The 144,179-nt window shown below is 37.1% G+C and overlaps 2 protein-coding genes across 6 annotated transcripts; one reads left to right on the top strand and one right to left on the bottom strand.

Annotated features, from left to right (window-relative positions):
- Positions 1–44,894: 44,894 nt before the first annotated feature.
- On the bottom strand, positions 44,895–124,371 carry LOC102966936. 5 transcript variants are annotated; one of them, XM_042983723.1, is made up of 6 exons: positions 123,869–124,371; positions 123,090–123,209; positions 120,659–120,714; positions 118,665–118,757; positions 45,159–45,235; positions 44,895–44,981 (listed from the first exon to the last, which is right to left on the bottom strand). In XM_042983723.1, exons 1-3 carry the CDS (start codon positions 124,322–124,324, stop codon positions 120,694–120,696), a joined length of 597 nt encoding a protein of 198 aa, XP_042839657.1. In that variant the 5' UTR covers positions 124,325–124,371; the 3' UTR covers positions 44,895–44,981; positions 45,159–45,235; positions 118,665–118,757; positions 120,659–120,693. The 5 variants fall into 5 exon arrangements, with proteins under 5 accessions (XP_042839657.1, XP_042839660.1, XP_042839658.1 ...); XM_042983726.1 differs by lacking the exon at positions 120,659–120,714; XM_042983724.1 differs by lacking the exons at positions 44,895–44,981; positions 45,159–45,235 and adding an exon at positions 76,099–76,147.
- On the top strand, positions 124,048–132,106 carry NPY2R (neuropeptide Y receptor Y2). Its single transcript, XM_007084198.2, has 2 exons — positions 124,048–124,162; positions 128,976–132,106. Exon 2 carries the CDS (start codon positions 128,985–128,987, stop codon positions 130,131–130,133), a length of 1,149 nt encoding a protein of 382 aa, XP_007084260.1. The 5' UTR covers positions 124,048–124,162; positions 128,976–128,984; the 3' UTR covers positions 130,134–132,106.
- Positions 132,107–144,179: the final 12,073 nt, after the last annotated feature.

Genomic DNA, 144,179 nt, shown 5'->3' with positions numbered 1-144,179 from the left:
ATTTGCTCTGTCAAACCCTTATTTGATTTCACACCACCATCTCTGTTGAGTACCTGGTGCTTTGTGTGTTTTGCAGGATCATCTCATGTGGAGGAGAAAGGTCAATCAGAAGTGATACAAAACGAACCAAAGTTACCACCAACTTTTATCATCCCAGAAGAAGTTCTATTTCATGCACAAATTACTTGGCATACATTATTTATGGAGTTACCCAATGAAAATGACAAACTCAAAAACAAAATAATCACTTCTATTCACACATGGAATTTATCTTCCAATTCTAATTATTATTTGGAGAATTTAAGGGAGTTTTGGCCCAAGTCAGTAGAATGTAGGTTTTTTACTAAATTCTTTTGCATGTTTGGGAGATCATTTTCCATGGATCACTCATATTTCTGTGTCTTATGACAGAGATACTAAATGCCCTCTCATTGTTAGCTATCTTTTACTGTTTGTATAGCAACAGCCTTGAAAAAAATAGTGTCTTTCTCCAAAGGCATACTGAACTATAGAGGGAAAAATAAAGTCTCTGTAGAGCAAAGGGCAAGTATACATACTGCCAATTATATAAGGTTAAGGCTCCTTTTCTTTAATGCAAACCACTCTGGGCACAGCCCTGTATTTGGGCCCAGTCGCGTCCCTTCTGGGGGACTTGGAACAAAGGGGGAAATGTAAATATGCTAATACTCATGCTGTCTGCTATGCCATGAGTAAATAGAGTCCTTTGCCTCTGACCCAGAAATATTATTTCTTCTGCTAGCATCCATGAACTGCTAATAAGTTGTGGCAGCTTTTTAAAAAATGAGCGCTAAAAAAATATAACTTCTCGAAGCAGAAGTTTTAAAGATTTACATTGCCTTCCATTGTGATTATTGAATTTGAAATGAGCTCTGTGCAGATATGAAAGATCAGCTTATTAAAAGTGGAAACACGTAGAACTACACAAATGCAGAAAACACTGAAGTCCCAGGGAATATCTGAGTGGCAGTGTAAATTATTTAAAGAAATTCTTCAGGGTCAAACCCTTACCTAAAGCTCAGTTTGATCTAATACGTAGTAGAAATATCACTGATGTTTGTTAAACTGAATGAAATAAAAGCCATTTTGCTTACCTCAGTACACACATGATACCCGTGGCCAGCATCTAGTTAAACATTTACAAAATTTGTCAACTTCATTGATGGAAAAAACCCTAGATTTTAGATATGGAGAGAGAGACGGGGAAAAAACAATATTGCAGAAGGACTTTGAAAGGCTGGGAAAATACAATTCTGAAGAAGGACTTCCAGCACAAATATGATTTAACAATAGAATAATCAATTTTCTCAAAGAACATGAAACTTCTCTGAACTATTCTTATCATTTAACAATAGGAGGAAGAGGGTGATGCTGTAAATAAACCATATATGTGCATGTATATCTACCTGCATATGCTTCACGTTTGCAGAACTAGACTCAGCCGTGTTATCTAGGCCTGGAGTTGAGGCTGATAAGCTAGTGTGCAGGCAGCTGGGCTTGCCAAACCTTTAGGTTAGGGCTTTTTTGCAGAGCCTGTTTTTATTTGTAAATGTGCACCTTTGCTAGGAGTCTGACTGCTTGTACCCAGAAAAGGTTCTTTCCAGCTCCATTCCCATCACTCAGTTGATGCACCCCAAATTGGTCTCATTCTTCATGCTCCAATAAGGCTATCCATATAGTTTAGGACTTTTATAGAAAGGGCTTCACCTTATTTCAGCTGCTGTTTATTATTATTTTTATTGTCCTTTATGCTAATGGATTTATTATTTTCTTCATTAACTTTTATGCTTATTAACTGTCCATGTCCCAGGTCTCTACCTTATTTTTTAAACTTTATCTTTTATAAAAATATAATTTCTCACACACTCACACATATGCATATATATATGTAACATGTTGTATACAGATGCGTGCAATAAAAATGTCTGTGTAGTCATCAAACAGATCAAGAGAATTCTGGAAAATTCTGGAAGGCTCCTTTATACTTCCTTCCAATAAGTACCCCTCCCTCCTCTCAAAAGTAGTCAGTATCTTGAGTTCTTACATCAGAGAGGAGTTGGTCTTTTTTGAACATGATGTAAATGGAATCAGACAGTATCTATTCTTCTATGTCTGGTCTCTGATTTAGAATTATATTTGTGAGATTTATCTGTATAAATGGCATATAGCCATTGTTCTAGTACACACACACACACACACACACACACACATACACACACACACCATGCTTTTTACAGTCTACTGTTGATAGACTGTTGGGTTGTTTCCAGCATTTGGCTAGTATGAATAATACTGCAAGAATAACTTTTACACATCTTTTGGGGCACATATGTATATCATTCTGTTGGAAATATAACTAGGAGTGGACCTGGTAGGTAAGGTACAGACATATGATGCAGATTGTAAAGCAGATTGCTCTTCCCATTGTGGGTGGGTGTCACCCAATCCACTGAAGGCCTGAATAGAACAAAAAGGGACCTAAGGAGGAATTTGCCTGGCTTTGCTTCCTGCCTACTTAAGTTGGTCATCTTATTTCATCTTCTCTGGTTCTCAAACTGGGGTTTAAACTGCCAGCCTCCCTGGTTCTCAGGCCTACCTATAAACCTGGACAGAATTAAACAACGGGCTTTCCTGGGTCTCCAGTTTGTAGAAGGTGGATTTGGGAACTTCTCAGGTTCCATCATCATATGAACCAATTCCTTATAAATTTCTCTCTCTCTCTCTCTCTCTCTCTCTCTCTCTCTCTCTCTGTCACACACACACACACACACACACACACACACACACGGAGTTAACTTTGGTCAAGTTTCTAACCTCTGCTAATTCTGGTAATATGTAATTAAATACTGGAAAATTATAGAGATAATTTGAGGTTCTAGAAGATTTTATATTTCTCCAGCAAGAATTTATTTTTCCTTCTAGGAGGCAAGTGTATATTACTTTAATGCATTTAGCATTTGAGATGATCTGAAGCTCTTTGTGAGGTCTGGCTTGTTTTTGCTTCATTACTACTCCTAGAGTATAGATTTTCTGAAGTCTTATCTAAAAACCTTGGCTGCTTATCATAGCCCTTCCTTTTGGAGCTGCCAGAGTTCATAACAACAAACAAAACAATAAATAAACAAACAAAAAGACTGCCCAATTAATTTTGAACTTTGAATTTTTTAAAAAATTTTATTTTTGAGAGAGAGAGAGAGAGAGAGCGTACATGTGAGCAGGAGAGGGGTAGAGAGAGGTGGTGGTGGGGGGCAGAGGATCTGAAGTGGACATTAGAAAGCCTGATGTGGGGCTTGAACTCAGGAACTGTGAGATCATGACCTGAGCTGAAATCAAGACTCAGATGCTTAATTGACTTAACCACCCAGGTGCCCCTGAACTTTGAATTTTTAATATTATATGAGACATGCTTATACTATCTTATACTTATATTATCTTATGATTTTTTTAATCTAAAATTCAAAGCTAGCTGGTATCTTGTTTTATACCCAGCAACCTTACCTCCCCTTTTTCAATTTCCCATTAGCCAATGAGACTTTTGAAGGTTCTGTTCAGCTTCTCTCCTACCAGTTTCTATTTAGTTTCTGAAATAGTGTTGGAAATAGCAACTACCTCAAGGGGAAATGTGGTGCTGAATATTGGACTCATTCGTGAGCTTGCCTTCTTTCTTGATCTTAATCTCTAAAATTCTCACACAAATGTACAAATGTAACTGCCTGATATTTTCTAGAAAATGTGTAAATATTTTATTTTAGATACCAGCAATTGGAATGCAACCCCCAGGTTGTCCACGATTCAAATTTTAAATATATTTACTAAAGTAACTATTTCTGGGGTGCCTAGGTAGCGCAGTCAGCTAAGCGTCTGACTCTTGATTTCAGCTCAGGTCATGATCTCACGTTGTGAGATCAAGCCCCGCACTAACGGTGGAGCTTGCTTGGGATTCTTTCTCTCCCTCTCTCTGCCCCTCCCCCACTGTCTCTCAAAAATAAATAAGCTTATAAAATAAAGTTGCTATTTCTAATTTTTGGCTATCATTAATAATAGCAATAATAATAATAACAATAATAATAGAAGATAGCATAGTAAGCACAAAATGTGTGTCTGTCAACATTTTAAGTATTTTACATTAACTGACTAATTTTCATAAAACTCTTTGAGGCAGGTACTGTCATTGTGTCCATTTTTCAGTTAAAGTTTTTAGCAAATCTGCATCTGATGTCTGTTAGGGACCAATAAGCACAGCCACCGAGAATTTATAAAACATTTACTGCTCTCACTTGGAGCTTGGCACAGTGCCTAGTATTCATAATCACCCCATAAGTAAGAAATTACGGTCACTGGACAGTATGCTACTCAGGTGGTACAAATTATGTTAGCTAATTGAATTTAGTTGACCTTAGGAATGCCCACCTCATTTAGGATGCTGGTCTTTCAACATCATTATACTTTTGTTGTGTGTTTCCTCAGACAATTTTGGAACTATGTTTTTCATACCCTGTTTCAGCAACAGTAACCCAATATCCCGAACACATCAATGTTATCTATTCTGGGTGAAGAAAGTTAGAGTGACAGAACCTACTCAGTTATCTTTCTTTCTCTCCTTTGTGAACTTAAAACTGTCTAGAAATCTCCAGAGCTCTGGGGAAGCATGAGTTTTTGAAAAATGTCCACTCTGACTCCAACCTGATTGTTCTAGAAGTTTCATAATAGTAAAATATGATTCCAGCCCATGGGTATAGTTGATTGATCCAGTAGTGGAAACCTGGCACAAAATGAGTTGATTTGAACTCTTCTCTAACATTTTGGGAAAATCAGTTGAGGAAGAAGCTGAGCTTTAATATATAAAGGAGCCATTTCTTGGTTCCATTGCAGATGGCCTGGAGTTTTCTCCTAAATTTGGGAGTTTCCTGTTTGGAAATATTGAATCTTTATTTATCCTAAGAGAATTTAAGCAGAACTCTGTTATGAAGTATTTTGATGGGTTTTAAGGTTCGTGAGGGCCTTGACCATGACATTTTGCCACTCACACCCTCTGCAGTGATGATCATAATTGCACTCATGTTTGTTGAGGACAGAGCAGGAAGTTGGAAGAGGTGACTTTGTATGGCTTACTTAGGAACAACTGGTTTAAACACATAAATTCTTCTTTACCAGTGCACTGGTTCTTCAGTTAACTTCAGAGGGTGTCATGTAATCTCTTTGGACAAAAAAAAGAAAACAAAAGCAACCCCCCCCAAAATCCTCTTTTTTCTTTGCATTTATTTACAATGTAGAAGAGAGATGACACAAAATCAAACAGAAAACAATATAGGTTCACAGCTGCAACAAGTAAAAAAAAATCTCACCAAAACAGTGACATAAACAGGGACGACTGAGGGTTTTTACAAGAACCATAAAAAGAGTGTACATAGAAATCAGAATCTTTCATGAGACCCAGAGCCTCCATCCAATACAATTTTTCTTACCTAAGAAAGTCTGGTCGCTGAAAAGGAAAGAAAGACAGAAGGACAAGAGAAAGAGTGACAGAAAGGGAATGGAGGCAGTGAGGGAAGTCTTATAAAAGTGTCATGCAGAGAACTTGAGAAATCGTCAAAGCAGAGGTAACTTGAAGTAACAGGTGATTCAAGCAGGATGGTTTCAACAAACAGTAATATCATCAAAGTGAGGGACACAAGTAAAAGTCAGAAAGAAGACAGCAATTCTGCTCTCCGTCAGAAAGTCACCTTGGGTACATAGATCCAAAATTGCAGAGGGCAGAGCTGAGGAACATTGCTCATGGATCAATATGACTGCATCATTTAATCAATGACATTTATAGGTGACATTCTGATCGCCATCAACACGAATATGGAGCCAGAGAGACCTGAATTTAAAACCCAACTTTCTGCATGTTTTCTTATCTGCAAAATGTAAATAATAAAGTTTATCTATTTCTCCGTCTCCATCTTCATTTTGTGGTCAGGAACCAGAGTAACCAAAGACATGAACCTGTCTTGAAAACAACATCCTGGGAAGCAAGGGGTGGATCTTTGATGCTGTATGTAGTAGGGTCCCATTCTCTCTGCTGGTATTGGGGATATTGAACACAGTGTCCCTTGGTCCTTAAAGACTTCACTTCTAATAGTAATATTATGAGATTCTGATCATACAAAACTTTTCATATATGAAGTATATATGTTCTGAAGCATTCAAAAACTGGATATAAATAAAGATGACGGAATCTATCAAAATGCAACAGTGCAGACACATCTGTGTCCAATGCTACCTTTTTTTCATGCTTTTCTATTTCTAACTCAGTAGAGCATTTTAAAGTCAACTGCATCCAAACGGTACCATTTCATGTCACAGAGGCTAAGTCAACTCTCTAAAATAGAGAGTGCCACCTCAAAAAAAAAAAAAGCTATTTGGGAGAAAGAATAATTCTACTTGAAGAACAACAGACTAAAAAAAATCAGAAACAAGACCAAAAGAAGGTAAATGCATTTCCTCAGGCAGACTCTGTAGTGCATTATTTATTTTACTTCCTCTTTCAATAAATAAGGAACTTACCAAAGAAGAGATCTGCTTTTTACATTTGACCTTAAGGACTGTGTATACATTTAAAATGAACACACTGCCATCTTCTTGAAGGAATTCTAGTATGATCATCATTTACAAATGTTTTGCTTAGAGAATAAGGCATGGAGTGGTGTTCTGTTCACTGAATAAACCTTTGTTTATTTTTGTTTGGTTGGCTGGTTGGTTTTCCCCCATTGCTTCTTCCACAACCACCTACCAATTGTAGTAGAAATGTTCATGTTGCATTTGCACCTACAGAGACTTCCTGTCATTGGATAGCATGGAAAGTCAAGAATATTAACTCAAAATGTTACACTTCTACAGCCTATTCATTTCTCAAATTTGTTTTTGGCAGGAGACAGCAACATTTTCGCCATTGCTTCAGTACGAGACTGAGGAAATTACTGTTGAGTGCTTCTCTGTTGTCCAAGGTCATTTCCTAGGCGATGGTATCCAATTTAGATTATGCTGTAAGCAGCACAAATGTTAACTAAGTAATAATTCATACAAAGGCATGTATTAAGATAGACAGATGGAAGAGAAGAAACTCATGCCAAAGAAATAGCTACGAAGCTGGTTATTGTGGTTCCTTTTTCTAACTCATCCTGGAAACACTGAAATGTGGTTTGAGGCTAATGTCCCAATTAATAGAGGGGCCTTTTTATTGGCATTATTAGCTATCTTGCAATACAGTATCATAGAGCACAAGGATAAGCATAGCTGGGTGAAATTCTACAGTCTATAGCAGGAATAATGGTAAAGGTGTCAATTTGCTGGCAAAAGCAGGATAGTATGTGCCTGCATCTTTTCTTTATGTGCTTTTTTTTTTTAAATTAAAAAAATATTTTTAGTTTTTTTGAGAGAGAGAGAGAAAAAACGTGCATGCGTATGCATGCATGAGCAAGGGAGAGGCAGATTGAGGGGGAGAGAGAGAATCTTAAGCAGGCTCCACACCCAGGATGGAGCCCAACCCAGGGCTCTATCCAAACACAAGATCATGGCCTGAGCTGAAATCAAGAGTCGGCTGCTTAACCAACTGAGCCACCCAGGTGCCCCTCTTCGTGTCGTTTTATGTCCTTTACTTTTTTTCTCCTACTATCTGTGTATTGCGAAGTGCTCCCCAAAGAGGCCTACGATCAAATCAATTTAGGAAATTGCATATGCCAGGCTCCTCTTGGATATTTGGAATGAGCAGAATGTCAAAGGACTGAGGAGTTCTGTGTAAAGAACATATTTAATCCAGCTTTGTCCTCAGCTGTTTGACCATAAAACAGTTTTGATTGCTTTTTGTCACATGACATTTACATGAATAGTAGAGTGGGGAACCTTTGGGTTTTTTTGTTTTTTTGTTTTTTTTGTAAACTAAAGTAGCAGTCAAAAGCTATGGATGTTTAACTGTTTTTTTTTTTTCTTCTATTTTGCTGGTTATGTTTTTTTTGTTTTTGCTTTCTGCTGGTGAGACAAGAGCTCCAGTAGTGGTATTAAACATTGAGTGAGCCAGTGTCTCTTTCCTGCCAGGTTTCTCCAGGTCTCAGGGTTTGTCCATGACCAAAGCTCTCCTTTTCTCTTCTCATGGTGCAGCCCCCCTGCTCCCATGGGCACCCACTAAGGCAGAAGGTGAGATACTCTATTGTTTTGTGTCTCCTTAGTGCTCTAACCCAGGGATCAGAAGTTGGCTTTGGAGGCCTGAATGTAAATATTATATATTATTCATTTATTGATGAATACAAAGAAAAATTTTCCAATTTTTTTTTCTGGTATTTATCTTTGCTCCATCTCCCGTGTTTTTCAAGTCACAATTTAAAAAAAAATTCTGGGGGCGCCTGGGTGGCTTAGTCGGTTGGGCGTCTGACTTCAGCTCAGGTCACGATCTCACGGTCTGTGAGTTCGAGCCCTGCGTCGGGCTCTGGGCTGATGGCTCAGAGCCTGGAGCCTGCTTCCGATTCTGTGTCTCCCTCTCTCTCTGCCCCTCCCCCGTTCATGCTCTGTCTCTCTCTGTCTCAAAAATAAATAAACGTTAAAAAAAAATTTTTTAAAAATAAAATAAAAAAAATTCTGGATTGCAAGTAACTTGCTCTGTGAGTATTCTTCAAGACAAGCAAACATTTCTACTAAATTTTAACTTGACAAATGAACGATGTCTTGCAATACCAGTAGTATGTGATGCTGAATGTCACATGATCACAACCGAGTCAATGGTTCTTGAAACTCGCTTTGCTATACAAGTGCTTTGGATTGCAAGCATGTTTCTGGAACATATTATGCTCACAAACCAAATTTTTACTGTATTTATAAGTTAAGGTAATGCTCACTGCAGTAATAGGAAAACCACCAAATCTCATCCACTAATCCAATACAAGTTTACTTCTCTATTCATGAAGTTCAAAGTAGGTTTTTCTATGTTGTGGCTCCATGATCCCCTTTGTTTGGCTTCCAAAATCTTTGCAAAGGGAAAAAAGAAAGGAGGGTCACATTTGGAGGTTTTACAGGCCAGGTCTGAAAGAGGCACCAATCACTTTAGCAGTCATTATATTGTCATAGAATATACAGAACACACAACTGTAAGGAAGATCAGGAAAGATAGTCAAGCCATCTGCCTGTGGAAGAGGAGGAATGGGTCCATTTAACAGCAACCTAAACACTGTCATGACATTGAACATCTCTAACCCCTGGGGGAGATTGCATTTCAATTATTTTGGGAGGAATTTCTAGATGGTAGCAGAATTAAAATGAAAAGCAAAATATTGTATTTCACCAATGCCAATGCCCTTACATGTTTCCATGAGCATAGATCTTCTAACCCAAAAAATTTGCCAAGAAGACAAATGTGATAAGCAGTGCAAAGATTACATTGTGAGCTTGATCCCGGTTCAATAGGAAGATGAATAATGGAGAAAAGACAAATATTCATGAAGTTTATACAATCCTCTGAAAGAGTCATCTTTATGTAAGCAATGGTTGCACTACATTTGTGTTTCATTAAAATTTTAATGGACAGTTTAGGCTTTTAAAGCTTTGTCTTATTATTTTTATTACAAAACCTGTATATCTTACTTCTAAGCCAGTTTCCTGACAGCAATAAACTTTAAAACCTTGCAAACGTTATATTCCATTTGCTATACGTGCCACATTGCATTCTTAGGAGACAATTTTGTAATGAACCTCATAGATTTAATATGCTTATTAAGAGGGAAAAGTTTTCAAAGTCACCACCTTTTCGAGTATCCAAAACTTTCTCTAGATTCAGAGAAATAAAGGAAAGCAATGTTATAAACATCTTCATAAAACAAAATATATACAGGATAATGTGTTCTCTCACTGTAATTGATAGTATTAAGAACAGCAATTAATGAGGAAAATTGGGGTTTTGGTTTTTAAGAAACTTTACTCAAGGTTTAGATTGATTTTTTCTTTTTTTTTCTTTCCAAGTTTTTATTTAAATTCCAATTAGTTAATATATAGTGTAATATTAGTTTCAGATGTATATTTTTGTGATTCATCACATACATACAACACACGGTGCTCCTCACAAGTGCCCTCTTTAATACCCATCACTATTTAACCCATCCCCCTGCTCACCTCCCCTCCCATAACTATCAGTTTGTTTCATATAGTTAAGACTCTGTTTCTTGGTTTTCCTCTCTTTCCCTCACCCCTAGCTTGTGCAATTGTTTTGTTTCCTAAATTCCACATATGAGTGAAATCATATGATACTTGTCTTTCTCCTACTGACTTATTTTGCTTAGTAAATACTCTCTAGGTCCATCCACATCATTGCAAATGGCAAGATTTCATTCTTTTTATGGCTGAGTAATATTCCATTGTGTATATATACCACATCTTTATCCATTCATCAATCGATGGACATTTGGGCTCTTTCCATAATTTGACTGTTGTAGATAATGCTGCTATAAACCTTGGGGTGCATGTATCCCTTTGAATTAGCATTTTAATATTCTTTGGGTAAATACCTAGTAGTGCAATTGCTGGATTATAGGGTAGTTCTATTTTTAACTTTCCAAGGAGCCTCCATACTGCTTTCCAGAGTGGCTGCACCAGTTTGCATTCCCACCAACATTTTAAGAGAGTTCCCCTTTCTCTGCCATCCTCGCCAATGCCTGTTGTTTCAGATTGATTTTAATAACTACTGGTTTAGTTGCTTTCAACAGTTTATGGTTCAATTATGGAAATTACTTTTAAAAAATAATGATGCTTACAGGATTTTTGCTTGACTTTTTCCTTCCTTGGTTCTTCCTTCTAGATTCTTCTCTTCCTTCCAAATTTCTACCAATTCCTTCAAAGTTCTTCCAAATTTCCTTTTCCTGACCTCTTAACTAAAAGGTGCTGAATCTTTCTCTAGGAAACATCTTCATATTTTAGGCTTAAGCATAAAGTTAAAAAACAAAAAAAGCAGAGTATATGTGATTCCTTATGGTATGTTAACTAAATTAAAATTTGCTCATTCCATTTTTTTCTTAGTTTGTTCATACATTGGCCATACAAAGACCAAAACACTTTATTCCCAGGCATCTTGGCTTTTGCAATCATTATGACTATGTTTTGTCTGTTTGGATGGATAGTCTTAGAAATGTTATAGCCATTTAAGGCCAAGTTGTAAAGTTGGCCCTTTTTATGCTCCCCCTAGCCACTCTGTGGTTTATGCAGAATACAGACTGGTATTACCAATGCCATTAGTTGACCAGTGCTATTCACTAAGAAACTTACCTAGAGGCCTGACATTTTACTATTACTTATTATTATTATTAACCAGGATTAATCTCTCTGTATGGTCCATATTGGCAAAAAAAAAATCAAATTCCCTTGGGAAGTTAAACTCTTACAAGAAATGGATAAGGAAGCAGCTTAGATTTATTTTAATCTTCACTTCAACTCAAAAAGTGTTTGTTCTATGTGCTTCATTTTAATGACTCTGCTTCTTCTTGCTAGGTAGAGTGTTCAAGACAAGACTAAAATTTGGTATTTTTTAATAATTAATTCTGAATGCAGGTATAATGCTAATGATCATTTATACAATGATAATTCTCTAAACAGAATTAATTAGGAATTCAATTTTCAGATGATACTTGACCTATCAGAATGTAAGCATGCTATTCTTAATTACCTTATCTCTTAAAATCCAAAAAGAAATGGAATTTACCTATGCAGGAACACCTCTTCACAGATAATTGGTTCAAAATTGAGAAGGGACTAGTGGTTATAGGTGGGAGATTTTAGGCAATGTGAATGTTCTAAAAAAATGTTCTAAAAAAATGTTCTAAAAAATGTTCTAAAGATACAGTGTCAAAACATAGCAGAAAAACGATTGAAGGCATTTTGACTGTAAATTATTTTAGAAAATGTGGAATTCTCTTTGTTATGAGTAAAATATTAAATATTCATAGCACAATGCTCATTTATCAACTGTAATCAGCACTCTATAAAAGTGTTGTGAAATGATCAGAACATGTTAATTACCTAATTAAATACAGATTTGACTAAAATGAAGTATAGCATGTTTAATTTAGACCAATTTACATGTAATTATGTTAAGTTTAAGGGCGCTTTCACCAAATACAGATTTCACAACTCATTTATTCACTCATCCATTTATTACACAAGACATTTTTTTTGCATGAGATCAATATGTTAAGTTTTCTTTGATCAATCTGTGAGCACCCATCTATGGCACCAGGCACTGTGCCAGGGGCAGTTGTTATAGAGCAGTTCAGACAAAGGAAAGAAAGAACTAGCCCTTTTTGGACTTTCAGATTTCTGTCCAAATGTTCCCTCTGCGGGCTTCGCCTGACTGCCCATATAAATTAGGTTTTGCAGTAATTGCTACGTCAGTGCTCGTATGATTTTTATGTAAGACTTATCGCTACTTGTTAATTTGTCTACTTACGTATTAGATCTCTGTTCTCTGCAATGTAAGCTTTATGAAGGCAGGCTCTTTACATGTCTTGTTTATATCTTCAGTGCCTAAAACATATTAGATGCCTAACAAACAAAATGAATGAAAGAGATGTATTAGTTAAGGTAGCATGAGGTGGCTTAAGGTAGGAGTTTTTTTCTCAGTGGCATAAAGTACAGTTAAAGCAAAAAATCTGCCAGTCTATAAGAACTAAATAATGCAAACCCATCCAAATGCAGGAGTACGTATTCATAAATGTTATAGACATATATTTTAATGCATGTTATTCATGTCCCCCCCCCCATTCATATGTTGAAAGCTAATCTTTTGGGAAGTGCTTAGTTTGTGAGAGTGGAGCCCTCATTAATGGGATTAATGCCCTTATGAAAGAAAACTCATTGAGCTACCCTACTTTTTTTTGCCATGTGAGGACACAGCAAAAAGATAAGCATCTCTGACCCAGGAAGTGAGCCCTCGCCAGACACCAAATCTGCCAGCACCATCATCGTGGACTACCCAGTACCTTGACCGTGAGAAGTAAATTCATGGTGTTTAGAAACCACCTAGTCTATGTTATTTTTGTTATAGTAGCACAGTGGACTAAAACATTGAGGTACATATTAACACGTTATGGAGGTACACATTAACTCATGCTGTAGAGATACATTCTAACCTACATCATGGACATACATATTCACAATGTCATAGAGGTGCATGTTAACACATGTTATGGAGGTACATGTGAAGAGCTAAGGAAGCACAGGCATGGATCAATTAACTTTACTTAGGAAAAAATAGATGACATTTTATTTGGGTCTTAAATGACAAATTCGAGTTTTTCAGGTGAAAAGCATTAATATAGAGCACAAAGTTGAAAATAATCTAAAGGGCTAAAAGTGTGATAAGAACTAAAAACAGAGGGCTTGTAGACCTTGCATTTCAAGTTTGAAAGAGACACCATCAAAACCCTGCTGGTGGGTAAGATCATTTCCAAATTGCTGTTATTGAATCAACCAGAAACTATTCTACATTTTGTTTTCCTTAAGAAAAAAATTTTTAAGCTTCTCTGTATAACCATTGCAATTTCTTCTTTTTGTCTATATGTGGCACAAACCTGCAAATCCTGGCTATGGTGAGATTTATCGGAGAGTGGCAGGTTTTGGTCCCCAAAGTTTGAATGGGAAGCACACTGATGACCAGGGGGAAGAGCAGGGGAGAGAAAGAACATGATGGTCACACTATAAAGAAGGTAGTAGTAGTAATTATGAAGGCAAGAAACAAGGGTACCCTCCTGGAGCCCTGTTTCTTTAAGGGTAACTGCTGATATCACACAGCGGGTAGACAGCAGCTCCGTGGAGGGTATAGTCAAGTCTCTGGGAGGACAACCTGCCCTTGTCCATTTGGGCTATTGGCTATGAGTGAATAAAATGAAGTGAGTAAATGAGTGTTTGGACTTTGAATGATAACTGGGATTTTCTAGAATTTAGATCTCATAGAATCTTCAGATTAAGTATATACAGTTTTTCATAGTGAGTACACTTCAGCCTTTACCAGTATCCTGAGGATGCATTCAGGTGAGGAATATTTGGCTTTCTATGGTGGTTTGTATTGTCTTGATTGAGTTGAGACATATTTAAACAATGACTTCAGGCCTAGTATTAGAAAAGATTTAGGGGCGCCTGGGTGGCTCAGTCTGTTAAGCGTCTGACTCTTGATTCAGGCTCAAGTTATCATCTTGTTGTTTGTGAGACTGAGCCCTGCATTGGGCTCTGTGCTGACAGTGTGGAGCCTGCTTGAGATTCTCTCTCTCTCTCTCTCTCTCTCTCTGCTCCCCCCCCCGACAAAAAACCTTAAAAAAAAGAAAAGATTTATTATGAGGTTTACATATATGTTAAACACAATCCCAAAGACTGAAGTACTGTTAGAGTAAAACAGTCAGTCCATAAGTATTTTTTGAAGGTATGCTCTTCATTCATTTGTTTATTCATTTAATTAATTTTTCAAATTCTAGACACGCCTCTATATTTTTTATGTTCAACACTTTACGGGTTTTTTTCTTAAAGCATAGGAAGTGGCAATTAATAATAGAGGATTTAGTCTAATAATTTTGAGGCAGTTATTGACACATAAAGTTGGTAATTATATATATGTTTTAGCCAGAATGTATTTGTGAGCATGTGTGGAACCAGTGTAGAAGGCATTTCAGGATCTCTCTCAGAGCAAATAATGCACAGAGTTCCTCTAGGACAAAAAGCTTCAAAGAGGGAGAGTGTACCAGGAGTGTTTTGGAAGTTAATGACCTATTTGATCTAATAAGTTTTAGATTTTGGTAGAGACATTTTTTTGAAAAAAAGAAACATGCTATTGTGTCTCTCTCTATATATATAGTAATGCTTCATATTGATGTAATGTAAAACTAAGCTCAGAGCAAATTGTTTTGCCATTACAAAGTGTTTCTTAAATTTATTATTAATACACAATGAGTTTATTGAGGCAGATCCTGGTGATACTCCAAACATCACATAAAAAGAAGTGTACTTGGCACTGCAAAATATACCAAAATACTGCAAAACTTGTTTTCTACTCTGAATTAGGTTCATTATAGAATCCTGAAATGTTAATTGACTTCAGTATTTGATGTTCCTTTGACCACATCAGAACACAATTGCATAGTGTATAGTGACATTTCTTTCATAGCCAGAAAACTCTAATAAAAAGGATTTAAAAAAAGAACTCTTCCGCGACTTAATCTAAATGTTAGAGCAGCTCACTCTTCATTCTTGTCTGATTGTGCAGAGCAGTAACCAGACGCCCTCCTGCCTCATGTGACACATCCAGCAACACGTAGACATATTCATCAATAGTTGTTGACCGCACATCATTTCAGTCAAGTACGGTATGCTTCAGGCATTCTTGCTCTCAGCTAATCTCTCTCCTTTTAGTTTTGCCTTTGTTATTGGTCCAAAAACCGTGAACAGTTTACTTGGCCGTGCTCTTTGGTTTCTCTTCAAGGTTGTGACTTTTTTTTTTTGAGACAGAGAGCAAGAATGGGTGGTAGCAGGAAAGAATCTTAAGCAGGCTCCGTGCCCAGAGCAGAACCCAGTGCAGGGCTCAATCCCACTACCCTGAGATCATGATCTGCACTGAAATCAAGAATTGGACACCTAACTGAGCCACCCAGGTGCCTCTTCAAGGTTGTGATAACTAAGTGATATCTAAAATGTAATTATTTTTAAAAAGGAGCAATACTAGCGTACTTAAAACCTTGAGCTTCGTTAAAAAAAATATTTGATGAAAATGGAAGATCACCATGATTTTTCAGGATACGGTGTCACTGAGGTTTATGCCTCTTGAAGTTCTCGGGTAACTCCAGTAGAACTCAACGTATTGCTTCCACATTCTTTCCCAACTAAATTATCACTACAAATAAATGATATGCCACATATGAAGTAAAATAGTAAAACTGGGCCCCCTGCTTGCTCATTCTGGGAGACTTCATGTTGCCACTAAGAAAGTTACTCAAGGTATATATCAGATTTATTGGACTGAGATAAACTGGCATGAAATCTGATCTGAGGACCATGAAGGATTTACTAATGTCTTTGGGTGACCACAGTCTCTGGGAGAAGCTTTTGCAAGTTCCTGCAAGTCAAGAGCTGGAGGCAGGAGAAATCATAGCTGCAGGGTCACAGATAACCACAAAGCCTTCCTTCCCCTGCATGTCAGCAGTCTCCTTGGCAACACATTTTCTCTCGTGCCTTTGAAAATTGTTTTCAAGTAGAAACAATTTGGGTTGTTTCAGCAATGAAGATGACTAAAACTAAGGACAAGAAATAAGCATTTTTCTCCCTAGTAGGAAAAGAGCTCTCCAACGAATGTAAGTTAGTCATTAATTAAGCATTTCACTCATACTTAATACATTCTATAGCTTTGTAGGGGCTCTCTTGCTGAAGTCTTATAAGCTAAGCTTGAAAATATTGTGGGGGCACCTGGGTGGCTGAATTGGTTAAGCTTCTGACTCTTGAATGCAGCTCAGGTCATGACCTAATAGTTTGTGAGATAAAGCCCTGTGTCAGGCTCTACACTGACAGGGAGGATCCTGCTTAGGATTCTCTCTCTCCTTCCCTCTCTGTCCCTCTCCTGCATTCTCTCTCTCTCTCTCTCTCTCTCTCTCTCTCAAAATAAATAAATAAACATTTTTTAAAAAAGAAAGAAAATACTTTGGAAAATCATGCAACTTCTTCCAGGAAAAGGGCAATTCAAGGTTCATTATAAGAACTGATTCTAGGGGTGCCTGGGTAGCTCAGTTGGTTAAGCGTCCGACTTTGGCTCAGGTCATGATCTGGTGGTTCATGAGTTTAAGGCCCACATCGGGCTCTGTGCTGACAGCTCAGAGCCTGAAGCTTGCTTCGGATTCTGTGACTCCCTCTCTTCCTACTCCCTGCCCACTCACGCTCTGTCTTTCTCTCTCTCTCAAAAATAAATAAACATTAAAAAAAAATTTCAAAAAAGAACTGATTCTAGGGAAAATAAATCAAGAAGTAAGTATGGCCCATTTTCTGCTTCATTTTCTGTGTAGTGGAAGAAACCATAATCTTGTTAGTTACCCCCTAGAAAATGGAAGAGTGTAGCATCACAATTGTTTCATATTTTTAAGAGAACACAAATTTGCTGAGTCTACATTAAATTTGAAATTACTGATATAAAAATACTGTGTCAATCAAACACTTCTCTTGGAGTCTTGAAAGTAAAAGAAGTAAAGTATTCAAGTAGATGATGATTATTTACAGAATACTTGCCAGCCAAGAGTACAAATCAAGTGTCACCAATATTTCCCTGGCTCTTGGACTCACCTGGCAATGCATCATCTTTAACGTTACCTAAAATCTCTCATAGAATTACTGCTGAGCATCTCTGGGCACATACATGAATGTACATTTACCCTGAATGTATTGTATACCATGTTCTGCTTTTGACTCTTCTCAGATGCTTATTTGTCTTTATGGTCCAGGAGAGCACCTCACAACTACTACATCTGGTAGCATCTTCCCTGGGTGTTGAGAATGTTGTCTGTATCAAGGTTTCTAGTTCTTCGTGTTCCTGATAAACCTCTTCATGTTCCTGATAAACCTGTGTATATTGGGCTCCTCCATGCACAGAAGCATGATGCTTTGTCTTGGGACAGCAAGGCTCCCACATCAAACAGAATCCACATATAAACAGCTATTTCAGATTCTATCTACAGGCTGTCTTGTGTAGATTCAGACATAGTTCCATGAGGACCAATACAACTTTAATTTAATGATACCATGTTTCAACTCCTGAATCTCATCCCTCTAATCGTGCTTATGCAATAGACTTTCCTCCATTTCCTGTTCCAGCTGTTTGGTTCCATAAGAAATTTCTTTATTCTTTTTTATTAATTTTTTTAACGTTTATTTATTTTTGAGACAGAGACAGACAGAGCATGAGTGGGGGAGGGTCAGAGAGAGAGGGAAACACGGAATCTGAAACAGGCTCCAGGCTCTGCACTATCAGCACAGAGCCGTATGAGGGACTTGAACTCATGAACCGTGAGATCATGACCTGAGCCGAAGTCGGACGCTTAACCGACTGAGCCACCCAGGCGCCCCGAAATTTCTTTATTCTTAATATATAAACCCTTTGGAAAATTAAATAATATAAATCAGTGGTTCTGAACATGTAGTCTATGTACCTCTTGGGGTCCCTGAGGCCCTTTTAAGGGGGTGCATCAGGTCAAATTAGTTTTACATACAAAAGGCCTCCTTTCATTTACAGTGTTCTGGATCTTTAGGAATTTTAGATTCCCAGCATGAATTGAGCCCTATTTATGTCCTCACCCATACTAATCCCTCTAAAAACTGAAAAAAATGTCAGAGTTTACATGAGCTAAAAAAGATCCTGGTGACCAGATGAGAAACCCAATGTTAATGCTCAAAAGGTTTTCATTTTGTATAGGATGAGGTGACTGCCTGTTTTACAGGGCATGGAAACAGGCCTCCGTGATGAGAGATGGAGCAGTTAGGACTCATTTGTGAGCTACAGTATTCCCTCCTTGTGTGAGGTTTTCCTTTTTGTGGTTCCAGTTACCAGAGGTCAACTGCAGTCTGGAAGCAGATGATCGCCCTTTTGACATGCCTCAAAGGTCAGTCGTAGCTTAACGCGACATCACAATGCCTACCCCATTCACTTCACTTTATCTCATCACAGGGGCATTTTATCATTGCGTAGCATCACAAGAAGAAGGTGACTATAGGGACAGGAAGATATTTTGAGAGAGAGATCACATTCACTTAACTTTGATTACGGCATATTGTTGTAATTTTTCTGTTATTATTAGTTATTATTGTTAATCTCTTACTGTGCCTAATTTATAAACATTATCATATGTAAGTATGCATAGGAAAGAACATAGTATATATAGGGTTTAGTACTATCTGTAGTTTCAGACATCCACTGGGGGTCTTGCAATGTATGCCACATGTATAAAGGGAGAAACATTGTATTTGTCTGTGTTGCCCATGGAATGAGACCTCATGGTCCTGGCTGAGTGAGTCCTCCCCACATTGCCCAGGCAGAGCTGGCTGACTTAAGCTGGGCAAGCCAGAGCCTTGGAACTGGGACAAAGAAGATATAACAAGTGTCCACTCATGACTAAGTTGGCCATAATTGTGTACATACAAGAACAGTAGAGAATGCTTGTCTGCAAAGAGAAAGAGGGTTGAAAGGTATTCAGTGGAACAGACATAATTGACTATGTGACCTTAGAAAGAGAGAGTCCCTGGGCATCTTGATATTTGATTGCCTTTCAGGTCCTAGTTCCAGGCTTTCACTAAGATGGGCTTGATTTCAGTTCTTTCATTCTAAAAAAAAAAATCCCCTTGTCCTTAAAAAATTTTCCATTTTAACTTAAACTAGTTGAGTAAGTTTTGTTCCTTAAGAAGCAAATAATTCCTGATGAAGACAAAATTTGATGAGTAAAGCTGCTCATCAGCCCACATGACATTTTTGAGTGATTTTTTAAAAAGCACCTGTTCCTCAAATAAAATATATCTTAAGTCAGTATATTACTTACATAATAATTACATAAATTGTGTATGATTGTAGCAATTGTGTAATTATTATACAGCAGTTACAAATGGAAAAGAATTCCGGAAATACAAATACATTTTTTAATGTAAAATTTAATCACAGTAATCAGAAAGTCAAAGTTGTCTAGATATAATAATCATCACCATAAAAGAGTTATACATCTGCTTTTGTAGATAGAAAATTCTTTATGATAGTTTCAATGCTTAATTGCTCCATTATTGGATTTTTGATATAAATGAACCTTAATAGTCTTTCTTGTAATATTGCAGACCTTATGTACCTTTTCAATAATATTTTTGAGAGCTATGTTCTCTACTGTGGACCAGTTTTGCAACGTTAGGTACAATGAAACCTACATAAATATTTAATAGTTCTAGTGAACTATTGCAGTAAATATGTAAAATACTTCATTGGGGATCCTTACTAAAATTTAAAACAATATTCTTTTAAGTTCATTATACATTGATGTACATCAATAACATATTCTTTACCATGTTCACTAATTTTAACTGTTAATTTTTATATTATTGCACTAGCTTACATTCATTATAATTCTATTATATATCATGTATAAAATGAAAAGACCATGATACCTTTTCAGATCATAAACATAACATTAAAAATGGTATAATTTTGGAAGCATCTGGGTGGCTCAGTTGGTTGCGTGTCTGACTTCAGCTCAGGTCACAGTCTCATGGCTCATGGGTTTGAGCCCAGCATCGGGGTCTGTGCTGACAGCTCAGAGCTGGAGCCTGCTTCAGATTCTGTGTCTTCCTCTCTCTCTGCCCTTCCTCTGTTTGCACTCTGTATCTCTCTCTATCTCAGAAATAAAAATAAACATTAAAAAATTATATAATATTATGCAACATAGAAAAATAAATTGATTTTAAAATTTAGTTTTAGATTAATGATAAACTGATCTTGGGATATGTAGTTGAAGTGAATTTCAACATTTTTTTTTTCCAGCATTTTCTGTCTGAAAGCTAACTAAACATTTGGCATCAATTTGTTTTAGCCTCAATAATATACTTTCACAATATCACTTAAAATGGTTTCTTATTCCTCTCAATGTTTCGAAGGATAGTATATATATTGGATTTTTTTCATCATAAATTTGCTTAAAATATTAATTTTACTTAAAATATCATGTCAAATTGGTACTAAGTTAAGAAAGTCACAAGTGGACATTTCCTAAAGTATATCTTATTTGCAGTCTAGAATTGATATCTTACTATCAGCTTCTTTAAAAATAGGACCAAGTATTCAACTAAATTAACTTTTAAGAACTTGATGGTATCATCTTGGTTTTTCTATCGTACATTCTATGGTGGGTTCACATTGCCAAGTAAATGCCTTTCAACAAATACCAACGTTTCACTGGATAGCAATAAAGAATATCAATGATGGGGCGCCTGGATGGCTCAGTCGGTTGAATGTCCGACTTCAGCTCAGGTCACCATCTCACGGTTCTTGAGTTCGAGCCCTGAGTCAGGCTCTGTGCTGACAGCTCAGAGCCTGGAGCCTGCTTCGGAAGCATTTTATAGTAGTCCTCTTATATCTCAGGCTGGCATAGCCTCAATGTTAAAAGGGGCACCTGAACTGGGATTCTCCCACACCCGCTGATGGATGAGGAGAACAGGAGGATCCCAACAACCTTCATCACTGAGGGCCCCTGTAGGGATGACTATATTAGATAAGACACAAAAGACTGTAAGACAAAAGCTGTCTCTAGAGACAACGAAGGTAACTATATAATGATAAAAGGTCAATTCAATAGAAGAGTACGACAAATATAAATATGTGTACACTCAACATCAAAGCACCTAAATATAAAAGCAGATATTGACATATCTGAAGGGAGAAATTGACAGCAATACAATAACAGTAGGAGACTTCAATGACCCACTTTCAAAAATGTATAGAACATACAGACACAAAGTCAGTAAAGAAACAACTGACTTGACATCATAGACCAAATGCACCTAACAGACACGTACAGAACTTTCCCCTCACAGCAGAAGAATACATTCTTCTCAATTGCACATGGAACATCCTCAAAGGTAGATCACATGTTAGGTCACAGAACATGTATTAAGACATTTAAGAAGATCAAAATTAATCCAACTAGAATGGAATACACCCAAAATCAGTAACAATAAGTAATAGAAAAATTCAGGTAAGTGGAAATCAAATAACTATGTTATACTGGAAATTATAAAACACTAATAAAGAAGATTAAAAAAACCACAAGTCAAAATGGAAAGACATCCTGTATTCACAGAATGAAATAATTAATGTTGCTACAATATCCGTACTACTCAAAGTGATCTGAAGATTCAATGCAATCCCTATCAAAACCCAATGGCATTCTTTATAGAAATAGAAAAAACAATCATGAAATTCATTTGGAGGTACAAAAGACCCTGAAGAGCCAAAACAGTCTTGAGTAAGAAGAAGAAAGCTGAAAGAATCAAACTTCTTGATTTTAAAATACATTACAAAGCTACAGCAATCAGAACAGTGATATACCAGCATGAAAATAGGCATATATACCAATGGAAAAGAATATAGAACCCAGAAATAAATCCACACATGTATGGTCCACTGATCTTTACCAAGGTGGCAAAAACACACAGCAGAGAAAGGATAGTCTCTTCAATAACTGAGTCTGGGGAAAACTGTTTTTCCATATATATAAGAAGGACATTAGACCCTTGTCCTATACCATATATAAAAGTCAATTCAAAATGGATTAAAAACTTAAACATAAGGTCTACAATTGGAAAACTACTCTAAGAAAACCTAGAAAACTTCTTACCATTGGTCTGGGTGATTTTTATAGATATGACACCAAAAAAAATCAACAAAAGCAGAAATAGACAAATGGGACTATATAAAAATAAAAACTTTTGCACTGCAAAGGAAACAACCAACAGAGTGAAAAGGCAACATATAAAATGGGAGAAAACATTTACAAACCACATATCTGGGACAAGAGGTTAATATCCAAAATATGTAAGGAACTCCTACAACTCAATAGCAAAAAAAACCCATACAAATAACCCCCTTAAAAATGGATTAGGATCTAAATAGATATTTCTTTAAAGAAGAGATATAAATGGCCAACAGGTACACAAAAATGTGCTCAACATCACTAGTCATTAGGAAAATGAAATCAAAACCACAATGAGATATCACTTCACACCTGTTAGAATGGCTATTATCAAAAAGACAACAGATAACATGTACTGATGAAGATATGGAGAAAAGGGAACCATTGTATACTGTTGATGGGAATGTAAATCAGTCATTATGGAAAACAGTATGGAGTTTTCTCAAAAAATTAAGAATAGAACTACCTAATGATCTGGCAATCTTCCTTCTGGCTATGCAACCAAAAAAATGCAATCAGTACCTTGAAGAGATATCTGCACTCCCATGTTCATTGCATTATTCACAATAGCCAAGAGATGGAAACTGCCTACATATCTATTAACAGATGAAATGAATAAAGAAAATGTGCTATGTATATATATATATATAATGGAATATTATTCAGCCTTTAAAAAATGAAATTCTACCTTTTGGGAAAACACAGATGGACTTGGAGAACATGATGCTAAGTGAAACAAGCCAGGAACAGAAAGGTAAATACTGTATGATCTTATATGAGGAATCTAAAATAGTCAGACTCATAAAAGTGGAGAGTGGGATGCTGGTTACCAGGATTGGGAGAGGACAAAGCATGCAGATATTGATGAGAGGGCACAAAGTTTTAGTTACGCAAGATGAATAAAGTCTGGAGATCTAATGTACAGCAATCTGACTATAGTTAAGAATACATGCAATGTATACTTGAAATTTACTAAGAGTGTAGATCTTAAGTTCTAAGTTTTTGTGTTCTCACCACAGAAAGAAAGAAAGAAAGAAAGAAAGAAAGAAAGAAAGAAAGAAAAAGAAAGAAAAAAGGAAAATGATAACCATGTGAGGTGATGGATATGCTATTTAGCTTGGTGGTGGTGATTATTTAACAGTGTATACTTACCTAAAAATACCAAGTTGTGCACCCTACGTACATACAATTTTTGTCAATTTTACCTCAATGGGGAAAAATAGCCAAAGTTGTTGTTGTTATTTAAGGTGTCTTAAAACAACACAAATTTCTTATCTCACAAATTTCATATTTGGTCATCTAGACACAGGTTAGTTGTGTCCTCCATTCAGGGTCCCTCGAGGAAAAAATCAAGGTATTAGCTGTGGCTGTGTTCTCATGCAGAGCTCAGGACACTTCCGACCTCACTTGTTGGTTGTTGTCAGTTTCCTACAGTCAAGAGACTGAGGTTCTCATCTTCTAAAGTCAGCCCCATTCCCTGCCACATGGCTCTTACTTGTCATGATGGTTTGTTTCTTTAGAATCTGTAAGGGTAACGGCGCCTGGGTGGGTCAGTCAGTTCAGCATTGGACTCTTCATTTCAGCTCAGGTTATGATCTCTCGGTTCATGAGAGCCCCCTCCCCCCCACTGATGTGCGTGCTCTCTCTCAAAAATAACAACAACAAAAAGAATCTGTAGGAGTATATCTGCTGTCTCTTCTCTTTCCCTGACTTCCACCATCTCTGACTTCTAAATCCCTTTTTTAAAGAGCTTACTTCATTAAGTCAGCCCTCCTAGGATAATCTTTTTGGATTTTACTTTTTTTAATCTTAAGACTTTATATATATAATATGTAATATATATATATATATATATTATATACATTATTAGAGAAGTTTTAGGTTCACAGCAAAATTGAGAGGAAGGTACAGAGATTTCCTATATACTCTCTGTCCTCCCACATGCACAGCTTTCCCCATTAACATCCCCCTCCAGAGTAGCACATTTGTTATAGTTGATGAGCCTGGTTGACACATACGTATATCAAAACATTAAGTTGTACAATATACAATTTTGTCAACTAGATCTCAATAAAGCTAGAAACAAAAAAGATATTCTTTCTCCTGGATTTATAAAAAACATTTAAAGGGCACACTCACCAAGAAATACAAAATGCCATAACGGTTTTTATGATAACTTTTCATTCTATTAATTTTTTACAGTATGTTAACAGCATTGGCATGTTCCTGGTTCCTCAATTTTTTCTTATATTTTTATCTAGATAGGGTTTTTGTAAGTGTTTACATAAATGTGTGCAATCCTGCTTCTGCTGTGTTATTAGGCAAAATTCTTCACATTATTCTCAGATGGAGCCACTTGTATTTTGGAAGTTATAAGTCTAACTCTAATTATGATCTCTTTCACATTACTTTGCTCAGGGATTGTATCTACAAAATTGAGAAATATTTAGAATCTTTCACATTTTCAAAATAAATTTAATATATCATATCTTCTATTTAAATTATTCATTTTTATAATTTATTGCCTGCAAATATGTTATATTGTTTGTTGTTGATTTTTGTATTCTGCACAACTGTTTGCCTATACCATCATCAAATTTTGATATAGTTTTTGTTTGGTATTGGCTAAGCATTTCTTGAAATAAGCAACCACATAATCTCAGTGTTACACAAAGATAAGCATTTATTTTGCTCTAGTGACTCTGGATTCACAGGGGTGACCCAAACCGAAGTTGGACATTAAACCAACAGAGCCACCGAGGTGCCCCAAGATGTTATTACTTCTAACTTGCGATGGAGAACTTTCAACAAGACTGTCTTTTAGTTGAAAATCCCAGTTACATGGTTATGTATCTGGACAGGAGAAAGTACTTTGGTGTAAATAGGTCATCCATTTTTTTTTTTCCTTTCAGTTTTTCTCAAAACTCATTAGATATAGTTGGTATGGAGGTAGAGGGTAAATTTACATTTTACTCTATCAGTGACATAACTGTGCTATAGTTTGCTGAAGGTAATAGCTCTGAATTCTATTTTATTTTCCCCTGGCATTTCATCAAATTTCTCCAGAATGTCTTTTAATGACACAGAATAATATTCTTATAATTCTATTCTAACACCTCTGCTTTTCTTTAATCTTGACATCTGCAGTGAAGTGATATTTAACAATGTAGTGTTTTATCTTAAATTTTATAGCGTTTTAAAATAATATGCATCTAAAGTTATTTAATTTGAAAGCAGTTTTATTTTAAATAGTGAAGTAATCATAATAACAAGCAAATATTGCTATGCTATACTAATCAAACCGTTACAGAGTAATTCCTAATGTATTTACATATAACACTTTAAAAATGAAAAAAAATATACCTTAGCCACTAAATAATGCTTTGTATTATTAAAGTACTTATATAGTTAATTTTAAAATTCAGCAATGTAATTATAACACAACTAAGGTAGAAGAGTGTATGAGCTACAATATTAAATATCAAATTTTGACACTGTGCTAAGAACAATGGAGGCTTCTAAAATTTTTTTAAGATATGGTAATTAGTATATTAATTTAAAATGCAATTTCTTTGTTTAGAAGCACAGATTGAGATGTTAGATCAACAATGCCTTTTGTTTATCAAATATGTATATTATAATATTGGAATGTGTACATATATAATATTAGAACAAAGCAGTTTACTTCCTTCTATCTAAAAATTATCATAATATACTAATTTATTAGAAAAAAATTTTGTTGATATAATTTTTAGAGTTAAAAAACTTAATAATAAATCTCTTAACTTGAAAACATTAACAATGTGCACACCGTGAATTGCAACCTCTAACATGGCACTTTGATTTGGGGAATAACTAAAGCTTTCTCAGTAGTTTAATGTTTCACTCACTTCATAAAATATTTCCTGTGTGATTAAAATGAATCAATGATTTAAAATGATTAAATTGAATGAGAATTTTTTTGTTAGGTGTATATATCTAACAAGGCCAACAATGACAAGTAGTTCAAGTTTACTGATTATAGGTCTGCTATTTTTTGTCTCAGTTTTAGAGTGGAATGGACTGAAACCTCCAGGTACCATTGTTTTATCTATTCTTTTCCTTCAGTTCTGCAGTTGTTGTTTTATATATTTAGGAAGTATATCATTAGGTGCACATATGTTTATGATTGCTATAGCTTCCTTTTCTGTTATTCCTTTACCACAATATAAAATTTTCTGTATTAAGGTAACATAAGCTGAAGTTATAGATAACCCACAAACAGCACTAATTTAACACACACAAAAAATATTTTCTTCCTCACACAAAGCACATTCAACTCCAGGGGGTATGGTCACTCAGGGACCCAGGGTGACAGAGTCAACATTGTCTCCAATACGTAGAAGCAAATAACAAAATTATAGATCTAAAACTCCAACATTTTCCTTATTTTCAATTAGTGCTTTTATCTACTTTAGGAATTCAGGTAATAGAAGCCTTATAAAATGAGCTGAGAAGTTTTTCTCTTCTACTGTTTACTGTAAACACTTGTATTAGAGAGAAATTAACTGTTTCTTGAAAGTTGGTAAACTTATCTCTAAAACTGCCTTAACCTAGAGTTTAGGGAGAAGATAGCATTTGGTGAGTATTTTTAATTTCTTTCAATTATATTGACTGTTCCAATTCTACACTTATTCCTGAGTTTTAACATTAAAAACATTTTTTGGAAAGCTATTTATTTAAACTAGATTTTTAAATGAATTAGCATATAATTGTCCACAATATGTGTGCATTTATGGTTGTGTGTTTGCTTTTGTTTTGGAACATAATTGTGTGGGATTGAGTTAATCATACTTCCTCGGTTCCAGGTGCCGTGTCAGTTTATGGCCACACCAGACCACTCTGTTTTACTTCTTTATGTAATCTATTTTACCTTTTTTCCTTAACTATCTACCCTGCTCACTTTGACAACAATTCAAATGTGTTTATTAAGTATATATTTCTTTGTATGTTTTTTGCAAAATATATATTGTGTGCATACATATTTTAGTTTAAATAAACAGTATCATGCCATATAGTTAAAAGTTCTCCCTGAGCTCAGTGTTTTCAAGATACGTCCATATTGCTATGCGCACACCTACTCTGATCTGTTTAACTAGTGCACAATAATCCATGATGTATTTCCACTGCATTTTACCTATCTACTGTCTTTTTATGGACACTCTAGATTCTCCTACTCCCTGTCATCTCAAATGGCACTGTGATAACTATACTTACATGTGTCCTCTGAAGGGTCTATGTGAACATTTCTCAGAGTAAATGCCCAGGAGAGGGTGGGATATGGAGAATGTGTGTGCTTAATTTGACTAAGCATTTCCACATTACTCCTACTGTATATGCACGATAGTTGTGTCTGCACATCCCACCAACACTTAACATTATCAAGCTTTCTAATTTTTGACAATTCTATAGGTTTAAAGTAATCTCTTATTATAATTTCAGATATCTAATTATTAATGATTTTGGATATGCCAGTCATGTAAATTTGGCCCTATTTGGGTCTTCATGTGTCATGTGTCAAGATTCAGGATAGATAGCGAAACATCAAATAGAACAGATTGAAGAACCATCTTTCTTTAAGGAAAAAAGGAAACTCACAAAACCAAGCCCAGCAGAAGATAAGGGAAAGTGTGGATTCCCCACCTGTTCTGCTTGCACAGAAAAAGAATATGCCAAGCCTGGGTGTTGCTAGACCCTCTGTAGTTCTGCCTTTCAGGGGAAGACACTTCCCCTTGTTATAATGCCAGTCTGAAAGCAACCTTGTCAGTAAGGGACAGTGATCTAGACAGTGGTCTGGATTGAGATGGTAACTTTTTACAGTTGTTTGGGAACAACAGCTGTGTAATACTTAGAGGCCTCGTACAAATCCATGGATTTGTACAGTGATACAACTTGGTCAGAGACTTAAGTTAGAAAATTCATGAACATCATTCTGCTGATTCATTTCCTAAGCAGTGAATTGTGTTCTCTCCATTCTGCCCAATGAGTGATCTTTTCTTGACCAGCGTTATTAACATCAACCTTTGAGAAGCTATGTAGCAATCTACTGTTATCCTTTGTACTTGGCCCTGGAATGCTGAAGGGGCCCCTGTTTGCCAGGTATATTCGTCAGGGTCCAATCAGGAAAAGAGAAACCAATTAGGTATTTTTTTAAGGTATTTTAACTGAAGGGAATGTGATACAGAAATTTGGCACTTTGAATTCACATTCTAATGTGCCAATACATAACTCCCAAATTGCTTTGGCCATCAATATTACCAACATATAGGGGATAGAAGGATCACATATTTTATGAGTTAGGCCTGGAAGTGGCATACTTCTTCCCATTTTCCCTTGGCCAAAATATAACCACATACTTACACCCTACCTCAAAGAAAGCTGGGGAAGGTAGTCTTGCTATGTGTTTGCCTCACATTTAAAAGGCAGTCTGGTTGATTTAAAAATTATAGGTTCAGGGGCATGTGGGTGGCTCAGTCGGTTAAGCGTCTGACTTCAGCTCAGGTCATGATCTCATGCTTGTGAGTTCGAGCCCCACGTCGGGCTCGTGCTGACAGCTCAGAGCCTGGAGCCTTCTTATGATTCTGTCTCCCTATCTCTCTGCTCCTCCTCTGTTCAGTCTCTCTTTCTCTCTCATAACAAACATTAAGAAAAATTATAAAAATTATAGGTTTAAAGTTGATTTATTTAAGCACTTAAAAAATATTACTCCATTATCTTCTTGTCATCAAAGTAGTGTTAAGAAGTCTCACATAAGTCTGATTCTTATTTCTTTGTGGAAAGCCTTTAGAACTTTCTGATGTCCTTATATATCATTAAAATTCCTATTTTTATTTTATATTTTTATAATATTTCTATTTTCCGTATGTTGGTAGTTTTGTTTCTCTCCTCCATATCTCTTCATTTTTCTTTTATATTTTATTTCCCTTTTGCCTTTCATGCTATCCTCAGGAAGTTTTCTTCAGTAGAATCTACAGGCATGCTAGTTGATTTCTCAGCTATTTCTACACTACTATTTATTTATCTTAAACCATTGAAACTGTTTTATTTTCCAGAACTAACATTTCTGCTTCCTGTTTATGACTTCATCCCACTAAATATTACTAAACATTCATTTTAATATTTTTGAGAGCATTTATCATGATTGCTTAAAATTATTTTTCTATTCATTGTTGGTTTTGCTTTATTTGTTGAAAGGATTGCTTTAAGAGTCTAGCCATGTTGGCTTGTATGTTCATGTTCTCTTAAAATAGATTCCTGCTCTGACTTGTAAGGTGTAATGGGGAAATACCGAAGCCCTGGAAGAACCTGTTTTCTCTGAGTTTTAGGAAAGGGCAGGAGGGGAAACCAGCACATCCAGGCACTACAGAGCCACTAGGTGGGCCATTATATCTAAAAGATTCACCTTTAAAACCCCCTTAGATGGAGGCAGCTTAGGAAGGGGTCATTTCTTTGGAGTGAGGTGAACCTTACTGTTTGAAGAGAAAGGAGGCAAATAATGAATGCCTGAGGGTAGCCAGTGTGCCTACACCTGTTTCTGCCAGCTCCTGGCCCCAGCGGGATTTTTGTGCTACCATTGACTTCTCTTCCACATTCATCCCTTTCCTCAAAACCAGGTTGCCTAGACTTGAGGGAATTCCTGTGACTATGGGGCAGCCAATAATTGTCCAAAGCAATTTAAAGAGAAGAAAACAACTTAATGTATTTCCTGCAGTGTATTCCCTCAAAGCTGGATGTTTGTAGCCAGATGCTAAAGCTTCCTTCTTTCCTTCCAAGATGCTATCAGTCTTCCCGGAGCTCTCAAAGGTTTTGAATAATTTTTTCAGCTTGATTCTTGTTTTCTGTGGTTTCTCTAGGGCTGATTCAAGGGAGGGAGTAAGAAGCAATCTAAATCTGATTGTTATTTGATTTAAATTATAATTTTGATATTTTTGCTGAATAAAATTTTTGAATGTTAATGTAATCAAATATTTTGTTCTTTTAATTTAAATTCTCTCATATTTTTTCTTCATTTCACCCCATTCAAGAGATATGCCAAGAGCACATTAGTAACCCTTTCAGGTATTGGTTCTCTGTATGTGAATAGGACAAAAGATCTGCCTAGGGGCACACACACATCACTCTGTGTGTGTGTGTGTGTGTGTGTGTGTGTGTGTAAAAGGTATCACCTAATTTTAGTAAAAGGCGAAAGATTTATACGATCTGAAGAGAAACCAGAGTATTGCCTAATTTTAAAATATTCTGTTCTGATTCAGGATGCTGTATACTATCTACCCTACTAGGGAATTTGATAATTGCTAGTGTTGAAAGTCCTTTCCCATACCAAGGCTTGAGTTAAATTTAATATGGCCAAGTGAGTTATCCACACTGAGTATACACAGTTCCTGAGAAAATCATACGGGTAATGAAAAACAAAAAAGTTCATTGAAAGGTGAAAATAAAAGAATTAAGTATTCAATAAGAAGACTGAAAAATGATGATAGTCAAGTGATTTTGAGAGATTACTCCTCAAACCAGCCTATTTTAGTCATTCCAAGTGTGTGCGAGGTGGAGAATGAGGAGAGATGAAGAAAATAGAGGTCCTTTTTTTCAAAAGACATGCCATCTAGTTTGAAGGAGATGTGCATATATAAAATGATGAGAACGAGTCAACAGTATATAATTATCTGCCCCTCACATAGTATCGACCTCGAGGGCAAGAGAAATCAGAGATGAGAGAAAATAAAGTTATTATGAGTAGTTAGGGAAGTCATAAAGGACATTCTCAGAATGGATTTTGATATGGGTGTGATAGATGTGGAGTGAGGCGGAGAAATGTTTCAGTTAGGGTTTGTGTGTGTGCATGTGTGTGTGTATTTATGTGTCTACTGTTGAGGTTGTGAAGAGTAAAAGATTTAAATAATGAGTAACTGAATAATGAGTAACTGAGCAGAAGTATTTGGCATTTATTTTCTGGACAGCAGAGGGCTATTGATATTTTTTGAGTAAGGGACTGATGTGAGAATTGTAGTATTTTTATCAGGTGTCAGAGTGCCGGATAAATTGGACAAAAAGATGGTAGCAGATAGGAAGGCCATGTAAGAAACTATTTTGACAATCCAGATGTGAGTTAATTCAGGTGTAGACAAGGGCAATAGCAATTCAGTAGAAAAGAAAGAACCGAATGAAATTCAAATACCCCTGACATTAGCACTAGGAGGATTTGTGATTATATGTGAAGAAAAAATAAGAAGCAGTCATCATTTTACCAAAATGATATAAATATTAGGATGAGAGCACAGTTTTTGATGAGAAATGGTTAACATGGTATAAAATAGAAGAACAAGTTTTAAACTGTGCTATATGGATTATCATAGTTCCTTAGAAGCATGTCAGGATTTCTGAAAGCCACAGAACATAATTTAAAAATTAGCTATTGACACATTTTAATATAAAACAACACACTCACTTAAATGTGCAATAGATAAATTTTATCTCATTGGTGGACACCGATGGCATAAATAGGAGCCTCTGTGCTGACTCACTCATTGTACAGAACTTGTTTGTCTACGTACTCAAATTCAAAATTCTTACAAAAGAATTGCTGAGAATTTGCTGCTTTTCAATGTCTTTTTCTGAATTTAGACCACGGTACAGAAATGCAACCCAACTGTTACCCATAGTTTTTTATGTATATATGTATGTATGTAGCAAAATGACCCAATTGTCACATTTAAGGATAAGTGTTTGCTGTTCTGTTAACTTTAAAGTGATAAAATATTGGGTTTCCATTTAAGACATGTTGTAAAAAGGAGTCTGTTTTTAAAAGGTTTGAAAGCTACTGGTTCAGAACATATTAAGTTTGAAATTTTAGTGGAACACAGATGAAAATAACGTTTAGAAAACCGGGAATGTGGAATTAAAAAATTCTGTTGACAACCTTGAGTCTTGTGGGCAGATCTGAAAATAACTCACATGTTGAAACTGAGAGTGATTGAATTCTCTCAGTACCAAGAGTGTTTTCAGGAGTTTCCCAGGACGTGGAGTGTGAGAAGGAGCAGTATCCAAGGCTAGAAAAGAAGGGAAATCAGGGGGTTGGAGGTGTACTGGTTCTTAAGCATATTTGATTATTGGATCTTATTCTGAGAAACCAACCAAAAGAGTCTCAATCTCAAGTGAAGATTCTAAAAACTATATATGTAGACAATAAAAATTAAATTCCATAAGGAGCTGGTGAAGAAGAAATCTAAAATGTCTGGTAGAAGTAGAGGCCTGCCCAAAGGAAAGTAAATGCATTGCATTGCTTCTATGAAGAAACCATGGTCCAAAACAGTGTGGCTAGCTAATATAACATCTTTTCTAATTGATGAGAGGGAAGGAGAAAGACACGCGCACACACACACACACACACACACACACACACAAACACAGCAAGAGAGAGAGAGAGAGAGAGAGAAAAGGAGAAGAGGGAGACACAGAAAGAGAGGGGTAGAGAAGGAGAGACAAGGAGTGGGAAAGAGAGAGGGTGAGAAAGAGAGGGGGAGAGAGGGAAAGGGCAAGTGGGAGAGAGAGAGGAGATGGGGAAAAATAATGAGTGGTATTCTACTTTACAACAACAAGTTAAAAGCAATAGAAATGAGGGAAAGAAAGCTGGCAGATCTGACTGGACACAACTAAAAAAAAGAATAAATGGAAGATAAGTCAAAGGGTAATTGAGCACATAAGAAATTTATAATAACTATAGTTCTTTTTGTAAAGCATGATGGAAATGGAAAGATGAACCAGGGGAGAAACAAAAGTGGATGTTCGGTCTCCCACAAGGCCTGCAGAAAAGCAAGGGGAATTTCAATGCAATGAGCCTGTTTCCATTTTTCATGCTGTAGAAATGACTTTTATTTCTGCCCCAGATGTTGGGAACACTTACTCTCCATTAAGGATCCCAGGCAGCTCTTGTGAGAGTTTATATTTTTTCGCTCTCAATTTTTCTCCCTGATTGGAGGAAGTGTTTTATCTTCTACTTTAATAAACTGTGTAGAAGACTTGCTATTGAATTCTGGCCTCTTTCCTGTAAAAGGCTAAGAAGGGATTGCTTTGAGCTTTGGACAAAAGTAAACGCTTCTCTTTCTGTTTATTTAATTTTAGGAACTTGTTGCATTTGTCCACATTGTGTGAGAGCTGGCTTTCACGATGTACGTACGCATACAGACTCAATTCAAACAAACATATATTTTTCTGTACAAAGGAGAGTGTGCTTGTGTAGAGCGTGTCTCTGTGTGTTCGTGTGTGTATAAACTAAGGATGGCATATTTCACAATAGCGCACACTCACCCACATTGCTTCCAGTTAAGCCTTGTTTAAACCAAGCTTTGACTGTGAGGCTTTCCAATCTAGAAAACAGGTGCAAAACACTCTAGCACCATAATCACATTAAATTCCTTCAACATCCCCCTAAGACATGTGCACAAAAATAATCTCATCTTGAACTGGAAAAATCAAGTCAGAGGTGATGCGTAGTTTTTTTTTTTTTTTTCAAGGACCTAATATAAATCTGAAAGTACACACTAAAAATCTCCACTAAGTTCCTGCTTTCTTGAATCCGCTTACAGTTTTAGCGTACCCCCAACTGCTAGAATCATTTCTGATTTCAGACCAGAAGGATTTACTTAATGCTATGATCTGGCACTAAACACACTGGGAGCCAATCAGGTGCTCACTCTGTGTGCTAGTTCTGATAACATTTCTGAACTGAACTTCCCAGAACCTTCAGACGCCTGCTGTGCCATTCTCTGTTTCCCTCAAAGACTGAGTGGTGGTCTTGCCTTGAATCCCAGCCCCGTGTGTGGGTACCCAGCTTCCTGCCGCCAGACCTGTAGCCAGCAGGCTCCACGTTAGCCCCTGTGTTTTGTTCTTCTCTCTCCGGGGGAGGCACGCTGCTGCGTCCATGCATGCTATGTGCCCCCAGTGATTGCCTGTGTGATCCAAAGCCCTCTGTCCATCACCCTAGTCCACCAGAGCAGTGGTTTCAGAGCTTTGGCCGCACTATCCAGGCCCACACTTCCACTCAGTTGTGCTGTGGGTTTCTGCATTCTCCTGGGTGCTTCCCCATCCTGCATGGCCTTTCAGTTCACCCAGTATCTCCTGATGTTGATGGAAATTATAACTGAACCAAAACAGTATTCATTTTCTGACTTTCCATTCAATTCTACAGATTTAGAATTCAGGATAATTGGAAGAGAGGTTAGCCTAAACTTTTATATCATGGTAATTAAGGACAAAAATCTGCTAAACAAAATACTAAAGCATCAGGTAGAATACTTAAATTTCATGAGAGAATGAATTTTCCAAACACATTTAAACTCTTTTCGCCTATTTATATAAAATACTAACACATTATTTGGGAATCTCATGTATTCAACATGGCACTCCCCCTAATGAAGGCTTTGCAAATAAATTTCACTTACTTTATTGATTAAGATTGTATGTCACTTAAAATTGTGAGCAAATAACATTTTTATTGATGCTTTTCAAACAACCTATTTCTCTTCACTTAGATAAAATTAGCAAGGCTTGTGGAAATAGTTCAAAAATGTTAATCATGCTAACATTTATATATTTGTGAGTTTATAGAAGCACATGTAATAGAAAATACAGTGGAATTAAAGCCTAAAAATGATGCAGCTGCCAAAACAATATTTTTCCAAGGTCCATTGAAAACTTGTAGTATCTATGCAGTTTTAAAAACATATGTAACCGAACTGTGTGAGGGTTAGAATATGGCCAACTTAGGGGTGCTTGGGTGGCTCAGTTGGTTAAACATCTGACTCTTGATTTCAGTTCGGGTCATGATCTCATGGTTCATGAGTTCGAGCCCCACATCAGGCTCTGCACTGACAGTGCAGAGCCTGCTTGGGATTCCTGCTCTCCCTCTTTATCTGCCCCTCTTCTCTCTCTCCCTCTCTCTCACAAAAAAATGAATTAATTAAAAAAAAAAGAATGTGGCCAACTTAAAATTCAGCTCTCTTTTCTGCATATTCTTCCTGGGCTCTATTTCCTTGCTTTTGAAACTGTGCATTAAGATGGAACATAGGGAAGTAAAGAGCCCAAGGAACTGCATGTGTGTGAATGAAGCAACACACGAATGCCTGGTCTCATGGAGCTCTCCCAGGGACCCCCTGCATTTTATAAATGAGAACCTTTCAAGGAAGGGCCCAGAACTAGACAGAGGAAACCAGACATGGAAGGACCTAGCCTACCTTGAACTCAGGCCACGTGCCAGGTGCTTTACAGACAGGGCTATTTACTCAGCTCGCTAGACTCCGTGTTGGACAATGAGGAAGAAGCTTTAGTATCGTTTTCACCACTGTCCTGAAAACTAGCTCTGTTGGTTTTTTTCATCTCTGAAAGTTAATCTTGCATAAATACCAGAGATTTGGGTCACTCAGATCTCCTTTTCCATTATTACAAGTCTGATGGATATTGAAGTTTCAATCTGTCTTCAAATTAAAATCTTCTCCTCTCCTTGCTCTTAGAATTTCTAGGTGAGGTGTAGGGTGGGGTGGGGGGGAATTTCTGATTTCAACCTATTCTCCCAGGTCTTCACCCCCAGTTCTCCCAATCCGGAGTCATGGCAAATTCACCACATGCAGACAGCCCTCTTGGAAAGGATATTTTGTGCCTGAATCTGTCTGTAAAGTGTTCTGGATTACAACGCCTTCTTATCAGTTTTATCAATTAGAAAAACATGCCTCACCTTTAATTGTTTTGGATCATATTCAATTTTTCTTTTTAAATAAGGAGGAGAGCATTTCATTAACCGGCCCAAAGCCATAGCAAATGGCTTTCCTGGGATTTGAAACCACATATTTGGAATCTAGAGTCCAAGCTCTTATTGCCTTATAAAGCTTCTCTGTGAGTATAAACACAAATGAACAAATACGTTTCATACCTTTAATTTAGCTTTTTCTCTCATCAGAGGTTGAATTATTAGATCAACACCTTTTGGACAACTAATACCATTAAGGAACCAACAACAAAAAAGTGATTTATAAATACATAAATAAATACAATGTCTATTTCTGTTTACTAAAAAGCACCCCCACATATTAAATATTATAAATAAAGTAGATTTATATGATATTCTCTATTTAAGGGTAATAAAAATAAAAACTGGTTTTCTACGGATCAGAAAATAGATTGAGAGCTTTTAAAGCTTTGGATGTTTGGACACATTGAGGGCAATCCAATAATTTTCAAACAAAAATAAAAACTTAGGATAATTCCAGGAAGAAATATCAATTACTGAGGTGTTCTTGCAGCTGTTCGGGGCTGCTAGAACATTGCACACATGCAGCTTGGATCTGAAAACTGAAGTGTGGCTGGAGGTGGAGAAAAGCAAAATCAGAGGTGGCTGAGAGAGAAGACTATTGCTGATTTACCCCCTTTCCATACAACCCCCTGGGATTTTATTTGAGCGCTCTGCCTGACCTAAAGAAGACACTGCACTGCCAGTGAAGGAGTGGTTACAAGTAAATCAGGGCTTTTCAAAACCGTTTCCTTTGGATTCTTTGAAATCAGAGAAAAGATTTTTGAAAACCTAGGAAAACAAACAAACAAATTTTGAGGGAAATTAATTGCATGTTCAGAAGACAGCTGAGTGTTAGGTTAAGTCAGATGCTTCCTAGCCTTCCCTTACTTCTCTGCTGAAATCCCCAGCCTCACCCCTTTTAGTCCAATATTGAAAGCTATTTTACGGGCAAATAATAAGAGGGTGAGGAGGAAGGTGGTAGTGACCTATTAAATTATCATGACCTGTTTTAGAATTTTGGCTGTGAGTAATGGTCCCAAACTCTAAGTGTTCCCTTACCGGTAGTATTTGCATGGGGGTAATCTTCAGATTAGAAATCTTTGCTGGAGCATCAGTTTTCCCTTGGCTAGCTAGGAGGAATTCAACAGCTATGCGATCATTTGTGACCACACTGGGTAATAAATTTAACCTAGTTTGTAGGGCTTCCAGAGCATCAGATATCCTATAAGAAGTGCCCTAAAAAGAAACAGATACTATTAGGAATATACATAGTGTTTATATCAACAGTAGTGGGCCAATCATTGTTCCTTTAATGTGAGCAGATTTTGTTTGTTTGTTTGCTTTGGCTGGAGGGTCCTGAAGAGAATACTGAAGATTTTAGCTATGATAGTGCCAACATTAGTTCCCATACCCGGTGCACTAGATTTTGTTGATGTGGAGTCAAGGTTCCTGTTTTATAAGGCTGAAGTGTGGCATGCATGATGTGATAGAAATTTAACGACCAGAGAAGCCTGTAAGATGAAATCTACCTTCTGAAATGTTGAAAGCAAGAACTATTAATTTTTTTGTAGACAGGATCAGGTGGAGGTACAGATCCAGCAATGAATTAAATTCAGGAGAGTAGTTCTATTAGTCATGTTTCTCCAAAGAAATAGAACCAATAGGATATAAAAGGGGATTTATTATGAGAAATTCAGCATGCAGTTCTGGGGGCTGACAAGTCCCATGATTTGCAAACTAGAGACCTAGGGAAACCAGTGGTGTAATTCAATCTAAGTCTGAAGGTCTGAGAACCAGGGGAGTCAATGATGTACTTCCCAGTCTGAGGGCAAGAAAAGATGAGATATCCCAATTCAAACAATGAGACAGAAAAGAGGCACAAATGCCTCCTTCCTCCACCTTTTTGTTCTATTCGGGCCCTTAACAGATTGGATAATGCCCACCCACACTACGGAGGGCAATCTACTTTAGTGAGCCCACCAATTGAAATGCTAGTCTCATCCAGAAACACCATCATAGATACTCAGAAATAATGTTTTACCAGAAACCTGGGCATCCCCTGATCCAATCAAGTTGACACAGAAAAATACCTATCACAGTAGCTAAGAGAAAAATAAGCAAGAGTTTGTTTTTCCTTAAGTGGCAGAAGACAGAAGATCTTAAGGGGAAAAAAACAACAGAATGAAAATAATGGAGAGTATCTTGAAAAACCTTCATTCAGCTAATAGAAAGTGTCAAAGTATAATGATAAGCAATATTAGAAGTGAGCAAAGAAAAGTTATGCCAAGGACTCAGAAAATCTTACACTGTTGCCTTGGACAGAAGTAGTCTATCTCTGCAGTAATCAGAGAGTTTGGGAAGATACTGTTTACCCTCTGTAGCTGTCTGTTTCTGGGCATTTTTTTTATATCAAATATAATTTATTGTCAAATTGGTTTCCATACAACACCCAGTGCTCATCCCAACAGGTGCCCTCCTCAATGCTCATCATCCACTTTTCCCTCTCCCCCACCCCCCATCAACCCTCAGTTTGTTCTCAGTATTTAAGAGTCTCTTATGGTTTGCCTCCCTCTCTCTGTGTAACTTTTTTCTCCCCCTCCCCTTCCCTCCCCCCTGGTCTTCTTTTAAGTTTCTCAGGATCCACATATGAGTGAAAACATATGGTATCAGGGCAATTTTTAAGAATCCTCAGTTTAAGGCCTACTGATGGAATGGGCATCCAGTGATCTAGAGATAATGGTGTATGTATTTTTTTTTAATTAAAAAGAATGTTTATTTATTTTGAGAAGGAGAGACAGTGCAAGGAGGGGAGGGGCAGAGAGAGAAGGAGACACAGAATTTGAAGCAGGCTCCGGGCTCTGATCTGTCTGCACAGAACCCAATGCAGGGCTCCAACTCATGAACTGGGATATCATCACCTGAGCCAGAGTCAGACAGTTAACTGACTAAGCCACCCGGGCGCCCCTGCTGTACCATATTCTTAATAAAGAAACATGAATCGGGGCACCTGGGTAGCTCAGCCATTAACTGTCTGACTTTGGCTCCAGTCATGATCTCCCAGTTTGTGAGTTTGAGCCCCGAGTTGGGCTCTGTGCTGACAGCTGAGCCTGGAGACTGCTTCGGATTCTCTCTCTCTCTCTCTCTCTCTCTCTGCCCCTTCCCCACCTTTTCTCACTCTCCCTTTCTCTAAGATAAACATACATTAAAAAATTAAACTAAAAAAAAAAACTGCATCTAAGGATCATCTTAGAGTTCTGCTGCCACGTGAATTGTTAACAGTATATGATAATGTTCTTTCCATCATGGTTAAGGGCAGAGTTCGCCAATGTCTGTCCCTGGAGACCAACTTTTCAGGATTCAGATTATGCAGGGGCTGCTGAAGCAGCTGTTCTGATAATGGAGCTTGAACCTGTCGGTGATAAAGCTGGAGGTACTGTATGAGTCCTTTGCAGTATTTAGTCATATTGGTTTGCAACTGGCAGAATGGGAGGCTGGAAGTGAAATTTCCCCACACACGGGATGGCTTGTTACTGACCCTTAGAAATATTTTAGGTCCCTAGAGGGAGTTGGCTTTGGGGCTGTCAAATCTAAACGGCCTAAATTTTAAGGATTTCTGAGAAGTTTTTTTTTTTTTTTATAAGAGTTTTAGAATTTCATTGGTTCTCTCTACTTGTTGGTTTTAGAAGAAAGGGACAGTGGAGTTTCAGAATAAAAGGCAAAAATTTACAGTTATGTAATGGCAATGCCAGTGAAATGTGTGCCCCTGTCCCTGGAGAGCTAAATGAATCCCTTGACTCCACCACACCCCAGATCAGGAAAATAAAATCAACCAGCAATTATTATTATTATTATTACCATTAGGATCATAGCTTTCTGGCAAGGAAAGCCCTCAATTCGCTCAGAGTAAGGAAGCAATAACTGGGACATAGTCATAGCTCATTGCTCCTGCTATTTGTATAAAATCCATTTGGGGCTGTTTATAGGGGATTCAAGGCTTTACTTCTTTTTTGGTTCCCACTTTACTAGTTTTTCAAGGATCATGTCATTACCAGGTAGGGCATCTATTAAAGGTATTCTCAGCAGTACCCTTAACATCAGGCACCAATGTTATTTTCGAATGGTTTACTATTTGTCTCTGCTGCTGTGGGGCATTTTTGCTTGACTCAACTTGAAATACTTTGGTTCAAGAGGTAGCCATATTTTGAGTACTGAAGTTATCTCCAGGTATTATGCATCTTAACCTTCGAGCGTTTTTTCTCTGTATCATGGGTTTGTCTCTGATAGTCAAAAATAACCTCTCTGAGTCCCTTTCGTGTGTGTCTTCCTTAAGTGTTAATAGGCGTAATTACTCAGATCAATGGTGCTTGTGAATCACAGTGGTCAGCTGCAGTGTTTAATTGTATTTGTCCAGTCAGAAGGTTCCCAATAGATGACAACTGGATTTTGGCCAACCTGCAGAGACATGAGGTTGTACAAGCACCGCTGAAATTTTCATGTCAGCCGCTGAATTTGAAGCTCTGCCTCCTTCAAGCTGAGCACCTGCTCCGTTTGGGATTTCTCAATTCACAAGAAATCTATTAGCCCTTAGGTCACACATCAGGGGGAAAAATTAAATTTCAACTCACATACACATTTTGTTGTTATGGTGGTCAACAAAACACTTAGAATCATAATAATGTGTTATCTTGAGATAAAACTGTCTGGAGTTAAAGAAATGGAAACACAAGGTCAAGGATTAAAAGGAATGATATGAAATTTCTGACTGTTAAAACAACGTTAATGGATTATTTAAAAGTGTAAATATCACACTGCTGTGTTCTTTAGATTCCTCCAGATACATTTAGAATAATACAATAAAAATGTTTTAAAATATCAATATTTACAGGGTACCAGAGATTACATCTTTTATAAATATTTACATTGTAGGTCAACTTTCAAACGGGTCAGGCAACAGTTGCAAAATTCTTCTAGAGTGTTTAAAACAAAAAACTTTGGAGGCTTCAAAATCTAGAGCACTGATTCTCAATGCTGGCTATGCACTAGAATCATTCAGGGGGTGGGGGGGACATTTACGAAACACTGACGACTGGATGCATTAATAGCTTCAGGGTAGGGCCCGAAGCCCTGGATCCGAACGAAGGATCTAGAAGCAGCCCTAGTGCTGCTGATATCACTACTGCAGACTGCAGTTAAGATCATTCTCCTGGGGCACCTGCATAGCTCTCTGTAGGTTAAGTGTCCGTTTTCAGCTCGGGTCATGAGTTCGTGAGTTGGAGCCCCACATCGGGCTCTGTGCTGACAGCTTAGAGCCTGGAGACTGCTTTGGATTCTGTGTCTCCCTCTCTGCCCCTCACCCCGCTTGCATTCCATTTTTCTCAAAAATAAATCAACATTAAAAAGAAATTAAAAAACAAAACCAAGATCATTCTCCATCAGCCACTAAAGCCTCTGCCTGGCTGGTGCAGACGTATATTGCTGCCTGCTGTCCAAGAAATTCAGGAAATACTATTAATCGAAAAGTAAGCTAAAATGGTTAGATGATAAAATTTTGACTAGCTAAATGTGTGTTTTGGAAATGCAAGTATTGAAAGGAAATATACTGAAATCTTCACAGCGATAAAATTACCTCTTGGGACTGCAGATAATTTCTTTTCTGTTTCTTAATACTTTCCTAGTTTTTGTAATAAGCATGATTTTTTTCCTAGCCAAAAAAATAAAAAGAATATACTCCAAGTTATGAGTGTTCCCTTAAAAATACATCTCCTGCATTTAGTTCCACCCCAAAAGCCCAGTCACAAATAGAAAATCACATTATCAAAACTGCTGCTTGTCTTGCTTTGTGTCTCATACCATATGATCCTACATTAAGCAAGCATGTTAAATGAATAACATTAAGAATTTTTCGATATTTTCCTTGGGTTTCTTTGGGATCATGACTTGATTTACTAATTAAGGATTAAATAATCATATAAGAAAAAATATAATAGGTACCACTTGTGAAATATGAGTCCTTATATTTATCAAGTTGTTACTATTCACTGTGATTATTTCAAAAGAAAATTTCTACCTTTTTTTATCTCCATGTTTTTCTATCAATAAAATTATTTTCCTTTCATCTAATTCCAAAAGGTTGTTTCTTCAAAGGATGAGTTTTCTCTGCTTGCTGCTCATGAGGGCATTATCTCTATGGAGACCCACACTTGGAACCTAGAGGTTATGAAGATAAGGTTGTTTTCCTTGGAAGTGACCTAGTCTCCGCATGGCCCTCTAAAGATATATTGGATTTTGTTTACTGAAACAGAATATAAATCAGGTTCTTTGAAGATCGAGCTCTCTGAAATAAGTCAAAATGCCTATTTGGTGTCCTGATCTTAAATTAATGTGGTTAAATTTCTGATTTTTCATGAAAGTAAATAACAGTGTAGGATATATGTGCATAACATGGACACACACACACACACACACACACACGTAGTAAGACACTGTGAATAAAGGCTACCAGCACTGTCACAGGGATTTTGTGGCTAGTCACTTCTTTTGGTCTCAGTTTCTGGGTTCTGAAACTTTCTTTGTGAGGGCTACTACCTTGAAATTATAGTCTATGTCCTTAACGCATTTTGTTTTCTTGTTCCCCCAATTCTAGCTTTTTCATGACCCTACGTACTTCTTGGTGTATACATTACTCTCTTGAGCTAGAGGAAAAGTATGAATGGGGTGAATACGTGCTTTGGAGTCCTACAGATGGGGTTAAAAGTATTTTTTCATAACTTATTGATTAAACAGCCCTGGGAAAGTTATTTATGGTGCTTGAGGCTCCATTTCTTTATCCTTAATATGAGAACAGCAAAAATGATTATCTCCTAGAATTCTGAGACAATTCTTATGAAGGACTTAGTGAGTATGCGGAAAGCATTCAGTCCTTCTTTCTCTCACCCTGTCTTAGTCTGTTTGGGCTGCTACAACAAAAATCCAATAGACTGAATGGCTTATGAAAGACAAAAATGTATTTCTTACAGTTCTAGAGACTGGGACGTTTAAGATCAAGGTGCTGGCAGATTGGGTGTCTAGTAAGAATCTGCTTCCTGCTTCATAGACAGCTATCTTCTCGGTGAGTCCTCACACAGCAGAAGGGATGAGGGAGACTATGGAGTTCCTTTTATAAAGCTGCTAATTCCATTTATGAGGGCTTTATCCTCATGACCTAATCACTTCCCATAGGCCCCAACAGATACCATCAAATTGTGTTAGGATTTAACATATGAATTTGGGGGGCATACAAACATCCAGTCTATAGAACCCTCCGCCATTTTTATAAACACACAGACTTTAGGTCTGTTATGTTTTAGGTAATTAAAGGTAAGAGCGTTGGCTCAGGTGTTCAGAGAAGGGGTGGCATGGAAGAGCAGGAACAGTTCTTACCCCGTGATGATGGAAAGGTCAGGAGACACCCCGACCCTCTGACACAGGTGCTTCCAAGTTTCACCTGCCTAATTTTAACTTCAAAGATGGGAACGGTCACAAATTGGATGGAATTTTTGTCAGGGTGCAGGGTCAGAAATAGAGACACTCCTAGATTGGCCAATTCTTCCACCATAATTCATTAGACATCTTCTCTCATTTTGCAAATCCTTTTCCTTTATGCTTCTCAGCCTCACCTATTAAATTTCTTTTGTCTTCTCTAATGCATGTTTACTGTCAGAGTAACATAATTCAGAAGCATAATTACAAAAAAAACAAGAGACATTTTAGATAAGTAAGAAGCAGGATCCATTTAATGTCCCTTGCATCTTGCTACACACTGACTTTAATATAAATATTAAAAACATCTCAACCGTAGCATGACAAAGGCTCAAACATATGAGGCATGAGATGAACATTATAATTGTCTTGCCTTATTACTTACCTAGAGCTTAAACTTTCTTTAATTTCACTCCAAATAATTTATCCAGGGGTGATGCAACCATCAGTGGAAAAACATGAATCATTTAAAGACCTACTGAAGAACCTGAATAGAGATACTGTGAAAAACCCTTGAGGTCCTTTGGAAGAAAGAAGCAATATCAATCATAAAGTGCATCATCATTAAAATGATTATCCAGGGGGAAAAATTATCAATACTAATATTTCTATGACAGACCCATAAGTATTTTTTTCTGTACTACAACATGCAATATGTTCCCATGGCTACCTTTTGCTTGCCTGAAAAAAACCAGCTGATAAAGAGTGCTTTTCATATTGCCCAGATCATTTAAATGCCAAATGCTAAATTATAGATATTTAAGTGATCTAAACTTTAGGAATTGGAAGCAGCCTCAAAATTCAATTAAATCCTAATCACTTACTTTACTAATTACTGAAATAAAATGTTTTCTTTACAAATGAAGTCACTAATTGGGGAAAATGAATGCTAGCAATTTATTTTGATTTAGTCATATTTTTACATGGAAATAGATTGGTGGTTTTAAAAAGTTGACAGTAAAGGAGAAGCTCATTTCATTTTTTAAAACACTGCGATTTCATTTCTATTTCATCTACAAAACGTTACATAGTGAGCATGAACATGAACGTGATACTTAGGTTGCATTTGGCTTCCAATCCCAATCTTAACTGTAGGTTGTTCAAGGGTAAAAATGGATCTCTTGTTTTCTTGCCTTTCTTGCTTATTGCTTCTTCATTCCATTGTTCATGATATTGGAAGGCGAGAAAGGAGAGAGACTCAAATGGTGATTTTTTTTTTAGCACCTCTGGCTCAAATTAAATGTAAGGGGACATTGAAAACAGTAAAGATACGTATGAAAAGATGGTAAATGAGGGAGGCTGAGGACTGGGACCTGGATCATACTCACCAGTGGGTTTTCTATGGATGAGAGGAGTTATGTCAGAAGTGAAGTTTTCAGAAGGCAGAAGAGTATAATCCAGGCACCTATGGGGGGGGAGAAAAAATGAAATAGGACAGTTATAGACTGAACTTTGTCTCCCCCACTCCCTTCCCCAAAATTCCTCTGTCAAAATCCTAACTCTCACTACCTCAGATGGTGAGTGTCTTTGCAGACAGGGTCTCTAAAGAGGTAATTAAGGTTAAATGAGGGCACTGGGGTGTGACTTAATTCAATGACTGGTGTCCTTTTTAGGGGGAGATTAGGGCACAGACAGACACATAAGAATGACCAGGGGAAGACAGGGAGAAGACACATGCCTACAAGCCATGGAGAGAAGTTTCAAAAGAAACCAGCCCTGCTAACACCCTGATCTTGGATATTTAGTCTCCAAAATGGTGAGGAAATGAGTTTCTCTTGTTCAAGCCAACTGGTCTGCATTACTTTATTATGGCAAACCTAGTGAAGTGAAACAGGCATCATTTACGGTAGCAAATTTTTACATATTCTTTGATCGTCCCTCTTTCCATAACTGTCACCCTAAACCTGACTCTACAAATTTTAGCAAAGTGACTAAAGTCATGAAGTGTTTGGATCCAGTGAAGCAGAGGAATGAAGATGAAAACACCATGAAAAATGAAGTTACACGCAATACTACCCAGAGAAAAGACAATTGCAGACAATTCTCAAGGTGGGCATTTCAACCTTTGGAGAAATTCAGAGGCCCTATTTTTCAATCAGAAAATAAAATTGGAAACTTCCGAACTCTTTGTGAAGTCACAGCTTGAGATTTGTGTTTAACTCATGTTCCATTAAAGAACAACTTCTTAAGGAATTGGGATCCTACACATATAGACTTTCCTGAAGAATTTTGTTCTTGTGGTAAAGGTTATTGTCCTGAACTGAGGCATGACTTGTGGAGCAATGAGAAGGAAGGAGACAGGCACCTAACCCGCCAGATCAAGGAAGTGGACCTTTGACATCAAAGGAAGCTGAATTGTCATGGCCTAATATTCTCAACCTTATTCTGCAGTAGGGCTTTTGGGCTTGATATTTGAAAGTAAAGGATAAGATTTTTATTGATCTAGTTATTGGCTTGAAACAATATTCTCTTGGCTGTCCCAACATTACAAGGTGGGGCATAAGAAGAATCAGCTCCCCACAACTCCCCTTTCAGTAAAGAATGAACAGAATGAATCTCAAACAATGAAATATCCATCCTTGGGTCTTAAGCCAGCTGTGTCTCCATGACACTGAAATGCAATTGTTGTAAACTAGGTTTGTGGTCTGAATGATTGTAGGAAGCATAGCCTCCACATGGAAATTGGTTTGACCTGAAAGAAATTTGGGTGAAGCATACTGTGTCCATTGGAATGTTTAGGGACGACAGATTTATGATACACCAGACAAATCTGTTCTGCCGTACTCTTCTCAATGTGATACTATATACATCATACACTATAAAGCCTTACACAGGGCTCCTTGATGAACCCAACAAATTGGTAGGCAGCAGCTCCATTTAGAGCATCAGGGTGACAGTGTTTGCATATGCGAATTTTTTTCAATTCTGCTATTAAACCAAACTCATGAAAGTCAAAGTCACCAGTTCTCCCGGAGTTGAGGACAACTGAGTAGAAACAGAACAGCCATAGCCATCAGATGTTCAGGGTCTAGCAAACATTGATTTAATTTTTACCTCGAGCTTCTGTTAGCTTTAACCTGGAGGCCTTTGTTTTTAGAGATGAATCTGAAAGTTTGCTATCCCTCCCCTATTCATTTTAGGGTACTCTCTGTGTAGCCACTGCCTATAAACATTCCATTTTCCTCTAAGTAAATAAATTCTTGTAAACTTTGAAAGGAAGCAAAGAATAATGGGAAAAACAAAGTAGGTTTGGAGTTAGAAACACCACTGTTTCCCAACTTTGCCACTTGTGGGTTGAATTTGAAAATGTACTTAATCTTATTTTCCTCATCTGTAAAATGAGAATAATAGTCATCCAGTTCTTCGGGTTGTGATGAGGAACATTCAGTGATGTAATGTTTGAAAGCACTCAGTGTCATGTTGAGCACATATTAAATATAAAATAATTGATAATTGTTCTCATGGACTATTGGCTTGGTCCATTTCAGTGTACCAGCAGGTCTGATTTGGGGGTTTTCTCTTATTCTTTTTGATTTGATACAAGCAATGTTTTCAAATTTTCTCAAATTATAATGCCCTTATGTTGTGGGTGAAATAAACATTAAAGTTTTCTCTTAGTCTATATCACAGCAGAGAAACATTTGCATCATTATTCGGAACTGTTTATTCAGTGTCAGTGAAGACAGTTATGTCACATCTGGTCTCTGCAAGACGGGAGATGATGGAAAAGTTGTGTGTGATCCCTAAGGCTAGGTAGCATACATTTTGTTTCTGCTTGCCTGCTGTGTGTCCAGACAGGCAGCATTTCGGTAGTCTTTACATTTGTCTTTAAAGAAGGAATCTGGCTTAAAAGGCAAAGCAGAGACACTTAAAATAGCTTGAAAACAAGAGGAAAGTTAACAACAGTAAAGCACTATGTTACAAGAGAAATGTAAGTATCAAAAGGAGACAACAAAGCTCCGAATCTAAGAGATTCCTGGAAAGGGTCGTTTGAGTCGAATTTGAAACAAGTGATAAACGTGGACTTACCACGGAAGAATATAAATAACATTTATTAAGCACCTTTGAATTGAGAGCATAACAGTAGGTCTGTTCCTTCACTCAGTCATTTCATTCATGGTTTATCTCATGTGCCAGTCACTCCTCGAATATGACTTGTTTTGTCTTTCTTTCAGAAATTGAAACTCTGAGAAATAATTAACTTGGTCAAAGTTTCACACTATGCGGCAGATCTGGAATCGAAACCCAGCTGTTTGACCATAAACCAAGCTCTGCTTCGTAACATGTGAGCTCTTTGAAAAGAAAAAAAGTGATAGACCAGTGCCATAAAGAAAATTTTCTTCTCCTTAGTAAATCCTTCAATCTTCCAGTGATAAGGAGGTCTCTTTATGTTTTTACTTATTGGATATATTAGAGCTAGATCTGAAGGGTGAGAATCAGTGGCACAAGATTGGTGAGAAAAATAAATTTCCTATGATAAACACGGTTTAAAAAAATGGAACTAAAACAGTTTTCTACAAAAAAGAAATGCTAACACATATGCTTTCTAAACAAAATTTATAAATTTCAGCACCACAAGTCATCATTTTATGGAAACCTTTTGATCATAGTATTCAATTTTATGGGAAATTCTTTGTATTTCTCCAGTAAACAGACTTAGAAACTCAGCTTTATGATAAACTAGCAAATAAGTATACAAATAAGTATAGCTTTAATTTAAGTGCCATGGTAATTGGTATGTAAACACTCCCCAGTCTTAATTTCTTAACTCTCTACATAAGTATAATGTTTAATCTAACACTTTATCTTCTAAGCACTAGTACAAATAACATTATTATCATAATATCTCAGTAAATTTTTCTCATTGACTGTTAACTGAAACTTATGACCTTTGGTTCACATAGAATTTTGATCATGAATGAATGAAACATGTTTGGGCTTTAAAAACAGGCTTATAACATATACTATATGTGTGTATAAATAAAACTATCATCCATCTATGTATGTATGTATATATGTATGTATGTATACATCCATCCATCCATCCATCCATCCATCCATCCATCTATCTATCTTTCTATTTATCATCATCTATGCTGTCTCCTCTCCTTTCCCACTTCTCCCTACCACCCCTGTTTTCCTACTCTTTAACATCCTCACAAATGTCCCTCTTTCTCCCATTTTCCTATGGGTTTCCTCCATGGCTTCAACTCTCTTTTTTATTTTTCCTTTCTTATTTTTATTTTTGTTTGTTTTTTATTGATCCTTCTCCCTCCTTGATATAGATTTACTTGAGAGTCTTCTGCTCTTATTTATAATACTATGAGGTAACAATGCAAATATTACCTAACGTGAGTTAACTAGATGCTTTTATAGATTTTTGTTCCATAAAAACTTTTTGGCATTTTTAGTAAAGAAATATAATTCTTATATCAAAATTTCCAAAGATAAGAAACTCCCCTCAACATAAAGCATTTTCACAAAGGATAAGGAATTACATAATTTGGTAAGCAGCAGGAGAGATAGGCAATTTGGAAAGAACTGTCTAATTCTTAAATGGTTTTATACAGCTACGTCTGAGACCTGCTGGGTTTACAAATTGGTTCATGCATTCAGAGTCTAACCTTAGAAATCCTTCTAGAACAAAGATAATCAGATGCCAGACCTCCTGGACTGTCCAGGGTCAGTGGGTGAGATCTAAATTCTCCATATATTGACTTCAATTAAAGGGCAATATGCATTTTATTCTTAATTTAACTCTTATATGAGATGCTGATATATGGAATTATTATTGTAAATAGTATGAGTACTTGAGAAATTTCCTAACATCCCCAAGCTTTATTGCTTCATCTCCAAAATTCGACACTATGGGGTTGTTGGATGACTAAATTAGATAATGTATGTGGATGGCTCAATTAGTTCCTGACTTACCAGTAAATATCACCAGTACTGATAATGATGATGATAAAAACAAATTCAAAGCTCTGGTACCCATGTTAGGTCTTCATATAATAAACATTCCATGCTCTTAGTTTCAGATATTCAGCTTCCCAGATATCTCATTGTGGATGCTCCATTGGTATCAAAGATTCAAGTTTATTTCAAACAACTTGTAAACTTCTATCCCTCCTTCCAGAACTTTTCACCAGATGATACTCACCCATCATCTCCCCCTTCCCAAACCTGTGCACCTGATTGCATTCTTATCTTGGTGCTTGACATCCCCACAATGCCATGAATCTGCTCCTTCACTCAGAATCATGGTGTCCTCCTAAGTTTCCCAGGGCCTTTCCTGCCACTACCCACCCCTCCCATATAAGATCTGCCTAATCTACCTGCGCATGAAAAGAGTGACTACTTCCTGGGTTCTTTTTCCTTAGTAGGCACTATAATAGTTATGTTAGCTCCATATCACACTCAATCTTTTCAATAGCTCTTCGGTTTACAAGTGGAGAAGTAGAAGACTGCTCATTCCACAAAGCCACACTGCCCCTTGTAAAAATCTCTTGCTATCTCCTGCTGTTCTCCTTTTATGTCCGTTTTTATTTCCATTGGCCTATTTCCGAACTTTTCTTTTCCCATGTGGCCTTCTACCATAGACTCTTGATGGGTGTCCTGCAATTTTGCCTTCCTCCAGTCCATGCTCCACAAAACAATTGTTCAGATGTGCACTTTATTTCCTGTCACTTTCCCATCCCAAATCTACTCTGTAGTAGACCTTAACTGCTTAGGGTTCCTAAATATCCCCCCTCCTACACCCCCCGCTTTTTTTTTTCTTTTTAGGCTTCTAGAGTTTTGCATGTGCTGCTACCACTTACTGAAATGTCTAATGTTGCTGCTGCTCTGCTCAATATCAGGTGATCTCTTTAAGAGGTTCTCAGCTCTGGCTGTATGTACGGATCATCAAATATCCTTTTTAAGGTATTTTAAAAATGCCTATTCCAAAAAACAATGTGATTTAATTGTCTAGGGTGGGTCTGATCTTGGCATTTGTTCCAAACTCCCCAGATGATTCTAATGTGCTCAGATGCTCCTTCCTCTTATGTTCCATTTATGTACTGTGATTGCCTCTATTATAATATTGATCACTTCTTATTATAATTTATTTTCCAAGTTTAATTTCCCAACTACAACACGAACTTTTAGAAGGCTTGAGACCACGGCATTCATCTTTATGTTTTCTGCACTTACAAAACAAATATTTGTTGAATTAATGATTCTGTTGTCGGGCTCTGGGGGGTATATTTATTGTGCCAGGTACAGACAACACCTACAAACCTTACATTTGTGCATTAAATGAATTTTTATTTTTCTCTCCTTTGGTACCTTTAAATTTAAAAGCAATTTAACTTATGTCAGATTCTAGAAATGTCAATTATTTTGAACAATTTTTTTTTTAACGTTTATTTATTTTCGAGACAGAGAGAGACAGAGCATGAACGGGGGAGGGGCAGAGAGAGAGGGAGACACAGAATGGGAAGCACGCTCCGGGCTCTGAGCCATCAGCCCAGAGCCCGACGCGGGGCTCGAACTTGCGGGGCTCGAACTCGCAGGGCTCGAACTCACGGACCATGAGATCGTGATCTGAGCTGAAGTCAGACGCCTAACCGACTGAGCCACCCAGGCGCCCCAACAATTTTTGTTTTTAAAGCAATAGAAAAATAAATCTTAAGGAAACTAAAGTAAGTAATCAAACGTGTTTTCTGGGTGAAAAAGTTGATTAAAAATTATACATATTTCTGTGCAAAAACACACCAGCAGTTATCATTGTCCGCTCATCTCTGCCATGTTGCCTAGAACTTATCACTGTCATATTGATCCTTTTTGAAGCCTCTACATCCAAGGTGTTATAAAAGCGACTCCAGAAGCACTTATTATTCATGCATTTATTTTTAAGCTTTAATTCACACTTGTGATTCTATATTAAGAATTATATGTCAGGGGCGCCTGGGTGGCTCAGTCATTTGAGCATCCAATCTTTGATTTTGGCTCAGGTCATGATCCCAGGGTTGGGGGATTGAGCCCTGCTTCAGGCTCCATAATGAGTGTGGAGCCTGCTTAAGATTCTCTCTCTCTCTGTCCCTCTCTGTCCCTCCTCTGCTTGCACCCATGCATGCATGCTCTCCCTCTTTCTCTCTCAAGTAATAAAAAAAAAAAGAATCAAACTTCATATTGGAGATTCTGAATTTAAGACCTCACAGTGTACCTCTAATGCTTTCAGTTCTAAACTGAAAAGAAAAAACAAAAAACAGCTCATCATTAGCTATGTTTATTGCAACACCATTCTTAGACTTTAAACTCAGATTTACATTTGAATCCATTTGATAGCAAGCTAAGTAATATGCCATCTTCAATGAGGACTGTGAACTCTGGATGTTTTAATATGCAAAATGCAAATTTCAAAGAGCATAATTTTATATTTATTTTCTGTGCTTGCTTATTTTTTGGACGTAGTTAATTTTAGTGCAGATACTTATTTTTCCTTAGCTCTGCTGTACCTCAATAAAAAATGTCCAAATGCATTTTTAGTAGTTAAATTTGAACAAACAGAATCTTCTCAATTAGAAGAAAATACCGTGTATGTTATTATAAAAATGTCTTGCAGTTAGAAATAATGATAATTTACCAATAATTAAATTTTTCAGGGAGACAGCAGGACAGAGCCACACAAATTATCATCCTGGGTTTCCTGATAACGTTAACTTTTGTTTCCCTGTGCACTATTGGTGGGAATGCTAACTGGTACAGCCACTGTGGAAAAGAGTGTAGAGTTTCCTCAAAAAGTTAAAAATAGAGTTACCCTATGATCCAGTAATTATACTCCTGGGAACTTACCCAAAAAATACAAAAACACTAATTTCAAGTTATACACACACTCCTATGTTTATTGCAGCATTATTTATAATAGCCAAATTATGGAAGCAGCCTGTGTCCATCGATAGATAACTGGATAAAGAAGATGTGATGTATACACACACACACACACACACACACACAGTGGAATATTATTCAGCCATAAAAAGAATGAAATCTTGCCATTTGAAATGACATGGATGGAGCTAGAGAGTATAATGTTAAGTGAAAAAGTCAGTCAGAAGCGGACAAATACAATGTGATTTCGTTCATGTGGAATTTAAGAAACAAAACAAACAAGCAAAGGAAAACAAAAGAGAGAAAGAGACAAATAAATAAGCAGATCTTAACTATGGAAAACAAACTGATAGTTACCACAAGGGAGGTCGGGAGGGGAGATGAGTGAAATAATAGGGGATGGGGATAAAGGAGTACACTTAACACGATGAGCACTGAGTAATGTATAGAATTGCTGAATCACTATATTGTATACCCCAAATAATATGACATTGTATGTTAACAATGGCATTGAATAAAAAACTTAATAGAGGGGCGCCTGGGTGGCTCAGTCGGTTAAGTGTCCAACTTCGGCTCAGATCATGATCTCACGGTCCGTGAGTTCGAGCCCCGCATCGGGCTCTGTGCTGACAGCTCGGAGCCTGGAGCCTGCTTCAGATTCTGTGTCTCCCTCTCTCTCTGACCCTCCCCCGTTCATGCTCTGTCTCTCTCTGTCTCAAAAATAAACATTAAAAAAAAACTTAATAGAAAAGAGCAAAGTAATAAAGGTAATAAAAAAATTAGGCCAACTGAGCCTTAAGATTTATATTGACTCTAGCCATATTCTCTACAATCTCCTCTTTCACCTCGGGCTTTTAAGTTTATTTTGCCAATATCATTTATTTTTGAATGTAATTGTTTCCTTGCTGACCATAACTAAAGAAAACATTCTAATTTTAAGAACCATCTCAGATCTTATCGCATACATGAAACTTCCCCCAACTCCTCAATGTAGGCAGAGTGGATCATTTCCTCCTCAATGCTCTTACACCACTCAGTTCATTCTTTATTGTAGAAACTATGTAGTTTCGATACAGTTATCGGTTTAGGAGCATGTCTCCCCCTCTTGGAACATAAACTATTTGAAGATGGATTACTCATCTTTGCACAGCCAGAATCCGAAACATTGTCAGAGACATGGTAGTTGACCCAAACTAAAAATAATTATTACATTCCAATATTCTGCAACACCCCTCCCCACAAATACGCATACAAAAGATACCAAATGCTGTTTTTACCCTATTTTTTCTAATGTCCTGAACTCTTCAGTTTATGGAGTTTAGTAAATGGAGAAGCCACTTAATTTCCTACCTGAGACATAATGTAGCACTGACACTGAAGTCACTACTAGGCTGAAGTCACTACAAAAGGGCAATGGCCAGAGTGGGTTTTATTTCTCTGGATGGAGCAGAGGGTAATCATGGCATAGTACTGGTTTCCTAATTTATTTTTTGCCATGTGAACTGAGAGCTATACAAGGTGGAGGGCTTCAGAATCTACGTTGGTTGACAACATACACCATGGGAGTGAAATGATCCCTAAATTATAAATGTAATAATTAAGAAGTCATTACTGTCCCCTATTATATGCCAAGGTCTATAAAAGATGCTGGATGATAGTGAACATCTCTCCTTTTTATTTTCTTTATTTTTTCACCCTTGTTTTAGTAGTTTATTCCACATTCCTTCTGGGTCTTGCCTTGATTTTTTTCTCTTCAGCTTATATTAATAAAATAATCCCATTTTGATTTATTTTCATGCTTCATTCAATAAAATTAAGACATGATAACACTGACATACCGAAAAGCTGCTGTTTCCCTTAGAATTTTGAAAACAAATACATTTCTTAGGCATGTTAGGCTCTTGCATTTAAATATTTAACAATTATTGGGGCGCGTGGGTGGCTCAGTCAGTTGAGCATCCGACTTCGGCTCAGGTCATGATCTCACAGTTCGAGAGTTTGAGTCCCACATCGGGCTCTGTGCGGACAGCTCAGAGCCTGGAGCCTGCTTCGGATTCTGTGTCTCCCTCTCTCCCTGCCCCTCCCCCTCTTACGCTCTTTCCCTCTCTCGAAAATAAACATTTAAAAAAATGTTTTTGAATTTTAGCAATTATTTAATTTACAAGTCAATTTCTCCTCTCAGCAAGACTGCTTTCTGGTGCTTTCCTATCCCATTCCTTCCAAACCTTATCACCAAACTTGTTACTGAGTACAATTCTCTACCTCACATACGGTGGGTAATGTGTGAAGACATACTTGTGTGAGCATCTTCAAAATCAATTCTTGTTGGCTGAATATAGGTAAAGGTAGTAGGGTGTAAGTTGATGTTTATAAATGTCCCAGTTGAAATTTCCATGGAGGCATGGAGGGATTCTCCTTAAACCAGACTGAGGCACCTTTGACATCAAGGCTAAATCTTGAAAGATAATCAAAGACTCAATAGTACCAGGGAGCCAGTCTCTTCAGAAGAACCTCACTGAAGATAAAGGAGAAATCCTGCACTTACAGACTTCTAAGAGTGGAAGTGAACCAGGGAATCAGAAGTGTTTAGGAATTTAAGAATGGCTGACCAATAAAATACCTCAGAAAGGCACCCATGGGAATGAACACTGCTGTATCCAGGATGCATCAATGACAGGGTTTGGAATGTGTGAGACTGAAGATAGGCTGGATAGGGAGCTGCTCTGAACGATGTGTCTCCATCTCACATTATGCATATGAGTTGTGGTTTGTGGCTAGTTAAAATGAATGTTTTTAAAACTATGCTGACTCCAGGTTATTGTACTAGCTCTCTATTTTGCTGAGAATTTGTGCTGTAAAACCTTATGTGGCTTGGATTTGGTCTTACTCTAGTAGCTAGTCAATTTTTCCTTTCTTTTCTATTCTTATCCTATTTTCTATTTGCAGTCTTCTTACAGTTTATGGTAGATTTTTACAAAAATAGCTACCGTAATTTCTTATCCTATGTCTATACCTTTTGCTAGTGCCTTTCCACACTGACCCTGAACTTGCCCATGTGACTTAGTGACCCATAGAACATTAGGTGACTTGAAGGAAACATTATGCTGAAAGTGCTTGTACATCGGGGTTCACCCTCTTCCTACTCTTGGAACTCTGCTATGTGTGGAAAACTATGCTAAGTGTCAGTGTGAAAGGCCATCCTTGGTAATACACCCACCAGCTGCCTTTCCAACTGAATGCAATGCCTGAGAGGACTCAGGAGAGATCAGTTTATTTTCAGTGTGTCATAGATTGCCACCCCAGATCAAAGAACCACTAGCGTCGTCTACAAAATAGTGAGCTAAAGAAATGGCTTTTGTTTTGAGTGACTATGTTTGGGGTAATTTTTTGTTTTTTGCAACAAAAGCTAACTGATAAAGAAAGTGATACCTAGACTTGGGGTGTTTCCATAACCACCACCGCCAACAACAAACACGTGACAGTGACACTGGAAACCATTCGGGGGCAGAAGCCGTAAGATACTTTGCGAAGTCTGGAAGATTGGCAAGCCAACTGCTAGTGGAAGATGGAAAGATTGTGACATGTGTTACGTAATCTTATGAAACAACTCATAAAACTCTTGCCTAGGGTAATTTAGAAAATAAAACATGGGAACCTTGGCAGGATCATTTTCAGAGAGAGTTTAAAATTCCATTGGCTTCTTTTAGTTGTCTATGAAAGTGACAGGGAAAGAAAGATGAGCTCTAAAGAAAGAACGGATCAGCTTGCAAGAAGAACTTACGTAGAATGTAGAGGAGGTAGGGTGTGCTGGATTAATTGGTTTTCATTTGCTGTCTCTCCAGCCAGTAACAGTCCCAATGCAAATGAAAACCTAAGAGTGTTTTAAAAAGTCAGGACACTCCCAGTAAAACATGGTCTCTTCATCAAGATCAGATCAAGAATACATCTGTAAGAACCTTGTTAGGACTTTAAGAAAAATCTAAGGTGATGTCTAGTGGAACTTGTCAGGTAGATAAAGGACTTCAAATAACTCTAAATAAGACTCTAAAGAGACTCTAATAACATTGCCTCATAAGAAGCCTGAAGTAGAGAAAGGCCTGTCTTGAAAATAATTGTGGGAATGACTTTTGTTAAAAGATGCACAAAAAGCACACAAATGTTTGAAGGAAGTTGTATCAGCAAAAGGACTGCTAACTTAGACTAAAAGAAACTGAGTCACTTCAAATGAAGAAGAAGTCTCTGGACTCTCAAATTTCTATTGGAGGCAGACTTAGAAAGTTACTCAACTGCCAACTTGGGCCATCTACTTTTTACAGAAAAGGAGGATATATCAGAAGGAGAAGGCAAAAGCCAAGAGGGCAGAGCTAAGAGTTATAGAGAAGAGACTGTTTGCAAAATGACGGCTAAAATTCCTATTCCACTCTTAGTTCTTCTTAGTAGTTCTTCCCACACTGCCTTGGGCTTGTCATGTGACTTCTTTTAGTGGATGTGACATCAGAAAACTTGATCTAAGTAGAGGCTTAAGAGTGCTTATTCACTGGGGCCTGTCCTTTTCCTGATCTTGGATCTCTGCTTCGTCTACATAAGGAAGTGTGGCCAACCTATTTGATGAGTAACATTTGGCGTAGACCCTTGTCACTCCAACCAAGTGCCTCCACCAACCACTAGACCTCTGAGTGAGATTCTATTAAAATATCGAGTAATGGTCAGCTACCCTCTTAACTAACACATGGGACACTCCTGGGGAGGTAAGCTAGAACCAACCAGGCAATCTACAGAATCACGAGCTAATAAATGGTTATTATCTGAACCACTAAATTTTGGGGTAGCTTGTTATACAGAATAAGCTAGGTGAAGCACACTTTGTCTAAGGCATTTATATTTTATATTTCTCTTTTTTAATCAAAGTATAGTTGACACACAGTGTTACATTAGTTTTAAGTATATGACATAATGATTCAAAAGTTTATACATTATGCTATGCTCAGCACAAGTATAGCACCATCTGTCACCATACATTATTGTTAACACAGAGTACCATGACTATATCCCCTATGCTGTACATAGGGGATATAGTCTTTTTTTTTAATTTTTAAAAAATTTTTTTTAATGTTTATTTATTTATTTTTGAGAGAGACAGAGACAGAATGCTAGTGGGTTAGGGGCAGAGAGAGAGGGAGACACAGAATCTGAAGCAGGCTCCAGGCTGTCAATACAGAGCCCAGACGCGGGGCTTGAACTCACGAGCTGTGAAATCATGACCTGAGCTGAAGTCAGACGCTCAACCGACTGAGCCACCCAGGCGCCCCCATTATGCTGTACTTTTTATTCTTGTGACTTATTCATTCCATATCTTATTATATTTTAATTAATTGCTTAGAGGTCTGTAACTACTCCTGTGCTATCATCACCATGCTTTAGTAGAGCACATCATGTCTTAGTCACCCCTTTATCCCTAGCAACTGGTAGAGTGTCTGGGAGATAATTAGGAAGGGAAATGTGATTGCCTTTGAAAAATAGAAAACTGATTATGTTGCTTCCCTAATTAAAATTCTAAGCTCTTTGCATATGCATCCAAGGTATTCAATGCACACTTTTAAACACACACGTTAAGCTTTTAACATGCTTTTTTTGTTGACAACTATTAATGATTCTTCTCCACCTCCATCTTCCCCCAGCTCTAAGATGCTTACTTTGAATTCATGAACAATTTGTTAACAGCTAACATATACCTGGCATATGATGTGCTAACATTCTAACAAAGAAAACAGGATTTAAAACAAATGCAAATACAAATATAAAAATATGTATTACTAATGCAATAATGAGCATATATATTGAGTACATTGACCAGCACAAAGGAGTGCTCTCGGAGGAAGTGAGAGGAAATACCTCAGCTGTGCTCAGTGTTGCATTATGACTGTACCAGTTGGAGAGAATAAGTGAGAGGAGAAGCAGCAGCATGAATAGACTCCAAGTGGCAGGAAACTGCAAGGAACACAAGGATATAAAATATTTTGTATGGTTGCACTGTAGGGGTGAGAAGGTCAAGTGCAATTCTTGCCTAGAGAGGTGAGGCAAGGACAGTTAGGACAAACTGCTCCTGACATCAAGGAGCTTGGGAACACTCCAACAGGCTTACTTGGAGGGGAAGGAACAGAGGTGAGTCATGATAAAAAGTTTGTGTTATAATAAGTAGTCCCAAAGTCGTAAAATATGGCAGTGGTCCTATTGTCTTCCATCCATCCAGATGTAAATGCTAGAATAAATGGGAGGAGTATTATGGATTCTGTTGCCTTTTCTGAATAAGACACAAGGACTAAAACTTTTTAAGTATGCACATCAGTTCAGCCTTGTTCATAGTGGAATGGATCTAAGTTCCCTGGGAGAAGGGAAGGTAGTTTTGCTGATGGATTATCCTTGTCGAATGCTTAACGCTATGGTATGCACCCAATGACTTCTCAGTTCAAATTTGTTGCTCATGTTTTTCTACTTACTCTCTAGGGATGGAGAGTGCTTAGACTGAATAGATTTTTAGAAGTTCAGTTGTGATAGAAAATTCTTCCTCAGTTTTAAACTGCATTTAAAGGGAACATAACCTGTAACTCTCTTAAAGGTTATTTCCAGAGCTCATACTTGAAGGAATTTATTGTGCTTTGTGTTTGTACTACCATCATTTTGTTTAAACATGGTCTTCACTCTGTTCCATTTTGTATTTCTCTTTCTCCTTAAAAATTCAATCTTAAATGTGTTGAGTGAAATCAGTATTTTAATAAAACTGACAGCTCAGATCGGAGAGTGGAAGGTCTCTATTGCCACACCTATATAAAGAGAGCTCTTGCCCTCTCAAGTGTGACTAATGACCACACACAACACAAAGAGAACTGATTTCAGAAAGAGCACTGCAAATCTTATCTTTATGAACAGGAATGCCTAGCCATTAACAATGTTTTGCAGTAGATACCCCTGCTAAACACACCCTCAGATGTCACCCTTTCATTATAGGGAAAGCTCCTTTCATTTCCCTCTTCCATTTAATAAAGGTAAGCTCCCATGTGCTGAATCGCATTCCTGAAAGTGTTGATACACAGGACCAGATACCACAGTATAAAACTGACGTCTCTTAGCTAAAATGTCACCATCGTGGGTCCGCCTTATGCTTACTAATTGCCCATGAATCTACCTCCAACATTCAGGAATCTAAGAAAGGTAAAGGTAGAGAAATTTTCAGTGGAGCAGGAAGAAAATATGTATGTGACCAGAGATGGGATCTGTTGATGGAAGGGAGAAGCCTGGTGAGATAAAAATGGAGATGACAGATTGAAAGCAGGAGTCCTGGGGTTGAATCGTAGATATAGACTGAAGGAAATGTAATTTTCCCTGGTTTAATTGGGCATGGAGGCAAAATAAACAGGAAATGTTTTTATGTCCTGTACCAACTATTATACCTACTGTACTGAGAACAATGTCATAACACAAAGGTGAAACATATTTAAGATTGGTAGCAACATCTGGAAAGTTCAAGTCTCAGACTTCTAAACCCTTTTACTGGATCACTTGTATCTCTTTTTGGTTACTGGACCATCATTTAATTTAGTTAAGGTCCCTGTGTCAAGTCAGAATTTTTTTAGACCATATTTTATTAATTTTGTCAATTAATCATCCATTAACCATGGATGATTTTTGAATAACTGGAAAGCAAGTTATTAAAAGTCGGGATTTTTCCCTGCAGTTTCCTACTTTGATGAAAACTGACTTCCTAGGAACAAACAAGGAAAATGTGCACATTTATGATACAACAAGGCAAAATAAAAAGCAGTGAGAAGCAAAAAAGAAAGTTTAATATAAATTATGTCGTTCAGCTATGGTTTTTATTTAAAAAAATTATAGAGCACCATGGGATGGACTGTTACAATCACATCATCACCCTTGGAATACTTTACCAGTAAGTTTCAAGATGGAAAAATTAACTTTGCTGTCCATTATGATTATGATCATCTGTCTTTGTTTACCTTAGCCTGGCTTTAAAATGAAAAAAAAATATTAATGAAAAGGAAGTATTTTGGAGTTATGTATCACCTTGTTTTTAGCTCCATTTACATATATCATAGAACACAAAAGTTACTGATTCATCTTGTATGGCAAGGTATTTGCCAGTCAGTAGACAAAGTAGGAGTGGGATGTGTCTGATCAGTCTATCCAGAAAATACAATCAGATGGTGCAAAATAGTTTTTTATGAGAAAGGGGCTCAATTTTCAAATCCCTGAGTATAACGGAACTTCGAATTTGCCTCTAAAAAAGCCTAGTGGTGATCCATGCTGCAAGATTAGTTATCCTCTTCCTAAAGAAGGAAGCCTACCCTCAAAATGAAGCCCCAGTTACAACCAATGTGCTTGTGGGTTGGGGCAGAAGAAGAAAATGAAAGCTGTCAGATCATAACATACACCTAAAAACTGCTGGTCTTGTTTTTTATATCTAAACGAGTCAGTTAGGACAAGGAGGAAATGATACTCGTTAGATTTCAAACCGGTAATTGAGTGAACTCCAGGTGCTCCTGTGTAGAGCGAGCTTCTTTCAATTCCTGTTTTCAGCAAATATCTGTGGAATAAGTAAAACTGCAAAGGTCACAGATATTAATGATAATTTTTATGTTATATAAATACTGGATTTAATTTCCTCATATTCTGTGAAGAATTTCTGTACCTATTTTCATGAGAGTCAATACACCAATAATTATTTTCTTTATCAAGTTCTGGTAGTGAGATTATGTACGATTCATGACCTGACCTGAAATCAAGAGCTGGATGCTCACCTGACTGAGCCACCCAGGTGCCCCAGTTCATGATATTTCCTTAAACCCTTTTATTTTTATTTATTTATTTATTTATTTATTTATTTAAGTTTATTTCTTTGAGATAGAGAGACAGTGTGAGCAGGGGAGGGGCAAAAAGAGATGGAGAGAGAGAGAGAGAGAGAGAGAGAGAGAGAGAGAGAGAGAGAGAATCTCAAGCAGGCTCGATACTGTCAGTACAGGCCCTCAGGTGGGGTCAAACGCACAAACTGTAAGATCATGCCCTGAGCCAAAAGTGAGTTGGACGCTTAACTGACTGAGCCACCCAGGCATCTTTTAAACCCCTTTTAATGTGTATAGAATTTGTAGTGATAACTCCACTTTCTTTTCTGATACTGGTAACTTGTGTTTCTTTTTTTCTTAATCCATCTAGTTAAAGTTGATTAAATTGATTTTTTTCAGAGAATCATTTTTGGGCTTTGTTAATTTCCTTTATTGTTTATTTTCCATTTTGTTAGTTTCTACATTTTATTATTTTCTTCTATTTAAATCAGTCATTAATACACCATAGTCTTTTTTTTCTAATAATTTAAAGCTGTAGCTTTCTCTCTGAGAACTACTTTAACAACACCAATTTTTTGATATGTTGTATTTTTAATTTTCATTTAGCTTAAAAAATGTTAATATCTGAGTTCTTATCTATGAATTATATAAAAGGTTAATTTATAAGTATTTGAAGTTTTCTAGAGATTTTATTGTTATTGATTTCTAATTTTATTCCACTGTGGCCAGTGAACATATTCTGGATGATTTTCATCCTTTTTTAGTCTATGGAGACTTCCTTAGCCCAACATTGTGGTCTATCATAGTGAAAATACCATAAGCACTTGCCAACAATGAGCATTCTGCTGAGTTTAGAGTTCTATGAATATCAATAAGGTCAATCTTGTTGAGAGTGTTCAAATCTTGCATATCTTTACCTACTTTTTTGCATAATTATTCCACCAATTTTTGAGAGGACTACTAAAATCTATAATCATTAATACAGATTTATCTATTTTTCTCTTTAATTTCTATCACTTTTAGCTTCATGAACTTTCTTTTTATTTATTAGTTTCATGAACTTTTTTTCATTAGCTACATGAACTTTTAATTTCTGTTATTACTATAAACCCATTTACAATTGCCTTTCTTGTAAATTAACTCTTGTACTATTATGAATTATTTCCCTTTATCTCTGATAATAATCTTTGCCTTGATATTTTTTCACTTTATTTTATTTTAATATACACATTCTGACCTCCTTAATCTTAGTTTGCTTGGCATAACATGTATCCATTTTTCAATAACTCAGTTTTATTACATAGAGCCCTTATGTGCGGGAGCAAAAAAAAAAGTATTCTTTTATCTGAAAGATTTTCTTTCTTCATTTTTGAAGGCTATTTCACAAGGGTGTATAATTCTAGGTTGAAAACTTCTTTCATCACTTTAAAGATGCTGATCCATTCTCTTTTGGTCTCTATTGTTTTCATGAGAATGCTACAGCCATTTGAATAACTGTCTCTACATTTAACATGTGCTTTTTCTCTGCTGTTTTTCAAGATGTTCTCTTTATCATTGCTTTTCAAAAGTTTATCACTTAATTAGGCATATTATTCTTTGGCATTTACTGAACTTTTCAAATATGTAAATTCATGTCTTTCACCAAATTGGGGGAATTTTTGGCTGTCGTTTCTTCAAAAGTATCTTTTGCCTTGTTCTTTCATCCCCTTTCCTTTGGAGACTCCAATTGCACCTATGTTAGACATTTTGATATTGTCCCACCAATTACTGAGAGCCTGTTTATTTTTAAAATATTTTTCTCTATCAGGTTGCATAATTTGCATAATTGATAGATTTTCAGGTTTACAGAATCTTTCCTCTGTCATCTCCATTCTGCTATTAAATTCATTATTTGAACACTTTTACTTTTGGTATTGTATTTTGCAATTCTAGAAATGTGATTCATGTCTTTAGGTTTTCTATTTTTTAGTTTTTAGCTCTTTGCAAACATAACTTCTTTTACATCCTTGGACATGGTTTTAATATCTTCCTTTAACTCCCTGTCTCCTCATTCTAACATTTGGATCATCTGGAATCTGTGTCAGTTGATTGTCTTTTTTCCTTGAGAATCAGTTGTGTTCTCCTACTTTTTGGTATGTTGATTAACTTGAACTTGTAAATGTTATTCTGCGAAGGTTTTGGATTCTATTAATATCCCTCCAAAAGAATGCAGTTTTTTGTTTGTTTGTTTAAGCAATTAATTTGGTTTGTATCAGATGGAAGACCCGTTCCTGGGAAGGAGCACACACCTCAGTTCCCTTCTTCTAGTCTCAGACACAGTGATTGGAGATGGACACACACATAATGAAGATGTCAGCAGGGACTTAGGCATAGGTTATATACAGAATTTGAGACTCCTTTCTCTGCCTGTTTTCTTTTGGTGATTTTGCCTCTCATTTTTCAGTGGTTCTTGTTGCCCCAAATCTGGTCTTCTGGTTCTTCAACCAAGAAATATAGTGGATTTCCTACTACATTTTTAACCATCCTACCTGTCACAGATTGTGAAGGCCCTGAAAAGTAGGGAAAATTTACTCAGTGCTCTTCCCTTCTCCCCAAGTGATGATTTCCCTCCAAAATTTGCTGCTGCTTTCTCCTTCATTCCCCTCTCTGTCTTTCTCCTCTTCTTCTTTGCCTTCCAAAGAACTTCCATAGTTGTTTTTATAATTATTCCAGCATGTGTAGTTGTCTGAGGAGGATGAGTCTAGCAAAAGCTTACTTGACTATTGTTGGAAGTGGAATGCATAGAATTGATATCACAGAACAAATTACATTTTCTTTAGAAAGAAAAGAGATGTCTGTTCATAGAACAAATATTTTGGGAAGCATTTCATCATTATCTAAACTTCTTTTTTTAAAAAAAGATTTTACTTAAAGAGATTACTTAATCTCTACACTTAACGTAGGACTTGAACTCACAACCCTGAGATCAAGTGTCACATACTGTACTGCCTGAGTCAATCAGGTGCTCGCTAACTTCTTGGCAATTTTCTGTCAGATATTGTGGTAAACGTGTCAATTCCAGGTTCCTATGGTCACCATTATGGATGCTGTTGAAAAATGATGGTACCTTGGCCAAGCTGTTACTTCAGATATAGCGATTGGGGGTGGAGACCCATAAGTATTTGTCTGTACTATATAAAGTGCTGCTGTAAGTGGAATGAATGTAAAATAAAAACTACTCCAGATAGAAATCTGTAAACACCTGCATGCACCTGGGAAAATTACCATGTCAAAGATTAGATAACTAGTATTCACCAAATATCTATGAAATCCCTACATTTCTCCTTTCAATTATGCTAGGTTTATTTAACTAATTCTGGATAATGAAAAGGAAGCACAATGACACAAATCTCTTCTAAGCCAATGTATTTAAGAATTGGTGAGCTACCTCTTCCCCTATTTCTCAATGCTGTGGGACCTTGGAGACCACATACTATATGTGACAGGATTTATATTGAAGAGGGTTGCCTGGCCTGTAATGGACTTTGCAGGAGGAAAAATTAAGCCTTGTTTTATGAAGCCGCTGAGATTTTGGTGTTTTCTGTTGTGTCAGCTATTTTTTATTTCTGAACATACCATTCTACAGTTTAAATTCCTATTCAAATTATAATTAGCAACCTTTTCATTAAAGTTTCCCATGGAAAATTTACTGAAAATTTACTTTTTATTTTAATTACATGATTTTTTTACTCATATGTGGTACTTTTTTTTTTACCTTAAGAGTAGTCAATTTTTGCATTGAAAAAGGAGGACAAGAAGAAGTATTTGTACATTTTGGACTCTTAGAACAAAATGCATTTCCAATGTGAACTATTGGGACCTCATGAAGATAAAAAGCTTCTGCACAGAGAAGGGAACAATCAACAAAATTAAAAAGCAACCAACAGAATAGGAGAAGATATTTGCAAATTACATATTGGATAAAGGGTTAGTATCCAAAATCTATAAAAAACTTATCAAACTCAACACTCAAAAAAAGCAAATAATCCAGTTAAGAAATAGGCAAAAGACATGAATAGACACTTTTCCAAAGAAAACATCCAAATGGCTAACAGACTCATGAAAAGATGCTCAACATCACTCATCATCAGGGAAATAGAAATCAAAACTATGATGAGATACCACCTTATACCTGTCAGAATGGCTAATATTAACAACTCAGGAAACAACAGATGTTGGCAAGGATGCGAAGAAGGGCAACACTTTTGCATTGTTGCTGGGAGTGCAAACTGGTACAGCTACTCTGGAGAACAGTATGGAGTTTCCTCAAAAAACTAAAAATAGAAGCACCCTATGACCCAGAAATTGTACTACTATGTATTTATCCAAAGGATACAAAAATGCTGATTCAAAGGGGCACATGCATCCCAATGCTTATAGCAGCATTTTCAACAATAGCCAAATTATGGAAAGAGCCAAGTGTCCATCAACTGGTGAATGGGATAAAGAAGGGGTGCCTGGGTGGCTCAGTTGGGCGTCCGACCTCGGCTCAAGTCATGATCTCACCTTGTGAGTTCAAGCCCCGTGTCAGGCTCTGTGCTGACAGCTCAGAACCTGGAGCCTGCTTCAGGTTCTGTCTCCATCTCTGTCTGCCCCTCCTTCTCTCTCTCTCAAATATAAATAAACATTAAAGAAAAAAATTTTAAAGATGTATATATGTATCATTAAATACATAATTATATATATAATTATATATATATATATATATGTATATATATAAAATGGAATATTATCCATCAAAAAGAATGAATTGCAACAATGTGAATGGAACCAGAGTATACTATGCTAAGAAATGTCAGTCAGAGAAAGACAAATACCATATGATTTCACTCATATGTGCAATTTAAGAAAAAATGAGGTGAACATACGAACATAGGGGAAAGGAAGGAAAATTAAAAATAAGATAAGATAAAAACAGTGAGGGAGGTAGGCCCTAAGAGACTTAATAATAGAGAACAAATTGAGGGTTGATGTAGGGAGTTGGGGGGATGGGTTAAATGGGTGATGAGCATTAAGTAAGGCACTTGCTGGGATGAGCACTGGGTGTTATATGTAAGTGATGAATCATTAAATTCTACTCCTGAAACCAACACTATACTGTCAGTTAACGAACTCGAATTTAAATTTTAAAAAATGAAAAAAAATTCATTTCCAATGGAATAAAAATCGCATTCTCCCATTATATCGTTGATTTATTTAACTTGGTCATAGCAATGAGGTTTCTAAAAGTCTTTATGCATTAATTGAAGGTATTAGATAATTAAAGTGCTGATAGCTTCTAAGGCTATGTTACAAAAGTGGATGTGTATCTACTTTGATGCTTTCTTTTTTTTTTCTTCAATATATGAAGTTCATTGTCAAATTGGTTTCCATACAACACCCAATGCTCAGCCCAAAAGGTGCCTTTCTCAATACCCATCACCCACCCTCCCCTCCCTCCCACCCCCCAACAACCCTCAGTTTGTTCTCAGTTTTTAAGAGTCTCTTATGCTTTGGCTCTCTTCCACTCTAACCTCTTTTTTTTTTTTTTTTCCTTCCCCTCCCCCATAGGTTTCTGTTAAGTTTCTCAGGATCCACATAAGAGTGAAACCATAAGGTATCTGTCTTTCTCTGTATGCCTTATTTCACTTAGCATAACACTCTCCAGTTCCATCCATGTTGCTACAAAGGGCCATATTTCATTCTTTCTCATTGCCACGTAGTACTCCATTGTGTATATAAACCACAATTTTTTTATCCATTCATCAGTTGATGGACATTTAGGCTCTTTCCATTATTTGGCTATTGGTGAGAGTGCTGCTATAAGCATTGGGGTACAAGTGCCCCTATGCATCAGTACTCCTGTATCCCTTGGGTAAATTCCTAGCAGTGCTATTGCTGGGTCATAGGGTAGGTCTATTTTTAATTGTTTGAGAAGCCTCCACACTGTTTTCCAGAGTGGCTGCACCAATTTGCATTCCCACCAATGGTGCAAGAGGGTTCCCGTTTCTCCACATCCTCTCCAGAATCTATAGTCTCCTGATTTGTTCATTTTGGCCACTCTGACTGGTGTGAGGTGATATCTGAGTGTGGTTTTGATTTGTATTTCCCTGATGAGGAGCGACGTTGAGCATCTTTTCATGTGCCTGTTGGCCATCCGGATGTCTTCTTTAGAGAAGTGTCTATTCATGTTTTCTGCCCATTTCTTCACTGGGTTATTTGTTTTTCGGGTGTGGAGTTTGGTGAGCTCTTTATAGATTTTGGATACTAGCCCTTTGTCCGATATGTCATTTGCAAATATCTTTTCCCATCCCGTTGGTTGCCTTTTAGTTTTGTTTGTTGTTTCCTTTGCTGTGCAGAAGCTTTTTATCTTCATAAGGTCCCAGTAGTTCATTTTTGCTTTTAATTCCCTTGCCTTTGGGGATGTGTCAAGCAAGAAATTGCTACGGCTGAGGTCAGAGAGGTCTTTTCCTGCATTCTCCTCTAGGGTTTTGATGGTTTCCTGTCTCACATTCAGGTCCTTTATCCATTTTGAGTTTATTTTTGTGAATGGTGTGAGAAAGTGGTCTAGTTTCAATCTTCTGCATGTTGCTGTCCAGTTCTCCCAGCACCATTTGTTAAAGAGACTGTCTTTTTTCCATTGGATGTTCTTTCCTGCTTTGTCAAAGATTAGTTGGCCATACGTTTGTGGGTCTAGTTCTGGGGTTTCTATTCTATTCCATTGGTCTATGTGTCTGTTTTTGTGCCAATACCATGCTGTCTTGATGATTACAGCTTTGTAGTAGAGGCTAAAGTCTGGGATTGTGATGCCTCCTGCTTTGGTCTTCTTCTTCAAAATTACTTTGGCTATTCGGGGCCTTTTGTGGTTCCATATGAATTTTAGGATTGCTTGTTCTAGTTTCGAGAAGCATGTTGGTGCAATTTTGATTGGGATTGGATTGAATGTGTAGATAGCTTTGGGTAGTATTGACATTTTGACAATATTTATTCTTCCAATCCATGAGCACGGAATGTTTTTCCATTTCTTTATATCTTCTTCAATTACCTGCATAAGCTTTCTATAGTTTTCAGCATACAGATCTTTTACATCTTTGGTTAGATTTATTCCTAGGTATTTTATGCTTCTTGTTGCAATTGTGAATGGGATCAGTTTCTTTATTTCTCTTTCTGTTGCTTCATTATTAGTGTATAAGAATGCAACTGATTTCTGTACATTGATTTTGTATCCTGCAACTTTGCTGAATTCATGTATCAGTTCTAGCGGACTTCTGGTGGAGTCTATTGGATTTTCCATGTATAATATCATGTCATCTGCAAAAAGTGAAAGCTTGACTTCATCTTTGCCAATTTGGATGCCTTTGATTTCCTTTTGTTGTCTGATTGCTGATGCTAGAACTTCCAACACTATGTTAAACAACAGCAGTGAGAGTGGACATCCCTGTCGTGTTTCTGATCTTAGGGAAAAAGCTCTCAGTTTTTCCCCATTGAGGATGATGCTAGCTGTGGGCTTTTCATAAATGGCTTTTATGATTTTTAAGTATGTTCCTTCTATCCCGACTTTCTCAAGGGTTTTTATTAAGAAAGTTTGCTGAATTTTGTCAAAGGCCTTTTCTGCATTGATTGACAGGATCATATGGTTCTTATCTTTTCTTTTATTAATGTGGTGTATCACGTTGATTGATTTGCGAATGTTGAACCAGCCCTGCATCCCAGGAATGAATCCCACTTGATCATGGTGAATAATTCTTTTTATATACTGTTGAATTCGATTTGCTAGTATCTTATTGAGAATTTTTGCATCCATATTCATCAGGGATATTGGCCTGTAGTTCTCTTTTTTTACTGGGTCTCTTCTGGTTTAGGAATCAAAGTAATACTGGCTTCATAAAATGAGTCTGGAAGTTTTCCTTCCCTTTCTATTTTTTGGAATAGCTTGAGAAGGATAGGTATTATCTCTGTTTTAAATGTCTGGTAGAACTCCCCTGGGAAGCCATCTGGTCCTGGACTCTTATTTGTTGGGAGATTTTTGATGACTGATTCAATTTCTTCGCTGGTTATGGGTCTGTTCAAGCTTTCTATTTCCTCCTGATTGAGTTTTGGAAGAGTGTGGGTGTTTAGGAATTTGTCCATTTCTTCCAGGTTGTCCAGTTTGTTGGCATATAATTGTTCATAGTATTCCCTGATAATTGCTTGTATCTCTGAGGGATTGGTTGTAATAATTCCATTTTCATTCATGATTTTATCTATTTGGGTCATCTCCCTTTTCTTTTTGAGAAGCCTGGCTAGAGGTTTATCAATTTTGTTTATTTGTTCAAAAAACCAACTCTTGGTTTCGTTGATCTGCTCTACAGTTTTTTTAGATTCTATATTGTTTGTTTCTGCTCTGATCTTTATTATTTCTCTTCTTCTGCTGGATTTAGGCTGTCTTTGCTGTTTTGCTTCTATTTCCTTTAGGTGTGCTGTTAGATTTTGTATTTGGGCTTTTTCTTGTTTCTTGAGATAGGCCTGGATTGCAATGTATTTTCCTCTCAGGACTGCCTTCGCTGCATCCCAAAGCGTTTGGATTGTTGTATTTTCATTTTCATTTGTTTCCATATATTTTTTAATTTCTTCTCTAATTGCCTGGTTGACCCATTCATTCTTTAGTAGGGTGTTCTTTAACTTCCATGCTTTTGAAGGTTACTTTGATGCTTTCAAACACCGCGTCACTCAGGGTCATGGGATAACTAACAGAAACACTCTTACTTTCAAAATGTTGCTTGCAATACTGTGAAATTTGTGGTACCACAGGCATAACTTTAAAGACAGTTTGGGTCAAAACGTACATTTGACCAAGGTGTCTCATTTTGATCTAGGCTTTTATAATTTAGGCCAAATAATTCTCTTATTGTGATCCTTCTTCGGTTCTACCTGTCGCTTTTTCTCCCAAACTGCCAGGTGTTATCAGTTGAGGAGTCCCACCATCACTGCTATTGCCATGAATCTGTAGATATTTAGCCTCAGAAGTCTTCCCTTCCCATGGGCTTTTGACATTCTATGGCATATAGCCTTGCTCAAGAGCACTGAAGAATTACACGATGGATCTAGAACCTCCTGACATCTTCACCTCAAAGGAATTACTAGACTGTCTCTTAAAGAAATATAAAAATCAAGTAAATCATACATATCAACAAGAAAAATGCCAAAGAGCACTTCAAAGGTGATCAGCCCAATATCCAAATTCTCAACCTATTCTTTGCCCATCTATCCAGTTTCGTATCCAGGCAGGAATGACATTCTCCCCTACCCTATACATCTAGTAACTTAACAAGTCCTATCAATTTTACCTCAAAATATCTCTCAGGTGTGTACCATTCTTTCCATTTCTGTTTGCAGCCTTCCCTTTTAAACTACAGGTGTAACTGCCCCGGGATACTGTGACAATCTGTTCCCAGCAGCCTCTGTTGTGTCACTCAAATTCCCACTTCAGAACTCTATACCCAGAGTGATGGTTTTAAAGTGCAATCATGTCATCATCTCTCTGCTTAAAACCCTGTTAGAATTTTCCTTTGCTCTTATGAAGAGCAAACCTCACAAAATAGCATACAAGGCTGTCAGTTTGCCCTCCATGACCATTCTGGTTATTCCACACCTATCTACCCTCCTGTTCTCTGTGGTCAGTCTTGATGATCTTCTGAGTCTTAATGACATTCTTTTGGCTTTGGGCTTTCTTCATCAAGTTAAAATTCACTCATCCTTCAGGTTCTGGCTCAAATGACACTTCCTGGCAAGTCACAATGTCATATCTTTTCTTACCCTTTCACACTTTATTTTTCATAGTATTAAATAAAGATTGCATGTATGCATTCACTTCTGTGACTTTTAAAACATGTCTCTGTTCTAGTAGATGGTAAGTCCCATAATGCAAAAGGCTATGCCTATTCAAGCTTCCCATTTCATCCCTAGAACTTAGTACCCTCCTTGTACTTAGTTGGAGCTGAAGCAATATATATTTCGTGAGCGTATAAATATATAAGCAAATAAGTAAATAGCAATGGAAGATTATCTGGCTAGATCTACTTAGTGGAAAATGAAATGCAGGAATAATAGAGTGTTGTAGGGTTGCTTAACCCTAGGAATCAATAGTAATAGTAATTAGACCAACTTTAATTCCAGATTACCCCAGTGTAAGTGGCAATTCCAGAATGAACCTTTTTCTTATTGAAGTCCCGCTTAAACATTTTTTTTCATATTATGAAATTTTTTTTTCATATTATGACTGCCTCTGCTTTCCAAATACTGTTTTGTTTCTAGCTCACTTGTGCATAGCATTTCTAGTATTAAAGAAAAGTTAGAATGATTGATTATTATGTCTCATAATTAATTTTTCAATAAATAGGCTAGTCCTAGAAAGGTATGAACTTTACAGTGCATATCATTTATACAAAATAATCTACCATATTTTCCATATTTATCTTATCCCCAAATACCACCTTTGTTGCAATGTTATGAGAACCATTATTTCCAAAGTCAAATCTAGCTTGCCTCATGCCTCACACGTTTGCAACAGTTTTCTTTTCAAATTTTTATTTAAAAAATGTGTTGTACCTTGAAAAGAAACCAAAGACTCAGCAAACTTTCACAAAACAGAATTTCTACAATTGTTGCTGCAGAGGAATAATTAGTGTGTTTTTACTCGTGAGCCACTGCTGTTCTTAGGACCTTCATTCCCCTTTTGGTTACATTTGCCAGATTTAGAATCCTGCTGTTTGGGTCTATAAGCAAAATGCTGCTTTTATGCAAAAGATTGTTGGGTGCTGGGTAGATGAGGTGCCTGAAAGTCTATAGGTCTGGGAAGTGATGTCTCAGAAGCCTTATGATGTCCCTCTGGCTGGGAGTGCCAAGGAGTACTGCCACTTTCCTGTTCTGGAAGCATGTTTCCATTAGGGATATGAAGTACTGAATTGAGAGTAGAGACGCATAGTTTCCAATCCCGCCTTGTGACCCGCAGGACACTAGCACCACATTTTGGTGACTTAATGAAGACGAAATCACATTACGTGACATTTTAATGCTTTGCTCAAACTGAGTAATTTGGTAATACCTACCAAAATTTAACAAGCAAATACTCTTTGTTTCCGTATCTAAGAATGTATTGATGATCAAGGATATTCACGATAGCGTTGTCAACAGAAGGAAATAAAATGGACTCACCCAAACCCCCTAAAAGCAACTGGTTTAGTCCTTTTACCTCCACTCAGAGGGAGGGCACTTTGTGGGCTGTGTATGCTCTTCCAAGGCGAAATTCTCTCAGGTCAGCTGTTCCAAGGCCTCTATTGGGGAAGAAGTTATTAGCAAGCCCTTTTGGGTCTCACATTAAGCTAAGTCCTTGTGTTTTTCATCAGCGTTAAACCTGGTTCTTGTGTTCTCCATCTGGTGACTCTTGTCACATCTCAATTGGTTCAGAAGTCTCGTGAGGAAGAGTCATGCTCTTTATTAGATCCTGTCAAAACCCCAAAGCACTGATATGCAGTGATCTTCGAGATATAAAAGTAAGTGAAAAAAAAAGGTGTAGAGCAGTGGGTATAATTTGTGCTAAATAGAAGGATTTACATATATTCTGTTATATTCATTTAATATTTCTGAAAGTTTATACTGTGGGTGCCCCTAAGGAGAATTTTCAGGCAACGGCAAAGGAAAAGAGAATGGCTTATTTTTCACTGTATACCCTATAATCTTTTTGTCATTCTAAAACTGTGTGTGTATGTAACTTTTTCAGAAAAGGCACCTTAAAATATAAAAACTTAAATAAATGCATTCTAATTTATTTGAGCACAATCTGTTCTTTGGAAGCAACAGGATTAATGATACTACTAGAGACCACTGATTGAGAAATCTGCTGTGTCAGGCTCTTTGCTAAGCCTTATGATTGCTGTCTCATTTCACCGTCCTATCAGCCCTATTGGGCAGATATAAATTGGAGATGAGGAACTTGAGCCCAGAAAGGTGATTTATACAAGGTCACACCACATGTATTAGAGCAAAAGTGTAGACTTAACATGTGTCATTCCAAGGGTCCATGCTTACTTCATTCTATCACACTGGAGTTCAGCCTTATAACTCATTTCATTTATTCACCCTGGAAAAAATGTATTTTGACCTGTTCTTTACTAGGATCTAAAAGAGATACAATTTTTGTCAATTATTGACATACAACTTGCATACAATAAAGTGCCAAATTTTTAATATGATGGTGAATGAACTTTCAATGATTACACTGGTGTATGAAATGTATACACCTGTGTAATCATCTCTCAGGTAAAATACAGAAAACATCAAGCATTGCTGAAGGCAGAAGCCTCCCTCCTGCCTCTTCTCAGACTATCTCCTCTTGGAAAGGTACCCATTATTCTGACTACTATACCCACAGATTAGATTTGTCTGTTTGAAAACTTCATGTTAAGTGAATCACGCAGTATATACTGTCTTGTACATAGTTTCTTTTGTTCAACATTACGTCTGTTAGATTCATTTAAGTTGTTGAATGATACCTATTTTTTTCATTGCTGGGTAGTATTCCATATATACCATATATATGGTAGTATTCCATATATATTCCATATATATATATTCCATATATATATATACACACACACACACACACGCATGTATATGTACATATATACACGTATATGTGTATATATATGTATATATATGTGTGTATATACGTATATATACGTATATATATGTGTATATATGTGTATATAGATATATAATATTCTCCAGAATATTTATTTATATTTCTCCGATTTACTATAGATGGGTTTTTCCAGTTTTTAGTTATAAACAGAACTGTTATGAATATTTTTCTATATTTTTGATGCAAATACTTATTACTGTTGGGTGTATATGTAGGAATATTATTACTGAGTCATAGTGTATATTTGTATTCAGCTTTGGTACACACCATAGACTGAATGTTTGTGTCCCCACCAAATTAGTATGTTGAAACCCTACCCCTCAACGTGATGGTATCGGGAGGTGGGGCCTTTGGGAAGTCATCAGGATTAGATGGGCTGTGAGTCATGAATGGTGGGTGAATATACTAATTTATATCCCCACCAGCTATGTATACAAGTTCCATTTGTTCCATATTCTGAGCAGTATTCAGCAGTATTATTCTGGAGAATGTGTGGGAACATTTCTTTTTCTTATATAGCTTTACATTATTTTTCATTGTTTTACAACTTTATTCAAGTTATATTTATATAGTATACAACAACCCATTTGTAAGTGCATAGTTCAATGATTTTCAGTAAATTGTGTTGCAACAATCTCAATAATTCAATTTTAGAACACTTTTATAATCCTCCAAATTTCCTTCATACCTGTATATGATCGATCCTTTCTCTTTCCTCAAATTCAGAAAACCACTGATCAGCTTCCCGTCTTTATAATTTGGTCTTTCTCAAAACTGCATGTAAATGGATTCATGCAATTTGTAGTATTTTGTGTTTGTCTTCTTTCACTTAGCATAATGCTTGGAGGCTTTGTACCATAGTATGGAGTTTCATCCATATTATTTTGTATATCAGTAGTTGTTTCTTTTTATTGCTGAGTAGTATTCTTTTGTATGTATACACCATTTTATCTATTCACCAGTTGATGGGCATTTGGATTATTTCCAAATTTTGGCAATTAAAAATAATGCTGCCGTGAACATTCACATACAAGTCTGTGTGGAAATAGGTTTTTATCTACTCCTAGATCACCAGGAGTAGAATTACCCGGTTGCGTGGCATACTTTTTTTTATATTGCTGCACAAAAAATCACCAGAAACAGCAGTCATTTATTTCCTCACAGTTCGGTAGGTCAAAAGTCTAGACTGGCTTACTTGGGTTCTCTGCTTAGGGTCTCATAAGATTAGAGTCACGTTGAAGGTCGTGGGCTCCTACTTGAAGATTGGAGAATTCCATCCAAACTCATTCAGATTGTTGGCAAAATTTAGTTCCTTTCTGTTGTAGCACCGAGGTCTCTGTTCCTTGTTGGCTGTGAGCCAGAAACTGCTGTCAAGTTCTAGAGATAATCAACATTCTTTATCAGGTGGCCCCTTCCATCTTCCACCCAGAAATGGCATATCAAACTCTTCTTTTGTTTCAGATCTCTGTGAAATTCCCTTATTCCATCAGTTGGAAAAAATGCTCTGTTTTTAAAGCGCTAATGTGATTAGATTCAGTGGACCTGTACAACCTCCCTTTAAACTTCAAAGTCAATTGGTTAGTAACCTTAACTATATCTGCAAAATCTCTTTTGACATATAGCCTGCTGTACACTTAATGGGTACCCCCAAAATTCATCTGTTGAAACCCTAAAGCCCAAAGTGAGGTTGAGAGTTAATTCTTTAAGAGTTAATTGGTTCAGGGGGGTAGCACCACTGGATGGGATTAGTGCTCTTATGAGAGACACAAGAGAGCTTACTTTCTGTGCTCTCTCTGCCATGTGAGGATATAATGTTCATCTGCAAACCAGGAAGAGTGATCTCAGCAGGCACTGACTCTGCTGGTACCTTGCTTAAATTTGGATTCTCCAGCCTCTAGAACCAATACAAATAAATTTCTGTTATTCAAGATATTTCGGTCTATGGTGTTTTTTTCTTATAGCAGCCCAAACTGACTAAGACATAACATAAACAAGTGTGATATTTCCTTATATTCATGGTCCTGGGGATTTGGGGAAGAAAATCTTGGGGGACTCATTTTGAAATCTGCATACCTCATATGGCCATGCATGTTTACATTAAAAAAAACAATGGAGCACCTGGGTGGCTCAGTTGGTTAAGCGTCAGACTTCAGCTCAGGTCATGATCTCATGGTTCATGGGTTTGAGCCCCGTGTTGGGCTCTGTGCCGACAGCTCAGAGCCTGGAGCCTCTCTTTCTGCCCCATGCTCTGTGTGTGTTTCTCTCTCTCAAAAATAAACAAATGTTAAAACAACAACACTAACAAGTGCCATACTGTTTTCTAAAGTAGCTGTAGTATTTTACAGCAGGCATACCACTAATTTATAAGGATTCCAGATTTTCCATATCCTTATGACAATTTCATCTTGTCATTTTTATGCCCATTATGTTATGTATATATGAATGTATAATGTGGTGTATCATTGTATCTTGACTTTTACTATGGATAATGATGCCGAATTTCTTTTTAAAAAAATTTTTTTTTTTTTACGTTTATTTTTGAGACAGAGAGAGACAGAGCATGAACGGGGGAGGGGCAGACAGAGAGGGAGACACAGAATCGGAAGCAGGCTCCAGGCTCTGAGCCATCAGCCCAGAGCCCGATGCAGGGCTCGAACTCACGGTCTGTGAGATCATGACCTGAGCTGAAGTCGGACACTTAACCGACCGAGCCACCCAGGCGCCCCAATGATGCCGAATTTCTTTTCATGTGCTTCATATTTTTTGGTAAAATGCCTATTTAAATATTTTGCCCATTTAAAAATGGTTATTTTTCTTCTTAGTCATAAGAGTACTTTATATTTCTGAATATGTCATCATCAGAAAAATTATGTAAATATATCCTATGATTCTAGCTTATATTTTCACTTTCTTGATAATTATTTTAAGGAAGAAAATGTTTAAATTTTGATAGAACCCAATTTATGTCTTTTTCTTTTATGGATCATGCTTTTGATATCAAATGTAAGTAATCTTTGCCTACCAAAGGACACAAAGATGTTCTAGTTTTATACTTTTAAAACCTGCATTTAGGACTTTGATCCATTTTGAATTAGTTTTTGTATATTATATGAAGTATGGGTCTCTACTAATTTTCTATTGCTGCCTAACAGGTTAACACAAATTTAGGAGCTTAAAACAACACACACTTACTGTCTCATAGTTTCGTTGGGGCCAGTTTGGGCACAAGGTAGCTGCATTCTCTGCCCAGAATCTCACAAGGCCACGATCAAGATGCCAACTGGGCCACATTCTTATCTGGAGGCTTAATTGGGGAAAGATGCATTTCCAACCTCATTCAAGTTGTTGGCAGAATTCATTTCCTATGGCTATGTGACCAAAGGCACTGGCTTTCTTCTGGATGTCTGCTGGAAGCTGACCCCAGGTCCTAGAGACCACTCACAGTTCCTTGCCATGTAAGCCTCCTCATTATGGCTGAATACTTCATCAAGTTAGCAAGGAGATTCTCACTCAAGCCTGCTAGGAGAGTCTTACACAATACAATGTAATTACGGGCATCATTTCCCATAACTTCTGCTACATATAACATTACCGAATTAAGGAGTGACATCCCATCACTTTTGACACTTCTTATTAGTCACAAATCATAGGTTCCAGCAGCTCGAGGGGAGAGGATTACACAAAAGCATGGACACAATACAGTGGAAATATTGGCGGTCATCCTAAGGTTTATCCAACACAGAGTCTAAGTTGATATTTGTTTCTTGATTGCACCCTTTGTTGCAAAGACTATCCTTTCCTTATTGGTTTATAGCGGCAAATTGTTGAAAATCAGTGGATCATAAATATTATAAGGGTTAATTCTTGGACTCTCAATACTGTTCCTTTGATCTATATGTCTATGTTTATTCCAGTACCAAAGTTTTAGCCCTCCAATTTTGTTTTTCTTTTTCAAGATTGTTTGAGTTATTCTGAGTTATTTTCATTACCATGTATGTGTTAGGACAGATTGTAAATTTTTCCAAAAAAATATTATTCTGGGATTTCAACAGGGATTGTATTGAAATACAGACGAAATTTAGGGTGAATTGCTATATTAATATTTTGAATTTTCTAATCCATGAACATGGGTGTCTCTCTTATATTTATATCTTCTTTAATTTTCTCATTTTTTTTTGTAATTTTCAGAGTACAGGCCCTGAATTTATTTTATTAAATGTACTCCTATATTATTCTTTTTGATGCTATTGCAAAAGTCATCATTTTCTTAATATTGTTTTCATACTATTAATTGCTTAAATAAAGAAATACAAGGGATTTTTGTTCATTGGTTTTATATTCTGTGACCTTGCTAATCTTGCTTATTAATTCTATTATTATTTCTGTGTTTACATATAAGATCGCACTGTCAGTGAATGAACACAATTTTACTTTTCCTTTTTAAATTCTAATGATTTTTTATTTCATTTTATTGGCCTGTTATACCATGTAAAATACCCATTTAACTATAAGTGGTGAAACTGGACATATTGATTTATTTCTGACTTTAGGGGAAAAGCATTAATTCTTTCACTATTATGTATGATCTTAGGTGCAAATTTTTCATAGATCCGTTATCAAGTTGTGGAAATTTTTTTTCTATTCATAGTTTGCTCAGAATTTTTATCTTGAAATTATGTTGGATATTTTCAAATACTTTTTTTGGATTTATATATAAAAACAATAGTTTTGTTTTATTTTTCATTCTATAATATGGTATATTAACTGATTTTGGATTTTAAGCTAATTTTGCTTTTCTGGAATAAATCCCTCTTGGACTTCTTTATATATGTTGCAGCAAACACTGTTTGCTAATATTTTGTTAAGGTGTTTTGCATTAAATTAATGATGCACATTTGTAATTTTTTTTACTTGTGATATCTTTCTTTGGATTTGGTGTCAGGGTGGATGGCCTAATAATATTACTTGAAAAATAGTTCTTTTTTTATATTCTGAAAAAAAAAATGTGTATGGTTAACATTTTTTTTCCTTAAATGTTTGATAAAATTCACCAGTGAATCCGTCTGGACCTGGGTTTTTCTTTGTGAAAATATTTTAAATTACTTAATTCAGTTTGCTCATTTCATATATGTTTATTCAAAACTTCTATTTCTACTTGAAAGATCTTTTTTGTGTCTTTGTAGTTATTTATCCATTTTACCTAAATGGTCTAATATGTTGTCATAAATTTGTTTGTAATACTCTATTATAATCCTTTAGTTGCTTTAGAATCTGTAGTGGTGCTTCCTATTTCATTTCTGCTTTTGGTAATTTGTAGCTCCTTTAATTTCTCTTTTGGTCAATTTACGTAAAAGTTTATCAATTTTTTAGATGTAAATTTTTTTGATGTTTATTTATTTTGAGAAAGAGAGAGTGTGCGCACATGGGAGTGGGGGAGGGGCAGAGAAAGAGGGAGAGAGAGAATCTTGAGGTGTTCCATGCTCAGCACAGAGCCCAATGCAGGGCTCAATCTCACAACCATGAGATCATGACCTGAGCCGAAATCAAGAGTCAGACACTTAACCTACTGAGCCAACCATATGCCCTAGATTTTTAAAACCTAGCTTTGTTTTTATTTTTTTCCTAGTTTTTAAATTTTCTGTTTCATTGATTTCTGGTCTGATATCTATTTCCTTTCTGCCACTTTGGGTTAGATTTACTCTTTTTTTCCTAGGTTCTTAGAATGAATCAGGATTATGGGTTTTAGATCTTTCTTCCCTTCCTATATAAACATTCAAAGCCATAATTTTCTTTCTAATCACTGCTCTAGTTCCATCCAATAAATTTTTATGTCATATTTTATTTTCAGTCAGTTGATTATGTTTTCCCTTTCTTTTTGACTTCTTATTTAGCCTATAAAGTATCTAGAAGAGCACTGTTTAATTACTAATACTTGATGTATTTCCAATTTTCTTTCTGTTGCCAATTTCTAATTTGATTCAGTTGTAGTCAGAGAACTTACATTGCATGATTTCAGTCTTTTCAAATGTATTTAAGCTTGTTTTATGCCCTCACATATTGTCTATAATGGAGAATGTTCTATGTGCACAAAACAAATGTATTCTGTTTTCTGTGGGGTAGAATGTTCCATATATGTCCCATATATGTCAGTTTGATCAAGCTGGTTGATAATGCTGTTCAAGGATTGTGTATCCTTACTGACTTTCTGTCTAGTTGTTATGCCATTTCCTGAAAAGAGAGTATTAAATTTCCAGGTGTAAACTTGAATTATATATTCCTCTTTTTAATTTGTCATTTTTTTGCTTCATGCATTTTAGGACTCTGTTTTCATATATATATATATATATATGTATTTATAATGGCTATACCTTCCTGACATACTGCCCTATTGCCATTTTTATTATGAAATAGGTCTCTTTCATCTTTTCATATTTCTTGTTTTAAAGTTTTGCTTTATATTAATGTAGTCACTCCATTTCTCTTATGGCTGTTTCCATGGTAAATATTTTTCCACCTTTTCTTTTCAACTTATTAGTCTTTGATTCTAAATTCTTAGAATGATGACTAAATTCTTAGCATTCTGTTCTCAGAAAATGGAATAACATCCAATTATGGTTATTCTTCACTCTTGAAATTTCAACAAATAAATGGCCATTTCTTTGGAATTTTTTAGATATGGAACTACTGAAAGGGATAGAAGGACACTAGGTAGAAAACATAAATAAACTCCCCAAATTTTGGGCAGGCAAATTTCATAAAGCTTGGAGAAAACTAAGTATATCAAAAGTAAAAAATGCTAAAATACTTAGTATAAATGTAGTTAAATAGTAGTAGTTTGCATGACTAATTAAAGGAGACCAGACATATAAAGCCATTATATTCATTCATAATGTAGGAATTTTTGTATGTTTTATTTACAGCTATATCCCCTTCACCCAGAACTGTGTTTGGTCCAGGAAAGATTCTCAATATATGTGTTTTGGATGAATGAAGGCTGCCTCCAAAGAAACATTTTATAAGAAGAAACTATAGTAGTATAACCAAGAATAAACATTAGTGAATTGTTAGAGGGATGCTCAAACACTAGTAAGGTGATTCTTATAAGAAGTTGGAAAGCTACACAAAGATTTCTGATCTCCAGTGAAAGGAAAGAAAAATCACACTATTTGGGACGAGTGGGTATTGACAACAAAGATTAAACAGAATACTAGAATTATAGTTAACACACATGTGTTCTAATCCTTGTTTTTTTCTTTTTTCTGTTCCTTTCTTTTCACTTGGACAAATCAACCTAATTGTTGAAATGTAGAGACTGAACAACCATGTTTATGGTTTCCTCTGCTTTTCACATTGAAATATTTCTTAAATGGAATATTACTTTTGCCTTTTCTGCAGAAGGGAATTATTTTCAGTAGAAAAAAAAGATAGAATGAACATTTCCATGGAAATACAGTACATATGAAAATCACTTAAGATGCAGCCTACAAATGCAAATATCCGGAATCCATTGCCCGTTCCATATATTGATTTACTAGGTTTTAGATGGTACCCAGAAATCTACATTTTTACTGATCAGTCTAGATTATTCTGATGTAGGTGCCCTGAAGGTTAGACGTTTATAAAGTATAACCTTGGTTAAGAACTAAGTTCAGCCAAGGGTTGGGGAATAGGCTATCCAAGAGCATCTAGATACTCCAAACTAAGACTGCCTTCCAGCTGAGGAATATAGAAGGAGAAATTAGTGGAACATATATTATTATGGAAATATTTTTTGTAAATTATAAATTTAAATATTTAAAATTACTATGAATACTTTATATTATTATTATTGGAGATCATAGAAAATATAAGAGGAGTATTAAAAGTTGGTGAACTTATATTAGGGTAAAATGATGTACACATAATAAAAGCTATTACATGAAAGAATATATTTTGGTAGCTCCCTGGGTAGAATTAAAATTTTTTTAATGTTTGCTTATTTTTGAGAGACAGAGACAGAAAATGAGCAGGGGAGGGTCAGAGAGAGAGGGAGACACAGAATCCAAAGCAGGCTCCAGGCTGAGCGGTCAGCACAGAGCCTGACATGGGGCTCACCCACAAGCTGTGAGATCACGACCTGAGCAGAAGTCCAATACTTAACCAACTGAGCCACCCAGTCTTCCCTCCATGGGTAGACTTAGAGCTATTTGATCAAATATACAAAGAGAGAGATTTTATCTTTGAAAAATAACTTCTTGAATATCAAAAATGTTTATATAGGTAAAAATTCAGGAATCGTTTTGACTTCAAGGATGGTTTCCGGTTATACACCAGAGATCTCTATTCTCAATTCTGTTCTCTGTAGCATTATTTATTAGTCATAAATGATAGGCATTATTATAATATTTGGAAATATTAGCCTGAGTATTTTCATCTGATACCTCCAGTTTTTCTCCTACCCAGTCAGCTGAGTGAGTAATCCTGTATTCGTTGCTATAGGGAAGGAATGTAGAACAGGGAAAAAGTATTCTTTATTGGCTCCTGAGTTTAAAGTTTAGGTCTTACAGTATTCTAATAAGATAATGCATTTGTGTAAGTACACAGAAAACATGAATTCTGGCATCTAAGATAAAGGTTCTGGTTGGAGAAGGAGAATTGGGTGAGAAATAGCGATGTGAGTTTTGATGATGGTAGCTTCCTCATAAATGGTGCCTGGGCCCTGACTTCATGCCCCACCAGGATGAGTGGAGGGAGATATGGCAGTGGGGAACTGTGTGCCGTCTCCTGGATACAGTGGATATCAATAGAGTAGCTATAACTGCCTCTTGTGTCTAGACAGATAGAAATTCCATGGAATCTTACCCCAGACTCCACGAGCTCCGTATTTGCAACAGAGCGACAGTTTGAACTGTGTGCAGGGTCCAGTGTGTCACAGAAAAAGAAGTGGATCTGAAGGGAACTTTTAGAAGGGAACAAAGTATAATACGGCAGGACCTGCATGTAACAAGACCTAAGTTGTCATGAGCATGAGAAGGGCTCAACAGATTCCAACATGGTCAGATGACAACCTGAGATACATTCTTTCCTGCCAATCCCCCACCATCTGCCTCATATCTCACTGGCATCATTCGAACCTTCCTGGAATTTAAAGGCAATTCTAGATAATGTCAACTGGGTAATGTCAACTAGATAATGTCAATGTCAATTACAAAGATTCAATTTTTCCACTTGGAGGAGAGGGTCAACTTAAGTTGGGTGATAAAACCAATAAAGAGGCTCACATTGGCTCCACTGTATATGTATACAGTGTATGTATATGAAAGTTAGGTATATGATGTATATGAAAGTTAGGAAAATAACAAAACCATGTGAGATTGTAAATGTGTGGGTGTTTGGCACACGATCCAAAAAGTAATAAATAGTTGGAACTATGGGTCAAAACCATCAAGATGATATGTTATGGGGATAATGTGAGCATAATATAAATATTCGAGTAGAGCCTGAGAGCTTAGCTGCAGAGAGTATAGTTAAGAGCTCCAATGAACATTATAATGCATTAATAAAATTATAGTGACTAAAGAAAAGGATGGCCCTAATCAACTGCATTGGAAGGATAGTAGTGAAGTGTGTGTGTGTGTGTGTGTGTGTGTGTGTGTGTGGTGGTCATTCTTTGTAATGTAATTTACTTTAAATTGGTTTGAGTTCAGAGAAATATAATAAACGGAAAATTTTTAACTGGGTCCTGTATTCTATGAATAATATGACCATATACTATATTTCTGATTAGCTCAGGGCAGTTCCATTAACACCTGTTGTCTTAGTAATTTGCAGGTTTTACATAAAGCAATTGGAAGAATGGAGACTTGTTTTTATCTGTAGATAAGAATTGGTCCAATGGGGAAAACATACTACTCATTAGGTGGCTGTCTTCAAACAATAAGGGCTATCACATGCAAGAGGAATTAAACTTTTCTCTGGTGCCAGTGGGTAGAATTAAGACCACTTAGAAAATATCCAAGAAGAGGTATTTTCACTTTGAAAAGAGAACTTTTTATATATCAAAACTCTCTGAAGATAGGGAGGCTTCCCCAAATTGAAGTGAGTTTCCTGTCACTGGTAGGGAAATAAAAAGACCAAATGGTTTCAGTAATGATATTGCAGAGAGAATCATATATCGAATGGTGGGGTCAAATGAAGTTTTGATCTTTCCCCAAACTGATATTTTTATAGTATTTAGGTTTAGAATCATGTGGGCAATCAGAAAAGGATTTGAAGAATAGAGAGAGAATGATTGTCAGAAACCATTATAGGTTACAAAGGGAGTTTCTAGAATAGAAACTGTTGAAAAACCTGAAGTATTTTCATGTTCTCATTTGTTATAAGCCAAATATATTATTTCCTGTGCTGCTCCTTCTACCAAATAATATAAAAATCTTGCCAGTGCACTTTGCATAAAAGAAATAATCTGAAATGGGGAAATTTTGATTTCTATAAGCCAACTGGCATCCTCTAGCAGAAAACACAGCCACTCTCTGGAATTGCAGAGCACCAGTGAAAGATGGCCCCTAGGCACTGCCTGCCTGTGAACAGTAGAATGAGAACATGGAAAATCTAGCACTTTCTGTTGCCTTTACATATGTATCCACTAGCATGCTTTCAGGAACAAGTAACAGAAGATCCAACTAAACAACAGAGATACTGGGGCGCCTGGGTGGCTCAGTCGGTTGAGCTTCTGACTTCGGCTCAGGTCATGATCCCATGGTCTGTGAGTTTGAGCCCTGCATCGAGCTCTGTGTGGAGCCTACTTCAGATTCTGTGTATCTCTCTCTGATCCTCCCCCATTCATGCTCTGTCTCTCTCTGTCTCAAAAATAAATAAACATTAAAAAAAATTTTTTTAAATAAAAAAATAAACAACAGAGATACTATGTGGCACAGCAGGAAGCCCAGAATAAGGCAGTTACAGGTGTGGTGGATTCAGTGGTTAAGGGTGTCCAGAAACCAGGTTGAATTCTCTCTGTGATTCTTTTTGGTTTTCCCTTCATAGCTGAACAACATGAACAACCATATAAACTGGATGAAGCTGCACAGATATTAGATATTGTTCTCACATTATAATGTCCAAAGGCAAAGAAGAGTAATATCTGTCTTATGTTGCTTACTAAGACAGAGTAAACCTTCCCAGAAGCCCCACAGCAGATTAATGCAACAGCAGACAAGTCATTGGATAGTACTGCAAATGTGCTCGTGGCAAGAAAAAAAAATTACTTGTAAAGGAAATGGAATCACTGGGAGTGGCCAGGTACACAACGGATATTCAGTGTCTGATCTGATTCAGTGTTCTCTCAGCAAGGAAGAAAAGTGATGGGAACCATATGGACTGTGGCTAGGTAACTAACAATGTCTGCTACAACCCTCTTGTGCCAGGTTTCAATGCCTGCTTTAATATGAAAATGGCTGTTGTATTAGGTTCCTAGGGCTGCCATAACAAAGTACCATGGGGATGCTTGGAAGGGAGGCTTAAAGCAACAGAAATTTATTGTCTCACATTTCTGGAAGCTAGAAGTTTGAAATCACGGTGTTGATGGGTTCATGCTGTCTCTAAAACCTACAGGAGAATCCTTCATGGTGTTTTCCTAACTTCTGGTGTAGATACATCATTCCAATCACTGCCTGCGTTATCACATGACTGTCTTTTCCCTGTATAAACACCTTCTTAATAAAAATACCAGTCATATGAGATTAGGGCCCCCCATTAATGATTTCATCTTAATTGCATCTACAAAGACTCTATTTCCAAAAAAAGTCATATTCATAAGTGCCTGGAGTGAAGACTGCAACATACCTTTTTTTAAATGTTTATTTACTTATTTTTGAGGCAGAGAGAAAAAAAGAGAGAGAGAAAGAATGGGCAAGGGGAAGAGAAAGAGGGGAGACAGAGAATCCTAAGCAGGCTCTGTACTGCCAGCACAGAGCCCAATGCAGGGTTTGAATTCACAAACCATGAGACCATGACCTGAGCCAAAATCAAGAGTCAGATGCTCAACCAACTGAGTCATCCAGTCGCCCCTCAACACATCTTTTTGGTAAGGCACAATTCAAGCCTAACATCTATGTCGTGATGCTCTTTTAGGGATCCAAAAGCTGTAAGGTTGCTTCTTCTGAGTCTTCCTATATGAAACAAGGTCTAAAGTTTCCATTCAATGAGACAGCATGCTACAATATATTAGAAAGAGCACCCAAACAAGATTTGAAGACTTTCATACTATTTGGGTCATCTTAAGAAAGTCACTTATTTTCTCTGAACCTGTCAGTTTCCTCGCCATGTCAGAACTTCCCAATATGATACTCTGACCCAAAGACATTACTTATCTGGTCTCTGAGGAGCTCTCCATGAAGATGATCATCTGATCATAAGTTGTAGGACTTCATGATCTTCCCTCTATTAAAGGAGGTTCTATGAGGCAATGTGGCATTCTCATTTTCTATAATACAAAACATCTTCCCTTGATGAGAAATTTGCAATTTGAGGTGTTGGTGGTTTAATAAGAGAAACATAGGGGCGCCTGGGTGGCTCAGTCGGTTAAACATCTGATTTTGGCTCAGGTCATGATCTCACAGTTTGATAATTCAAGCCCTGAGTCGGGCTCTGTGCTGCCAGCTCAGAGTCTGGAACCTGCTTCAGATTCTGTGTCTCCCTCTCTCTCTGCCCCAATCCTGCTTGTGCTCTGCCTCTCTGTCTCTCAAAAATGAATAAACATTTAAAAAGTTTTAAAAAAATAAGAGAAGCATAATTATTGGCTGAGATATTAAATTATGAGAATAGGAAAGTATAGAGGCAAATAAAGTCAAGTTATTGAAGATGGAATTTGTGAAGAAAAATACCCTGACCTCCAGTTACAGGAGCAGGATGGTTTAGAAGAAAAGGGGGTTTCTTGAATTCCATTGGCCTCTTTAACAAAGTTTGAAGAGTCCAATTGTATGAGTAGACAAGCCTAACACAGAACCAACTGAGATGAGATGGCATAAAGTTAGGGGAATGGGCACTACATGTATGAGATCGCTTATCCTTATACATTCTAGGAGAGTCACAAGGATTTAAAGAGGCTCAGGAAAAAATAGTGAGAGTTGGCTCTGATGCTGGGTCGGACACACACTCATGCTTTAGTGACTATAGTAATTAATATTTATGTCTGCCTGCTACCTTTTTCTCACCTTTCTCTAATTGAACATACCTCCCTGTCCTCAGGAGTGTATCTATAATATAGCTGAAACTATCATATTCCCTTACTCTGGTACACTGGATTGTTTTTTGTTTTTTTTAATGCAACATCATCCCCTTGGGCAGGAAACAGGCTAATAAACCTGGTTGGTCTTCGAGGAGGGCATAGACCACAAGTATCTACTTTAGATTTGGCTGAGGAGGATAACGGACAAAGAATAAACTCCCAGAGGGTTGGGCCAGCCAACACACAAAACAATGGAGAAAGACTTACAGAGAGCAGGATCAGTGTCTATTCAAGGTCCGGTTATTTCTGCTATAATATGACATATATGTTCCTAAAAATCACTGCGCTATGCAAAATCATGCTACAAAAACTACAGAGCTTATGGGGAAAATGAGGCTAGGGGCATAACACTCAAAAACTGTCAGTTACATATAAACATAAAAAGGAGCATAAGAAAAATGGCAGCACGGTTTTATATATACTAAATGGTTAAGGAATCCATAGATATTATAGTAAGTTCATCACTTTACCCTGAAAAAGACCCAAAGTATGCTTGTCTTACGGGGGCATTGGAAGGCGTATAGCTTGTGAGTTACTGTGAAGTGGTAGAAGAGGGTTATCTGAAATTGCCAGAACATTCTAATGCCAGATGGGGATGGATGTGGTTTATAACATGCAGTGAATGGTGCTAGCTGGTAGATGTTTAGAGATGTGTGTCTGTGCCTGTGTTTGGGTATTTCTACTCATTTTTCTTCAGCTAGCTCGTTTTCTGTGTTCGTCCAGTGTTTTTTCTGGACTCAGATTGCACATAAGTAAACACGAATTTAGTGTTATGTTCTGCTTGTTTCCTAACACATCAGTCCTTTTGGAACACTCATATTTTTAAAACCAGGATTATAGTGGACTGGGTTATATTTCTAGAATAAAGCCCATTGTCTGTCCATCTAAAGGTGTTTCACGGCAATATATCTTAGTAAAACCTTTTGTGTTGATAATCTAACAGTTTTTAAAAAACTGATTTTCACCCCAAGTTTGTGTGAAAGCCACAAAACCAATAAATTGGACACATATTCTGAGATCCCATTTTATACTGTGTGACCTTGCTATTGATACACCTCTTGCTTCAGTAAAAGTAGGACTTGGAGCGCTGGCTGAGTATTCTATAGAGCCAGCTTAAATCAAGACTTATAATGCTGTTGCTGTGTGTTTAAAATGCATCTTTGTGCTAAATCACTTTCTTTCTGAGGGAAAATAAATTAATCAGAACAGAAAAAGGAGAAAAATCAATTTTAGTTGGCATAGTCAAAGACCAGTTCAGCATTTCCCTTACAATGCTGATTTCCACACATTTCTATATCAACTAGAAAAATTCTCCTTAGGGTGAATATTGCAAATACTGAATTTTGGTGTTTTTGTTTCATTTTTTTTTCATTTAATTTTCTTTGTAAATATTATTCTTTAAATAGTTTGCAAACATAATATTTTTGTTTTCTTCATTCTGTCTCAGAAAAGTGGCAACCCCAAATATTGTATTCATCTCCTAGGGCTCGCACAATAAAATACCACAAACTAGGTAAATGAACAGAAATGTTTTCCTCACAGATCTGGAGACTAGAAGTCCAAGATCGAAGTGTCGGGAGAGTTAGTTTCTTCTGAGGTCTCTTTTCTTGGCTTAAAGATGGTCATTTTCTCCCAGTGTCTTTACATGGTCCTTCCCCTGTGCATGTCGGTGCCCTAATTACTTCTTATAAGGACGCCGGTCATATCGGATTAGGTCTCCCCATATGACATTATTTTACCTCAGTTACTTCTTTAAAGGACCTATTTACAAACATAGTTACGTTCTCAGGTACTGGGGGTTAGAATTTCAACATATGAATTTTGAGAGGACACAATTCAGCCATAACAACGCGTTGAAGTGAAAAACATGGGCAGGTTAAGTATGAACTGGACTTGGAAGGGCTTGGGTCCCAGTTCTTTACTCACCAACTCTGTGATTTGGGGTAGTAATCTAATATTTCCAAACTGCAGTGATTCTGATGGAGCAGGGTGTCTCTCCCAATTCCCAGAAAACAGTCATCCATGTGTGAGGTTCTCATCCTCCTTCCCACACTATTCCTTTCAGTCTGAAAACCAACACAGTCTATACAGAGAAAGGCAAATGTCTTACTGGAAAGTTTAGAGTGAATTTATTTTTAAATTTTTTTTAATTAATTTTTTTTAATGTTTATGTTTTGAGAGAGAAACAGGGCACAAGTGGGAGAAGAGCAGAGAGAGAGGGAAACGCAGAATCCAAAGCAGGCTGCAGGCTCTGAGCTGTCAGCACAGAGCCCGACGCAGGGCTCGAATTCACAAACCCTGAGATCATGGCCTGAGCAGAAGTTGGATGCTCAACTGACCAAGCCACCCTAGTTTAGAGTAAATTTAAAAGAGTTACAACTTAAGGAGAAAGAAATTAAAATCCTATTTTGCACTTTCCCTTGAATCTCAAGAAGGAAAGCACTTAAATATTTGTGTCCTTTCAAAGAAGAGTATGCCCCCATAACACTTTTCTTTATTTGTCTTTTTAAAAAAAAAAAATTCTTATGTTGATTTATTTTTGAGAGCCGAAGAGACAGAGCACGAGCAGGGGAGGGGCAGAGAGCACAGGAGACACAGAATATGAAGCAGGCTCCAGGCTCTGAGCTGTCAGCACATAGCCTAACACGGGGCTCAAACTCATGGACTGCAAGGTCATGACCTGAGCTGAAGTTGGCATCTTAACCGACTGAGCCACCCGGCGCCCCTCTAAACTTCTGTCTTTACACTCAGCCTTAAGTTCATGTACTTTGTCCACCAATTACTCCTTCTTCATTGCTCTCTGCTCTTGTCTGAAGCTCCTTTGCACTGCAAAATTCCACTTTATCCACAAGGGTGAACCCACGCCACTCACTCTGCCATCATGCCCCAGGAATCAAGCAGATTCAGGAGCAAAACAGAACTTTAGCCATCAGTCTCTAAGCTTTGCAGAGAACTGAGGTGGAATGGAGATAGTCAGTTGGGGGATGGTTGTGGGAAGGGAAATGTTCAGCCTCATGTGCAGAGATAGACACTGATTCTTTCAGATAGCCTGCTAGTGCGCTACCCTCAATGTGTCTATTCTCCCAAGGAGAGATATCCATTCATTTTTCCCCTGGAACCAGGACAAAACAAAACAAAACCCTACTATGAGAAGATAAGCAATGCCTCTCCAACTGCTATGCAGAAAAAATGTTTTCCTTCTTTGGATTTTTTTCTGAGGGAAGGCAGGGGGTAGCAGGAAGAAGGTGACAAGGGGAGGAGGAAGGGTCCTGCAGGAGTTGGAGTCTAATGGCTGCTATCTCTGGGGCCCTGGGAAGTGTTTCAGTTTCAATTACATTGCTAGGATTCAGAGTCAAGCAGTTTGAATAGGTGACTTCTCGCTACTTACATGTAAGTTTCGTGTAGTTTTTAGTGCAGACTAAAACTATACAGCACTTCAAGGTCTGTAAACCCTGTTTTAAGATACATTTAAGTTTTTCAAATGATTACCTTTTGGCTAGAACCACTATTTCCAGTAATTCACCAAAATGACCAACGCAAAGGGAAAGGGGAGAGGTACCTGCTATATGTTCTCTAGGCCTTTTAGAAACATGGAGTTAATCCTTTGGCCACACCCATGTGAATCTTCAAGAAAAGTGATATTGTGGACATCAAGGAAATGGGCACTTTTCAGAAAGGAGTGCCCCACAAATGTGACCATAGCAAAACTGGAAGAGTCTACAATGTTACCCAGCATTCTTGTTGGCATTCTTGTTGGCATTCTTGTTGGCATTCTTGTAAACAAATAAGTTAAGGGCAAGATTCTTGCCGAGAGAATGAAGGTAGCTATTGAGCATATTGAGCACTCAAAGAGCCAAGAGAGCTTCCTGAAATGTGTGAAGGAAAATGATCAGAAAAAGAAGGAAGCCAAAGAGAAAGGGACTTGGGTTCAACTGAAGTGCCAGCCTGCCCCACCCCGAAAAGCACACTTTGGGAGAACCAATGGAAAGGAGCCTGAGCTGTTGGAACCCATTCCCTATAAATTTATGGCACAATAAATGTAAAAAATAAATAAATAAATAAACCCTCAAGACTATAAAAAAATAAAAAAAACAAAATTTCAAGTGATTAGAGATATCTTTTTCATGCCATTCTGATCCTATCCCCCCCCCAACAATTTATTGTAGAGATATTGCTTTTTAGGAAAGAATGTATTTAAATATTAAGTGTCGAGTAAAAATTACTGACATCCTAAATTTTCCCTATAATTATAATCTCTGAATATTCACTTCTGATGAGAACATGTAAAGTCTAATGACAGGAAGCATTATCAAAGATACAGAAATATTTCATAATAAATAGTTCAACCTATTGGATATCCATAACAATTCTAATTTGTACATACCTAATAGTTTGGCCAGAGGTCAAACTATTCAGTTCTTTGAGATGTGCACCTTCCCTGTGTGGCTGTTTGCTTCCTCAAATCCAGAAAGGAAGATATAATCTGATATAATATAATCACATACATGTAATCACATCCCTCATTACTTTTGCTACACTCCATGGGCGAGAAACAAGTTACAGTTCCCACCCACACTAAAGGGGAGCATACCATAAAAGGCCATGAACATCTTGGTGGGGATTATGGGGGTGGGGGCCACCTTTCCTCCCCAGGTACATACATATTTACATGGGCTATTTCACTTACTCTCAATAACTCTGTGACATAAGTACCATAAATGCCTTTATTTTACAGATGAGAAAATTGTGGCCCTAGAAAGATTAAATAATTTGTCCATGTATATGCATTGGAGTTTTGATTCAAGTTGCGGGATCTAAAAGTTGAGGTTGCTTGCCTTTTTTGGGTTAAGGTTTATTATTTAATAATCAATAAAAATTTCATAATAAAGTATATTGCAAAAGGGGAATGTCTTTTCAACTACTTTAGAAAGAATATATTTTAAAAGATTATTAATGTACTTACTCCATATTATTATTATCTATTCAAATAAGTAGTAAATTCCCTCTCAAGGTTAAAAAATTCTGAGCCTGAAATGATCTTCTGTTGGATTATTTGGACTATATTGATGAAAAATACAGATTTCTAGTATTTTATTCACATATTCATATTGGTTACAAGATCGTGTATTTTAGTGATAAAGTTCTGCATGTCAAAGATATATTTAAACCCAGATATTGAACTTAATTAAAATTTTCATTAACCTTGTTTCAGTACACTTTGAACTATTTTGTTTTAATCACATTTCTAAAAGGAAGGGGAGAGAGAGACAGAGAAAACGACCTGATCCTAAGCATTTAGTTTCTAATTAGCTGTAGGTTAGCTTTAAAGTGATGCAATGGTACAATACACATAGGTCATTGTAATCATGAGCAGTGAATTCTTACCATGTTATCATTTAAGTTCTCTGAAATATAAAGTAAATGGCAAAACCTCATGACCCCTGGGTGGCTCAGTTGGTTGAGCATCCAAATCTTGATTTTGGCTCAGCTCATGATCTCATGGTCATGGGATCCACTCCCTATTGGGCTCTGTGCACTGAGCATGGAGCCTGCTTGAGATTCTCTTTCTCCCTCACCCTTTGTCCCTCCTCCACACACTTGCGCACATGCATATGTACTCTTTCTCTAAAATAATAAAAAAAAAAATGCAGAAAGTGAGGACTTAGCAGACTAAGTAACATTTGTTGCAAAACACCCAATTTACCAAGATACCATGCTCATTAGTGGACAGATTATAGGTGTTTTGCCCAAACAACTAAAAATGGAAAGCGATGACCACAGTCTCTAATGTTAGCTTTCACTGAGTGAGAATGCCCACCAGTACTCAGAGCCCGGGAAACATATACATTGACAGGTCAAAGTGAAGGACTGTCTATTAAATATCTTTAGGAAAATATTTCCTAAATCAACAGCCTTGGAAAAAATCAGCATTTTGCCAAGCAGTGAGTAATAACTTATGTATCCTTGAAAGTAAATCTTGGATTGGTCAAGCAATTTTCTCGGGATTACACAGCAAGTACAAAACAGAGCCAAGATTGAAACTCTGACAATTGGACCCAGTAAAGCCTTCATCTAGTGCTTCTCAATCCTGGTGCCCATAAGAATCACCTGCACGGCTGGGGTGCCTGGGTGGCTCAATGGCTTAAGCACTTGACTCTTGATCTTGACTCAGGTCATGATCTCACAGTTGGTGAGATCGAGCCCCATGTTGGGCTCTGTGCTGACAGTGAAGAACCTGCTTGGGATTCTCTCTCTCCTTCTCTTTCTGCCCCATCCCCATTTGCTCTCTCTCGCGTGCTCTCTCTCTCTCTCAAAAAAAAAAAAAAAAAAAAGAAAAAAGAAAAACAAAAGAATCACCTGCACAGCTTTCAAAAATTATAAATACTTTGGCCATATATGAGACTAATTTAAATCACAATCCCAGGATTTGGAGCTCAGGCATTTATATAGCTTTAAAAAGTATTTCTGGGGATGTTCAGTAAGTAACCAGGGTTGCAAAGCATGATTTTATGCTCTATTATCATCATTATATGCTTATTCATATCAGTAAATTTTAGTACCACATCAAATTCTCTCAGCTATGTCTCCTGGTTTTATTGTTTGTTTTTATTTTTTTAACTTTTATAGTTAAGAGGACATAAGTATTATGTATTTTGGGAACCATATTCATTCAGATTAAGCCACAGACACAAATTCTCATAGAAACCTATCAAACATAAATGGGTAACAAAATGTGATTTTTTTTTAAAGCAGTGTTATCTTAGTTTTGATTAATTTGTTTTTACCTCTTTATGTTACTTAAAAGAAGACTTCGTTTTTCCTGGGGTCTGAATTCATGCCAGTAAATGGATGTTTTTCTAACCCCTGTGCTCATGTGCTTTAATAAATGTTTTAAAGCTTCACAAAACATGGATTTATACTGTTCAAATCATTTTGGGATTAGGTCCAAGTTAATCATTTGTTCAAATGTCAGTACAAGCTGCAATTTTAGGGCAACTTTAGGTAGTTCATTTATTTCCTTTCTGAGCATTAGATAACAGGGTTGTCCTAGCCTTCTTTTTTTTTTTTTTTTCTTTCAATATATGAAGTTTATTGTCAAATTGGTTTCCATACAACACCCAGTGCTCACCCCAAAAGGTGCCCTCCTCAATACCCATCACCCACCCTCCGCTCCCTCCCACCCCTCATCAACCCTCAGTTTGTTCTCAGTTTTTAAGAGTCTCTTATGCTTTGGCTCTCTTCCACTCTAACCTCTTTTTTTTTTTCCTTCCCCTCCTCCATGGGTTTCTGTTAAGTTTCTCAGGATCCACATAAGAGTGAAACCATATGGTATCTGTCTTTCTCTGTATGGCTTATTTCACTTAGCATAACACTCTCCAGTTCCATCCATGTTGCTACAAAGGGCCATATTTCATTCTTTCTCATTGCCACGTAGTACTCCATTGTGTATATAAACCACAATTTTTTTATCCATTCATCAGTTGATGGACATTTAGGCTCTTTCCATAATTTGGCTATCGTTGAGAGTGCTGCTATAAACATTGGGGTACAAGTGGCCCTATGCATCAGTACTCCTGTATCCCTTGGGTAAATTCCTAGCAGTGCTATTGCTGGGTCATAGGGTAGGTCTATTTTTAATTTTCTGAGGAACCTCCACACTGTTTTCCAGAGTGGCTGCACCAATTTGCATTCCCACCAACAGTGCAAGAGGGTTCCCGTTTCTCCACATCCTCTCCAGCATCTATAGTCTCCTGATTTGTTCATTTTGGCCACTTTGACTGGCGTGAGGTGATATCTGAGTGTGGTTTTGATTTGTATTTCCCTGATAAGGAGCAACGTTGAGCATCTTTTCATGTGCCTGTTGGCCATCCAGATGTCTTCTTTAGAGAAGTGTCTATTCATGTTTTCTGCCCATTTCTTCACTGGGTTATTTGTTTTTCGGGTGTGGAGTTTGGTGAGCTCTTTATAGATTTTGGATACTAGCCCTTTGTCTGATATGTCATTTGCAAATATATTTTCCCATTCCGTTGGTTGCCTTTTAGTTTTGTTTGTTGTTTCCTTTGCTGTGCAGAAGCTTTTTATCTTCATAAGGTCCCAGTAGTTCACTTTTGCTTTTAATTCCCTTGCCTTTGGATAACAGGGTTGTCCTAGCCTTCTGATAAGAGTTTCACATTGATCTTATTCAAGAAAATCAGGTTTACGATCATGGTAATAGTGAATTTCTAGCTGTCATTGGTTTTGAAGAAACTAAGAACTAAGTTTGCCTTAATTAACTCCAGATACAAATTAACTAAAATATATATTACCAGGTACTCTGATAAATACTTTTAACTTATTATCTTATTATTCCTCACAAATATTTTATTCTTATTTTTCAAAGGCTATTTCCTTTTTATGCGTGAGAAAACCTAGCTTCCCAAGCTGATGAGCAACAGAGCTCGTATCTATCTAGACAGGGATATTTGGGATATCACATGCCACACTTAAAAATATATATAGTTTTTCAAATCCCTACATTTAAATCTGTTTTAAATCTTTGGATCAAGATATGTTTAATTATATATACAGCCTAAGAAGAATACTTTTGTCATGTAAAGCATAAAAAGAAGAGTGTGGATTAAGAAAAATGCATTTTTGGAAATTGAAACTATACTAACCCATTCTAAGAAAAAAGTTCTCCTTCAGCCTTAAATACCCTGAGACATAATCATAATGGAAAAGACTTTTGAGAACAACAGCAAGAGTCTGGAAGAGTCTGTTTGAGAGTGTACAATTTGGGGAGTTCAAGGGACATGAGGATATTAATGAGAACTTTCTGATATTAAGTCACTGCCATGATTTAAATGATTAATTATGATAACATGAAAATCATCCCACGATACTAAATCTAGCCATGACCGATTTTTGTTCATTATGACTATTTTATTACAAAGATATGAAATTGCACAGAATAGAACTGAGTTATTCTGAAACTATTCTCTATTAGGTAGAAAATTTAAAAATCTTTAAAAATGGAATTGGATCTTAATCTTCTACTTCTACTTAATCTTTCTAATGAGAGGGAAGAGATAGCTCATTCTATACCAATTTCCCATAGTTAGCTTGACAGTCTTCTTCAGAAGTAATTTTAGCGTATCATTAAGGCAAATATGGTTAACCAAGTACCATTTGAAGATAAACAAAGTGTGGCTTTACATAATAATTGCAAGGAATATGAAGAAAGAAAAGGAAGGGATGTGAACTTTTGTGACATCTGCACAAGTATTTGTTAATGCACAAGGGAAATGCAATCAGTGAAAATGGCATTATTTTAAAAGTTTTTCAAAGTTGAAAAGAAAATGAGATTGCTCTAGATGAATAACAGTTAAGCCCCAATAAAAAAAATAATTCTATCTCTATTAAAGCCAACCTCAGCCCTGCTGTGTAATCGTGTCTTTAAATACCCAGCCCTTATAGCCTTGTCTTCAGTCTGTTTTTCTCAGTATTGCTGAGGAAATGGAGAGATCATTTTGCTTCATATACAACTCGTGGGTTTTAATGTTGGTAAAAACAGTTAATTGCAATATCTAGATGATGGTGCCTTGTCACTTTTTATGCATAATTTTTTATTAAAGGGCTGGTCTAAAGTGTAGTTGCTACTAAAAGTGACAAGATGGTAAACTACTAGTTACTGCTGGGTTGCATTTCCAAGAAATGATGTATATTAGTTTTCTATTTGTTGCAAGTAATGTAATTTAAACTCAAACCAGTTTAAGCAAAAAAAAAAAAGAGAATTTAATGCGTCACATACATGAGAAGTACCAAGGGTGATGCCTCTCTCCCTCCATCTCTCAGTGCTACCTTCAGCTGGGTTGGCTTCATTCTCAGGCAGTCTTTCTCTGTGGTGAATGTCCACCAGTAGTTCAAGGAGTACAGTGTTCCCATAGTGATCATACATCCTGGTTCACTTAAGACCGTCTGAATTTGTGCCTGTTGTATTGCAATGTCAATAGTCTCCCCTTTCACTCTCAGAAGTGTCTTTCTTGGACCATAAAGCATATGGTCACCCTCCCTTATAGCCAGGGTAACCACAAAGCTTGTGACATATGCACAGTACAACAGAGTTTTGTCATGCGGCATCTCTTTAACATTTACTCAGTGCCAGTTCTCTCTCCTACCTTGGTTGGAGACTTAGCTTCTATGAGTTTTTTGCTCACTGTAAATGATAGACAGCTCTGTGGTCATATGTAGTCACAGAATGGCTTCAATTCAGTTATAAGAATGTGTCTACCAAGAATTTAGTTTCTTGTTTTCTTTTTTTTTTAATAAAGTTTTGCATTTTAATCTTTCTGCAAATGTTCCACCTCTCTTCCCCTTCCACCAAGGAAGAAAACTGGGGTCATCTGATTTTCCCCTCATTCACATCTTTCCTATTATGGTACCTACTGTTTCAAACACACCAAGATGAATGTAAGGAGATAGAAGAGAGGTGTGGGGTGAGGATAGCTCTTAAGAGGCTGGATGTCTTCACAGGCTTTGTATATGGCAGCTGATTAAACTTAATCTTTTGTCCTTGAGGCACTTCCAGTTTATTCGACTGGGGCCCACTGACGTTTCTTTTAACCTGGTAGACGGGTGTCAGTTTTAGGTAGTTACTAGCAAATTCTTTGACAGCCCCTAAAGGTTCAGCATTCACATCTCACTCCCTGCTGCTAAGGTCTCTGCACCTTTCTAGGCAACCATGTTGAGCTAGACCCTTAAATAACTCTGAACTGCCTCCATTCTTCTTTGTGATCCATTTTGGTTCACAAGAGACATTTATGAGTCTTCTGCCCTGTTATACTCTAAGAGTTCCAGATGACCCCAATGCAGCTCCCTCTCTCTTGTTAGCACAGGCTGCTACAGCTATTTTAGAAATGAAGCTACTACAGTCCTGTGTCTCCCAATTGCAGGAATATATTCCAAACTCTCTGAGAGGTCCCATGGAAGCCTTCTCTAGAGGCCTAGAGGTGAAGATCTCATACCTTCTCCCTCTTAGGTGGATTTAAGGACTCACAGGATGGCAATGAGGATCCCCAAGGAAATCTTACAACATCCTACTTTTTTTTTAACACTTTGAAACTTTTGCAGAATTTATCTGGTGAAGGGATCAAAGTATTGTTTGGCCATTTCTTTTATATAACATTCTAGCTTTGGTTTTTCACATTTCTTGCATCTTGGTGTCTCTGTGGAAATTCCACTTAAAACTTCTATTACCTTAGTGATCCCAGAAAGAACACAATTCTCTTTCCTTTAATGTCCAAATAATCACCACAAAAGGATTATGTTTGATCTTGCTTGGGACACATGCCCATGGAGAGAGGCTTATTTGATGGTCAGTCTAGGTCATATACTTATTTTTGTGATGGGGGAGATGGGTCTGTGTGAGTAGCAGCTCTGCCAGAAGAGACAGTGTGGTAAAGTTTCAGCTTCGAGACAGGAAAAAAGTGGCAGTAGCTATATATTTCTTTTGTTTTCAAATATAATTTCATTTTTTTCAGAGAGCATTTTAATTCTTTTAAGCTAATTGAGACTTGCTTTATTGACCAGTGTATGGACTATCTTGATGTATGTTACATGTATACTTTATTTTTTTTTATTTTTTAATGTTTATTTACTTTTGAGAGGCAGAGAGATAGAACATGCGTGGGAGAGAGAGAGATGGAGACACAGAATCTGAAGCTGGCTCCAGGCTCTGAGCTGTCAATAAATTTCAATAAAAACAAGTTGGTTGATGTTGTTTGAGTCTTCTATAAATTCATTGGTTGTCTCTCTACTTGTTCTGTAAGTACTGAGAATGAGGTTGAAATAGGCAACTATAACTGTATTTTTCATTTAGTTCTTTCTGTCAGTTCAACTGTCTCATCTTAGTTCTTTAAGTTTTTGTTTCACATCTTTTGAAGAATGTTTGAAGCATATTATGCATTTAGGATTATCATAACTTCTTGGTAAATAGAACACTTGACATACTTATTTTAGAAGTCCCTCTTGTCTATGCTAATATTTTGTGTTCTAAAGTCTGCTTGGTCTTAGTTTTCATTAACTTTGGAAAACTTTCAGACATCATTTCTTCAAATATGTGTGTGTGTGTGTATGTATATGCATATACTACATATACATACATAAATACATATACATATAAGTATTTTTCTTCCTTTTGGCTAGTTTTGCTTGCTTTAACTTCAAACTCACTGTTCTTTCCCCACCCCACCCCTAATAGGCTCTAACTTGATGGTAAGTTCATCTAGTAAGATTTTTATTTCCAATACTGTATTTTTCCTATCTAGAAGTTTCTTTTTTCATATATTCCATCTCCCTCTTAATTATGAGCATTAAGATGTACCCATTTACATATCTGAGTATATTCAAACACTTAGGGTAACTGTATTAATGTTCTTAATCTGCTAATTTTATTATAGTTGCCATTTTGGTGTCTGTTTCTATTATCTGATTTTTCTCTTTGTTATGAGCCACGTTTTCCAACCTCTTTGCTTATTTATTTATTTTTGACTGGATGCCAGATATTATAATTTTTACATGGTTGAGTACTTGATTTTATTGTATTCCTTTGAATAGTGTTGGAATTTGTTCTGGTAGGTAGATGACTAACTTGTGGGACAGTCTGATCTAATTAAGGTTTGCTTTTAAGCTTTTTTCAGGGTAGTTTTTCTAGTATCCTCTAACCTTGGGTTTATTTAGCTCTATTTCTTAGCCATGACCATTTTTTAAATCTCTACTGATTGCCCTGTATATCAGGTGAGCCCTCTCAACTCTAAATAGTGAGAATTCAAAAGATTTTCAGCCCCTGCATGAGCTCTTGGAGAGTTTCTGTCTCACATTTCTCTAGTAATTGTTCTTTCCAAGGAAGTGTTATTTTTCTAGTCTCATGAGGACCTTCTCTATGCATTCACAGATTAGTGTTCAATCAAAAATTCAAAGGACAGGTTTTATAGTTCTTTTTTTTTTTATATTCTGTCCTGTAAATCTTTGACCTTATGACCTCTCCAAACTCTGATCACTGTCTTCTCAACTCAATGAGATAAATGAGCCATATTTAGAATTTCATACTCTTCTCTTGAAATGTTCTCTGGGAAGAAAGCTGGTTGAATTATAGACGTCATCTCATTTGTTTATTTTGTACCAGGGACCATGGTCCTGCACTATTCTCTTATCTGTAAGGATAGCTGTTTTCTATATCTTGTTCAGTTTTCTAGTTGTTTACAGCAGGAAGGTAATTCTAAACTCTGTTACTTCCACATGGAAGGAAATGCTGCCATCAGTAATTTTAAAAATAACATTTCCTCTGTGATTTTTTTTGTTAATTGCTTATAAGCCCTACGTGTGCAACTGGGGAAGTGTTTTTCTTTAACACAAAAGGTGCTCATATCTACTTGTCCTAAAAATTTGCTTGAATGAAATTCATTACACAGATGATTTTCTACATTTTTCCTCATCTTGAAACAATATAACTGCTCAGTGGAATACACAGAATGATTTTAATTTGGATTTTCTTTCATCGTTATATTACTCATACAGCTGGCTAGATTGATTTTTCAGCAATTTGTATGGCTTATAAAGTTTGTGATTCTTTCTGTTATTTTGTAAGAAACAATGAAATCCTTACCTTTATGCCTAGATTATTTTTAATATTCTAGGGAAAAACAATCTTCCTTTAAACCTGGGAACTCTAATTTATATATTTGATTTTTCGTATTTTTTTCTTTGCAAAATGTTAAGCTTTTTGTTTTCATAGTTCCTGTATTAGAGTAGGAATGTTAGTAACTGTCCATTTTTATGAAAAATTCAAAAATTTAATATTAAATATTTACTTGGATATTGACATGTTTAAAACTATGTGATATAGATAGACAAATAGATAGAAGCATGTACAGATGAATAGATAGATTCTCTGTGATAGTAACACCTATAAATTTGGACTCATGAAATTATTTTGTGATAATTCAAATAATATAAGTAGCCTACTAGTGATGAGATTTACCAAAATGGTGAAAGGCTCTTAGTAAAGTTAAGCATTTAAACAAATTACAGTACCCCCTCAATTTATATGTCTCTGTATTACTAGGAAAGTCAGAATGTTTTAAAACTGTGAAAAAACACTTCGCACTTTTTATAAGACAAGGAAATTAATTCCTAGGCTCATCTAAGTTTTCACTTGCACAATTACTTCATGGTACATTCAGAAATTATATGGTACACAGAATATTTGTAGTGAGGATTTGTCCTGATACTTGAAGACGCCTAGAATCCCTTGATCTCACGCAATAAATGGCAGTAGTACCTTCTCAATCCCCATCCTCGTGGCCTCTAAATACCCGTCACAACATTTTTAAGTGTATTCTTTAGGATGGCATCATCTGTAGATTGAAATATTATTCAAAGAGTTAGGAAGAAATAAATCTTGGTATTTATAATGCACCAACCATTTATCTGTCCCTTTAAGTATCTTCTCTAAAAGAGAATGGAGAACAGTCTCCTAACCAGAACACTGAGAAAAACACTGGTGAGAACAGCACAAACTCCCTTGAGAAACATGGTGGAGGCTATTCTTCATAGAGTTTATCATCTCCAGAGAGACATGGAGAAGCTGCCACTAAAATAGACTTCCTGGTTTCAGTAGGGGATGATGGGATTCCCAATGGAAGAAGCCAAACAATAGAATTTAACCGTTTAAGGTGGGTGTGATTTCCATTATTGTGGAAATTATGGCATTAGTCCTAGAAGAGTAAGTAGAATGTTTTTATCCACCTAATAACTAATGGCTAATCAGTATGGGATCCCTAGGGCCAAAAGAGTTGTTGTCCCTCTCAGTTATTGCCTAAGTTAAATTATATAACTTTTTAATCTCTGCCACATTGCTCTGCTTCCCACCCCTGACCACAAAAAGAAAAGAAACAGGAAAAGAAAACCGGAACTTATTTGAGTTGTCATGAGGGAAAACCATGGAACGTAACTCAACTCTTGAGTCTGAATCAGTTCAAAGACCCATAATTCTTCAGTGAGGAGCAAATTAGTAATTCCTGGGGCTCAGGAGCCAGAAACCACTGTGCTTCATTAATCACAGTAAAGGGTAATTAGAGTGATTTGGTTTAAGGAGTTTGGGTCATAGTCTGTGACTCCAGAATGTAGCAATCATCCCAATTTCTGAATGTATGGTTCGTGTTGATCTACTTGGCAACTCTCATGGCAGCCACATTGCTTGTCTCTTCTGTGAAATGAGAGATATCGTGAAGTACCAAGTAATAGTTTGTGGGGCCCTCTTTCCTTGCCAAAAATGAAGAAAAGGAAGTTTTAGGAAATCACAGATGTTAGTGTCACCATCAAACACAGATTCAGAAGGAGTGATTCTTATATTTCCCCACTTAACTCCCCTATTTAGTCTATACAGAAATTCAATAAGGCAGTAACTCCTTAAAGGTGATCAAGGTATATTTCATTTACTATTTGGTTTAGTAAGCCAAAACAGTTCCTGGCACCTGGAATTCAGCTTTCGATATCACATATTTCATAATTTGATCACTGTGAGTAGAAAACATCAGAAGAGGTTTGCTTTTGCCTGGCAGATACAGCCACGCCCCATCACCCTCTGGCCTTTCAAGACTGTGTCAGGTCCCTGACTCTGGGCCATAAGTAAATCAATAGAAATTTTGATTATTTCATCATACTACAGGATTATACATGTGTTGACTTCATACCGACAAGACCTACTGAGAAACAACATACCCTAAATGTTCTAGTAAGAATGAGAAATAAATCCCATGAAAATTCAGGGTCTGTTACTTTAGTAATGTTTGGGGGGGGGCAGTAGTGGTCTTAGTTATGTAGAAATACCCCATCGGAATGTAAGATTAGTTGCATTAACTACCGCTAAAAGTGATGTACATCAGTCACTTGGTGGATATCTTTGGAGTTTAGGGATAACAAAAAACTACATTTGGTCAGAGTCACCCAACTAATTTACCAACAATCTAGAAACCATTAAATTTGAATAGATCCTAGAGAAAGAGAAGCATTTGTGACTGGATGACAGAGAAGTGTAAGCTAATGTCACTTGGCAATTTGATCCAACAGATCTAATGATGCTTTATGTATGTGTGTTATGCAAAGCCTCTCCGAGGCCCCAACAGGAGAATCACAATGACAGCCCCTTGGGCTTTCAAGTAAAGTCTTCTTGGTTAGAAATATTATTTTGAGATACTGCTGTTGGTTTTCAATAGGAGCTTTGAAGAGAGTGACACAGGACACCAGGAGAACATGCAATCCGTTTCCCATCATGACTATTTGGGTTTAGCTAATCTGCTAAACCATAAACTTGAGTACTCCTAGTGGCATTCCATCCCCAAATAAATGTATTAAGAGCAATTCCATGGCCTGAACAAATAATGAATCTACAAGTTGCAGAAGCAGTTGGCCCACATTCTTTATGTGTTGTGCCTATTTTGCCAATGGATGCCTCTCTTTCTTTTTTTTTTTAAATGTTTTTTAATGTTTTTTTTAAATTTATTTTTGAGACAGAGAGAGACAGAACATGAGCAGGGGAGGGGCAGAGAGAAAGGGAGACAGGCAGGCTCCAGGCTCTGAGCTGTCAGTACAGAACCTGATATGGGGCTCGAACACACAGACTGTGAGATCATGACCTGAGCCGAAGTCGGATGCTCAACCAACTGAGCCATCCAAGCGCCCCTGGATGCCTCTCTTTCAGTACATATTTATAACCTCTGGGAGAGTTCTCTCTGACACAGTGATGAAAAATGTGAGTTTAATTTCCAAATTCTTTTGCATAATAAACTGGCTCCATCCAGGAGTGAAAAACTGTAGCATTCACCAGTAAGGGGTGGCCCTGAGAGACAGTCTAGGAGGAATTACTTCAAGTTGGGCATAATTTCAAATGGAGCCTATGGTTTTCCCAAGATTTTCTGGAAGAGGAGATGGCCAGAAGCATGGGTTTACATACATTTACAGGAAATTTCCAATGATTATTTGAAAGGATTAGAGGAATAGAAAGAAGCAGGCTTGCAGGAAGAAGGGATCGTGGATATCTGAGAGATGTCCTAGAGTGAGGACACTTGTGAACCATGTCAATGCTTGCTCCAAGACTAAAAGTACTCAGTAATCAGGTGGATAAGAGGACCTACTCTGTAGAGCGATTCCTTACTGGGTGCATGAGCAAAGCACCAACAGTGATGGGATAGAAGTTACACAGGGACTCGACAACATAGACTACCTCTGCAAAGCCCAAACCTCTCCCAAAGCCCCTAACTGAATCCCAAACCCACATTAAACAAGCCAACATGACGTCTACTTCATAATTAACATAACAACTATTGGGAACCTGGGGGGCTTAGTGGGTTGAGCACCTGACTCTTGATTTCAGCTCAGGTCAGGATCTCAGGGTTTGTGAGATGGAGCTCTGCATCAGGCTCTGCACTGACAGCACAGAGCCTGCTTAGGATTCTCTCTCTCTCTTTCTATCCCTCCCCCACTGTCTCAAAATAAACAAATAAATAAATAAATAAATAAACATTAAAAATCTATAAAAAAATCTATAAAATAACAGCAGTTAAGGTACATCTTTAGTAAATTCCACCCTCTGCCTACAAATGTATTTGTATTTGGTAATACAAATATTTGCCTTGTAAATGTATTTGGTATTTCATACCCAGCTAAGTCTTATGACAGAGTCCCTAACTCATCTATCATCACTTTCTCAAGTCTCCCTTACCCTGCAGATCCAAAGGTCATTCTTTGAACCAAATCTTACTGGATAAGAGCCATGTAGAATGATTACTGGTGCCAGAGAAATAATTTCTACTTGGAAATGTTTTAGGGTATTTCATGTTGGACTTTGAAAAGCCCATGCTATTTGCTTTCATGTCAAGGCTGAGAAACAAAGCCCAGTAAACCTTCTCAACCTATAAATAAATTTGAGTACATTTCTCCCTCTTATAGATCCTACAACATACACTTTCAGAAGTGACTTTCATTAAACTGTGAAGTAGGGACCCCCCCTAAGCCATAAAAGAGTTACCAGATCTGTACTACTCAGTTGGCTTTGTAGGTACTGGCTCCACATATAAAGTACAATCCTTACTTCTTACTGTTGAGCCTGCCATACTCGAACAAATGAGATTCACTCTCAAATATTGTACTCTGTGATGGCCTTCACTGCATAACCAATTTGTGCAGTTGTGCCCTGGTAAAATGTGGGACAGATGATGATGACGATGATGATGATTGTTAAAGTCTACTTACTTATAGGGTAAGGCGCCTGGGTAGCTCACCCTGGGTGAGCCTGGGGTGCCTGGGTAGCTCAGTTAGTTAGGTGTCTAACTGAGAGACAGAGACAGAGAGAGAGAGAGAGAGAGAGAGCACATGATTGGGGGAGGAGCAGAGAGAGGGAGAGAGAGAATCCCAAGCAGGCCTAGTGCTGTCAGTATGGAACCTGACACAAGGTTCCAACACAAGTCTAACGTGCAACCAATTGAACCACTTGGGCACCCCTAGATCCTATTTTTAAAAATGCAAATTAATATTCTCATCTTCTGTTTTTTTTTTTTTAAACTAATCAAAGGCATGATACAATATGGAGCACAAAATATTATTTACCATCTGGGTGGATTGCATAGAAGGTAAAACAAACATACTTTTACTATACATTGTTACGGGCAGACTAAATACTTTAAACAAATTTATCCTACCAGAAAGAAAACTGTTCTAGATGTGTTCATACAATATCTGGGAATAAAAAGGTTATAATATCCTCAAAATAAATAAATAAATAAATAAATAAATAAATAAATAAATAACACCTGAATAAGCCCATCAATCTGGGTGAATTTTGCCAAGGGTTGAACATAATTCTTTTATATCTCAGGTAATATAATATAATCAAAGTAAATAAATTTCACTTCTCTCAAACCTTCTCCAACTTACTGTACAAAATCAAGTTTTGCCTTTCAGTATGTTCTTTCAGGCTTTAGGACAATCTTATACTTTATTTTAGGACAAAACTTTCCCATTGAAAACAAGAGAAGAACCTCATATTTCATACACTATTCTATTTCATATACATATATGCTCCTGCCCTAGGCTCAAATTACCCATAAGAACTACAAAATTTAACCAAATTAACTAACTTCTATTTAACTGGGAAGTACATAATGGATGATTATTTATCACATACAGGCCATTCAGCAAACAAGCAAAACTCACCAACTAGAGCCCCACACATCACTTTTATATCTCTTAAATGTGACAAAAATAACAGTATATATTTATGAACAAGACCCAAGAAGATAGCCACTCTGTAATATACTGAACTAAGGACAAAAGTTTTGTATACTAAAAACTATGCTTTATGACCAAGATATCAATATTCCTTCTTACTTAAAAAGTTATCTAGGAATTCAAAGATTATTTATTAACTAGGTTTAATATTAGTCTGAGGTTGTAAAGTTAACTAACAATCCTGGATATCATGTTTTAAGCTTACACATTAGAAAATATTATGACTGCTGATACAAAACAATTTTTCAGCCCTGTGATCCAATTTAGAGGGACACAATTTTTACATTATCCATAATTATAAATATTTTGTTTTTGATCACTGAAGCAGTATAAGAAATCTAGGCAGTTTAGATGAGCTAGTATAAACTAGTATCAAAACAAACACAAATCTGGTAATCACATCAGGGAAAAGTCATATAACTGTGCTTTTAAATCACACTTATTTAAGTAATCTGATCTATCTCAGGATTTGCCTTGATTACATGAACTTGGATTCTTTTTTTTTTTTAATACTGGCTTTACTCTTATTTTTTCATTTTTTTTTTTTTTTTTTTGAGAGAGAGATGTGAGTGGGGGAGAGGAGAGGAGCAGGGGGAGAGGAGAGCAGCAGGGGGAGAGAGAGAAAATCTTAAGCAGGTTCCGCACTCAGCATGGAGCCCCACCCAGGGTCTCAATCCCACAACCCTGTGATTATGACCTGAGCTGAAATCAAGGGTCAATGTTCAACCCACTGAGCTACCCAGGTACCCCTGAACTTGGATTCTTACATAAAAATATTTCTTAGGTTTCAGTGAAAAGGAAATTTTTTTCTAAAAGTCTAACATATGGAAATATGAATAGTTCAGCATCTTTATTTTGTACAAACATGGGGAAATATGAGTTTTACATTATTATTCTTATTAGTCTTATTACTCTCTGAAAACCAGTTACAACAAAGCTCCTTTAATTAGAGGAACTTCAAAATCTAATTAATTACTACCTAATGGAAATAGGAAATATTTTACACTCTTACAAAAGATAAAGACTTTGCCTTATTATTGACATGTAAGTACACAACTTTCAACTTCACTCCCATAACCTCAGCTATGGGTAAAGTGAACACAGAAACACAAAAATACACTACTCCAGACCTCAAAAAGATGTTCTCTTTTCTAGTGGGCACAGAATGATTCCTTAGTTGATTTGTGTATACAAGTAGATAAATGATCACAAAATAATAAGAAAGTGAATTCCCTGTCACTTATCACGCAACAGAGAATAGATCCCCATCATCTTGGTAGGGATCATCCAATGGCCAGATCATTGTTTTCTGTTCATTGTTGCCATTATTGAGGAATAACATTTCCTATGTGCAAACTGAAACCAGAATCTATAAAAGACAAGAACCGGAAACAAACAAAAAATCAGTAGAAATAATAAAACCTAGGGTATCAAAGAGTCAGCAAAGGTAAAGTTTGATTGCAAGTTAAAATATTTCAGAAGGAGAGGAAGTGACAGAAAGAGAGAGAGAGACCTCTTGGTTGGCCAGTACAGTATAATTGGCTCCATTAAGAGAGTTTGGTTGGGGGGCGTCTGGGTGGCTCAGTCGGTTGAGCACCTGGCTTTAGCGCAGGTCATGATCTCATGGCTCATGGATTCAGGCCCCGTGTTGGCTCTGTGCTGATGGCTCAGAGCCTGGAGCCTGCTTCAGATTCTGCGTCTCCCTCTCTCTGTGCCCCTCCCCTGCTCATGCTCTGTCTCTGTCTCTCAAAAATAAATAAATGTTAAAAAAAAAAAATTAAAAAAAAAAGAGTGTACTTGGGCATCTTGGTGGTACCTCCCCAATCACTAAAGTATAAATTTCAAAAAGTCAAACTAAAATAAGAAACATGAATCACACAAATATAAACGTGTCAAATATTTTATTCAACTTATTAAAAATGGCCGAAACAGTGAGATGATAGGGTTGATTCAGAAAGCATTTGAGGGTCTGGTTATTTATAGACAAGTTGATGAAGAAATATTAACATAAGATTTCTAATTTGGTAAAGAAAGCACTTAACGTCCTACAGCAAAATAAGCTACAACCTTTGGGTTATCTCTTGTACCAGAAAGAAATCATTTGCAACTCTACCAGTCAAAAATATATAAGTTAACGTGTAACCTAACTAAGTCTGGGAACTTTAATCAGTTGTAAATAGAGAGTTGAACAAAGAACATTTTCCTAGGTAATAAATTAAACCTTTGGAGGGCCTGGTAAACAATGCCACTGTATATCATTGAAAACACATGCTACTCACTTTTTTTTTTTCTGGCCATATTTCACAGTTGTAAATACTTTTTCATAACATCAACTGATGGGCACATCAACTCCAACAGATCTAAAACTAACTCAACTGTCATTCTTTCAAGACAGATTTCTTTCTTTCTTTTTTTTTTTTTTTGACTTCTTATTTTGATTAAAGCCATCACTATATCCTCAATCATCAAGTTCAAAGTTTGATAATCAAGCTATCCCCTACATCCCTACAAATAATCACCTACTCTAATTCTTTCTTCCTTCCTTTCTTTCTTTCTTTCTTTCTTTCTTTCTTTCTTTCTTTCTTTCTTTCTTTCTTTTTGAAAGAGTGGGGTAGGGGCAGAAAGAGAGGGAGAGAGAGAGAATCCCAAGGGGGCTCCACACTGTCAATGCAGAGCCCAATGTGGGGCTTGAACCCATGAACTGATGAGATCAGAACCTGAGCCAAAATCAAGAGTTTGACACCTAACTGCCTGAGTCACCCAGGCAACCCTAGATATTTCTTTTCCAACCTTTTGAGATCTCCCCTCGAAGTTTCATCCTTGTCATGTTTTTGTGTGTATTCCCTAAGTCTCTAGGTCAGTGTTTTCAAACCTGAATGAGTAGCAGAATCACGTGGAGAGTGTCAAAGACAGACTCTAAGGTGTCTCTCATTTTCCCTGAATCCTGGTATTCAAGCTCTGTGAAATGTCCTACTCTTGAGTATGGGCACCATGTGGATTATTTCTTACCAGTAGAAGAAGGCAAAGGTGTTGGAAGGTCCCCTCAATGATTATGTTACATAAAATTGTAACTTCCCTCTTGCTAGTAGACTCTCTCCCTCCCTTGGTGGCTTTGATGAAGTAAGCCTCCATATAAAGAGGCCCATAAAAAGGAGAGAAAGAGAGAAGCTTCCAGGCAACAACTAGCAAGGAGCTGGGCAATCAGTCCAACAACCCACAAGGAACTGAGTCTTGCTAACAGCCATCTGAGTTTAGAAGCAGATCCTCCCCCAGGAGAGCCTCACATGAGACCCCAGCCTTGGCCAACATCTTGATGGTAGCTTTGTGAGTGACTTGAAAGCGGAAAACCTGGCTAAACCACTCTCCAGTTCTTGATCCACAGAAACTCTGAGATAGTAACTGTTGTTTTAGCCGAAAAGCTTGTACTAATTTGTTATGCAACAAGGTATAACAATAAGGGCACTTTTAAAAACTACAGGACCTAGTCCCATGTGATTCTTTAAGTTTGGATGAAAAGCAGAAATCTGTAGAGTACTTTGAAATTCTCCATGTAATTCTTTTCTTAGAATCTGTCTCTATTGTAAATCACTGCTCTAAGACATACCCAACCCTTCCAAAAAACTTTTACATAGCTACCAGAATGTTCTTATCAAAACTCAGAAAATAACACTTTTTGTGTGCTTTAAATCTCTCAGTGACCACAGATTACCAACACGATAAAATGCAACTATCTAGGATAGAGTACAAAGCCTTCAATTACGTGGCTACTACATGTTTCCCCCTATAATTTCCTAGTCACTCCTATAAAAAACATACCAAAATTCCTGTCAGATCCTTTCATATCTCCATAGGTTTGTGACTGCTGTTTCAACTGCTTAGAATTTCCATCCTCTATCCCAGCTTCCATCAAATAGCAGACTATTCATTTGTATCTGCAGGATACAAATAAAATTTCATCTCCTCTATGAATCACACATCTATTATAGGACTTATCACCTTGCAATACAATTAACTTTAATAATTTGTCTCTTGTGCACCAGATTGTCAGCTTTTGTATGGCCAAGGCCTGATTTCATTAATCTCTGTTTATAGCAGCATTGTTAAAGATTAGATCTCAATCATAGGCACACAGTAAAATTCATGCCACAAAGTCGTTGCTCAGTGAAATCCAGAAAGAATAAAAAATATGTGTTCAGCCCCGGTTGCTTATAAACTACCAGACCCACCGTCTTGCTGTTGCCCTTATCCTTAACATATGCATTTTTCCTGGTAATTCAAGTTTTTATAAATCAAATAATATGGTTGACTTTCACTACCAAAAGGAATTCTTTAGCAAATATTTTGTTAAGCAAAGAATCCTTTTGAAAGCACAAAGTTATTATCTATATACTTTAGTCTTTCTTGCTCTTAAGTTATACTGAGTTGTCTTTAAAGCAGAGCTCATCTGAATTTTGCCTTTCAAATTGTATATCTGAACAAAGGCTTTTTTCCTCTGTGTTAGTCTCTGAATACACATCAGGACTAATACCTTGGTTTTTAGATCCCCAGAGGAGAAGATGCAGCTCAAGCTCGTACAGAAACTGATTTTAGATGAGTTTTGAAAATGAGGCAATGACAATACAAGAATTGCATGGGTCACATTTGAATGCAAATAAAAATTTTAAAAATTCCAATTTCAAGCGATAGAAAAAGCCATCTTTCTGGTGCCCCTAACCAGGAAAATACTTAGAAGATTATAGAATGATTCTAGTACTTGAAAGTGGCTTAGATGCCCATTTTCAAGTATTAGGTCCTTTAAGTGAAAGGGTCAAGAACATGGCTATTAGTTTTAAGCTTTTAAGAAAAGCAAGGTATTGAAAACACATTTTGTAATCATGAAGTGGATTAAATAAAGGAGAGGCTACTCAAGAACCAACAGGCAACAATTTCTCTGCCACTTTCCTATTATTTGTGGCCTTACCCTGCCTCTGTCTCCTATTGGTGAGGAGGGGACAGATAGTTAATCAAATGAAGACGCTTGTCATATATTCCCGTTGTCTTCGCAGATATTCCTATGTAATTTTTAAATTAAACACTTGTAATTTGTGCTCTCTGTACAAAAGGTACATACGGTTTAGGAATTGGGAAAATGTAAATGAATATTCCATGCATAATTAACCTAGAAATTCATTGAATGACCTAAGTCAGGATTGCCAAATATCAATGGCAATTTACCTGGAATTTATCTGAGTGTTCATTCAGAACTTTAAGATATAAGGTTACATCTACATTGATCAAATGAACAAACAGGTGGGTCAATATCCAAGCCACTTACTTAGAGGAAATAAAGCAAATTAGTATTTTCCCATTTTAGTTCTTTAGTTTTTTACACAAAAAGCATTAAAAATGAGTATTGTTTGATTTTTGTTTCCTTCAGGGTTTCAAGGTGGGAAGACAGGTGTTCATCAGGGAGTGAAATAATCACATAAGATGTAAAACTGAAGGTATTCCAAGTGTTGGGAGAGAGACACAAGTGGGTAATTGCTCTCTGACAGAAATATTTGACCTGCAAGGCTTGGTGAGGTACTATATCCCTAAGGAAGTAACTTCTAGTTCATGACTTCTAGCTAGAGAATTAATTAAGCAAAGAGATGTATTCCCACGAATTTACACTGGATAATTTATATCTACAAATAATTTTCTCTATGGAAACAAGATGCATTGACACATTAAATCTGTATGAGCCATGGGAAGTGAAGCATTTCCCAGCAATCTCTGAAGAACAGAAAAGTCTAAATAATTCAGGTACTACAATTCTATCTCTCTCTCTGCCATTATTACTTATTCATTTCTTTGTTCCCTTACTTATTTGCATATTAACAAGATGCTCCTCTAGATTAGCGCTGGTCAAAGCTAGATATACGTTCCCATGATCTGGGAAGCCTGCTGATTGCTGATCGTATCCCTCACTCCAAGAGATTCACTGGCTGCAGAGTCTGGGGTGAGGTCTGGGAATCTGCATTGCTGTGAGGGACCTCAGATGACTTTGATGAAGGGAAGCCTAGCACCATGGTTTGACAAACATAGCCCTGGTTTATGTAATTGTATTCCACATTTGTATTGTCTCCACTATGCTCATCCAATCGTAATCTTAGTATTATACCTATATAATCCACTCAACAGAAGGCATATTTGCATTTTCTGTATGCTTTCACTGTGACAGGTAAACTTAAGTAAGTAATTGGCATCTCCAAACAAAACAATTTCTTTATCAGATTTGATGTGCTCACAAACCAAGAGCAAGATGAATGAATCCGTCAAAACCCTTATTAGAGCTATTTTTTATACTGCCACATAAGAGAAAACATTTTAAAAAATGCCAGAGGACAGATCGGCTAGAAGACTATAATACTCTATAATATTTGCTCTTGCTTATTAGTGTTGAGGGAATAACTCAGTGGTGATAAAGAAAACATAGATTAAATCCCAGGAAATGGAATTTTCACTCAAGTGTGGTCTAAATGTTAAAGGGTTAAATTGAACATTGAACATCTTAGTAACTATTTCTAAGAGTTAGCGCAAAATCCTGAATGATCACCCACACACGACCATGCGATTTTCAGAAGGTCAGGAGGTTCTGCTGCTAAAATCTCCAAATAGAAACAAAAGCAGAAGCACATCCCTTCTACAGACTGGCTGGTGCTCACCATTCCACCATTAGAGCACCTTTCTCTCTGCTGCACCTTTCTGGTAAGATGGCAGGCAAGCCAACACGAATTACCTCTAAGGCTTTCCTGAGAGTAGGTTATGATGGAAGGAAAGAGAAGGAAAAAAAACACCAAAGAGAAAATTCACGTCCTTTATCTTTTAAACTTTTAAGGGGTTGTGGAAGAGGGAAAGAAAGACAGTGAAGAGAAAGGACATACACTAACATAATTATCTTGAACAGAAGTTGCCCAATCGTGGCCACAAAGAAAATGAAATCGAGGGAGATTATAGATTGAATTCAGGGGAGTTTGGAATGGCTGGAGTGACTGAAAATAAATAGGAGTCTGAGAGAAAGGTGTCTGTGGCCTTTTAGTGTGTGATTGTAATTGGTTCTAGATTCGAGTTTGGAGTAGTAGTTTGAATTAGGGAAGAGACAAAGGTAACCACGCCACTAGATCAGACCCTCTCATCTTTGTATTTATAAAGTTCCATGTGCGATTCTAATGTGGGCTCCCTGTTGGGAAGAGCTACCGTGGGCTGTGGTGTTTGAAGAGCACTCTGTGGACAGAACAGTAAATCTATTAATCTTGAGAGATTTCAGGAATATCTGAAGAACAGATTCTATATGTTTCACTTTGCCAGAACCACCTCTGTTAAAATAAACGTTATATGATACATATTTTCATTATTCAAAATAGGTTAACTTAAGAAAATGCGAGAAGAGGGGTGCTTGGGTGGCTCAGTCGGTTGAGTGTCCGACTTCGGCTCAGGTCATGATCTCACAGCTCGTGAATTCAAGCCCCGCGTCGGGTTCTGTGCTGACAGCTCAGAGCCTGGAGCCTGCTTTGGATTCTGTGCCTCTCTCTCTCTCTGCCCCTAACCCACTTACATTCTGTCTCTGTCTCTCTCAAAAATAAATAAACATTAGAAAAAAAATTCTTAAAAAAAAAAATAAAGAAAATGCGAGAAGAAAGATGAAAGAAAAAAACCACATATAGTTTGTATGGCATAAAAAATATAGTTAGCTTTGGAGTATATTTTCCTTCCAGTCATTTTTCATAGTCATAATTAAAAATATGTGGTTATACTTTAAAGACAGATTTTTTGCATTTATTTTATTTTTATATTTTAAATTTTATTTATTTCATGAGAGAGAGGAGAGAGACAGCATGCATGAGCACGGGAGGGGCAGAGAGAGAATCCCAAGCAGGCTGCACACTGTCAGTGCAGAGCCTGATGTGGGGCTCAAACCCACCAAGTGTCAGGTCATAACGTGAGCCCAAACTAAGAGTCGGGCGCTTAACCCACTGAGTCACCCAAGTGCATTTTTTGCATTTAAAAATAAATATTTGTTTGCACTAAAATTTTCCACATTATCATATGGTTTTCCTGATAATGATTTTAGAACTATAATACCTGTGTTATTATTATATTGTATAGATATCATATTACTGGATAAACCTAGTCACAACTTGGAGTTTAAATACTATGCATGATTTAGTACTCACCAGACAAAGTTTTAGTCAACCAGGATGAATAAGCTATATAACTCTACTGTACAACATTGTACCTATAGTCAACAATCATGTATCATACTCCTAAAACCCTAAGAGAATAGACCTAAATTAAATGTTCTTACTACAATATCATACATACGTACATGCTACTTATGATTTCTGTTATGAAGTGTACCCTCTCTACTTTCTTTTATGTGCCTATGTCTCTTCCTGCCTTCCTTCCTACTTTCCTGTCTAGGAGGAGCTCTCTGTTGTCCATGCTAGGGTGGGATGAAGCAGAACAATTCCAAGAGCTCTGTAAAACATAGGCGCTGCATTCCTACACCTGCACACAAGCTTTTATTAAATCCTTTTTCTGTAAGTGAACGAATAGTTTCCCAATAGTATCTTTCACTGAAAAATAGCTTTCAAATCAAATGTTTCAAGTATTATGAAACTAACATGATTAACTAAATTAAATGAACTCCTCCTACATGAACAAAATGTTACTCCCAGATAGACAAGGCCCGAGGGCAGAAATTTCATGATGACTTGTAGGCCAAAACACAGCTAACAGTGCCATTTATCAGGTAGTTAGGTACAAATAACTTTATAAGCTTGTATGTTCTAAAAGTTTAATAGCCTTTTGCAAGAAGAAATTGCGCATAAATTGAAAGAACGTAATATGTGTTCACTCTTGAATATAGTTCTCCAAGACCAACTTGTGTGCATTACTGAGCAATAAGGCCATGTAGAGAATAGAGGTCTCCAGTCTCTCCTGGGCTATATTGGTCAATGAAAGCGGTGTTGAGAATGTGGTGGTTAAATGTTGGGATTGGCTATCAGGCAATGTTATGCTGCCATAGTACCTGGGGTTTCTGAGAACAAGTTTGAGTACTATTTGCATTAAGTAAATCATTATGGGAGAAACCTACCTAAAGTTATTTATTTGTACCTATCACAATCACTGTGTTCACTTAAGTGCAGATGTTGGAAGCACCTCTTCTATTTCCATCATATATTCTTGCCTTAGGGCTTCCATTGGCAGAGATGATCTCAGATTTTGCAGTCTAAGATCTCGGATAATTTATGAAATGCAAGCCAAAACAGAAAAATTCATTGTGGTATTTCTGAGGCTGCTGTTCTTTTCCCAGAAAAGCCCCTCTTTAATGGACGTATTGCACACTCATGCATGCACACACATGCACATGTGTGCACGCACATACACACAAATACATCCAAAATAGTATAAGGCAAAGGGATGTGTGATGACATTTCTCTCAGGTCATCAATTCCTTTCCTCCTGGTACACACATGCCTTTTTCTCATGCAGAGGTGGAGTATATGCCTCTTCTCCCATTTTATAAGCTGACCCAAGAGACTTGCTTCTGCAAAAGAATGTAACCAAAGAGATGTTCTAAGACTTGGGAGATTTGATCATAAGAAGCCTTGCAGTTTCTGCCTGGGTCTCGTAGAATACTCTCTTTTAGAAAGTCCTCTCTAGGGGAAGCCAAAAGCTATGCATTAAGTCTGGCAACTCTGAGATTGCCATGTGTGAAGAGAGATACATATGAGGCATCCTCCAGCTACTATGGCAAAGCCAGCCCAGATCCAGGCATGTGAGTGAAGGTACCATCTTAGAAGAGAATCCTACGTCTCCAGCTGAGGCCATGTCGGTCGGAGATGAATTACCTAACTAAACATTTCCCAAATTTCTGACCCACAATGGAGCAGCATAAAATAACTGTTTTATGTCACTAGGTTTTGGGGTGGTCAGGCAATGAAAAAGCAGAGTGAAACGATTGTATGCTTTTTCAATGTCAGATTGGAGCATTGCCTTATGAGCCTGAAGATCAGTTGACTTGTCAGGTGATGGTAACTTACTTAATTTGACTTATTATTTACTATTGATTAGAGCCCAAGCTCTATAAGTTTGATGCAAACTTATAGAAAATTAAGTCTGATACAAATTTTTAGAAAATTAAGTTTGATTATTGTCCAGTAGACATGCAAATGATTTCTGTCTGGTGGAAAATATAAGTTTGTAACTTATTGCTTCATTGTACAGCAGGCCATCAACTTGTTTTTTTAAAAATATTTATTTTTGAGAGAGAAAGTGTGAGCAGGGGAGGGGCAGAAACAGAGGGGACGGGCTCAATGCAAGGTCCGATGTGGGCTCGAACTCACAAACTGTGAGATCATGACCTGAGCTGAAATCAAGAGTCGGGCACTTAAACCAACTAGGCCACCCAGGCACCCCGATCAACTTGTTTTATATCTAAGATCTTAATTCTATGCAAGACTTTGTCTTACACTGGTAGATATAGGTATCTACCTTTGTGATCCTACTTTAATCCAGCTTTACCATTGTGCTGGTGCTCTTATTAATCAATTAAATATGTGATATGTGCTCACTATATATTTTGTTTGAGAATAATGTTTTTAACTTTGAAAACTTCACTTTGACATGTGTAAGTGATTGTTCTTCCTCAGAAAGTTCCGCATTGTCCCAGTAGCACACATCCAAGTTAATGCAGTGGAGAAGAAAATGGCATCCCAGTGCTGGGTAAAGCCAAGAATCGTTTCTATCCAGGTTTACACTGAGTTGAGTCACCTCCCCAACAAAGCATTTCCTTAATTCTCCCAACACATAACACTTATAAAAAACAAACAGAAAACTGACCATTCCTTGTGGCCCCAAATCTATAATGTCAGAGTCTACTAGAGAATCTTACTCTGTTTATGGTACTTTTTTTTTTTTTAATTTTTTAATGTTTATTTATTTTTGAGAGAGATAGAGACAGAGCATGATAGGGGGAGGGGCAGAGAGAGAGGGAGACACAGAGATGCTAGCACAGGGCCCGATGTGGGGCTCAAACCCACAAACCATGGGGTCATGACCTGAGCTGAAGTCAGACACTTAACCAACTGAACCACCCAGGCACTCCTATGGAACTTTTTTATTTAAAAGTCTGTACACCTTTAATGGACTAGAGACAATCAGTGGCAGGTCTGTGTGTAATTCATGGTGTTATGGACATTGTCTAGTATAGTGTCCGTAACAAATTAGACACTCAATAAAGATTTATCGGTAGGAGTTGTAATAAAACATTTATATGGATTGTATATAATTCATTTTTATAATAAAGAGTAGTGAGTCCTAAGCTAAGTCTGACTTGCATTATACAATTAATGTTTTAAAAATTTTACTTTGAATGGCCATTTTACCATCTCCAAAATGATATGTAAAAATTATATAGAAATCTTTGGTTTCTCATCTGTCAAGAGATACCAATAATAATTTCGTATGAGAGAGAGCTTTAATTTTGCTTGCATTTTTTTTGAGAAAAAATTAAAAATTAAATTTGTTTTGAGTGAATGACTCAAAAAATATATATCAAATTATGTCTCTATATGCTACAAGGATAAACACTTATTAAATAAAATTGAAATTTCTAAGAGGGTGCATGTTTCCTCTTTAGCCACGGGCCTTCTGTGCATGTTTCAGATAATCAAATGAAAATTTGCATTGATTAAATTCTGAATTCCACATAAAAATCTCCCTTCCTTTGTTCTATGTTAAAATTTGAACTGTGAATCATTTGCATTTAAATATTCTTTTAGATTTGGTTCCTTACCAGTCTCAGTATACTTTGGATGATCACTGAAAGATAAAAATCTCAGCAAAATGCTGCATATAGTGCTTACAATCCTGTTTAATCACGTTGAATCTGCAATTAAAAATTCAAAACAAAAATAACTCCAAATCCATAGAAATACAAATCATAGCAAATGATATTTATGCTCAACTTAGGATTTAGCATACATTTCACTTGGAATGACTAGTTGCTTTTCTTGACTGAGACACCTGTCTTCATAACATACTGCTGCCCACAAAATTTTTAAGAAAATCTAGCCCATCAGCTTTGTGAAACTATTTGTTGACCACTTCTTATCCATTCACATGTTTACTGGTCCACTTGTTACAAATGAACCAAGTTTGTAAGGATGTAGACGGAAGTACAGCCTTTTCATCACAAGTGTGATTAGACTGACCAGTTTTTAAAAACTTAGTTTATTTAAAGACTTATTTAAAAAGTTAACACACTTCCAGCTCCATTCATATAAACTGGTCTCTCTTTTCTATGTCAAGTTGATGCAACTTCCATCGTCTCTGATCAGTTATTAACTTCACTCCCACTGTGCTTTTTTCCTGCCTGAAAGGAAAGGTGAGCACACATCCAATCAGAAATCTATTTACAACCAATTGAACATCATTATTATACCCAAATGGCCATTAGGATATCTAGGTTCCATAATTTTTACTACAAGGGAGTATTATTGAAACTTTACAAAGAATTTCTGTAAGGACCTAATAAACCTGAGGATAAATAAATAAATAAATTTATGAGAATTTATTTTTATTTTTTTTAAGGTTTATTTATTTTTGAGAGAGAGAGACACACACACAGTGTGAGCAGGGGAGGGGCAGACAGAGAGGAGACAGAGAATCTGAAGCAGGCTCCAGGCTCTGAGCTGTCAGCACAGAGCCCAATGCAGGGCTCCAACTCACAAACTGAGAGATCATGACCTGAGCTGAAGTCGAACGCTTAATCGACTGAGCCACCTAGGTGCTCCTATTGAACGTTTGAATAAAGCAAGACAGAATCATTTTCAAATATACTAAACACTGTAACTAACTGTTAAGTTAATGTGATTATTATTTCCTTACTAGGGACTTGTCATTAGGCTCTGTTTGTTTAGTCTGTGTTAAGTACATTATTTTATTAGCTTCACTGAGCTTTTCTTCCATTACTGGGGTTTAGAGAATTCCTTGCTTGGGCTTGCTACTCTCTTTTGGTGCTATAATCTTCTTCCTTTCCTAGGCTGCTGTCCTGACTTATGGAGCTTATTTCTTTCTTCTTCTGGAATCAGCTTCCACATTCCAGCTGCACCACACTGTTTTGTTCTGTGATTTAGGTTGGTTTGGTATGAGTTGAGAGTTACTTAATAGTCTTTCAGGGAAACTTGACATTAAGGTGAGAAAACAAACAAACTAGCTTTCTGGCAGAAATGACCCCAGGAGGACTTTCCATTAGGAACCAAAACATACTTATTCTTCTTGGTGTTTCTGAAAAATTTTTAGATATAAAATTCACTCTCTAAGTTGTACTAGCCACATTTCAAGTGCCCAATAGCCACGTGTGACTGGGTGGCTACCTTACTGGGCAATGCAGAGATAGAACATTACCATCACTGCAGAAAGTTCTATTGGACAGTGATGTTTTAGATCATGTGTATTCGTTTCCTCGCTTTTTTTTTTTTCTGTTTTTTCTTTTTATAGTGTAAACAATGAAATTATTTACAACTTGGGGGAAGCTTCCTTGCTTTCAAAATAAATTTAGATGGAAGGAAATCCATATCATCATGTACTTTATCTAAAGTAAGTGCATCACAAGTGGTTTTCTCTACTGATGTGATCTAACTTTGTCTTTTTTGACAAAGAGTTTGTCTGAAATTTCTTCACTGTAACTATATAAATACTGATTGTTCAGTTATTGACCAGGTCCTTTACTTCAGAGTCTCATTGGGAATATCTATTCAACCAGAAGTGGAAAAGAAAAACGCTTACTTGGCAATTAATCTTTGGTTGTATTCCTTTTATATTCATGTGCACTGAGGAATGGTCTGTGAGGTAGGGGAAATGATAATAGAGTTATGTTTTAGGTATTTTAGGAGGTTTATCAAACCTCACATACTAATATCAGATATTGGAGGCCCACAGGCCAGGCTGCAGGTTTTGCTCTATCTATCCGTGTCTATTTATTTTGGCCCACCTGGGGGTTTGACTTTTATTTTTAAAAAAGCTTTTCTTTCAATATTTTAATTTTAGAGAGAAAGAACATGAGCAGAGGAGAGAGGCAGAGGGAGAGGGAGAGAGAGATAGAGAGAGAGAGAGAGAGAGAGAGAGAGAGGCTTAATCCCACAACCCTGGGATCATGACCTGAGCCAAAATCAAGAGTTGGACGTTCAACCTACTGAGCCATCCAGGCATCCAAGGGGTTTGACTTTTTTAAAAATTAGTTTCCTTCATTTAAAATTGGAAAGATTTTTAAGAATATGCATTTTTGTTCTCTTAAAATGTCAGATCTGACAATACTGAATTGAGATTTTTGCAGGGCAGCTCAGTGGAATCAGCAGCCTCCTCCTTCAGAAAAGGCTTGTACTTTTGGGCTTTCACGGGTGTGGCAGTGCCCACCACTCCCCACCGTCTCCCACAACTTAGCTGGGCATTTATGTCACTGGCCCAGGCCAGGTAGGCATCTGAGTTTGAGTCTGTTCCCTATCTGAGGAACAACCAATGTATATTCTTCTTAGCTGTGGAACTTGCCTGAGAAATTCCGTGATTTGACACAAGAGAAATCAGGCAGCAATAATCCTGTCCTGTCTCCCTATGGATCAATCCATATTTCACCACTCCTTCCACAAACTTCTACCAGTGTCTTGATAGGTTTTATTGGCATTCATCAGAGTGGTTCATTGTTATGATAGCACACAGTGTATGCACATCAAAAGGTATCAGTCAGACTTGAATGAACAAAAATGTCATGAGTTCATTGCCAAAGCTATCCTTGATGATATGACACACAATAAAGCAACTTTAATTTCAATAAATCCATTTTGTCATCCAATTCTGTACTTTATTGGGAGAGAGAGAGGTCATTTAGTCTTCTCAAAGTTGCTGACGAGATGTCTGTGGAACTATGGGTGTTTCCTAAGACACGCATGTCTGTAAGGGAATAAGATAAATATTTGTATAAGACTGCTAGGCTGCTTTTAAAAGGCAGTTGTATGGGAGGCAAAAATGTTTGTAGAATCAATGTCATCGAAGTCAGTCAAACCCTCCGAAGCAATTAATTTGATTGCTCTTCTGTGCTTTCTATATGTTTTTGTAGTTGTTGTTTCAAGCCACTCCTACTCTTCTAAAATTACAACTCCTGGGTACAGAGTTCACTATTCACAGGTGCAAATATATTAGGAAGCATGGAACCTGTTGCACAAAACACAGGCGTGACAAGGAATATTTCCCCAAGTTAAGAAATATTTACAAAAATATTTTAAGTAGAATTATATGGAACATCTTGTATATTTCCAGTTCAGTTTACTTTTCTTTCATGGTAACTGAGAAGCCCAAGCTGCTTTGTTTTATAAAAAACGTCTATGCTCCTGTAGGCATAATTTTACATTAACCAGATAATCAATTTCAGATTAAGCTGTATAAAGATACTTATACATGCAGTATTATGAAGGTGTGGGCAAGCCCAGAAAAGACTGAAAATCCAATCTTCTTTAGGGGAAGCCATAACTAATATTTTTGGAAAGAATATTATTTTGAGTTGTTTAAACTGTTTTTTTTTTTTTCTACTTAAGAGAAATTCCAAGTGAACTGAGTATGGCCATCCTCACTTCAGAAATAAAGACACTAATGAATAGAGGGAAAGTAATGTGTGTAAAACCTCAACACGGGCTAGTTAGGAAAGACTTTGGTTTCCAATTTCAGGCCTTTGTTTTCCTAACTTGGCAGGATCTGCTTCCCCCTCTAAAACTGAACAAGGGACAGAGAGGCTGGTTGCAAATTTCTATAAGGAATGGTTCTAACTAGAGTTTCTGGGAGGAATCCCGAGGAAACAGACCCCTCAGCGTCGTGGACTGATGCCACAACCCTGTTTTGCTCTGATCCACTAACTCAGCTTGATGGCTCAAGGCATTAACAAGGCTTCGCCACAAAAAGATTAGAGTATTCCACAGGCACTTACTCATCCTGGCATTAGTGGCTTGGGTCACGATCAAAGAGCGAAGGATCAGGAAGTCAACTAACTGGAGAAAGATTGTTTGTCACCCATTGTTTTCTCTATTTTACCTTTTGCAGGAAGAGTGCACATCACACACGCTGCCCGCTGGATTTTGAATCTGAACTCGCAATACCCAACTTGTAAACTGTCAGCAGACACCCGTTAGGGGAATTGTCAGTGGTGGGCAACAGGCATCTGAACTCGTTTTACCTTCCCGTGGGAGCGCGGCGACGGGTCCAGCCCCTGGTGTGAGTGCCCTGGGTTTGTCCTTGGCGCAGTTGTGCGACGCTCTTCTGTGGTTCTGCGAGGGTCCGGGTCCCCACTCTGTTCCTATGAGCAAACAAACAAACAAAAACAAACAAGCAAAACAAGAAGCAACTCCTGGCTGGAAGTTGTGGGGTTTTCTCAGCCCTTCCAAGGCGCGGCCCTCTGCCTCCACGTCCGCCTCCCTCCAGCTCGAGGTCTCCCGTTGCTCGCTGCGCCGTGACCTCAGCACCCTCGCCCGAACCTGAGTCCCCCCGCTCCGCCTTCGCCTTCGACTTTCCCTGGCTGATTTGGTGAACCCCGAATCTAGGAGCTTTTTGCAGGGCCATCTCTCGCGGAACGGAGAAGCGGAGAGCAAAGGAAGGGGTTCGTGGAAGGGAAAGGAGGTTGGAGTGGTGCAAACCGCCAGAATATCACAATTGGGGGTCGCCGGAGACTGGGGTGAAACTAGCAGTTGCAGGCGATAGTTGGGATCCGCGAGGGGGCGCCGCTCTGAGTAGGGTCCCGCTGCGCGGGCTTCGAAACCTGGAGACAGCGGCGACACCGTGGACGCTGTCCCCCTCCCTCGCCACGGAAACTTCCCGTCCAGCTTTCTGCGCGGCGGGACCCTCGCCCCCCGCCCTTCTGTACCTGTTGTTGTCGTTGTTGTTGTTGTTTCTCCCAGGGAAGGGCTGCCTCTCCCCGCACCCACGTGCCCCCGCCCCCCACCAGCCTCGCATCCTCACCAGCGCAGCCGACTGCTCTGTGCCGCGCAGCGCGGTGCCCCAGCGCGCTTGGCCCCGGAGGTCGGCGGTAGAGCGGAACAGCGCCAGCTCGCAGCGGCTCGACTGCCCGGCGGACGCCGCGCTCCGCCGCGCTTCCGCGCGCCGCTGGCGGTCCTGCACCATCGGAACGGACGGAACTGGGCTTGCGTCTGGGGACCTTCCAGTGCCGTCTTCAGCTCTGAGGGCTAGATAATCGTTGCACGGACGGGCCGTACACGTCTTGCTTCCACGTCTCAGCAGAAACGCCAAGACCGGGTAAGTAAGTAAGTCGTAACTCGGATTCACACTGGCGAACGAGAATACCCCCAAAGAGCTCTGGTCCTGAGAAGAGGGTATGGGGGAGGTCCTCATGAGTGTGGGGACTTTTTTTCTCTCATTTAGGCTGAAGGTGGGGGTTGGGGTGATAGCCATCCCCATTTTCTACTTTCGCTAGAATTTTCCCTTTCTGCTGAAGGTTCTTCACTATTTCCTTGACCCTTCTTAGAGAGAAGTTATCATCTTTCCAGAGCAGCAAGTTGTTACTGTTTCTCTTAAAAAAAAAAAAAAAATCAAACACCTGTCTAAAGCAGGAGGTCATCTTGAATTCTCCAAAGCTGTTCAAGAATGAATACATTTATTTAAGCACTCACTGGTTTTGCACCAGAAGGGCTCACCCACTGGGTAGGAGCATATGGTGCACAGGGAGGAGGCAAAAGTAAAAGCTTTAAGACGTTTTGCAATAGGGGCATGTCATTTACACGCAATCACATGAAATAGACCATGCTATTTGCAAGGAAAGGCCAGAAGTTCAAACATAGGGAAAGTGATTTATTACCAGACTCTTCAGTGAATGTTTTCAACTTTCTGCTTGTGAACCAAACAGCCTTGTCTTATATGCAGCATTCTTGGAGTCCACTCCCCTCCCCCAGGACTAACCAGTATAGAGTATGTAGCATGATTTCTGGGATTTTTCCCCGGGACAAATGCCTGGAAGGTGTTGTGATTGATCAGATGTTAAGTTTTACTAAAGCCAATCTGTGGCAATTAAGGTACTGTAGCAAAAAAAAAAAAAAAAAAAAAAAAAAGCCCCACAAATTTAAACATGCAGTGAAAGTATAAACTGGTTTGTCACTCAGGTGATTTGAAGTTCTTTATCTCTGGAAGAAAAAAAAAAAAAAGAAACTTGAAGTCATTTTCCTATTCTACAAACAGGAAAATATTTCTGTAACAGAATCTCTAAAGATTCACTTGTTCAAGAAAACTGCACCATTCACAGTTCTTAAAAGACCCGACTGATGTGAATGCTTCATATTGTCTTGTTTCAAAGAAAGGGTTTTTCCCTCACCTACTTATCTTTTAATGTTTGTGCTTTTGAGTTTAAATCAGTCAGCTCCCTCTGTGTATCTCTTTTCCTCTTCCACTTTTCCAGAAGCCTAAACATGAAATGATGCATTCTCTGGGCAATGCTCTGCCCTGGCTGAGGGCCAGCAGTGTGCTTGAGAACTGTGATTAGTATCCATACGCTAATTGCCTGTAGATCAATAACCATTCCTGCAGAGAAGTTTTAAATAAAGGGGCTTTGAAATGAAGAAAATGGAACTGAACAGGAAAAGCAAAACAAGTTAATAAACAAACTCATATCCTTCTATCTCAGGCTTACTCTCAATTTAGCTTGTGGCAAACCTCAAACTCAGACCTCATGGAGTCTTGTTAATCCTGTTAATGACTTGTCAGCATTGATTAATTGTACTCTGTAAAGTCTCTTTTAGTTTAAGGGAGAACGTGTAGCCTATTAAATATACACTCCAAGATGTAGATAATTAGTTGCACTTTTCCCCCTAATTTCTAAAGAATGGAGGCAAATACAAAAGAGAGTCAAGGCTCCTTGGAACATGCTATTTGAAATTTATGCAGACAGAACTAGAAAATATCAGTAAAGCAAAATATGACTATATGGAATTCTCTCTCTCTCTGCAGTAAGGCTCCTTGAAAGGTGTGTGTGTGTGTGTGTGTGTGTGTGTGTGTGTGTGTGTGTGTGGTAGGCCCCTCAGATAGAAAGTTTCCTTATGGTCTATACTGACTGGCAGTTTTTAATGCTCTAATCAGGGATTGATTTAAGAGGGATCTTGGAACAATTTTCTTGCAGGGGTGGTTACCTAAGAACAAGAAAATAAGCTCAAGGATGTCATATCAGAACAAGGAATTATGCTTTCCTGTAGCTTCTTATTTGTTTTGCCAAATTACTGGGTGCTGTTAACATGTTAGCGTGCTAAGGATTACACAATGGATGGAAAAGATCCAGTTTCTGTCCTTAAAGAGATTGCTGTGGTGGGGGAATGATTGCATTGGGGCTTGTGCTTCTTGTAGTATTAGAAGTCAGCACAGATTGTTGGGTAACCGAGAGGCTTCCCAGGTCAGAACGGGAAAGCAGAGAGGCATGAGAAAAGCTGATGTATTGAAGGAATCCGAAGTAGTTTAGTATGACAGAAGCATAAGATACCTATTGGCGTGTCAGGAGAGATGAAGCCAGAGGGTAGATAGGCAGGAATGGGTTCAAGAAGAGCTTTGAATGTCATATAATGGAGTTGGATTATCTTCTGTAGGCTGGTGCAGAACCATTAGTGGGAGAGCAAATTAATGAAATCATGTACGCCTGGTATCAGCAGATCATGCAGAACAGAACCTATTCAGGAATGTGAGGGAGGGAAAATTAAATGCGGAGAATTGATTACACAAGTGATGGAAGCCAAACAGAGGATACTGAAGCCACTCAAGGATTAGCAAGAACACAGTCATTAGTGCCTCCAGCCAGACAGACACAGGGAGTAGGTGGTGTGACCAAAGCCCAGGGACCAGGGCCATGCACTGGAAATAGAATCACTAGGATGGCACAGAGCCCAGTGTGGGGCTCGAACTCACGAACTGTGATATCATGACCTGAGCTGAAACCGAGTCTGATGCTTAACTGACTCAGCCACCCAGGTGCCCCTTAGACTGATTTTATACACCTTTCTCACGGGTCCTCATCATTCCTACCACCTTGGCTTTGTCCTTGATTTCTTACCAAAATTACTCTAATAGTCTTGTGACTTATGTCACTTCCTCTTCTCATTCATTCATTCATTCATTCACTTAGCAATAATAATTGAGCATGTGCAAAATGCCAGGCATGGCTTCACCCTCGTGATGTTTACACTTATTGTAACATGCATTTAGCAAGCATTTAAAAACCTATGCCAGGAACCAGGATTTGTGCAGGGAGAGGGGAGGAATAACAACGGGGTAGTGCCTCCACTCTCAGGCTCTTGCCTTTTACTAGAAAGAGCCTACTCTGACATTAAAATGGTCTTTCTGAAATTCGAATGTGATCATATCATTTCCCCCATGTCTCCAGATTGCTGAAAACAATATCATATGTTGGTTTCTAATGTGAAATTCTTTTTTCAAGTTTGTAAAAACATCCAGAGCCCAACATCTTAGTAATTTTTGAATGTATTCACAATGACAAAAGGCTGCTGTCATTAATTCTGAACCTCTTTTAAATAAATTTGGTTTTTATTAATCATAATAGCATCTACCTACGTTGGTAGGTGAGTCATATTTATTCAGCCCACAGACAGTGCCTAGTTGGGCCCTCAGCTCCATTCCTTACCCTTCCTCTAGAGGGCTGACTCCTGCAGACTAGATTTTCAGGCTCCCAAGTCACCGGGCACTTGGCTGAGTTTGGTCATAGGAGGCATTGGCAGGTAATTAGAGGGCAGAGGAATGGAAAATCCCCTGTATTCTTCTCCTTCCCTTTCTCTTCTGGGCAGTGCCTCAGTAGCCTCTCTCTGGATCTCGTTCCCACAGGACTAGTCCATAGTGATTCTATTTCCAGTGGATAGCCCTAGTCACTAGGTACTCTGCATTTAATTTTCCCTCCCTTACATTCTTGAATAGGTTCTGTTTTGCACGATCTGTGGATACCATGCATACATGATTTCATTAATTTGTTTGGGATTCTCTCTCTCCCCACCCATCTCTTTCTGCCCCTCCCCTGCTTGCACTCTCTTTCTCTCTCAAAATAAATAAACTTAAAAAAAAGTCAGTCTGAGGGTTCTCTTAAATGTGGAGACTAAATGAGTTGACAAAGTCTAGAATGGTTACCTGCTTTTTAACCTTCCCCACGGTGTAATCAATGGGGATAACATTGACTGAAGTAGGGCATGCAGAAAGAAAAGTCTTGAGGGCGTGTGATTGGAGAAGAAAAGTGTCAAAACTTTTATATTTAGAGGTTAGAGAGAGAGATGCTTCAGATTTGGACATATTTTTTTTTCATGTAGATCCCGTGTGGGATTCTGCTGTGTGTCAGTAGGAAGTTTATTTCAGATCTTCAAAAAAAGCAACCGTTTTACATAGGCTACCTAGTTTTAACACTAACCCAAACACTAGAAAAAATGGCTATAAAATGAATATGCTCAGTTTATATTTATGTGTTCTATGTTATACTTCCAAAGTCCAGGCCCCACTCAAAGGGCTTTAATATTTTTCTCTTTTCTGTGAAATTTGTTGCTGTATTTATAAATTTGAAGCAGTTAAGATATTGAGGGTAATTTTCTTTGTCTACCTTAAAATAAATTTGAAGAGTTAATAGAAGTTATAAAATTAATCAGTAAAGTTTGTAACATTTATCCCACTCAAAATAGATTGACTCAATTTGGTAGCATTCACACTGGATTTATGTCTACACTATAGGTATTACACTTTACTGTTGTAATATACATTTCAGGGACCTGGTTTAATTCATCCATATTTGTGAATAAACTATTATAATGGTCCTGCTTTATTAAAATGTTACACTATGCGCAGTTACAGGGATCAGGGGACATGTATTTTGAGCCGTAACCAAAATGAAACCAATCCATTTGTGATATTCCTTTGCGTCACCCTTGTGTTTTCCTTGCTCCATGTTATTTCTTCTCCTTCCCCTCTTCCTCCTCCTCCCCCTCCTCCCCTTCCCCCTCCCCCTCCCCCTCCTCCTCCTTCTGCTGCTTCTTCTTCTTCTTCTTCTTCTTCTTCTTCTTCTTCAAATTGTATATTCTTGTGCTAGGTGCTGAAAATGGGCCCAGTAGGTGCAGAGGCTGATGAGAACCAGACAGTGGAAGAAATGAAGGTGGAGAAGTACCATCCACGGCAAACCACTCCTAGAGGTGAGCTGGCCCCTGACCCTGAGCCAGAGCTTCTAGACAGCACCATGCTGATTGAGGTGCAGATTATCCTCATATTAGCTTATTGCTCTATCATCTTGCTCGGGGTAATTGGAAACTCTCTGGTGATTCACGTGGTGATCAAATTCAAGAGCATGCGCACAGTAACCAACTTTTTCATTGCCAATCTGGCTGTGGCAGATCTTCTGGTGAACACCCTGTGCTTGCCATTCACTCTTACCTACACCTTAATGGGGGAGTGGAAAATGGGTCCTGTCCTGTGCCACCTGGTACCCTATGCCCAGGGCCTGGCAGTGCAAGTGTCCACGATCACCTTGACGGTAATTGCCCTGGACCGGCATCGTTGCATTGTCTACCACCTGGAAAGCAAGATCTCCAAGAGAATCAGCTTCCTGATTATTGGCCTGGCCTGGGGCATCAGTGCCTTGCTTGCAAGCCCCCTGGCCATCTTCCGCGAGTACTCGCTGATTGAGATTATTCCTGACTTTGAGATTGTGGTCTGCACTGAGAAGTGGCCTGGTGAGGAGAAGAACATCTATGGCACCATCTACAGTCTTTCTTCCTTGTTGATCCTATACGTTTTGCCTCTGGGCATCATATCTTTTTCCTACACTCGTATCTGGAGTAAACTTAAGAACCATGTCAGCCCTGGAGCTGCTAATGATCACTACCATCAGCGAAGGCAAAAAACGACCAAAATGCTGGTGTGCGTGGTAGTGGTGTTTGCAGTCAGCTGGTTGCCTCTCCATGCCTTCCAACTTGCTGTTGACATTGACAACCAAGTCCTAGACCTGAAGGAGTACAAACTCATCTTCACCGTGTTCCACATTATCGCCATGTGCTCCACCTTTGCCAACCCCTTTCTCTATGGCTGGATGAACAGCAACTATAGAAAGGCTTTCCTAGCAGCCTTCCGCTGTGAGCAGAGGTTGGATGCCATTCACTCTGAGGTGTCTGTGACGTTCAAGACTAAAAAGAACCTGGAGGTAAAAAAGAACAATGGTCCCAATGACTCTTTCACAGAGGCTACCAACGTGTAAGTAAGCTCTGGTGTGAAAATGTGTAGATGAATTCCGACCAGAGCTATAAATCGGTTGAGAAGGGCTCCCAGGTGCATCCTGATTTCCCATTTTAAGGCAGGAGAAGAGGATCCGAGTGGAAGCAATTGCAGTGTGATCTGTGGAAAGAAACCTGGTTGGCAGAGCCTCCGTGAAAATACTCCTTTTCAAAGATAGGGCAGTGAACAGTTTGCTTATAGTTGCTTGGATGCTAGGTCAAATTATGAGTAAAAGCAGAGGAATGCTTTTGACTATTTCTCAGAGTGAAGGAAACCTGAACAAGGAATCAACATGACATCAGCATTGCTAGAAGTGGTTGGCTAAATAAATTGCCTTTCAAATCATACTAGGGCATGGACTGGGGGTGACGTGCTGCTCACTGCCCCCTCATCTGATGAAAAGACTACCCAACACCAATTTCCCTAGGGAGCTGCAGGCTCTTTTGTATTGTTTTTTTTTTGTTTTGTTTTAAATTATTCCTCCTATGGACTAGTCCTTCAGGGAACGTTACCAGCTATTTGAATGACTTCCAGGTGATAAACTGAAATTTGCTGTATAATTAGTATTTTGGCGAGTGATGAGGGAAATCTTTACCACTGAGTTCACCAGGTGTTCTTAAAACCAAATACACATTTAGTGAAAAGTTTCTGCAACTCAAAATTGAAAGCTGAAATTCTCAGTTTTAGAAATGTAGCCCATCATTTAGCTTCTCATTTCAAGTTGTTGCTGCTTTGTAAATACTATTTATGTGACAACAAATGAACATACAGCTCAATACTTTTAACCATTGCTAACTGTTATAACTTTCTGAACATGTATTATTCCTATGTTGGAGTTGAATTTGTCTTCACTAAAATTGATTCAGATTAAAAAATAATTTTTGTGGCATTTTGCCACGTTTTGTGGTTATTGGTAAACAGTTTTTGCACAGATACATAGCTCTATTGTGTTTACAGAACACTGTAGTGTTATTTTTTGAAATTCATCTTCCGTGGACGTGGAATTCATTTTCCATGGTTCATGATTAATAAAACAATATAATTTCATCAGAATGGAACCCATCTGGTAAGAAATATTAAAAACACTGCATGCATTCCACTTTGCAAATGTTCTATTTGGACCAATTTCAACATAAATTATCCTCTTCTCAAAATAATTAGCTATGTATTTTTGGATAACTTATGAATATATACATAATAAAATTTTACCTATAAATAGTGGAGTGTAGACGCTATAGTACTCTTCATTGAATGATTTTGTGAATACTATTTTTATTTCAATAGTACCCAGTCAAAGATGCTTAAAACCCTAGTATGTTTATGAAAACACACTGGGATGTGAAAATAGTTGTACTTCTTTGGATTCTGTTAAAGAAGTTTCATTGCAATCATATTTTTGTCAGTATGACTGGATTTGGGAATAGATTTCTTAAAGTTTAAAAACTTCAGCATGAATATTACGTTTAGGTACAAACATGAGCTTCATGAACGGAGAAAGTTCAACTTTACGGATATATTTAAAAGTCATACTGTGGCTCTTGTTGAATTATTTCCGATGTAGAAGTAAAGATCTTGAAGTGGGCTGTACCTCTGGAATACTGAAAGAGAATGAAAACAGCGGAAGACTAATTAAGAAGCAAACAAAAAATAATATATATATGTAATGTACCATGTAACGGACAAATTCGTTTTTTTTTTTTTTTGTGGGACTCTACATAACTGTTCAAGAAAAAACTTTTTGTCCTGTAAAAAGCAATTAGTTTGCTGAAGATGCTAATAGATAATCGTGGTTACAATGTTTTGTTTTGTTTTCCCTCTTGGAGAATTCTTACCCTGTAAGGAATGCGTATGCCACTGTATTACCGGTTGTAGTAGTAAATTATCAGAATCATTTAATGATCCAGTTAATACTTGTGATGTAATTGATCTTTTTATGTTGTGATTTTATCTGTTGAAATAAAAGACATTGGGAAATTAGAGAAATTGCGTCATATTTTATATCGAAGTTTCTGTCCAAAGCGAAATCATAAGCCTCTGACACAACCAAAAGAAGGAAAATAATGGTGGCTTCTAGGCAGTTTAGCTTTCCTTCTTTCCTGTACTTGAACGTGAGTGAATGGATTCACTCCTGTGGCTGCAGTTATAGTCCGTATTTTGACAATGTTTGAATCTTTAAGACCAGACCTTTCTCCTAAACTAACTTCAAACCTGTATCCCTATCAGCTGACTTGACACATCTACATGGGTATCTCATCAGCAAAGTAAATCCAACATGTCTACAACAGAACCTGCCATTTTGATTCACACCCCACCTCACCTCCACTTTGTTTTCCTGTATTCCTGTCCTAATCATGACACTGCTACTCACCTAGTTCCCCAAGGTCTTATACTTTGGGGTCACCCTGGACTCTTGGGTCTCTTTAGTACACATGTCCAAACAATTCCCACATTTTGTTCTAATTTCTAGATGTTCCTTGAATCAATTCATTTTTCTTCATCCCTATGCTCCCCACCATAGTACAAGTTGTGATTATCTTCTCAGACCTGTATTATCTCTCCTCTGGTTTAATGTTGCAGCTTCCTAATTGGTCTCTATATCCAGTCATCTTCCTATCAAATCCAACTTTTACCCACTAGCCAGCGTGATTTTTCAGAACCTGAAATTTTATCACATCACTTTCCTGATAAAAACTCTTCAATGTCTCCTCATCATAGTTATGATAAAGTCAAAATCTTTTTATGACTTGGAAGGCTATTTAGTACCTGACTCTACCTCTATGTTTTATCCCTTGCAAATTCTGTTTCTCTAATCTTTGCTGCTAGATTTTAAGCATATGAGGGCAGGGGACAGGGACTGGTTTAATCATTGTGGTATCACAGGTACTTGCAGCTTCTGACATCAAGTCTGTGATCAATAAAAGGAAACTAAGTCAATGAGTCAAGGAAATACTAAAGCCAAGATTTGAAGAAAGATTTTTAAGATTGTAAACCATAAACTTTTCCCAGTTTTATTATACAACTTGCAGGAAAGTAGAGTTTTAGCCATACAGGAGTCAAGTAAAGATGTATATTTGTTCAGGATTAAGTTTTTTTTGAAGACCATTAAGTATAGACACTTGCATAATTGGAAAGGGCTTTATACATACACATAATTTAGGGTTCACTAAAAATTATCTAGAACATTGCACAAGGGAAGCATGGAAGGGCCAGTAAACTGTACTAGTCATGATTCAGATAGCTAAAGAGAAGCCATGCTAGTATTTAAAGCAAAAAGTCATTTAATACAGGAAATTAAAGTCTTGGAAAATCACTGGAAGAACTGGAGAAGTGAAGGTTAAGAAAAGCTTCCACCGGCATTGAAGAAACCAGGAAGCACATAATTGTATGAAACCACTGCTAATGCCTGCAACAGAGAGTGGATGATACACAGGAAAGAGTTCAGGTTTATTATCATATTTCCTGTTACTATCTATTGATAGATGAATGGACACACATGCACAAACACACACAAACACACAATGGAATATTATTCAGCCGTAAAAAATAATGAGATTTTTGCCACTTGTGACAACATGGATGGACCTGGAGGGTATTATTATGTTAAGTGAAATAAGTCAGACAAAGAAAGACAAATACCATATGATTTTACTTATATATGGAATCGAGAAAACAAAACAAATGAACAAACAAAAAGCAGGAGCAAACCCATAACTACAGGGAACAAACTGATGGTTCCCAGAAGGGGTATGGGTAGGGGAATGGACAAAATGGGTGAAGGGGAGTGAAAGGTACAGGCTTCCAGTTATGGAATGAATAAGTCAAGAGGATAAAACGTATAGTATAGGAAATATGGTCAATGGTTTTGTAATAGGACTGTACAATGACAGATAGTCGCTACGCTTGTGGAGAGCACAGCATAACATATAGACTTGTCAAATCTCTATGTTTTGAGCCTGAAACTAATGTAATGTGTGTCCACTATATTTCAATTAAAAAAAAATCTTATTGCTTCCGGATAAGCCCACACTCCTGCCCACCCCTGCCATAGAATCAATAATGTCTTTTGCTTCTCTTTTGCATCTCAGAATTCATGTGAGTATCTCTCATTTGTGAACTATAACTCTAGCCTTGCTGTCGGGGATTTGGGGAAAATGTAGTTCTTAGGTTTCTAGCCCCTAAGATATAGGGAGAGCATGGAAGGGAAAATATGGTGCCTAATTGCCATCAGACAATCTGGCAATCTTAAGAATTGCCCAAATGGTGAAATTTCTAGTTTCAGCCTCATCCCAGGTTCTTCAGAGTTACAATGATGCATGTTGACTGTATATTTTCTTTTTTTTTTCTGTAATCAAGGCCAGTGTGTTAAAGATTCTCTTTAAAACTTCCCCATTAGTACAGATGGACTGAGGAGGAAAGTATAGGGAAGGACCATTTTCTTCCTGTGGTATGTTGATTGGAATGGAGGAGTAAAGAATTATATCAAGATTTAATGATCTAAAATCCACAGAAGAATATGAATTCTCGATTAACTTCCTGGGATGAGCAAAAGACGTGATGCCTTACAGAGAAAATAATCTTTGACATTTTCAAGTTGATAAAGGGATGAAATATTAATATATATGGCTGCAAAAAACCAATGGATTTACTTTTCCATAGGAAAACAGAGAACCTAAAGAAACAACACAAGAGTAAAGAATGCAGACATCTTCATGATTATGTTTTATGACATCAAAGGTAGGAATTTTATTAAACAAAGGGTCACTAAAGATCGACTTGTGAGGATTTGTAAAAGACATCTGTTAGATCATTGACCTTTTTTCTGCAGTGGTCCACTAGTCAGATGTTCACAGACTTCACAAGTTCTGGATATGGGTGAACTTACAGGAAAGATGGAATGTGGGTTAGACAATTCACATGTTATCTGTAACTCCAACTCTTTCTTGTTAGTCCATGAATATGTAACTGAATGGAAGTAAGTGAAAATGACTAACTCTGAATCTACTGTCCTTTATGAATAAATCATTGTCAAAGTTTTTTCTTTAATGTTTATTTATTTAATTTGAAAGAGAGAGAGAAAGAGAGAATGAGCAGGGGAAGGGCAGAGAGAGAGAGAGAATCCCAAGCAGGCTCCGTGCTGAGTACGATGTGGGGCTTGATCCCACAACCGTGAGATCGTGACCTGGGCTGTAATCAAGAGTCAGATGCTCAACCTACTGAGTCATCCAGATGCCCTATCACTGCCAAGACTTAACACTTTAACAAATTACTTGCCAAACACCACATAGCTTGTCATGATACAGGCATATGTTATAACATTAAAATTTTAAAATGCTGCATTATCTTCTCAAAAAATAAAGGAAAAAAACCCCAAGTGAATAGTTTTTGTCATTATATTCTCAGACGTGAAACAGATAATTAGAGTCATGAGTTTTATACTTAAAAAAAACAGGTCCCAACAGCTACTTTTTTAGTGGATATAATTAGAGAGTACAAGTGGAATTATGAAACTGTAAATATTGTGATGTGCTGCTACTTTTGTGCAAAGCATAGTTGAGCATATATCTTGAACAGTTGTGCTACTGGTACTAATCGTTTGTACTAATATATTCACCATGTCTTACTAAATACACTTTGCCCACCAGCACATTCTTAAAGACAGTTGCATGAATGTGCAATTATGTCATTCTTGCAGAGAATTCATTATTTCTTATCATAGGTTCTGTTACTCCCAAGCCCATGTCCTTCTCATAGCTTCTCTCTCCTATCATCCTCCTCCCTAGTTCTGTTTTCCATTGCCAGAGACTGGCTACAAGAACAGGCAATGCAATGGAAATCCCAGGAGCAGGTAATGAATTCCATAATGCAGTAGAGGCCCACAAGTCAGTCTACATCAGACAAAGCTTAGAACTGAATCTAGGAAGGTCAGAGCAACAGCCAAGTCCAAGGGAGCAGTGTCCATGGAACTAAGTGGCCGCATCTGGGCAGGGATTGGATTGAACCAGAAACAAGGAATGCTGAAAAGAGAGGGAGGCAGGAGCAAAGTAATGGCTGCACCACAGGGTCTGTAATGCTGAGCAAAGCGTCCTGGAGCAAGGTGGAAAATCTTCGACAAGCATCTCCTTACCTGGATTGTGTGTACTCGTGAGACCAACACTGACCCTTTTTAATTAAAATCACCTGCAAGCTCTCATCATTCTCTGGAAGGAAACACATTTTAATTTAGTCATTGATTTTTTTTAATAGCTGGAAGTTCATTCATTCAATAAATAATTACATAAGTTTTTTGAGCCTTAACATAGCAAATTCTTGTGATAATTGGTTCCTGCTTTTTACCAGCTAGGGATGAAATGTATGTGAGAGCGTGCTCTAGCAAGTGGTTTGTTGTTGTTGTTGTTGTTGTTGTTGTTGTTTTTGCTGTTTTTCCTGTGGGGAGAGGGAGATATGGAAGGGAAAGTAAGAATGGTGGGGAAAGAGCAGCAACATTTTAAAGAAATGGGGCAGAAGACCGCCAGTTCTGTTTGTCTGCATTGAGTAGATCAAATGGGTACCGACTCACTGGAAGATTCCCTGAATGTCTGCAGCGTTGCTGAGATCTCAACCAGCCCCTGCACTCGGAATAAATCCTCTATTTTTATATTTTATATTTTAATTAAAATAAAATTTACAGTTCTATGCACAGATTTATGTATATGATTTTATGAGTTTTGACCGGTATATACACATGTGATCACTTACCTCAGTCAAGAAGCAGGCTTTTCATCACTTTATGTCCACTTCCAGTCAGTCTCTGCCCCATCCTCATAGCAACCATTGTGCTGATATTTGTTGTCATAGATTCGGTTTGTCTCTTCTTCAACTTTATACTCTTGGAGCCATAGAATATGTATCGTTTGGTATGTGGTACCTTTTACATAATACAATGATTGGGAGATTCATCCATGTTGCTGTGTATATCATTAATTCATTCTTATTCTATTGCTGGGTCACATTCATTTGTGTGAATACACCACAATTTATCCATTCTTTTAATATATGTTTGGATTATTTCAAGTTTTTGGCCTTTACGGCTAACTTTGCTATAAATATTCTTCCCTAAGTCCTTTTGTAGAGCTATATTTTTATATTCCTCAAGAAAATTAAAAAAAAAATAGATGAATTACTAGGTCATAGCATAGATATATAGTGAACTTATTGAGAAATAGCCAGTGCATTTCCCAAATGGTGACTCTCCCACTTGAAAAGTTTGATAGATCTAGTTGTTCCACACTTTTGTAACACTTGGTGTTGTTAGTGTTTCTGTTTTTTTCCGTTGCATTGGAAATCCTATTGTGCCTTTGACTTGCATTCCTCTGATGACTAATGATGTCGATCACTTCTTGATATGCTTATTCATCATTCATATGTCTTCTGTAGAGAAGTGTCTGTTTATATCAATTGGCCATTACCCATGGGCCAGAAAGATATTGTGTGTTTTCCAAGAAGCTTTAGAGTTTTAGCTTTCACATCTATGATTTGTCTCAATTAATGTTTGTATTTGGGTTTATTTACTTTTCATATATTTATTCAATTCTCCCGACACCTATCATTTGAAAGGCTTTATTTTGCCACAGTGCACTGCCCTGACATCTTTGCTAAAATTTAGTTGACTGTTTAGAACTATTTCTGGCTATTTTATCTGTTTGCTCTATTTGTTTATTCTTATACCTATACCAATATCTTAAAAATATCGTAATTATGTCTGTCAGATTGGTCTTGTTTTGCAATATTAGTTTGACTATTCTCAGGTCTTTGTATTTCCATATAAAATTTAGAACTAGCTTGTCAATTTCTGTAGAAAAATACTCTGGCATTATGATTGAGGTTATATTAATTATATAGATCAATTTAAGGAGAATTGTCATCCTAACAACATTTTCTTTTAATACCCAAACACGGTATATCTCTTCATTTATTTGTATTCTTTAATTTGTCTTAATATTCTGTTCTTCTCAGCATAGCTGTCTAATATATCTTTTGTTAAATTAATCAAGTATTTTATGCTTTTAGATGCTATTAAAATTGGAATTGTTTTTTAATATCATGTCCCAACTAGGTATTGTTATATAGTTAATTTTTTTCTAAACTTTGAAACTTCACTTATTAATTCTAGCAATGTGTTGCAAGTCCCTTAAGGTTTTCTGTGTAAACAATTATGCCTTTTGTGAATGAAGATAGTTTTCATCCTTCTTGCCAAATCTGAATGCTATTATTTCATTTTCTTGAATTATTTGCACTGGCTAGGACTTCTAGTAAAATGGTGAATAGAAGGGATGATATCTTTGGTTTGTTTTTAACCTCTGGGGATGATTAGGTGGAACATTTGATATTTGCCCATTAAGTATGATAACCATAGGTTTTTTTGCGGATAACTTTTATCGGATTAAGGAAGTTATCTTCTTGTTTTAGTTTGCTGAAGTTCTTTTTTAAAAATTACGTATGAGTTTTGCATTTTCTCAATTTTTCTGCAACTATGAAATACCTTTGTATTTTAATGTATGAATTTGAATTATATTGATTTTTTAAGTTAGTTTATTTTTGAGAGAGAGAGAGAGACAGAGTGAGAGAGAGTGCACATAGGGGAGGAGCAGAGAGGGAGAACAAGGATCTGATCTACGAGGATCTGATCTGCGCTGACAGCACAGAGCCTGACATGGGGCTTGAACTTGCAGAACCATGAGATCATGACCTGAGCTGAAGTCAGAAGTTTAACTGACTGAGCCACCCAGGTGCCCCTACTGATTGAATTTTTAATGGGAAACAAACCTTAGGTTCCTGGTATAACTCACACATGAGTTTGATGTGTTATCTTTTTAAAAATATATTCCTAAAACCACTTTGTTAATACTTTGTTGAAGATTTTTGCATCTATGCTCATAATATTGAGCATATTGGTAATTGAGCATAATATTGAGCATATTGAGAATATTGGTCTATATAATTATTTTCTTGTAAACTGTATCAAGTTTGCATATCAGTATAAAGGTGACCTCATAAAACATTTTAGGTAGTATTTCTTTCTCTTATATTTTATGAATGAGTTTGCATGGGATTAATATTATTTCTTTCTTAAGTGTTTGCTAAAATTCACCAATGGAATCATCTGGGCTTAGAGTTTTCCTTGTGGGAAGGTTTTCTTCAAATTTCAAATTCAATGTGTATAGTAAATACTGGACTCTACGGATTTTCTCTTTTTTTTCCCTTAGATTGGTATTGGTATATGATATCTCCCAAGGAATTTGTTCCTTTCATCCAAGCTATTGAAATTTTTTTACATTAAATTGATTGTAGGGGCACCTAGGTGGCTCAGTCAATAGAGCACCTGACTTCAGCTCAGGTCATGATCTCATGGTTCGTAAGTTGGAGCCCCACGTCAGGGCTCTGTGCTGATAGCTCAGAGCTTAGAGCCAGCTTTGGATTCTGTGTGTGTGTCTCTCTCTGTCTCTGCCCCTCCCCCACTCTTGTTCTGTCTGTCTGTCTGTCTGTCTCTCTCTCTTTCTCAAAAATAAACATTAAATCAAATAAATAAAATAAAATATAAAATAAAATAAAATAAATTTATCGTAATATTCCCTTAACCTTTCAGTTTCTGTTAGAGGTATATTGATATCTTTTCTTTAATTCTTGATTTTGATAATTAGATTTCTCTTTTCCTTCTCCTTGATTATTTCTGTCAAGGTTTACCAATTTTATTAATCTTTTAAAAAAACCTACCTTTGGCTTTGATAATTTTTCTATTGTTTTCATGTTTCTATTTCACTGATTTATGCTATTTTTTCTCTTATATACTTTGGGTTGAATTGGCAATTTTTCTACCTTCTCAAAACTGAAGCTTAAATTATTTTTTTTAATTTCTTATTTGTAATGTAAGCTTTTAGATGTGTAAATTTTCCTTTTAATCTTTTTCAGCTATATTCCCCTCCTAAATTCTGGTGTATAGTATTTTCACTGTTACTCACTTAGATTATCTCCTGTTTTCTTTTATGATTTCTTCTTGATCTGTGGACCTGGGGAGTGTGTTAATCTTCAAATATTTGGGACTTTTCTAGACATATGATTGATATTGATTTCTTTTTTTTTTTTTTTCACCTTTTTTTTTTTTTTTTTTTATTTTTGGGACAGAGAGAGACAGAGCATGAACGGGGGAGGGGCAGAGAGAGAGAGGGAGACACAGAATCGGAAACAGGCTCCAGGCTCCGAGCCATCAGCCCAGAGCCTGACGCGGGGCTCGAACTCACGGATCGCGAGATCGTGACCTGGCTGAAGTCGGACGCTTAACCGACTGCGCCACCCAGGCGCCCCTTGATTTCTAATTTAATACCTTAGTTATCAGAAAACATATTCTGTATGATTTCAATTATTTACACCACACATTAAATAATAATCTCTGAGAGGGGAAAAAACCTTAAGATTAGTACTAAAATTTTCCCAAATTGTTTTACTTAGAGAATCCTCAGCATTCAGCACATAGAGAGGGAACACAGATAGAGTCCAGCAAAATCCTTGAGTTCAGGAAATAAAGTTGGAAGTTGGAGAAGAAAAAGGAGGATAGAATTTGCAAGTCAGAGTCCAAAAAAAAGAAAACTTCAAGGATAATGATCTACAGAGAACCACAGGGCATTTCCTTTGAGTATTCATCAAAGTGTAGAGCTACCTATATGTTAAGAATATATCCAAGATTATAAGGCAACTGATAGAATGGGAGAAGATATTTGCAAATGACATATCAGATAAAGGGTTAGTATCCAAAATCTATAAAGAACTTATCTAACTCAACACCCAAAAGAACAAGTAATCCAGTGAAGAAATGGGCAAAAGACATGAACAGACACTTTTCCAAAGAAGACATCCAGATGGCTAACAAACACATTAAAATTTTTTCAACATCACTCATTATCAGGGAACAAGAGATGTTGGTGAGGATGTGGAGAAAGGGGAACACTTTTGCACTGCTGGTGGGCATGAAAAATGGTGAAGCCACTCTGGAAAACAGTATGAAGTTTTCTCAAAAAATTAAAAATGGAACTAGCATACAACGCAGCATTACTAGGCATTTATCCAAAGTATGCAAAAATGCTGATTCAAAGTCACACATGCACCCAATGTTTATAGTAGCACTATCAGCAATAGCCAAATTATGCAAAAATCCAAATGTCCATTGACTGAAGAATGGATGAAGAAAATGTGGTATATATACACAGTGGAATATTATTCAGTAATCAACATGAATGAAATCCTGCCATTTGCAACTACATGGTTGGAACTGGAGTGTAAGTGAAATATGTCTGTCAGAGAAAGATAAATATTATATTATTTCACTTATATGTGGAATTTAAGAAACAAAACAAATGAACATAGGGAAAGGAAAGGAAAAATAAGATAAAAACAGAGAGGGAGACAAACCATAAGAGAGTCTTAAAGAGAGCAAACTGAGGGTTGATAGAGGGGTGTTGGGCTAAATGAGTGATGGGCATTAAGGACAGCACTTATTGAGAGGAGCACTGAGTGTTATATGTAAGCGATGAATCACTAAATTCTATTCCTGAAACCATTACTACACTATATGTTAACTAGCTTGGATTTAAATAAAATTAAAAAAAACATTCCTGATTATAGAAAGAAGCTACCTTAGAATGTTAGAGTTATAGTATCCAGAGAACATGCAAGGGTAGAAAATTTAATATACTGAAAAACCTTGTAATTCACTGGGGGTTGGGCAGAGTACCTAAAATGTTCTCGCCTCAGTAGTGAGGAATCATTAGACCTGACAAAATTCTTCTCTTGTTCTTCTCAAGAAATCTCAAAAGCAAGACCTGAAAGGACTAAACTGTTTCCAAATAGCTTAACTGTATTACAAAATGCAGCTCAAAAATGTTTGTAGCTATAAAAAATATATATACAGATCTCCCTTAAGTAAAATTGAGAAATTCCTTCTTCTGATAAAGATTTTCAGGTACACAAAAATCAAGAAAATATGACCCATAATAAGAGGAAAAATAAATCAAACTAAACTGACCAAGAACTGACATAGATGTTAGAATCAGCAGATAAGAACATTGAAACTCTTATTATAACTATTCAATATATTCAATATTTTTATTTATAGACTGGAAAGTATAAAAAATTATCCAAACCAAATTTCTGGAAATGAAAATTATGTCTGAGATAATGGAAGGACAATTAGGAATTGCAGTAGAACAAATTAGTGAACTTGAAGGCATAGCAATAAAAATTATCCAAAAGGAAACACACAAAGAAAAAATTATAAACATGTAAAGAACATCAGTGATCAGTGAGACAACTCCAAGCGACCTTAAATATGTGTAATTGGAGTCAACAAAGGAATGAAGTAGCGACAACATATTTGATGTAATGGCTGAAAAGTTTTCATAAGTTATAGATAGATAATAACCCAACAAAAGAGTTAATATGAATTCACAAAAATACTCAAGAATCCAAAAGATGACAAAGATAGAAGAGGAACAAAACCATTGGGAAGAACAGAAAACAAATGGCAAAATAACTTCTATCTAATCTTATCAGCAATCATGTTAAATGTAAATAGTCTGAACACTATAATTTAAAAGGCAGAGATTGACATATTGGATATAAAAGCAAGACCTAACTGTACGATATTAAACTATTTTAAATACAGAAGGAATTCAACAAAATATGAAAGCTCTCATTAGAGCCCAGAATGCAAATATTGTAACTCTTGTTAATATAGGAATAATGCTATTATGCAGTAGCTGGGAGAGGATGTGAAGGCAAGGTAGGAAAAACTGGACACACACTGATTAATTTTATTAGTATCTCAATTGATGTTTTTAAAAGCTACTAGATCAATCTATAAAAGTTCAAATATAATAATTAAACATATAAATAAAAATGTAAGTATGACCAAATATTAGTGTGTATAAGTGTCTGATGTTTATTTGTTTGTTTGTTTATTTTTGAGAGAGAGAGAGAGAAAGAGAGAGAGAGCAAGCCAGAGAGGGGTAGAAGGAGATGGAGAATCTTAAGAAGGCTCCATGCCCAGTGTGGAGTTCAACTTGGGCTCAATCTCAGGACTGTGAGACTGAGCCCTGAGCTAAAATCAAGCGTTTGATGCTTAACTGAGACACCCAGGCACCCTCTCTGATGCTTTTTTAAATGCTTTTAAATTCTCAGATCTTATTTCCACAGATTCTGTTTCAGGCTTTTGGTCTGGACTCAGAAGTATGGCTTTTAAGCAATTATCTTGGGTATAATTGGTATATAAGTGGTGTGTTTGTGTCACGTTAAAAAGTAATATGCAGATTTAAAAATAATTAAACTCAAGCCAAAATGTGATAGTGGGGAAAGATGGAAGGTGGGAGTAAGGGTAAGTCCTTTAAAAGAAAACCACAGATTAATGTCCTTTATGAGGATAGGTGAAATCATCCTAAACAAAACTTTAGCAATAGTATCCGATAATGTATAAAAAAGAAAATACTTAATGATCTAGTGGGGTTTATTTGAGTTCACATTAGATAATCAATATACATTATTTATTATATTAACAAACTAAAAAAGAAAATCATTTTAATAGACACACATAAAACACGTAACAAAACAAAATATTCATTTCTGATAAAAAAATCAATATTATGAAGTATATAATTTTCATCTTCTATTTATTATTTACCAACTTTATATCTCACCTATTGAGAGAATTAAATTAAAATTTTCCTATAAATATTTTATGACTAATTTTTGTCTAGATCTCTTGAATATTTTATAGATTTTTCAAAATCAATTTTGATATTACTTTGTGCAAACAAAAAAAAAAAAGAAAAGAAAACCCAGTATGAGAGTTGAATCTCTATTTTTACCTTGAATTTGCTTTCTTTGGTCATACTAACGCAAAACTCATTTAAATTTAATTTGCATCTTTTTATTACATATTTGTCCATCTTTTTTTAATTTTAATATCTCGATTTTGCTTTTTGAAACATGTTTATTTTGTATAGAA

This window comes from Panthera tigris, chromosome B1 (assembly GCF_018350195.1).
Source record: "Panthera tigris isolate Pti1 chromosome B1, P.tigris_Pti1_mat1.1, whole genome shotgun sequence".
Taxonomy (NCBI): Eukaryota; Metazoa; Chordata; class Mammalia; order Carnivora; family Felidae; genus Panthera; species Panthera tigris.
The sequence above is the reverse complement of the archived record's forward strand: the minus strand, read 5'-3'. Positions and strand labels throughout refer to the sequence as shown.

Bases quoted from the DNA above. Each gene is read 5' to 3' on its own strand.
- LOC102966936 (XM_042983722.1), bottom strand. From the start codon at position 124,324: ATGGGGATGGCTATCACCCCAACCCCCACCTTCAGCCTAAATGAGAGA. The intron at 123,210-123,868 runs GTGAGGATGCGA...GTTTGCTCATAG, and splicing joins CAGAGCAGTCGGCTGCGCTG to GAACAGAGTGGGGACCCGGA. The intron at 119,244-123,089 runs GTAAAACGAGTT...CTTTCCTTTCAG, and splicing joins CGCCGCGCTCCCACGGGAAG to GCAGGAAAAAAGCACAGTGG.
- NPY2R (XM_007084198.2), top strand. From the start codon at position 128,985: ATGGGCCCAGTAGGTGCAGAGGCTGATGAGAACCAGACAGTGGAAGAA.